Genomic DNA, 144,179 nt, shown 5'->3' on the forward strand with positions numbered 1-144,179 from the left:
CTAGAATAATGATTTTTTTCTCCTCATTTTGAAATCCTTCATCAAATGAATAAGTATACTTAAATAGTTTAACTTAGGTAGGCTAAAACAGCAAAAATAGATTTGGGATTATGTCGTTAACACACCTTCCTCATAGTTTTCACTAAGAGCTCACATTTAACCAACTACATTTTGATACTTATTTTTCCCTATAATTTAATCTTAAAATCCAACCCTAAATACCAAAGGTGTTTCTATGCCAAAGTGTTAAAGTACATTTATATATTTCTTAATCACGTCTTATTTAACCCAGTTAAACTTGATGAGTCTTAGTCTGAGCTCAAATCATTGATTCCTTCATTCCCAAAATATTTATAGAGCACCTATTTTAAAAAGCACTTCAATAGGGACACCTGGGTGGCTCAGTCGTTAAGTGCCTGCCTTTGGCTCAGGTCATGATCCCAGAGTCCTGGGACGGAACCCAGCATCGGGCTCCCTGCTCAGGGGGAAGCCTTCTTCTCCCTTTCCTGCTCCCCCAGCTTATGTTCCCTCTCTCACTGTCTCTCTCTCTGTCAAATAAATACATAAATCTTAAAAAAAAAAAAAAGGCACTTCAGTAGGCTCTGTCATGCAGCTTAGATTCCATGAGGGGTGACAGAGAATTATAAAAGCAATTTTAATAAAATATGATAATGACATCTGGAAGGGAAGACCTGTATGATCTAAGAACACTGACAATAACTGAGGGAGAACATAGAAGACAGTCAGCTAAATGAAGTGGGTTAAGACATCACCAGAATGCAAGGAACAGTTTTTCAGGGAAAGAGAACAGTTTGTGTAAAGGCTAGGAAGAGAGAGAGAAAACAGTGCACTGTAGGAACTGAAAGTTCAGTGTGACTGAAGTAGCTTTACAAAAGTCATGCTTAAAGATGAGACTGGGGAGGAACCCAGAGATCAAGGACCAGAACACTTAGAATCCTATGAACCAGGCTAAAGATTTTGTACCGAACCTAGAGCTATGGAGAGTCACACAAGGGAGTAAAGTTGATGTCGTATCTTTACAGAACGGATTAGAGATTTGCAGACCAGGTTGTGGAGGTTAAACCCAAAGAAAGAATTGAAGATACAAAGGGTATTATCCAATTGAGAAGAATAAGTGTGGCATTTGGAATGGTGTTGAAGACTCTAATGATTTTGATAGGAAGAGATGGAAGTAGAAGAGATATTGCAGACAGAGAGAACATTTGGAATGTTTTAATTTAAGGCTAGTAGCCTTTACTTCCTTTACTAAATAGGAATCAAAAGACTGTTGGGATAAATGGCAAACACTATTGATTGGCAACATAAAAGCATTCTTAATCCCTCTTTCTCTTTAGCACTTTCTACAATAAATCCAGGAAAAACAGGTTCTCATTTTCCTGGCCTCCCTTTGATCTCGGGGGTAGACACATGACCCAGTTCTGATGAACTGATAGCAGGAATCTTCTGCTTGGCTTTCTAATAAGGCATAAGGGGGATGGAAAAAGAGAGATCACTGCGCTGCTCCTTCTTTCTCTTTGCCTTGATGTGAATGTGATGTTTACAATTGTGCAGCCTTCTGTCAAAAAACGTAAGACAAAAAATATGTGGATGAAAGGCCGAAGATACTGGAGAAGAAGCTAAAAAATTCTGGATCCTTGATGACAGTCTGACCAATTCTGAGACCAACAACTGGTAGCCTTGTAAAGAAAACAAGATATGGCCTTATGGTTTAAACCACTGTTAGTTTTTCTGTTTCTTTCGACAAAAGCATTTCTGAATAGGAAACTGAAACAGGAAATTAGTTGAGGGAAGAAAGACAGGAAGGAATAAATTGATACCAAATTAAGACTTCTGTGTCACACAGAAGTGGCCATACGTGTGATTTCTGTAGAATGAAGAAATGCTCTCTAATTCCAGAACTATCTTCTCATCTATTTTTGATGCTTCAAATTCAATTAACTTCCTTTTATTATGTAATTAAAGATCAAATTTAAATTGCAAAGATATGTGGCAGAAATAGCCACTGAGAGACAGTATTGCTATATTATTTTATTAGTTCAGACACCCAGAAAATGATTCTTACAAGCCTGAGGTTGGGGAGCAAATGCATGAGGACTGGAATGTTGACTCTTTATTACATATACCTTGAACAGATAGATTTTATCCACACTTATCTTCACCCCCCCCTTTGCAGAAGACATAGAAACATTCATAACTTAGTGCCTATGTACAGGTATAGCTTTCAACCAGAAAGTCTTATCTCATCTCTTTGTCTTCTTTCAACTCTTCCTTTCAGGATCCAACTCGATAACCATAATCTTAATGTGGGATATCTCCCCAATATCCACAAAGCTAGTTGTATGTTTTCTGTGCCACAAAAGTATGTCACTTTTATCTTTATAATAACACTTACCCTGTGGTAAAATTCTGTTGACAAGTTTGTCTCTACCATTTGATGATAAGACTTTTCCTTTCAGGGACTAGATTTTATTATCTCTGTGTCCCTAGCGTCAAGCATTGCAACTGGCATATAAAACATAAGATGATTGGGACAGAAATCAAATCGTGGATGGCAGGAACTGGGGAAGTGGGGAGAAAACTGGTACTAAAGAGATAAGATGGAACTTCCTGGGGTGATACAAATGTTCTATATCTTAGTTGTGGTGTGTAAATAACCACATATATTTGTCAAAAATCATCAAACTGTATATTATATTATATATAAATTATATGTCAATAGAAACATGTATTGTAAAAGACTATGTAAGAATAAGGAAATAAACATGAATGAATGCAAAGCACTGATATATTTACCTGAGATTTTTCTATGCTTAGTTTTTTTTTTTTTTAAGATTTATTTATTTATTTATTTGACAGATCACAAGTAGGCAGAGAGGCAGGAAGAGAGAGAGAGAGAGAGGAGGAGGAGGAGGAAGCAGGCTCACTGCTGAGCAGAGAGCCCGATATGGGGCTCGATTCCAGGACTCTCTGCGGGGCTCGATCCCAGGACTCTGGGATCATGACCTGAGCTGAAGGCAGAGGCTTTAACCCACTGAGCCACACAGGCACCCCTATGCTTAGTTTTTTTAAGCATCATCTAAAACCAAGGCAATGCTTAGCACAAATAAAACTTGAATGGTGGGCATTTTAGATAAGCCAGTGAGATTTCTTTTTTTTTTTTTTAACATTTTATTTATTTGACAGACAGAATACAAGTAGGCAGAGAGGCAGGCAGAGAGAGGAAGGGAAGCAGGCTCCCTACTGAGCAGAGAGCCCGATGCGGGGCTCGATCCCAGGAGCCTGGGATCATGACCTGAGCTGAAGGCAGAGGCTTTAACCCACTGAGCCACCCAGGCGCCCCAGCCAGTGAGATTTCTGAACAGAAGTACTTCTAGGAAGTCTTAAATCATTCTATATAATTTGTCTAAGGAGAAAAGTGACTGGTCAATATGTATAGTTTAGAGACAACTTTAGTATTGATTTAACATAGTACGAAGTAATCCTTTCTAGTACACTAACTCAAATGTAACTTTGCAGTCAGTCTTGGAAGTAGCTTATGTTGATTTTAAGAGGAGAGAGCAAGTATACTATAGAAATTTCAAATGAAGTCAATCTCTGGACATGTAAAACTTACAAAATATTTTGTCTACACTGTATTTTATCACATTAGATGTCCTCTTCTCGCATGTTTTAAGATTATCCATGTGTCTAGAGAGTTACCCTTACACACTTTTAACATGAAGTAATCTGACAACAAATTAAACTGATGTTGAATTAGAGTTATGATAGATTACTAACCTACCGGGGCACCTGGGTGGCTCAGTTGGTTAAGCATCTGCCTTGGGCTCAGGTCATGGTCTAGCTGTCCTAGGATGGAGCCATGCATAGGGCTCCTTGCTCAGTGGGAAGTCTGTTTCTCCCTTTCCCTCTATCCTCTTCCCCCAACTTGTGCTTGTTCTTTCTCTCAAATAAATAAAATCTTTTTAAAAATTTTTTTAAAAATTACTGACCTACCTTTCCTTTATAAAGACTTAAGCCTAGTTTCTCTTAGGACATAAATTTAAATGTTTACTATTTCTTTTTTTTTTTTTAAAGATTTTATTTATTTATTTGACAGAGAGAGATCACAAGTAGATGGAGAGGCAGGCGGGGGCGGGGGGGAGCAGGATCTCCGCCGAGCAGAGAACCCGATGCAGGACTCGATCCCAGGACCCTGAGATCATGACCTGAGCCGAAGGCAGCGGCTTAACCCACTGAGCTACCCAGGCGCCCAAATGTTTACTATTTCTAATCACCAGAGAAAGGTAGTGTATGTCTATGCAGGTATGTATACACAGCACCCATCCCACCCCTCATGAATTTCAGTCTCTGCTCAGAAAAGGCGTAATCCTAAAATTAAAAGTGAAACTTTAAACCTGTGTAGAATGTTGTTGTACATTACCTGGAGCAATGTCTGAGATCACATAAAGTTCAGTTGTTTCATTACTTTTTGCTCAATTTTTTTTTAAGATTTTATTTATTTATTTGACAGAGAGAGATCGCAAGTAGACAGGCAGGCAGAGAGAGAGAGGCTCCCTGCTGAGCAGAAAGCCCGATGTGGGACTCTATCCCAGGACCCTGAGATCATGACCTGAGCCGAAGGCAGCGGCTTAACCCACTGAGCCACCCAGGCACCCTCTTGCTCAATTTTTAAAACTCAGCATTTTCTACAGCACCAGGGGGGTAGGTTTGGCCTATGTCTGTTTTCCAGTTCTGCTTCTTACCAGCTAAAACATGGGCTGAGTTATGACCATTTAATCTTTCCAAGAGTCCATCTCTTCATTTATAATATGTAAACATAACATCTTCATGATTATAATCAAGATTAAATGAAATGATATATGCCTTTTATAAGCATAATATCTTCTACTATTTTTATTCAGGATTCCTATCTTAGGGCATGGACAAATCAATAACTTTGTTTTTTGTAGAAATTAGTCATAATTCAAGCTTGTTTATTGGTAGAATGAAAAGTGAACATGGGGGCTGGAGCTGGGTAGTTCAGTTGGTTAAAAGTCTGCCTTCTGCTTAGGTCATGATCCCAGGGTCCTGGGATCGAGTACTGCATTGGGCTCCTTCCTCAATGGGGAGTCTGCTTCTTCCTCTGTGTCTGCCTGCTGCTCCCCCTGCTCTGCGATCTGACAAATTTTAAAAACCTTAAAAAAAATAAGTAAACATGGGGAAATTTCAGAGATGTTGCATTTAATTCAACATATATTTATTAAGCACTCATTATACACATAGGTATTATAGTAGACACCTGGGACACAATACTTTCCTGAAGTTTATTGTAATATGACTAAGTCTTTTTTTTTTTTTTTGCATAAGTGAAGATTTGTGTATAGAAATGCAACAGATTTCTTTACATTGATTTTGTATCCTGCAGCCTTACTGAACTCATTTATGAGTTCTAGTAGTATCTTGGTGAAGTCTTTAGGGTTTTCTATATATAGCATGTCATCTGAAATAGTATAAGTTTTACTTCTTTCTTACCAATTTGGATGCCTTTTATTCTGTTTACTTATCTGATTGCTGTTGCTAGGACTATGAGTACTATTTTGAATAAAAGTAGTGAGACTGGACATCTTTGTCTTGTTCCTGACCTTAGGGGGAAAAAAAGCTCACTTTTTCACCGAGTATGAGGTTAGCTGTGGGCTTTTCACATACGGCCTTTATTATGTTGAGGTAGTTCCCTCCAAACCTACTTTGTTGAGAGTTTTTATTATGAATGGATGTTGTACTCTACCAAATGTTTTTTCTGCATCTATTGAAATGATAATATGGTTTTTATCCTTTCTCTTATTAATGTAATATATTCCACCGATTGATTTGTGAACATTGAACCACCCTCGCGTTCCAAGAATAAATCCCACTTGACAGTAGTGAATGATTTTTTAATGTATTGTTAGGTTTGGTCTGCTAATAGTTTTTTGAGGATTTGTATCTATTTTCATCAAAGAATCGGCCTGTAGTTCTCTTTTTTGTAGTGTCTTTATTGGCTTTAGTATCAGGGTAATGCTGGCCTCCGAGAATGAATTTAGAGGTTTTCCTTCTTCTACTTTTTGGGAATAGTTTGAGAAGAATAGGTATTATATCTTCTTTAAATGTCCGGTGGATGGTATGCTTGGGTGGCTCAGTTGGTTAAGTGTCTGCCCTCAGCTCAGATCATGATCCCAGGGTCTTGGGATCAAGCCTACATCTGCTCCCTGCTCAGTGGGGAGCCTGCTTCTCCCTCTGCCTGCCACTCCCCCTGCCACTCCCCCTCTCTCTGGCAAATAAATAAATAAAATCTTTAAAATAAATAAATAAACAAATAAATAAGTATCTGGTAGAATTCCCCCCTGTGAGGTCATCTGGTCTTGAAATTTTGTTTGTTGGCAGTCTTTTGACTACTAATTCAATTTCACTGATTCAATGACACTTAACCAACTGAGCTCCCCAGGCACCCGATGGTCATGTAAGTTCTTTACTCCTCTCCCCCTGCTGGTAGCTGGTCTGCTCAAATTTTGTATCTCTTCTTGATTCAGTTTTGGTAAGTTAAAGAGGTCTAGGAATTTATCTCTTTTTTCTAGGTTGTTAAATTTTCTGGCATAAAATTTTTCATAATATTCTCTGACAATCTTTTGTATTTCTGTGCTATTGGTTGTTATTTCTCTTCTTTCATTTCTGATTTTGTTTATTTGAGTCCTCCAGTTTCTGGTGTCATTGCTCTATTCTACTGTTTTTTAAATTTCTAAATCATTTATTTCTGCTATACTCTTTATTATTTCCTTCCCTCTACTGGTTTAGGGTTTTGTTTGCTCTTTTTCTAGCTCTTTAGCTGTAAGATTAGGTTGTTTGCGATTTTTTTCTTGCTTCTCGAGGTAGGCCTGTATAAACTTCTCTCTTAGATCCACTTTTGCTGCATCCAAAAGCTTTTGGACTGCTGTATTTTCATTTGTCTCCATGTATTTTCTTATTTATTTTTTGATTTCTTAGTTGCTCAGTAGCATTCATTGCTTGGTAGCATGTTGTTTAACCTCTATGTATTTGTGCTTTTTTCCAGATTTTTGCTTGTAGATGATTTCTAGTTTCATAGCATTGCGGTCAGAAAAGATGAACGGTAGGACTTGGATCTTTTTGAATTTGTTGAGACTTGTTTTGTGGCCTAATATGTGATCTATTCTGGAGAACATTCCATGTGTGCTTGAAAAGAATGTGTATTCTGCTGCTTTAGGATAGAATGTTCTGAATATATCTGTTAAATCCTTCTGGTCCACTCAAAGCTACTGTTTCCTTATTAATATTCTGTTTGGATGATCTCTCCATTGATGTGAGTGGGGTGTTAAAGTCCTCTACTATTATATTACTATTCATTAGTACCTTTATGTTTTTTATTAACTGCTTTATATATTTGGCTACTCCCATGCTGGGTGCATAAATGTTTATAATTATTTTATCTTCTTGTTAGATTATCCCCTTTATGATTATGTAGCGTCCTTCTTTGTCTCTCCTGACAGTCTTTATCTTAAAGTCTTTTTTGCCTGGGGATCCTGGGTGGCTCAGTCAGTTAAGTGTCTGACTCAGTTTCAGCTCAGGTCATGATCTTAGGGTTGTGAGATGGAGTCCTGCATTGGGCTCCATGCTGGGCATGGAGCCTACTTAAGATTCGCTCCCTCCCTCTCTCTTTCCACACCCCCTCCAAAAAAAATTTTTTTAATTAAAAATTATAAAGTCTATTTTGTCCAATACTGCTGACTTGGCTTTCTCTTTCATATCCATTTGCATGATAAATGCTTATCTACACCTTCACTTTCAAGGTGCATGAGTTTTAGGTCTGAAATGAATCTCTTGTAGGTAGCATACAGAGGACTTTTGCTTTTTTAAAAATCCATTCTGTCACCCTACGTTTTTTGATTGGAGTGTTTAGCCCATTTACATTCAAAGTATCGATAGATATATACTCATTGCCAGTTACTTGTTTTATGGTTGTTGTTGTTATAGTTCTCTGTACCTTTCTTTCCTTGCTCTTTTCTCTCACAATTAGTTGGCTTTCTTTAGTGGTATACTTGGATTCCTTTCTCTGTATTTTTTGCATAGGTGTTATTGGTTTCTGATTTATGTTATTGTTTGGTTTGTATATAACATCTTCTGCATACAGCAGTATATATTAAGTTGATGGTCATGTAAGTTTCTTTTTTTTTAAAGATTTTATTTATTTATTTGACAGAGAGAGGGTGAGCAGGCAGGGGGAACAGCAGAGAGAGAGGGAGAAGCAGGCTCCCTGCTCAGCAGGGAGCCCCATATGGGACTTAATCCCAGGACCCTGGGGCCACGACCTGACTGAAGGCAGACACTTAACCTGAGCCACCCAGGTGCCCAATGGTCATGTAAGTTTCAGCCCATTCTTTACTCCTCTCCCCCTGACATTTTAAGTATAAGATGTCATACTTAATGTCTTTTTATTTTATAATTCCCTTGACTGATTTTTACAGATATACTTATTTTTACAGCTCTTGAGCTTCCTACTTTTCTCAAGTAAGAAGAGTCCCCTTTAATATATCTTGCAGGGCTGGCTTAGTGGTCATGAACTCCTTTAACTTCTGTTTGTCTAGGAAACTATTTCTCCCTCTATTTTGAATGATAATCTTGCTGGATAGAGTATTCTTGCAAATTTTTTTTTTCTTTTCAGCACTTTTTTTTTAAAGATTTTATTTATTTATTTGACAGAGAGAGATCATAAGTAGGCAGAGAGGCAGGCAGTGAGAGAGAGAGAGAGGAGGAAGCAGGCCCTCCGCCAAGCAGAGAGCCTGATGCGGGGTTTGATCCCAGGACCCTGAGATCATGACCTGAGTCGAAGGCAGAGGCTTTAACCCACTGAGCCACCCAAGTGCCCCTCTTTTCAAGCATTTTTAATATATTGTGCCCCTCTCTTCTGGCCTGCAAAGTTTCTGTTGAAAAATCAGCTGACAGCCCAATGCAGGGAGTGGCAGGAGTTCGGGGGAGTGTGCCTTTGTACGTAACAGAGTTCTTTTCTCGGGCTTCTTTTAACATTCTCTTTTTATCACTACTTTTGCCATTTTAATCACTGTCTTAGTGTAGACTTCCTTGTGTTGATTTTGTTGAGGGAATCTTTTGTCTCCTGGATCTGGATTTCTGTTTCTATCCCCAGGTTCAGGAAGTTTCAGCTATTATTTCTTCAGATAAATATTCTGTCCCCTTTTCTCAATCTTCTACTTCTGAGATCACTATAATGAGAATGTTATAATGCTCTGGTGTCACTGAGTTCCCTTAGGCTATTCTCATTTTTTATTATTTTTTCTCTCACCTGTTCAGATTGATTGCTTTCCATTGCTCTGTTCTCCAGGTCACTGATCCATTCTTCTGTTTCTTCTAGTCTTCTATCTAGTCCATCTACTGTATATTTATTTTCATTTATTGAGTTCTTTATCTCTGACTGGTTCTTTTTTATGTTTTTTATCTCTTTGTTAGAGGTCTCACTGATGTCTTCCACTCTTTTCTCAAGTCCGGTGAGTATCTTTATGATCATTACTTCAAACTCTCTATCTGGCACATTACTTATCTCTGTTCCACTTAGGTCTCTTGCTGTGATTTTGTCCTGTTCTTTCATTTGGGACATATTCCTCTCTCTCTGCATTTAGTCTACCTCTCTTGTTTCGGTTTCTGTGTGTTAGAAAAGTCAGCTATGTATCCTACTCTATAAAGTAGTGGTCTTATGAAAAAGAGGTCCTCTAGTGTCCTGCAGTACAGGAGTAAAGACTGTCACTAGAACCTGGTGCTTCAGGGGTGTTTCCTATGTGTGTTGCTGCACACTGTTGTTATATTTACCAACTTTTTCATCAGTCTAGTCATCTGTGGTGGTTTTCTTTGACTGTTGTGGGCAGTATTTGGTCCATGCAGTGTTAATGGACAAGTCTGGGACTTGAGTTAAGTGAGACCAGACATTTTTCAGAGTTGCAGTAGCACCAAAATGCAGGGCACTTTTCCTGTGTTTTCTCTGGAGCAGCTTTCATTGGTGGGTGGGGCTGGCAGTCAGCCCTGCTGTCTGCCCCAGACCACTGCTGGGGGCACAGTCAGAATAGTGTGGTTGTCATTTCTTCTGCCTTAGACAGGAGTCACTCTGGAATAGTGCAGCTTCTGTCAGGGCTGCTTGTACACTGCCAGACTTGTAGTCACTGCTTTCGATGGGCTCTGGCCAAGAGTGTATTGGGTGTGACAGATCTGCAAAGTGCACAGGGGCAGGACATGCAGTGTGAGCAAGGTTTGCTTGCCCATCCTCTCCAAGAGGGGACCTATAGCCATGTGGACTGAGGCTATCCTGAGGTTGGAAAGGGAAGATCCACAGAAGTGCAGAGGGTGGTGAATGGTTCACAGTGTAAGTAAGTTAGATAATGAGCGTCAACACCTTTTTGTTCCCTCAGGTGGCTATGTATTTATGCTGGGGAATGGGGAAGGAAAACGGCACCTGCCCGCTCCTTTGTTCCTGGACATATACTCCATTAATCTCTGCCCCTCCAGCATATCTTCTGAGATTAGTAAAGAAATCTTCTGGTATTCTCCAGGTATTTCCCATTTCTATGTTATATCTCTGCTTGCTTTTAGTTGTGCTGTCCCTTAAGGGTGAGGACTCAGTTTTCTCTTGCCCTCCCAGCTTTTCCAGAGCCACGCCCTCTGATTTTATTTAATTTTTGCTCTTTTCAGTTTGTTTGTTTGTTTTTATCTTTCAGAGCCTGCTGATTTTTATTTTATTTTTTTTAAGGAGTTTATCTATTTATTTGACAGACAGAGATCACAAGTAGGCAGAGAGGGCAGAGAGAGAGAGAAGGAAGCAGGCTCCCTGGTGAGCAGAGAGCCCGATGTGGGGCTCAATCCCAGGACCCTGGGATCATTACCTGAGCCGAAAGCAGAGGCTCCAACCCACTGAGCCACACAGACGCCCTGAGCCTGCTGATTTTTAAAGTATTGGGTTGTAAGTCCTACTGGTTGTGTGAACTCATAAAATTTTGCCCCTTTGGTCTTCAAAGCCAAATATTATGTAGATTCATCTTCCCCATGTCAGTTCCCTGGTGTGAGGGTCTGTTTCTCTCTCCTCACTACACCCCTGGTGTCCCTCCCTCCAGCATACAGTCCCATTGTCTATTTAGTTCCCAACCATGTCTCTGCTCTTCCTATCCTCTTCAGTGTGACCTCTTCTCCACATTTAGTTCTAAAGTTTGTTCTGCCAGTCTTTGGATCATTTTCTGGGTTATTTACACGGATGTGAGTATTATTTAATTGTATCCATAGGACAAGGTGGGACTTGGGTTTTCCTACCCTGTCAAGGTTGGTTTCTTCTGCAGGCATCTTTCCTTGACTTGTATATGTCCATCTTTTTCCTGTCTTTTCATGGTCTTTCCTCTGAGTGAATCTGTGTGCTCATCTCCACTTCTTATAAGGACAAGAGTTGTATTAGATTAAGTCCACCCATGACTTCATTTTTTCTTTTTTTCCCATGTGACCTCATTTTATCTTGATTACTTCTTTAAAGATCCTATCTCCAAAACAGTCACATTCTGAGATATTGGGGGTTAGGATGTCAACATATGAATTTCGGAGAGATACAATCCAGCCCATAACAACTTCTTATTGCATTACATCAAGAGGCACATAAGATCAAGTTCACAAGATCTCTCCATTCTAAGGATGCATATTTTGCTTCGTAATTAGTAAATCATCTGTGGGATGAAAACTTGAATATCCTATGATTATCCTGTTCCTTGCCATCTTTTCAGCCATTCGTTTTACCGTCATCCATTAATGATTCTTCCCTAAATTATTATTTGAAGAATGCATAGTAGAGATTTTCTAATTTCATTCCTCTGAATTTATTAGCTTGAAAGAAGTATTACTGAACCAAAGACATAGGCTTCAATAAAGAGTCATGGATGACATATTTATAGTTATATATAAGGAGTACAATGAGTTGGAGCACCTGGATGGCTCAGGCGTTAAGCATCTGTCTTCTGCTCAGGTCATGATCCCAGCATCCTGGGATCAAGTCCCACATTGGGCTCCCTGCTCCTCGGGAAGCCTGCTTCTCCCTCTATTGAAGAATTAATAAATTCATTAGAATGAATTTATTACATTCTTTTGTAAAGATAGACCTTTAGTCTTTTTTTTTTTTTAAAGATTTTATTTATTTGACAGACAGAGACCACAAGGAGGCAGAGAGGCAGGCAGAGAGAGAGGAGGAAGCAGGCTCCTTGCCAAGCAGAGAGCCCGATGTGGGGCTCGATCCCAGGACCTGGAGATCATGACCTGAGCCGAAGGCAGTGGCTTAACCCACTAAGCCATCCAGGCGCCCCTAGACCTTTAGTCTTACTGTACACCAACTCAGTGTTTATATAACAACAAAGTCTATAACTGCTTAAGAACCCTTATTCCTATCCTCTGCCATGAAGGTTAAGAACAAACTTCCATACATGGCCTCCATAGGACTACAGCCATTTCTATCCTTGTCATAACTTTACCTCTCTGTTGGTTAACTTCTATTCCTTCCTTCAGAACTCAGCTGTCACTTTCTCCCTGGCTTCTTCCACCAAAATCATAAGAGCCCCTCTAGCACCCTAAACTTTCACTATTAAAGCATAATTTGTACTATTTAGTAATTTATGATTAATTGTCTTCCTGACAGAAATTAAGTCCTCTGAGAAAAGGAATCACATCAGCCTTGTTCATTCTTCTATCTCTCATCACTTCTCATAGTCCTTGGCACAACACAGGTACAGAATAATGATTAAGCACATTAACAGAAGTTACATACTATACTAAATCTATTATGTATTCTGTAATTTATTATTGATTTACTGAATTTATGGGGGTAATTTTAATTAAAAGTAATTTTTCACATAATTTGCTTACTGGGAGTCTAACTCCTAAATGAGGTGAATTTCACTTTAAAAATCACAAATATTTACTTGCTATTAGCTCTATGCCAGGCCCTGCCCTAAATATGAATTATTTCAAATTTAATTCACAGAAACACTTTAGTATGGGTACTATTTTCCCTCCATTACAGATGAGGTAATTGAAAGAATATCACACCACTAATCAACAGAAGAGATGGGATAAGGTGTCTTTAATTTCATAATGAGTTTGTAGTTTTTAAATTGCTTTCTTATGAAGAATTCATTGTACTCTTTTTTTAAGAAAATGTTTAATTTATTTATTTGACAGAGAGAGAGAGAGAGAAACAGTGAGAGAGGGAATACAAGCAGGGGGAAGTGGCAGAGGGAGAAGCAGGCTTCATGCGGAGCAGGGAGCCCAATATGGGACTTGATCCCAGGATGCTGGGATCATAACCTGAGCCAAAGACAGATACTAAACGACTGAGCCACCCAGGTGCCCCAATTCATTGTACTCCTTATAGATAACTATAAATATGTCATCCATGACTCTTTATTGAAGCCTATGTCTTTGGTTCAGTAATGCTTCTACTTTCAAGAATACAGACATGAGGGACGCCTGGGTGGCTCAGTTGTTTAGTATCTGCCTTCGGCTCAGGTCATGATCCCAGCGTCCTGGGATCGAGTCCCGCATCGGGCTCCTTGCTTGGCGGGGAGCCTGCTTCTCCCTCTGCCTGCCATTCTGTCTGCCTGTGCTCGCTCGCTCTCCTCTCTCTGACAAATAAATAAAATCTTAAAAAAAAAAAAAAAAGAATACAGACATGAGTAATGTAAAGCATTTATAATATTATCAAATAACTAAGTAGGAACAATCCACAAACAACATATATTGCACAAAAATGTAAAATGTGAAAATTGAATTTATCCCCAGAATTGTGTTTTGACTAAGTCTAAATAGATATGGCAGTAAGAATGGCTGAAGGAAAAGAATAACTTATTTTATTTTGGAAAGTCTTGGTAAAGACCAAGTCAAGAAGAAAAAATTTATATAAAGAACTGATTAGAATGATACAGTTTGAGTTAAATATATGTGAAAAATGATATTTGCACAATGGCAGATGTAAAAGGATAATTTCAAAGCAAGCATTACTATAAGAAAATGAGATGCCACAAGTACAGATGTAGAAAGTTTTGACTGGATGTGTGAATTGAATGTTTCAAAGTATCAAGCACCATCCTGACATTGTGGGTGTAGAAAATGACAAAATGATGACCACACAGTATCATGAAAAAACTGTGTAAAGTCTTGTGTATTTGTGTGTGTGAACTCAAGTTTCTGGTTGAAAGTATCCTGACAATTTTAAGACATAATTAATTAGAAAAAGAAAAAGAGAAAAAAATTAGGATGAAAAAAATCAAATAAGGAAAAGATACAACATAAGATTTTTTTTCTTTAATGGGAAGTTATTGAATATCAAGCATTATATATTTTTAATGAAATTAATTTTAAGCTTTAATAAAATAAAACTCCATTCTAGATTTGAGAATAAAAATTTTCTGATTAAATCATGTTTGACTTTTATAGCAGGATCATAGAGTCTTTCTTTTAATTCCAAAAATTAATATTTGAAAGTTTAATCAGTTTTCCATAGACCTTTCTTTTTTTTTCTTCCAAATTCTTATTTAAATTCTAGTTAGTTAACATGTAGTGTAATATTGGTTTCAGGAGCAGAATTTAGTGATTTGTCACTTACATATAACACTCAGTGCTCATCATAACAAGTGCCCTCTTTAATAACTATCACCCATTTAGCCCATCCCCTACCCTCTCCTTTCATCAAACTTGAGTTTATTTTCTATTATTGATTTCAATTTCAGTTCTCAAAAACTGAGAGCTTTTCCTCTACAGTCAGTAACAAGACAGGAATGTCCACTCTCACCACTGTTATTTAATATAGTATCGAAACTCCTAGCAATCAGACAACAACAAAAGGCATCCAAACAGGCAAGAAAGAAATAAAACTTTTATTATTTGCAGATGACATGATACTTCATGTAGAAAACCTGAATGACTCCACCAAACAAACAAACAAAAAAAACTGTTAGAACTGATAAACATATTCAGTAAAGTCTCAAGATACAAAATCTATATAAGAAGTCTGTTGTATTTCTATATACCAGTAATGAAGCAGCGGAGAAATTAAGGAATCAATCCCATTTACAATTGCCCCCAAAACAATAAGATGTCCAGGAATAAACTAAACCAAAGAGATAAAAGACCTGTGCTCTGAAAACTACAAAACACTGATGAAAGAAATTGAAGATGACACAAAGAAACAGGAAAACATTCCATGCTCATGGATTACAAGAACAAATATTGTTAAAATGTCTATACCCAAAGCAATCCACACATTTAATGTAATCCCCACAGCATTTTTTACAGAGCTAAAACAAACAGTCTTAAAATTTGTATGGAACCACAAAAGACCTGAATAGTCAAAGGAGCCTTGGGGGGCGGGGGAAGCAAAACTGGAAGCATCACAATTTCAGCCTTCAAGTTACATTACAAAGCTATAGTGATCAAGACAGTATGGTACTGGCATGAAAAGAAACACGTAGATCAGTAGAACAGAATAGAAAACCCAGAAATGGATCCACAACTATATGGCCAATTAATCTTCAACAAAGATTAATTTCCAAAGCAGGAAAGAACACACAATGGGAAAAAGATAGTATCTTTAACTTGTGAAAAACTGGACAGCAAAATGCAAAAGAATGAAACTGAGCCACTTTCTTACACCATACACAAAAATAAATTCAAAATCAATTAAAGACCAAATTGGAGACATGAAACCATTTAAGTCCTAGAGGAGAACACAGCAGTAACCCCTTTGACATCGGCCACAGCAAATTCTTTCCAGATATGTCTCCTGAGGCAAGGGAAACAAAAGCAAAAATAAACTTACTGGAACCTAATCAAAGTAAAAAACTTCAGCACAGAAAGGAAACAATCAACAAAATGAAAAGGTGACTTTTGGAATGGGAGAAGATATTTGCAAATGATATATCTGATAAACGGTTAGTATCCAAAGTAAATAAAGAACTTATAAAACTCAACACCTAAAAAATGAATAATCCAATTAAGAAATGGACAAAAGATATGAATAGACATGTTCCCAAAGAAGACATACAAATGGCCAACAGGTGTGTGACAAGATGCTCAACGTCACTGATCATTAGGGAAATACAAATCAAAACTATAATGAGATATCACCTCACATCTGTCAGAATGGCTGAAATAAAAAAACTCAAACAACAATTGTTGGCGAGGATGTAGAGAAAAAAAAACCCCTCTCACACTGCTGGTGGAATTGCAAATGGGTACAGTCACTGTGGAAAACAGTATGAAGGTTCCTTAAAAAGTTACAAATAGAACCACCTTAGGACCCAGCAATTGCACTATTAAGTATTTACCCAAAGAATACAAAAGTACTAATTCAAACATACTATTTACAGCAGCATTATTTACAATAGCCAAATTATGGAAAGAGCCCAAGTGTCCATCAACTGATAAATGAATAAAGAAGAGGAGCACGCGCGAGCGTGCGCATGCGCACACACACACACACGAATATTACTCAGCCATAAACAAGAATAAAATTGTGCCATTTGCAAAAATATGGATAGAGCTAGAGAATATTATGCTAAATAAAATAAGTCAGAGAAAGACAAATACCATACGATTTCACTCATATGTGGAATTTGTGGAACAAAACAAATGAGCAAAGGAAAAGAGAGAGAGAGAGAGGCAAACCAAGAAATAGACTTTTAACTACTGAGAACCAGCTGATGGTTAACAGAGGGGAAGTGGGTGGGTGGATGGGTTAAATAGGTGATGGGGATTAAGTAGGGCACTTGTCAGGATGAGCATCAGATATTGTATGGCAGTGTTGAATCACTACATCGTTACACCTGAAACTAATATTACACTCTGTTAACTAACTGGAATTTAAATAAAAACTTTAAAAAAAAGGCCCATACAGGCATGGAATAATCATGAATTCCACCAGTTTTAAGAATTGAGGACCTCTTTGTCATAATTTCTCAATGTAAAAAAAAAAAAATCCTCAATGTGAATTTCACAGAGCACTAGGAGCTCCATGAACCTCCTGAAATTATGTATAGTCTATCACATGCATATGCTGGTTTTGGAAGGCATTCCATGGCTATTTATTTATTTGTTTGAGAAAGAGAGAGAGAAAGCATGTGTGTGCAAGCATGGAGGGGGCAGAAGAAGGAGAGAGACAATCTTTTTTTTTTTTTTAAGATTTTATTTATTTGACAGAGATCACAAGTAGGCAGAGAGGCAAGCAGAGAGAGAGGAGGGGAAGCAGGCTCCCTGCTGAGCAGAGAGCCCGATGCGGGGCTCGATCCCAGGACCCTGAGATCATGACCCAAGCTGAAGGCAGAGGCTTTAACCCACTGAGCCACCCAGGCACCCCGAGAGAGACAATCTTAAGCAGGCTCCCTGCCCAGCACAGAGCCCCACGCAGGGCTTGCTCTCAAGACTCTGAGATCATGACCTGAGCCGAAATCAAGAGTCAGATGGTTAACCAACTAAGCCACCCAGGTGCCCCTCCATGACTTATTAAAGATCAGATTCTCAAAAGAGTTTCATGACCATCCCCTCTACCTCAAGAAATTAGGAATTACTACTCTGGAAAGAAGTATTTGCTTACAAACTGGTAATATTTGTCTCAGTCTTGTTACTAAGGAAGGAAGATCTACTTAGTTTTATGACTTGGTATCTTGTCTTTTCCATTTCATATTTGTGTGTGGGAGGTAAGATTAGTTTACACAAGTTTCCATTACCAACTAGGTGTGGTTCACATTTTTAAGGTATCAAGTTAAGAAGGGATCCAGGTCTGCAAATCCCATTTTTAATCTCTGTTGCAGTTTATTATTTTGTTTGGCTTTTTATTTAATTCAAATTTGGAAGGATTTCCTTGAATTGGTTCATGATTTTATTTTAGTAAATATAAAGCAAAAAGAAATAAAAATAAAATTGCCACAAAGTCTTTCCTCCTATTTAATGAGGAAATTTGAGGCTTCTATAAAACATTTTCACTGGGCCTATTTCAAAGCTAACAAGTAATTAACAAGATTTGGGCAGCTGTATTAGTCAGGAGTCTATGGAGAAACAGAACTGGTAGGATATATGGAAGCATACAGAAAGCGATTTATTATGAGGAATTGACTTACTCAACTTCAGAGGCTAAGAATTCCCTCTACAAGCTGGAGATCCAGGGAAGCCGGTGGTGTACCTCCAGTCCAAGACCCAAATCTGAAGGCCTGAGAACAAGCTCAAAGGCAAGAGAAGATGGATGTCCCAGGTCAAGCAGAGAGAGCGAATTTGCCCTTCTTCTCCCTTTTTCTTCTATTCAAGCCTTAAAGAATGAGGTGATGTCCACCTCATTGTGAGGGCAATCTTCTTTAGTCAGTCTGCCAATTCAAAGGCTCAACTCTTCCAAAAACACTCTCAGTGGACCCATTTAGAAATGTGTTTTTTTCCAGAAATCGATACATAAAACTAACATCACAGCAGCTATACATAAATACTTATTTTAACTTAAAAGGTGAATTCTATCCCCATAGGGACTCTTGAAGCATTTGTTTCTGAAATCTTACTCACCACATTTGAGTAGTCCTGCTGACAAAATTCTACTTTATAATCTGTTATTCTAGAAACTTTATCTTAATTACCCATTGAATCACCTTCTACAAATTAGAAATGATATGCTTTTTTGTAACCAAGTATATATTTCTAGAAAGAGTTGACTTTAATTTGTACTACTGAGAAAGAGAAATTAGATACTATTGTGGGAAATAATTCTTCTGTCAAGGAAGACAGAAAGTATGAAGACACACTAAGTATTAAATGTTGATTTCTGGACTCAGCCACTCCAAACTTGAGGGGAACAGGAAATGAGCCCAAGATTTCCAGACAGTTTCTGAGTCTAGGTATTTGGAGACAGGAAAATAAGTAACATTTTACTTCTAACTGGAAGAATCAGTATACTTGAAACAAAATGTAGGAAAATATTTGTATATGTTCTAATTATTATCTATTACTGCACAACAAAATAACCCCCGAATTTACTGGTTTAAAATAATAGCCACTTTGGGGCGCCTGGGTGGCTCAGTGGGTTAAGCCGCTGCCTTCGGCTCAGGTCATGATCCCAAGTCCTGGGTTCGAGCCCCACATCGGGCTTTCTGCTCGGCAGGAAGCCTGCTTCCTCCTCTCTCTCTCTGCCTGCCTCTCTGCCTACTTGTGATTTCTCTCTGTCAAATAAATAAATTTAAAAAAAAAAAATCTTTAAAAAAAAAAAAAAAAAAAATAATAGCCACTTTATTATATCTTAAGATTCTATAGGTCAGAAATTTGGGCCACGCTTGCTGAGTGATTCCAATTTTATCATTTCTTTCTACTTACTAGTTGGAATACTTTTTTAAAATAATTTTTAAAAGATTTTATTTATGTGACACAGAGAGAGAGATCACAAGTAGGCAGGAAGAGAGGGAGGGGAAAGCAGGCTCCCTGCTAAGCAGAGAGCCCTGTGTGGGGCTGGATCCCAGAACCCTGAGACCATGACCTGAGCCGAAGGCAGAGGCTTAACCCACTGAGCCACCCAGGCGCCCCTGGAATACTTTTATAAAGAAACATTTCCTTCATTTATTCTTTGATTACCTAGTAGAAAAGTAAAGGCAATATAATAGCTTGATTCTTTCCCCACACTTACCAGTTTTCATAATAATGAATTATCTTTTCCTTTCATTCTCTAAAAACAAGGCTTTAAAAAATACCATAAAGAACTCATGAATTTAAACACATTTGATTGCTTTCAAATAACTGAAATTTTTAACCTTATTCAATTTCAAACTTCTCCATCAATGGCCAGTAGTAGGAGCCTCTTTGAGTTGGCTCCTGAATATTTTTGACATGATGTTAGTGGTCTTTGATAACTTTTTTGCTTTTGGTATAGGAAGATATTCCAGGCTTATCCTGTACATTTCCTATCCTAGAATGGTGTCTGTTCTTTTTCCAGGAAGGATGGGTGTGTGTGTGTGTGTGTGTGTGTGTCTGTGTATCAAACTTCATAGGTTCCTGCAGATATTTCCAATTCAAATAAAAGACCACTCTGCATTCTAGGATTTGCACTCTAACCTCTTTCTTTCCTTTTTTTTTTTTAATTTTATTTATGTATTTGAGAGAGAGATTGAGTGAGAGAGACCTCACGAGCAGGGGGAGAAGGTGGAGGGAGAAGCAGATTCCCCACTGAGCAGGAAGCCCAATGTGGGACACAATCCCAGGACTTGATCATGACCTGAGCTGAGGGCAGATGCTTAACTGATTGAGCCACCCAGATGCCCCACACTCTAACATCTTTCTATCACATCTGTACCTCCTTTCTTCTACTTGAAAATCCTGGCTTCCAAAGAAACAGGATATAATGGAGTTATTTATTTGCTTTATTCAAAAATGTACACAGAAAAGTCTCAGAATAATAATACTAATATACTTATTCCAATACAATCACTGAAAAAGTAAAAAAAAAATTCATATGTTCCTACCATTCACTTCCAATTTTAAAAGGTGTGCACCGACAGATTATATAACCATTATACGCTGTTCTTTTCCTTTTAAAGCTCTTACTGTCTTTGTTCTACAAATAACCATATATCTAATGTTCAAAATCTGTCCTTTTGTGTTGTTAGTACAGATATTTTGGTTTTATGAAGTTCATTCTCTAATAAATTCTGTAGGAGTGCTCATGAGAATAATATCCACAGAGTTCTTGCATGATGTTAAGAGTCCGTTTGTGTGTTTATATTTGAAAACCACTTTTGCTCAATATAAAATCTTTGGATCACATTTTATTTCTTTGAGCCTCCTATACACAATATTCCATTTTCTTTCAGCATAAAAGCTTGCTATTAAAACTATAATAATAATATAATTTTTTCTCTTATTTTTGTCTAAATGTTGAATTAAAAAAATTTAAGTCTAAGTTTTACTAGAACAGCGCTTGGTATTCACCATCTTGTTTGATAATTTGGGGTAAATGATGTGCTCTTCCAATACATGGTTTCAAATCTTTGATATTTTCAGGGAATGATTTTTGAATTATAGTTTTTAGTTACTTCTCCACATTTTTGCTTCTATAATGATTCCTATTATAATTATGTTGGATCTTCTTTGCTTATCTTCAATATTTATTATTTTCTCTTGAAATCTATTTACCTTCCTATTTTTATGGTTTTTTTTTTCCCTTTTCACCCTTTCTCTTTAGGCATTATCTGTTATGTTTATTTAACTAGATGTTACATCTAGTTTAATTTTCATCTCTGAAATATTTTTTTTCTTTTACTTTTCTTCCCTTCTTGAGTGGTATCATCTCTTTCCCGAATTGTTTTTGTTGTTGTTGTTGTTGTTGTTGTTGTTGTTGTTGTTAATTCTAATTCAAGGGGTGCCTGGATGACTTAGTTGGTAGAACCTGCAACTCTTGATCTTGTGATTTCAAGCCCGAGATTGGGTGTAGAGCTTACATAAAAAAATAAACAAAATATATTTTAAAAATATTTTGGCTCATGTTGTTCTTCCATGATGTAATATTTTGAAGATAATCAGCTTATTTTAAAATTTATTTGTGGTTATCTGTATGCTTAGGCATCTTATGTAGTTATTAATATCATCCATTCCATCAACACATATTTATTGAGCATGTACTCTGTGCAGACAGGCATTGTAGCCCAAAGTTGAACCACCCTAGCTGATCAACATTATTGTTTTATACAACAAAAATTTTGTGGTTGTTATGCAATGAAATGTTGATGAATATACCATATTTATAATTATTAAGTCCTAACTTTATTTAGTTTCAACAGAATACTTCTATACCATGAATTCTGCATTCTTTTTTTTTTAAAGATTTTATTTATTTATTTGACAGACAGAGATCACAAGGAGGCAGAGCAGCAGGCAGAGAGAGAGGGGGAAGCAGGCTCCCTGCTGAGCAGAGAGCCCAATGTGGGGCTCGATCCCAGGACCCTGGGATCATGACCTGAGCCGAAGGCAGAGGCTTAACCCGCTGAGCCACCCAGGCGTCCCTGAATTCTGCATTCTTGACCCTGTCACCCAAATTTATGTTTTTAGGAACAGTTTAACAAAGATGTATTTCAAGGAATTAAAAGTTAGCATTTTTTAAAAAATATTTTATTTATTTATTTGACAGAGAGAAATCACAAGTAGGCAGAGAGGCAGGCAGAGAGAAAGGAGGAAGCAGGCTCCTGCTGAGCAGAGAGCCGGATGTGGGGCTCTATCCCAGGACCTTGGGATCATGACCTGAGCTGAAGGCAGAGGCTTGACCCACTGAGCCACCCAGGCACCCAAGTTTGCGGTGTTTTTTTTTTTTTATCCATAAATGAATAATGTATACATGATCTAAAAAATGACTGAGTTACAATCTTTTTCCTCTAGATCTTTGTAGTTGTTTCATCATTACCTTCCGGTATTTAGTTCCTTGAACAGTTTTTTTTTTTTTTTTTAAGATTTTATTTATTTGACAGAAAGAGAATAAGCACAAGCAGGTTGAGCAGAAGAGGAAGAGGGAGAAGCAGGTGCCCTGCCAAATAGGAGGCCCAACGTGGGGCTTGATCCTGACCCTGGAATCACGACCTGAGCTGAAGACAGATGCTTAACCAACTGAGCCACCCAGGCATCCCTATTAAGCAACTTTTTTGACTGATTTTTTTTTTTTTTGTCTTTTTGTAGGCTGTTTTTTTTTTTTTTTCTGGAAAAAAAAATTGCTATACATTTTTTTAAATTCTTGAAATTAAAAAACATTCTTTAGGACATTTTTAGTGTCTACTTTTCCTTAATTGTTTTTGTCTTGAATACCATGAGCATTTTCAATTGCAGACTAATGAGAGCTCAAGAAATTTTCTACCTTATATTTTCATTGTTTATTCTGCTCATTTTGTGTGTGTTCTGTTCTTTGAAATTAATTCATCAAAGTTTGCTTCTCAGTCCTCTGAATCCTATATTTATCATCTCTTTAAATCTCATTGGTTCACCTCTTCATTCTAGGGGGAGAGGAGGTTTTGAAACTTTCTTCCTTTTATCAACAATTAAGTTTTTAGTCACTTTTTAAAAAATGTTAGGTTTATTGAGTTATAACTTAGAAGCAGTAAGGTTAAGCTTTTTAAGTCTATAGCTGAGAATAAGATTTCACAAATATATTTAGTCACTACTATAATCAGTGTACTCTGGGCAAGAAGAGAATGAGAAAAGCAGGACACCAAGGACTGAATTTTGGAAAATGATCATATTTATGGTCAGAGGGAAGAAAAATCAGAGGACTAGTTTTTAACCCCAATTCCTGCTATCATCCCAGAAGATTTTACATTCATATCAAGAATCCTTCCGCCCTTTTGCACCCCGTTATGTGCTGAATAGTGCTCCCCCAAATTCATATGCTGAAGTCCTATCCCCCAGTATCTCAGAATGTGACTACACTTAGAAATAGGGCCTTCAGAAATGTAGTTAAATTAAAATGTGGTCTTTTAAATTGTGAAATTTATTCACAGGTACAGAGGGAAAATTATGTAAAGACACAGGGAGAAGATGGCCAATGAGAGAGGCTTGAAGCAGATCCTTCCCTCGTGGTCCTCAGAAACCAACCCTACCAAGACTTCGATATCAGACTTCTAGCCTTCAAAGCCATGAGAAAATTAAATTTCTGTTTTGTAAGCCATCCAATCTTCAGTACTTTGTAATGGCAGTCTGTATACTTTGCTACACATTCTCTTAACCTTTTGATCCACAATCAAGCAAAATCCCACTCATGGAAAATTCTAATTCTCCCAGGTCAGTGAATGCTACAGACATCCCACCCTTGGAACTGGGCAAGAGTGGTGCCTGTACTACGTGTATTGCTTTACAGAACACAATTTGGCCCTTTTCCTGCTATACCGAACCCTAAAGAGCAAGGAATCTGTGAGGCCAAAAAGACAGGTTCACTCAAAACCTTTATCTTCAATTTTAGACAATGCTTTTGAGTAGCAGCTGGTCTTTAAAATCTCTGCTCACACAGCTCCAAAAAGGCAAGGAGTGACCTTTCCCCAGGTCCTCCGTGCTAAGGGCCACAGTGCTTCTAGTGTCTAAATCCTTAGACCAAACATGTAGTAAAAAAGCTCCCAGCCCTAAGAGGTACCTTAGCAGTGGTGTGGGAGCAGGCTTGCCAAGTAAAATACAGTATACCTTATTAAATTTGTATTTCAAATGGACAAGTAAGTTTTTAGTACAAGCAAGTTCCAAATATCACATGGTACATACTGACTCTAAAAGGTATTGTTTATATAAAATCCAAATATAACAAAATAGCCTCTTTTTTTTTAATTTTTAGCAATATAGGAACCCTAGGTGGAGTCATAGTTGGGCATTTGAGCTGGGTGTCCATATGCATGAGCACAACGCCCCTAATGGTATCAAACTGAGTGAGAGGACATGATACAGGGAAGGCAGGATACATGCACCAACCAGTTCTCCTTCAATTATCCATTCTGTCCAACACAGGAATTCTAAATTGAAACTGGCTTTCCAGGTCATTTTCAAAATAGGACAATAAAAATTTATTTTTACATTTTGTTAACTGTATTTATGTTTAAATATTCAGGCATATGATGTTTGGGTCTCTATTTTCACTCTTGCTCCAACTGTACAAATGTCAAGGGGTTAATACTGTGTTGCAGAAAATTGCCTTAAGAGGTCATCAACCACATATAAAAGATGAGGAAGCTAAGGCTTAGACGTTAAATATAATTTGCCCACAGTCATTGAGCTAGTGGAATCCATTTTCAATGTTAGATCTGTCTGAATATAAAGCAAATATTCTTTTTTAAAATTACATGTAGTGAATGGTGACTACATTTAATACTTACTGTATTGTATATTTGAAAGCTGCAACAAGTAGATCTGAGAACAAAGATTCTTTATCACCAATAATAATTTACTATGCATAAATTGCCATACCCTTTGATACCATCAATATACCTGGAGGCATAAAGCTGGTGAATTTCACGGGCTATCAAAAATAGGTATAACATGGGGCGCCTGGGTGGCTCAGTGGGTTAAGCCGCTGCCTTCGGCCCAGGTCATGATCCCAGGTCCTGGGTTCAAGCCCCACATCGGGCTCTCTGCTCAGAAGGGAGCCTGCTTCCTCCTCTCTCTCTGCCTGCCTCTCTGCCTACTTGTGATTTCTCTCTGTCAAATAAATAAATAAAATCTTTAAAAAAAAAAAATAGGTATAACAAGGGGGGCCTGGGTGGCTCAGTGGGTTATAAGCGTCTGTCTGCCTTCTGCTCAGGTCATGATCCCAGGATCCTGGGATCAAGCCCCGCATCCGGCTCTCTGCTCAGCAGGGAGCCTGCTTCCCTTTCTCTCTCTCTCTGCCTACTTGCGATCTCTGTCAAATAAATAAATAAAATATTTTAAAAAAGTAGATATAATGAAATCACACTTGTTCAGGCTTTGATCCTGAATTTATGGGTCTAGACACTTAATTGTGTAAGTGTACCCGCATTTGATAAAACTATGGGTTCATGTTATAATTATACAGTTCAAAACACTGATTTATAAAATAGAATGCCAATTTACGTTACAATGACCAGTGTTTTTGGTAGAATAATGATTTGTAGTAATTTCTCTTTAAGGGAAATGCCAACCAGAGGATCAAATTAAAACAGAAAACTGCCTGTTCAGCCTAATGTTAGAACAAAAAGGGTAAATATCCTTAAGGTAGTATTTCCGTCAAGATAGGTGAATTGTCATATTCCACTCTAAGAATAATCCTGTCAACAGTGGGGAGGCGGTTCATATGCTCTGAAGCTCAACACACCCGGGTTTTTACTTCTTACTGTTTAACATTTGCAGGCCTCAGTTTTCTTATTATGTAAAAAAGGCTTCTTGTAAGGGTTGAGATTATTCATGTAAAACATCTAGCACACTATTGCCATCATACTATGTATACATTATACAAAATATTATACATTATATCAAATGTCATATTATTTATTATGTTATTGCTATTGTGCAATTTATCATTGTTCTATTTAACAACTCTTGCTAACCTGGAGAAACAGGCCAAAAGCGCGCTTCCCAGGCGTAGAGGCGGGTACGAGTTACCATGGCAACAGCGCGCGCCTAGACATCTTCCGCTCGCGCGTCGCTGGAAAAGAAAAAAAGCCTAAGCTGCGTGTTGCGTCATCACCGAGCGCTCGTTTGGGCTCTCCGTTTTGGAAGGTCCCGGCCCGGCTACCGTCGCCCCCCCCCGCCAGGAATTATTTTTTGTTTCAACCTTTGTTACATCGCATCGAGCCTGCAAGACTGTAAGTACTAAAGAAAGAAAGAGGGCGAGCGAGGGAGCATTAAAAAAGTGATGCCGCAGCACACTCCCCACCTCTGAACCCTCCCTATGTTTTCTTGATCCTATCAGCTTCCTCTCAGCTGGGATCGCGCCGCGTCAACTTCCGGGCGGGTGCCCGCCAGCGCGGCCTCCGCCGCTCCCCTTCTTTGGCCCCTTTGTGTCCCCGCAGTATCGAGGCGCGGGCCCTGGCACGTCCTTTCTCGAGGCAGGGAGCACCGTAGTGCAGGGAGCCTCTCACTGTGGGCGGGCGCGCGGCCCGCAGGGGGGTTAGAGTGGGGAACGTGCCTGCGCGTGCTGGGGTAAGAGGAGGTTGCACGAGGGTCAGCGTGTGGTTTGAGGAAGGAGGGGCGGGGCGGGGAGGGGGGAGACGAAGGGGAGTAGAAAGAGCAATGGAAATTTTTAAAAAGATACTCCTGTCCACCTTCTGATTATTGTGGCCTAACAATGAGGCGCAGCCATAATAGTCATCCTGTGCCATGTTTTCGTGCTCTTAATTGCCTTGGGAATGAACTGCTAAGGCTTTGTATTTTATATTGTTTTCATGGCCTCTTTTTCTCTTTTTATTTTCTTCCTGCAGATAGTTCATTTAAAGCTCTTAATTCCACAGGGTGGTGGTTTCTGCCAATATGAATCTTTTCAACTTGGACCGTTTTCGCTTTGAGAAAAGGAGTAAGATTGAGGAAGTGCCCGAAGCAACCCCTCAACCCACGCAGCCTGGCCCTTCTTCACCAATTTCTCTTAGTGCTGAAGAGGAGAATGCTGAAGGGGAAGTTAGCAGGGCAGGCACACCTGATTCAGATATAACTGAAAAAACAGGTGAGTTACAATGTTGCAAAATGATGTAGCATCAAGAGGTATTTTTTGAGAGAAAGAAATTCTAATATTCTTGACGTAATACATACTAATACATTGTCCTCTACCTTGCCCTTTAAAATACCGCTTTGCTGCCAGAAGCACCATATACCTGCCATGAACTGAACATCTATGGCTCTTTCAGTTTTATATGAAGTTCTTGGAATATGATCCAGTGATGGAAGTTGGTATCTGAATTTAGGTCATCCTTAGGTCAGAGTAGATGCTTCTGGAGGAGAAGCTAGGTGATTCAGACTCATGATGTAGACTTTGAGTCTGTTATTTGACCAGGTATTTACATCTCGGTATTTTTCCAAGAAACACTGCTCACTTACTATGAACCAGACTTTAGACTCAGGGTGCTTGAAGACAACCTCTAGACAAATGAAGAGCAGATCCCATTCAGATTTTACCACTATTTGACTTCCTGGAGATCCCCAGGGTGCGAATGAGTAGTTGGTATTCTTCAAGGTGAAAGAACCATTTCTAACCTCTTCAGCAGGTTGTCCCAGACAATGGGATTTGAGAGGAAGCCAAAAATTAGCATTTCCATCTTAGTCTGTGTTCTTTGAACAGTGAACAGGACATATTTGAACTCTTAAGTTTTAGGCACTGTGCTGTGTTTCACATTCTCTCATCTGATTTGTACGGCAGGCCTACAAGATGATACCCACATTTTGCAGAATGAGACCCAGAGAGGTTAAGTTGTTAGGAATTTGATAAACCTGGAACTCAAATCCAGTCAGTCTAGTTCCTGAGCATAAACTTTTGTTTACACTGTGCAGTTTCTTATGAAGGGTGGAAGGAATATTAGAAGTTTTCTTTTAATGTTTATTTTAGTAATATCTTTTTTAATGCAAAACTCAATATTTCCCAAGTAGCTTTTAAGCTGATATGGCCCTGACAAGATTGGTAATAAGTATGCTGTTATTGTTGGTGTCTTATTTTATTTGCTAGTCTTCTGTTTAATTGTACCAGTGAGGGCAGACTCCCTACACATTATCATTTGAATGACATTTAAAAATCTTGGGTGTAATTGGAACATGCTGGAATGATTTGGTAGGTTGAATTGTGTGGTAATGGGGAGTCATAATTTTGAAAGGCTTTGTTGTATAAAAGGTTCTAAACTCGTCCAGATTCTGTGGGGAACCACTGAAGCTTAGGACCGCTGTCTCTTTGTTTTCTTTCAATAGGTGTTTACTTTGCATAACATGCTGTAGTTAATGTGTAGATATCCAGGTACTTTAATATTCTAATAATGAATATATGAATCTGTGTCTTACGTAGTTAGAGAGGGCTGGGAAGGCCAGCATGTAGGCATGGGATTTTGAATCCTTAGGAATCTCTACTGCTTCATTTCAGTTAAATGGGATATTGGACAAATACTTAAAATCTGAGATTAACATTTTTTCATCTTTAGGATAAAAAGCACTTTGTAAACTGGAACACAGTGGGATATTTTATTTATCATTATAAATGTGAAATTCTTAATTGTCTCTTCGAATCAGAAGATGCTGCTGTACTTTTTTTTTTCCCGTTTAAGGAGATTTCATTCATCTTTATTGTAATTTTTTTTTTCCTCATGTGTAAATTTCTCATAAACTGAGGTTACTTTTAGGACTCACATGATTAGTCTTAATAACATTGGGAAATACGAAAATTGTTTGTTCTGGAAATGGTGAGAATTCATCCTACTAGGAATAGAGAGAAGATTGGTTGTAGTTGGTGTTGATTGTAGAAAAGATGATTGTAGTTGGTGTTGTAAAATTGAGAGAATCTTGAAAACGAAGGCCAGGTTTTGGTTTTACATTGTGGTTACAAGAGATCCATTAAAGCCTTCACAGATAGAAGGGTTGATGAAAGTTGTTTTGTTAAAAAAAATCAGTCTAGCAGTCCTGAGTACCGTACTTTGTTAGAAGGTAAGTTTTGACAGGAGATAATTCACTTTGGAAGTAGAAATAACAGTAGGAGTCGAGAAGAAAGAGAGATAAGAGATTTCAAAGAAAGAAAGGGCAAAGTTTTAGAACCAAATCTATGGGAAGAATGAGATAAATAAGAATTTAAGTTCAGGGTCACCTGGGTGGCTCAGTCGGTTGAAGATCTGCCTTCTGCTCAGGTCATGATCCCAGGGTCCTGGGATCTATTCCCACGTTGGGTTCCCTGCTCAGCAGGAAGCCTGCTTCTCCCTCTCCCACTGCCCCTGCTTGTGTGTGTGTATGTGCGCTCTCTCTCTCTCTGTCAATAAATAAAATCTTTTAAAAATCTAATTAAGAAAATGGTAGTTTTGTACATCAGAATAGGTGTAAAGTACCCATTCTAACCCATTGGGCATGCCTTTAAAAATTCAAATAAAAAATGTCCTGTCCCCAATTTAGCATGTTGGATGAGACCTAAAGCAACTTAATATAGAGGTGGGGAATTTTCAATTAAGTGTTGGAGCTTGAGCCTGTATACAGGACGAAATACTGAAGCTGGTTTAGGCTCCTGACTAGAGATTAGGGAATCATTGGTGGAATATGGTTTTTGACCTTATTTCCTTTATCATGATGTGCTAACTTCTTATTTTGCTGTTGTGTGTAATGCTATATTTGCTTATTTACAATAGAGTGTTAGGGTCTAAATCAGGTCTAAATCACCTATTTCTTTTTTGTTGTTGTTTTTGTTTTTTTTTTTTTTTTAAAGATTTTATTTATTTGACAGGGAGAGAGAGAGAGAAATCACAAGTAGGCAGAGAGGCAGGCAGAGAGAGAGGGGGAAGCAGGCTCCCCGCCAAGCAGAGAGCCTGATGCGGGGCTCGATCTCAGGACCCTGAGATCATGACCTGAGCCGAAGGCAGAGGCTTAACCCACTGAGCCACCCAGGCGCCCCTAAATCACCTATTTCTTAAATAGAGTGGAAATTGTAAAAATTACCTATCAATGACATTTTTAGCTAGCTCTTTTAATTTTAGCAATATGAATTAAGATTTTATTTCCTACCACTCTCTCTCAGTTACTGTGCCACAGCCATATCTTTTCTTAAATATGCAAAGGATAGTGCCTTCTTTCCTTCTTCCTCTTTGCTCTTCTTTGTCCAAGACCATGCCCGCTGATAAGTGCGTATGACTCTGGGCTTAGTGATGTATTTACTGTCTTTAGAAGCCCTTCCCCTGATCACACTCTCTGAAATAGCAACACCTCTCCCCGCCCTCAGCTTTCCTTTTCTGTGTTTTTCTGTGTAGTATTTATTTCTACCTAACATGATTCTATATATTTGTTTCTCCCTTATTAAAATATAAGATGCATGTGAGCAAAGACTTTTTCCTGTTCATCATTGCTTAGAGCAGTGACTGGTGCATAGTAAGCTCTTAGTAAATATGTATTGAAGGAGGGAGTATTGGGTGATAAGTGGGCAATACTAGTACTTTGTACAAATTTTTAGAAGTATCCTTTCTCTTGAAACAGCCCCATAGCCATCAGGCTTCTTCACCCATGCTAACTTGAAACTGCTTTTGATGCAGGATAGTCTTCCTTCACCCAGCCTTTGGATATGAGGGCATACACTTAACTTGTGGGCACCTCTCCCTCCTGTGTTTATTTTGCCCTCATGGTGTCACATTATTAATGGTTATTGCTTGCTTACACATTTTTTTCTTTTGACCTTTTTGAGAGCACAGTGGGTTTCAAGGGAATAAAATAAAGGCACATGAGTGAGAGAGGAGAGAACTTACTATGTTTTATGCATAAAGAGTAAAAATAAGACCAAAGCTTGATCCTCAAGGAACACCAGGAGGAAGGGACATATAAGTATATATAGTAAAATAGTACAGTGTAATAACTCGGGAAAATATTAAGCAGTGTAGAATCACAGTCTAACTCAGAAATGATTATCTTTTCCTGGAGAGGATCAGGAAAAGTCACAGAGAGGTAACTTTGAGTGAACCCTAAACAATGAATCAGTGCTTTTTTTGTGAACAGGTGAAGAAAATATACATTGTTCGGGAGAGTGATACATCCGTGAGAAGGGAGGTTATCTGTGGAAGAGGCGGTTTAGGGAGGTATAGATAAAACTGAGAAGACAGACGTGTAAACTGCTGGGTTGTAAGGGGCCTTTATATGCTATGCCAGGAAGGACGGACTTTTTTGGGTACACACCAGAGAACATTTCAGCATGGGAAGACTGTTGATGAAGCTGTTGAATTAATTGAAGCCTGAACGTAGGAAAATGATAGTAGGATAAAGGAGTCATTTTAGAGAAGTTTTATATTTCAGTATTTGATGGTATTTGGTGATCAGTTAAATGTAGAGGGTTTGAAGTAACTCATTTCTTGCTTAGACAGCTGGGTGATGGGCACTATTAACTGAATTAGGCAGTGCACTTAGGAGAAAGATACTTAAACATGTTTTCAGGTCACCTGTTTCAGAAATGAGGTCTAGTGGAGGATTGAACATTAGGTTTGTAGCTTAAAGATGGTTGGAACCTTCCAAATCGACTTTGGAAGGGTCATCATTGTGGTGTTAACAAAAAAATATCCCCAAGCAAGGCATATAGTGAAAAATTTCAACATTTAGTGGTGAACAAATGAAGACAGACCAATGAAGATAATAAAGGAAAACTTGAATAGTCATAGAAAATAGTACTCTGAAAGCTAAAGAAAGACAAGTTTCTAATTTTGTGTATAGTGAACACTATCAGATACTGTAGACAAGTCAACTTGGATGTGGACTGAGAGACCACTTTCCTTGGAAATTAAATGTTATTGTTGACCTTTAACAGACAGTTTCAGTAGAAAGGTGGGGAAGTGAAGGCTAGTCTTTAAAGAAGGAAAAGAGAAAAACAGCTTGACAGTACAGTAGTGTCAAAAGAAGATGTGTCAGGAGTATTGAAAATTCAGCATATTTTTGGCCCAGGGGAAGAAGCCAGTGGAGAGGGAAAGGATGAAGGGAGGGGAGGTATCTGAAGACAGGCATCTAGGGCATGGGAACAGATGCACAGCTAGACTATTTAATGTTGCAAAGAAATAGAGACACATTTTACCTGTGGAGAAAAAGTGATAAAAGTTAATGGGTTAATTAGTTATTTTGTGGTTGGAATGGAGGAAAGTTTTAGTAAATTCTTGATTAATTTCTTTCCCTAGTGAAATACATTCAGTATCCTAAAATGATTACCATTTCAGTGTGGTGGTCATGTGGAAAATAATAGTTGTTAATAAGAAAATTTAAAAATTCCAGTTAATCAAAAAGATTATTCCAGTTAATTAAAAAAAAAATGCTTTCCAGAGAGCACTGCTCTGTCATACAGGTTGTGTGATCTCAGGTAAGACATTAACATTTTTGGACTTCATTTCCTTTGCCTAGGCTATTTTCTTCAAAATAAAATGTTATATGTAAAATATGCAGTATTGTATAATGAAGAATATTCTATAGTCTTTATTTTCGGTGTTTATATTCATATTTTTTTTCTACCTGAATCTATTCCAGGTTTTTGTTTTTATTTATATTATATATATAATATTTACTTATGCTTACCTCTTTTTTTTTTTTAATGACTACAGTGTCTTATATAGATATAATTCGTGTAGTTTCTTTAATGTACATCTGTTGGTTGGGTTTTTTCTTCATGGTTTTTTTTTTTGCTGTTAAAAGAAGGCTATAGTGACCATCCTTTTACACAGATTTTTTTAGCTTGTGTACAGTCTGAAGAAAAATTCTTGGAAATGGAATTGTCAGATTAGAGTGAATATTAGTAATATTTTAGTAATTGCCAAGTTACCATACACAGTTTTACCACTTTGCACCAGATTACAGCTTGGTTTTTAGATGTCTACTTTTTCATACTAGGCTAAAATATTACAAACCTTTTTTATCTTTACCAGGGAATTTAATTGCTTTACTTTTATTCTTTAAGGTTAATTGTGTGTTTTCGTAAAGGTATTAGTCTTCTGGACTTTTTCTGTGTTCCGTTTTCTTATTTTCTGATAAATGATTTGTAAGTTTTTTATTCTTTTTATTCCTTGTTTGTCACTGAGAAATATTACATTTTCTTGTGGTCAGTTTGTTCATTCATTTCTTTGATGGCTTCTAGGGTTTAGGTCTTGATCAGACAGGCATTCCTTACTATCACATTATAAATATTTTCATGTGTATTTCATTCTAGCACATCTATGTTAATTTTATTTTTAATTGTAAAATATACATAACATAAAATTTACCATCTTAACTATTAAGTATACAAATCATGTGTTAGGTACATTCACATTATTGTTCAGTTGATCTTCAGAACTCCTTTTATCTTGCAGAAATGAAACTGTACCCATTAAACATTTCCCTCCTATCCCCAGCCTGTGGTAACTATAACCACCCTTGTACTTTCTGTCTCTGAAGTAGACTACTCTAGGTACATCATAAAAGTGGAGTCATACAGGATTTGTCTCTGTAACGGGTTTTCCTTTGCATAAGGTCTTTAAGATTCATTCATGTTGTAGCATGTATCAGAATTTCCTTTTTAAGGCTAAAAGCATTCTATTGTATGTATATACTACATTTTGTTTATCCATTCATCTTTGGATGGATACTTGGGTTGCTTCTACCTTTTGGTTATTATGGCTAAGACTGCCATGAAATGTGTGTACAAATACCTCTTTGGGACCTTGCTGTCGCTTCTTTAGGGTATATACCTGGAAATGGAATTGATAGATCATATAAGAAATCATCACATGTTTTCCATTAATACCTGAACCATTTTACTTTTCCACAAGCAGTGCACAGGGTTCCAGTTTCTCCACATCCTTGCTAACACTTGTTACCTTCTTTTTTGTTGTTTGTTTTGATAGCCAAACTAATGGATCTGAGTCAGGTTTTGTGTTAATAGCCAAACTAATGGATATGAGTTAGGTTTTGTGTTGATTTTTATTTTACTCTTAAATCTCATCTAGAATTTATATTATAAAGACCTAAAGAAAGGATGGTACAGACATCAATATAGTCTAAATTCTCATGTATATTTGCATCTTATAGGCCATTAATCTACTTCGTTAGTTTTATATTTGTTTACCCATTGCTTTAACTCTTGTAGTTTTAAGGTGTTGTTTTTTTTCTTCTTCTTTGACTGGAAAGTTCAAAGAAGTGGTTTCTATGGCTTTTTTTCCTTAAATTTCCAAGTGGCTGAAATTCTGCTTCAGTGTTTTTATTAACATTTGCTCCTAATTATACTCTTTCATAACTGGAGAATGTGGTCTACAGTATTTCTGTTTTGGTTAATCTACTGAAATTTTCTTTGTGGCCTAATTTGCCATTAATTTTGTAAAAGTACTAAGAGTACTTGAAAAGGTGACATAATCTAAGTATAGATTAATTATATACCAAATAACAGATGAATTTTATTTATATAATTTTATTCAAACTGTAGATGACAAATATTGTGTCAAAGTCAATTTCTTGGATCTTGACTAATTACATGCAACTGTTTCTTAGTGGAGTAGAATAAGTCTTTTTTTTTTTTTTTTTTAAAGATTTTATTTATTTATTTGACAGAGAGAGATCACAAGTAGGCAGAGAGACAGGCAGAGAGAGAGAGGGAGAAGCAGGCTCCCTGCTGAGCAGAGAGCCTGATGCGGGGCTCGATCCCAGGACCCTGAGATCATGACCTGAGCTGAAGGCAGAGGCTTAACCCACTGAGCCACCCAGGCGCCCCAGTGGAGTAGAATAAATAGAAAATTATCAAATATCACCAATAGCCTCTGAAACTTTTATGCTTTTATTTCAGTTATATATGTTTAATAATCATGTCTTGGGTCACAATCTAAAATGGGTCTCTTACAGTGGGTCCCAATCAAAAATGTTTTGGAAAGCGTCATTATAGGTTTTATTTTTGTGCAGTCTGTTAAGAGCTTGGAGAAGAGAGTTAAAGCCTTATATTTGTCTCTTGACTTTTTGCCTTATGTATCCTGCAGCATTTACGTCTTTCATCATTAGTATGCAGTTAAGATATATGTTATGTTTTTTGTTGTAGATCTAAATTCTCTTATTAAAAAATGTGTCTCTCAAGTTAGATGCTTTTGTTTGTCCAGTAACAAGAGCATGGCTTTGTTTTTCTTTACATTTTTCCCATTTATCTTTTCTTTTGGCTTACGCCTGAGATGTTTCTTCTCTTATATCATCTTAGAATGATGTCAGAAACTACTCTTCAGTCTTGTATTTATTATTGTATTTTGTCTTTTTTAGAGCTTGCATCAGAGAAATAGTTTGTCTTTTAGGAAATGTTTATGGTATTTCTGTTTCATTATGACACAAATTAAGGCTGCCCAGATTTTACCATCTATTATTTTGGTTACATTATAAAATGGTAAATAAGGGGCACCTGGGAGGCTCAGTGGGTTAAAGCCCCTGCCTTGGGTTCGGGTCATGATCCCAGGGTCCTGGGATCAAGCCCTGCATCGGGCTCTCTGCTCGGCAGGGAGCCTGCTTCCTCCTCTCTCTCTGCCTGCTTCTCTACCTATTTGTACTCTCTGTCTGTCAAATAAATAAATAAAATCTTAAAAAAAAAGATTAAAAAAATAAAATGGTAAATCAGTGATGTGTTTTACTTGGTATTCAGAGGAATTGCCTTGAAAGTTAGTTGCCATGTTAAAGAATTGAACCATGTAGAGCAACACAACTAGACGATCAGAAGTGGCACAGTTTTCTAAGTTTTCAGGACAGATGTAAAGGTTTATGTATTTTTCATTCTACTTTGGAAGATAACTTCTATTTATGGGCTATCAAATTAATTTGGACTACTTTAGTGTGAACTCATAATCTCCTAGTAGTGATTTTTGTTTGTTTTCGAGTGGCCCTTGATCTTGGACCCTTTGGAAAAGTGAAACCAGTGTCAGACTTAAATGCTTCTTTTGTTTTATGGTAGACTTAGATATGAGAATGGGTACAAGCACACTGGAAAAATTTGGGGTGTAATATTGCCTTCTCTTGAGTATACCATTGGTGTGGAATTTAGTTTGGAAAAACTCCTGGAACCTTGGAGTGTTCTTGCATATGCTAATGATGTAGGTTCCCATTACCTTTTGGTAATGAGAAAATACTCATCTTCTATCTCTAAAATACAATGGATTTCTTTATGATCTGTGTATGAAAAGATAGGCTGTTTTCACTCATGCTCCTGTAGCATTTTTTTTATTCCTTTCTCATGGCACAAATCATATTTCATAACAGTTACTTAAGTGCACGGCTACTTAGCTCTTACTTGTTTCGTTGGGGCAAGTTGAACTTAATATTCCCTACCTCCTGGTACAGTGCCTTATGCACAGAAGGCAGTCAGCAAATGCCAGAATTTAATAGTAGCTGATGCCTTCATGATTCTTTCAGTGTTTCACCATTCTTTCATTTGTATTTTTCTGTCCTGTCTTTTTTATGTTCTGCTTCAAAGTGCTTGTTTGGCTTGGGTCAAAAACCATCACTGCATTGTTATGGCCATTGCCTCTTAGCTATTTTTGCTTTTGCTTACTTCCAGAAATAGTCCATATAAGCAAATCTAAGCAGTAAGCATTATTCTAATTCTAAATTATTGACTATATTGGAAAGTTGCTATTTTTATATAAATAAACTCTTACTGTATCCCATCAATTTTTAAAGTGTGGTATGTGAACCTTTAGCATCCCTAAAGATAAACTACTTTCATAATAATGCTAAGGTAGTACTTGCCTTTTTACTATGTTGATGGTACAAAGGCAGTGGTAGGTAAAACTGCTGGTGCCAGGCACCTGGGTGGCTCAGTCAGTTAAGCGGCTGCCTTCGGCTCAAGTCACTATCTGATCCCACCGTCTTGGGATCAAGCCCCACATCAGGCTCCTTGCTCAACAGTCAGCCTGCTTCTCTGCCTGCCATACCCCATGCTTGTGCTTGCTCTCTGTCTCTCTCTATCACTCACTCTGTCGAATAAATAAATAAAATCTTAAAAAACAAAAACAAAAAAACTGCTAGTGCCTTAGCACAAATCATGGCCAAGACTCCAAACTGTTCTAGTAGTCATTGTCAGTTTCACTTAAGAATTTTTTTTTTTAAGATTTTATTTATTTACTTGACAGATAGAGATCACAAGTGGGCAGAGAGGCAGGCAGAGAGAGAGGGGGAAGCAGGCTCCTCGTTGAGCAGAGAGCCCAATGTGGGGCTCGATCCCAGGACCCTGGGATCACGACCTGAGCCGAAGGCAGAGGCTTTAACCCACTGAGCCACCCAGGTACCCCAAGAATGTTTTCAGTAAGGCAGTAAAAATTATTAATTTGGGTAAATCTCAACTAAGCAATAGGTGTCTTTAATATTCTTGTGAAACAAAATGAACCAGCCTTTGTTGTATACTGAAGTGTGTACAGTGGTTAATTCAAGGGAAAGCATTTGAACAGTTGGTTTCAGTTCTGATTTGAACTTGTCATTTTTCACCAAACACCATTTTTACTTAAAAGAATGACTGACAAACTGTAGTTAATCAGACTTAGGTGTGGACATTTTCTTAAAAATGGACAGTGATACCAAGGAAATAATTGGCAGCATTTACCCTGTTTTCAAAGGAAAGTTTGGATTTTGGACTGTGAGTTTGACAGTCTCGGATATTTCAAGATCAGTGGTGATATTAATAAGTCTGATTTTTAAAAATAAAATGCCATGAAATATGTCAGCATTTGGAAGATCTACATTAATCAGCAAGTGAACCAGTATTTTGCAAATGACCAGTGCACACCATGTTACAAAATAATGCATGGTTTAAAGGTCCATTAAAGTGCAAGATAGACCAGTGGGTTTAAATGTAATAGAACGCAGAAGTTTATTCATATGGTTCCAGATTCCACATTGCAACTGACCTTTAAAAAAAACTACCACCTGTCAAATTTGGGTTTAGTATCAAAGAAGAATATCCATGGTATTGTAAAAAAGGTTAGGAAAATACTCTTCCTAACTGTATAACTGTGTGAGGCATGATTTTCTTCATAAACCTAAACAAAAACAGTCTATTACAATAGATGAATTGTAGAAGCAGGGGAATTTAGCTGTCTTATATTAAACCAAAGATTTTTACAAATATAAAACAGTGCCACTCTTCTCATTAGATTCAGAGGAGAGGGATGGAATGAGAGGATGTAGTTTTCATAAAAATATTTGTTACTATGTAAACAGTTTTATAAAGTTTCTCAGTTTCTGCTTTATAATACGATGATATCATAGATATAACCAACATAAGCAACATAAGCAAAAGCTCTTTATGGTGTTCATTTTTTAAGAATGCAAAGGGTTCTGAGTTTGAGAAATGCTGTTGTATGGTAACCTTCCTTTATCCTACATATTGTCAAACTACTTCCTCTGTTAGTCACTTACCAGTTGGGCTATGGGGATGTCACTTGGTTCAGAGCTGTGTACATGTTTAAGGTATATTTTAGGTAGAGATATATAGGCATATATAATGTATATTATATAAAATATAAAATATAATATGTATAATATATAATACACAACATATATAATATACAAAATAATACATTAAATGCATACAGTATATATATATGTAATGTATATATTTTGATGTTGTGTATTATATTACCAGTAAGAGCTCTGAGTAATTGAGTACATGATGGAGAGTATGCCAAACTTCTTAATTTTTTTTCTTAATTTTTTTCCTGTCTCATTAACTAAGCACATTAAGTATGCGTTTTTAAAAATTGGTATGTCTTCATTGTGTATTTTGTATGATCTGTGTAAAGTAAGAGGAAAAAATGAGAGAAAATCAAAGATGAATATGTAATCAAGTTCAAGAAACTCTAGTTCTCCTAATGTTCATTAACACATCTTTTAGGACCCCTCCAGGCATTTAGGCGTTTAAGTAGCTAACTTTAAAAAGATTATTGTTCAAAAATAAATAAATAAAATAAAAGTTTATTGTTCATTTTGAATAAAGAGACTTTGAAGAAAAGCGGACAGCCCAAATCATTTTGGTTTCAAGATCAGTGGTGATCTTAGCCCTTTGAAAATATAAGAAAATAGGACACTAGTTAACATGTTTAACTGATACACAGTAGCTTTAGGTGAGATTTTTGCTACAGTGAACATCTAGTTTTGAATTTTATGTATGCTTTGTGATGTATCGGAACACTTTGTAAAAGCAAAAACCATATTACCCTCATACTTTATAGGAGTTGGACTGTAATCTTGTTATTCACATAACTATCCAGAATTTGTAAGTATTGTCATGTTTATGACAGTTAATAGAGCTGTGATTTGTTCCAGTGCAGAGTTCTTCATCCAGGTTCTTCACTCAACATTTATAAAATTTTCTTTTGGAAAAAAAAAATTTTTTTTTTTTTGTAATGTTTATGTAGTGTTGATAGGACTTGTTTGTAGGAAGAAATACAGTTTTAGTGCCCTCCAGGTGAATAGTAGTTGTGTAGGCCATGGTTAATCTTAATTACTAATATGGCTCAAGAGCTTCATTATAGTGATTGCTATCATTTTGTGACAGGTATTGGGGATGGTCTAAGAGTTTTAGAGTATGAGGATTTAGACCTTTACACATGGATTTCAAATTTGTTACCCCCACCCCATCCCACATAACTTTGGACAAGTTGCTTTCTCTAAACCTAGTTTATCTATAAACTGGCCATATAATGTGTACCCTCAGGATTATTATGAGGATTAAAAATGTGCATCACGTGAGGACTTGATTCTGACTTAGAAAGTAGTTCATGGAAGTGATAATTTTTTACACTGACACCTTTGAACTAAAGATTCATGTGGTCATTGTTTGTTTTTTTTCAAGATTTTATTTATTTATTTGACAGAGATCACAAGTAGGCAGAGAGGCAAGCGGGGGAGAAGGAGAGGAGGCTCCCTGCTGAGCAGAGAGCCCGATGTGGGGCTCGATCCCAGGACTCTGGGATCATGACCCCAGCCGAAGGCAGAGGCTTTAACCCACTGAGCCACCCAGATGCCCCTGGTCATTGTTCTTTAAAATACATTCATTAGACCAAGGCATTGACTACTTTAATATGAATTTCTTAAATGTGATCTTTTCGTTCTCACGTATGTAAGAGAGAATGGTGGTTTTGCTGGGATAATAATTTTGGAACTCCACTACTGAAGAGAAGAGACCTTGGTAAGATATCTTATTCCCCTGTTTTGAATGAGACAAAATTTTTTAGCTTGTGAGGACTGCCATAAGCCACAGTACTGGGTGGCTTAAACACACCTTTATTTTGTTAATGTCTGGAGGCTGGAAACCCAGGATCGATTGTTTCTGAGGACTTCCTCCATAGCTTGCAGATGGCCACCTTCTCACTGTGTCCTCACATGGCCTTCCCTTCATGCGCACATCTTTTGTCTCTCTTCTTATGACATCACTCATACTGGATTAGGACCTCCACCAAAGCAGTCTCCTCTTTGAAAGACCTTATCTCTAAATATGTTAAATTCTAGGGTCCTGGGGGTTGAAACTCAAGAATTTTGGAGGGGTATAATTCAACCCACAACACTCACATTTGTGTAAGAGGTAATGTGTATTGAATATGGGCTATGTTCCAGTGTCTGAACTAAATGCTTAATATATGTCTTCTGATTTTATGTTCACATGAGCCCTGTGATTATTAACATCTCTATTTTACACGTGAGGACATTGACGTTTAGAGTGATTAGCTTGGCTAAGAGACAGGATTGGAGTACAAGTCTTTTGGGCTGTAGTGTCCATGTTCTTTTAGGCCAGAATTGAGTACTAGGAAATAATAGCTCAGAGAGAAAAAGATGACATATAAAGCACACTTCTCTTTTACAGTTTCTACTAGGGTCTTGAAAGTAAATTAACCTCTAAAGTGGAAGATCATTTAACATCAGCCCTGGTTTGACTATTAATTTTTTCTTTAAAAACTGGTGGGGATTTTTGGTTTTAAAATGGAAACAGTGAGCAAATTAGAGATTTTTAGCACATGATTGTAATTATCGAAAACAGATTTATTTCCAAGTTGCTGAAAATGCCTTTCTTCTTCTTTTTCTTTTGCAGAAGATTCTAGTGTTCCAGAAACTACAGAAAATGAAAGGAAAGCTAGTATATCATATTTCAAGAATCAAAGAGGAATACAGTATATTGATTTGTCTTCTGATAGTGAAGATATCGTTTCCCCAAATTGCTCCAGTACAGTTCAAGAGAAGAAATTCAACAAAGACACGGTGATTATAGTGTAAGCAGCTTAATAGATTTATTTGTTATATTTGCCTATGTAAGAGGTTTTTCAAGAAAATGTTACTTAATTTGAAAAATAGTTTGGTGACTTCTCTCTTTTTTTTCTTTCTTTTCTGCCTTTTTCCTATTGCATCTTGGTTATTTTTTTCCCTAACTTACAACTGTAGAGAGGTATTGTGTGTGTGCATGTGCGCATTTCTGGATAACGCTGATTTTCAATAAAAAGTTAATGAGAACAGATAATTTAATTTTTTAACCCTCCATCAACAGGGAAGTTATTTTAACATGTACTTTTCTTTGATCATCTGTAATTGCTTTATGATCTATTCTTGAGTCCCATAGTCAAATCATTTTAACATTTTTTGGACACATTCTGTGAAGTAGCACGGAGCTTGTATTATAGGTAGAAAGGCAGTAAACAAATAATGTAGTATACCAAATAATAAATATTATGACCAAAAGGGAAGGAAAATAATGGCGTTCAGGGCCAGGGGTGGGGGTGTGCTTTCTAAAGAGCACAGTTGGAAAAAAGCTTTATTGAGAAGATGATGCTTGAATACAGATCTGAAGGGGTAGGAAAGTGTGAACCATATGGATATGAGGGTGTGGGGCAGGAGTGGAGTATTCTGGTCATTGGAAGTAACTTGTTCAGTGACCAGAAATGGTTATTATACCTGATGTTTCTAAGGAAAGTAGGGGGCAGATGAAATCAGAGAGAAACACCTAAGGTCACAAGGTAACCAGTGGGGTAGAAGAGGGATTTAATTATAAGCCCATAGGCTATTTGGCTTTTACTGTGAATGAGATAGAAAGCTAATGAATGGAGTCTATTGAGCAGAGGAATAAATTATTTCACTCATATGTTTAAAAGGTCTTTGAGACTATAGGGGAGCAGTATTAGAAGCATGGATACTGTTGTAATAACCCAGGCAAGAAATGATGGACCCTTAGACAAGGCTACTACTTGTGGGGATGGTTGGAAGGAGTTAGATTCTGTATATACTTTGAAGGTAGAGCATAGAGGTTTTATTGTTGGATTTGGGGTGGGAGAGAAAGGAGTCAAGGATGATCTTAAGATTGGCCTGAGCAACTGAAGAATGGAGTTACCATTAACTGAGATAAGGAAGACTGTTTGGGGTGTGGTAGGGGACCTCCTTTTGAAGGATAGATTGGCAATTCAGTCTTGAACATGCTGTATCTGAGAAGACTCTTAGACATCTAGGCAGGAGATGTCAAGTAGGCAATTGGATTTGTGACATTTGAGTTGGGGAGGTCTGGGTAACGTCTAAATTTAGGAATTGTCACAATATAGATTTGATATTTAAAGTCATATGATAAGGTGAAATCACTAACAGATACTGGTACAGCTGGACAAGAGATGATCTCCTGGTTGAAGGACTCAGTCCAGGGGAACTTGGGATTTTAGGAACAGGGAGATGAAGAGAAATCTGTGGAAGTTCTAAGAAGGAATAGTTGTTGAGGTAAGAGAAAAGTCAGAAGGTTGTGTGTTCAGAAGCTAAGCAAAGAAAATGATGCAAGAAGGAGCCAAGAGATTGAGAATGTCTGATGATGATAAGATGAGAATTCCTCTTAAAGTGAACTTCTTGTAAGTAAGCCATAGTGAACACGCCTTTCTCCTGAAATTCACTCTGAAATAAAAAATAGTGAAGATCCTGCAGGGTTAAATTTATTGGATTCACATTTACCTGCTAAGAATAAGGTCATTCTCTTAAATTACAAAAGAAGCATCTCAAATTCAGAAATACCAGTAAATGTTGACACAGTACAGGTATCAAATGTACAGTACAAATTTAAATATTTCCAGTTAATCCTGTTAATGTACTTTATGGTAGTGCCATTCAGAAATACTGGTTTGTAAATAAGGGATATGCTCTAGAATACAAATCAGTGTACCAGTTTCTTCGCTAGTGAAGTATTAGAAGGAAAAATCAACTCAACTAAGTGACTTGCTTAGTAATGTAGTTGTTTTACCTTCTGGTGTAAATTCCTTATCTTGTCATTTATGGACAGCAGTGTGAGTTTAATAACTAGCAGTCAGTCCTTAGACCATATTTTAAGTAATTACTTTATGGTAATTTTTCCTCAGTATCATGTTGGATTTTTTTTTGAACAATGTCATGTATCTTTAGTTTCATTTAATCTGTAATGAGATAGAAAGCTAATGAAATGGAGTGTATTGAGCAGAGGAATAAATTATTTCACTCACATGTTTAAAAGTTTCTCAGCCTCTTTTTTTTTCTTTAAGATTTTATTTATTTATTTATTTGACAGACAGAGATCACAAGTAGGCAGAGAGGCAAGCAGAGAGAGAGGAGGGGAAGCAGGCTCCCTGCTGAGCAGAGAGCCCCATGCAGGGCTCCGTCCCAGGACCCTGAGATCACGACCCGAGTCTCAGCCTCTTTTTGTTTCTCCTATCATTGGCCTTTGAAGATTAAGAGGCCATTTTTTAAAATTTTTATTAACATATAATGAATTATTAGCTCCAGGGCTTACACACTTCATAGCACTCACCATAGCATATACCCTCCCCAGTGTCCATAACCCAACCACCCTCTCTCTAACCTCCCTCCCCCCCCGCCCCCCCAACCCTCAGTTTATTTTGTAAGATTAAGAGTCTTACGGTTTGTCTCCATCCGATCCCATCTCATTTCATTTTTTCCTTCCCTACCTCCCAAACCCCCCACTTTGCCTCTCAAATTCTAAGAGGCCATTTTTTTAAGGTTTCTCAGTTGTACTTAACTGATTTTCTTCATGATTAAATTTGGGTTAAGTGGTAGGAATGGTATATAAATGATTTTGTGTCTTTAGTGTGTCATGTTACAAGGCACACTGATAGCAATTTGTCTCTTTCTTGGTGAAGTGAACTTGGATCTCTCAGAAACCTGCCCGCTTTCTCCTATAGAGTTACTATTTTATACTCCTTTGTAGTGATTAATCTATTGGCAGATACTTGAGACCAAGTAATGATCTTATTCCTTAGCAGACTTTCACTCTAGTAGTTTTAGTATCTATTGATGATTCTTACCTGAATCAGTTACCTAAATGAGGGTTGTGAATTGCTGGTATTTTAACTAGCATTTCAGATATTATACTTTAATTATTTGGTATTCTAATGTAAATAAGTGTTTTCTGTTTCTCCCCATTTATTTATATAGTATTTATATTGTATAAGTAAATATCAAAGTGGAATCTTAGATATTTATATTTTCAGTGGATCGTAATTCATTTACTGTCATTATTCATTTTAGTGCTAAAATCGCTAAATTTTAACAGTTTAAGGACCTTTTAGGCAGGCTCTGACTTTGAGAGCTTCCTATTATTTTTTGAGCTTTTCCCTTCTGGCAAAAGATGGTCCAGACTTAACCCTATTCCTATCATAGACCAGAATTTAGAATTAGCCCTTTCTCCAAGAAACACTGGTTCCTTTTATATTTTTATATTTTTTTATTTTTATTTTTTCTTGCACTAGTTCCTTTTAATAGAGAATGGTATTTGGAAATCTGGGGACTAGGAGTGTTCTTTCTTTGCTGTTGGGCGAGGTAGGGGTTGTGTCATTGCCCTTTTCAGCTGTACAGACTAGGAAATATGAAGGGAATGTATGTGTGTTGTTTTTTTGTGTGTTTTTAAATCTTGAGTTTTTAATGATAACCTTTAATCTACCCCTACAGGGCTTTTCCTTGGCTCTTCTTCTATATCTCCTTTTCTGGCATTGAGAACTCTGGCTTCTTGCAGCATTGGTTTCTTAACTTGTTCAGTTATCCAGTATTGATAAAATAGTTTCAGAATTGCTGTGATCATACCATTTGACCATTAAGCGTACTAAATAGAGTTGAGAATTTGTTTATAGGTTTGCTTTGTCTTGAGACTGAAGGTATTTGGTCAAAGTATTTGGATTATTTAATGTTTTCTCTGTTGTTTGAAATACAGTTCAGTTCATTAATTTCTGTTTGTATTCCTTTTAAGGTTTTTTCCTTATCCCTCTTTTAAATTTTACTTTGGAATATTTAAAATATTAAGGTTTCAGAAATCAAAACTCTAAATAGAATGTGCTTAGAAAATTATTATGTCTATCCCTTTTCTTGTAATACCTACTGTCTTTCTACCTCAGAACTAACCAGTTTACTTTTTCATCATACTTTTTCTTTCATGTATTCTTTTTCTTCTTTCTTTCTTACTTCCTTTCCTTTCCCTCCTCTTCCCTTCCCTTCCCTTCCCCTTTCTTTTTTTTTTTTTTAAGAGAGAGGGAATGCACATCCATGTGGGGCAGAGGAGGGACAGAGGTAGAGAAAGAGAATCTTAAGCAGGCTCCATGCTCAATGCAGAGCCTGACTCAGGGCTCAATCTCATGACCCTGAGATCATGACCTGAGCTGAAATCCAGAGTCGGAGTGTTGTGGACACTTAACCGATTGAGCCACCCAGGTGCCCCTCTTTTTCTTGTTTCTTACACAAAAGATAGCACACTACATAAATGCATATATATGTATATACATATACACACACACTCATTTGATCTTTGTTTTATTCACTTAGGTATATATCCTAGAAATAGTATCAGTTTATAGAAACCTATATTCTTTTTCATACTCTGTAGTAGTGCACTGTGTGAATGTTCCATGGTTATAATCAATACTTATGAACGGGCCATTTTGGTTATCATCACTTCTTAATCTTGAGGTTGACAGGGGCAGATAATTCTTTGACAGGCTTCTTTTCTGTGCATTGCAGGATGTTTTGCAGAATCTCTGATCCCTCCTCACTAGATGCTAGTAGTACCTCCTTAGTCAGAACAAGCAAAAATGTCTCCAGGCGTTGCCAGGTGTTCTCTTGGGGCAAAATCACACCCCTTTTGTCAATAATAGAAACTGGCAGTTGATGTTAATAGACAAGAAGGAGCTGAAGGTAGAATCCTAGGAAACACCAGCAATTCACAAATGTGAACAAGGAAGAAAAGCCTTCTTTAGACATTAAGGACAGGCAGGTGGAGAGGTAAAGGGAAATTTAAGGTACTAATGTTGCAAAACTCATGGGGTGAGGATAGGTGTGGGGCCAGATTTTCAGAGATTTGTAGCAGTGTATGGGACTACGGAAGAATAGATAACCAATGAAAGGTTTTTATTATATTTGACATTAGAAGATACTATTGCCTGCGTAAGAACAATTTCACTGAAATGGGTGGGGCAAAAGGTAATAAAACATTGAGAGGAGAACTGTAGAGGAAATGAGCAAGTAGATAATTGGTTTTATAAAATTTGTGAAGGAGAGGAGGATTTGCTTATTTCAGTGCTTTTTTCCACAGTTCCTAGAGTTCCTGGCACATTGAACTTGTTAATGCAGTCTTGAGCCCATTGCAGGCTTGGAAAGGAGAGCTCAGGGAGAGAGAGGAGACTGGGGAGAGAACAGAGTAGATTATTGAAACATGGTCCTGTAAGAACCAGAAAGGGCTGGAATCCCTTAGCAGTAAGGGGGACTTTATCTTCAACAAAAGGAAAGAACTTTATCTGAGACCAGATGAAAGACCACAAAGTAGTCAACTTTTGTTTTTGTAGATTTTTTTCTTTTATTTTTAAATCTGCAGGCATACAAGAAAATAAGATAATAGACAATGAACATCCATTTACGTACCACCTAGACTTAACATGTTAATATTTTTCCTTGTTTGTTTCATTGTTTCGTTGATTATTATTATTGGCCTGGAGTACTTTAAATTATGGACATTCCAACATTTCTACCCGTAATACTTGGTGATACGTCTTTCTCCTCCCCAGAACCCAGACCATTCAATGAACAGTTCTCTAATGTCATCTAATTCCCCTTTTATATTCATTTTTAAAATAGATTTTATTTATTAGAGAATGAGCACAATTAGGGGAAGGAACAGAGGGAGAGGGACCGGCAGTTTTGGCCCCAAGTGTGGAGCCTGACATGGAGCTTGATCCTATGACCCTGAGATCATGACCTGAGCCGAAACCAAGAGTTGGACGTTTAACTAAGCCACCCACGCGCTACTGCATTCATGTGTTTTATAGCTGCTTTTTCAAACCAAGATCCAAATAAGAAGCGTCCTCTGCATTCACATGTTAAAGCTTCTAACTTCTTTTGATCTTTTTAAAGAGTCCTCTCCTCTCCTTTTTTTTAAAGGATTTTAACTTACTGAAGAAGTAGAATCTTTTCTTCATGAAAATGGTTTTTCCTTATTGTTTCCTCATGATGGTATTGAATTTATTCCTCTCTCACTTGTATTTCCTGCAGACTGGACAGTTAATCCAAGCCATGGTAAGACTGGTAGTCAGTGTAAGTACTACAGCATGAGGCCCATGAGTTTGTCCCACCAGATGGTCATGAAATTGATGGTTAGGTTAAGGTGATGGCTAGCCGAGTAAAGAACCTTTGGAAGTGGTTTTCTAGGGCAGAAATTGTGAGAAGATTCCAACCCGAATGCTTTCATTTTCTCAGTGAACTTGGTGCAAAATCAGGAATGTAACCGGAGTGAAGTGGAGTGAGAATTCAGAGTTAAGGACATGAAGAGTGAGAGGCCTAGGTGTAATGGAAAGGAAGATGCATGTAATCACCTTCATATATTGAAGGACATTCCTTCTACAAAGGAAGCGATTTACCTCGTTATTTTAGAGCCATTTTCTCAAAGCAGGGTTCAAGAAGTCAACCCAGAATTCTGTTAAAATATATATTCCTGGTCCTTGGGGATCTGTCTGGTTTTAAATATTTTGGGAGATTCTCAGGTAAAACTAATGCCCTGACCAGTACAACTAAACTAACATGAATAGATACAGTGAAGTTATTAAAATACAGATTCTGGATATGTTTCCCCAAATAGAATTAGCTGTGTAGCAAAGTCTCCATAGAACATACTTAATTAAATTCCCACCTTGCTTTCTCTGATCTTTGTAACTTCTGTCCATTTGTTATACTTCTGTTTTCTGATCTCCAGAATGGCTACCATGGTTGAAAACCAAAATTTCAAAATGAGATTTTTGTTTGTTTGGGAGATGATTAAAATTTGGCCCCAAATGTCTTTTATAGGATTAACATATAAAGTGAGGTGGACTGAGATTAAAGTTAGTTGTATTATAAAACCTCACATGGAATCAGTACTCTTTGCTGAAGAGTGTTTGTTTCTTGGCAGAGATTCTGGTGCTCACTGGAACCATTCTGATTTTAACATTTAGATTCTGATCATCTAGGTAGGCCATGAAAATTCTTTTATATTTGTATTAGTGTAGGCTTTATAATTTCTCAAGAGCAACCTGACAATGCTCATCTGATATATAGAGTATAGGTGAAAAAGGAAAAGGAGAGAGAAAGTGGGCATGCAGTATATGTGTATATCTTAAAATAAATGCCATGTATTTTATTGTTCTTCTCCATCCCAGCCCAGATAATATGAGTTATTTTCAAAGTATGCTGCCTCTGTCTTAATCTTTGACAAAGATAGATCGTGTTTTTATTGAAAAGAACTGCTATATTACGTATGTATATTATTCTAATAAAATAACAGTAATACATAAAATACTGCTTTTTTCCTCTGAAAATATTTTTAGTTCTGAGCCATCTGAAGATGAAGAGTCCCAAGGCCTTCCTACAATGGCAGGTAGAAATACTGATGATATTTCGGAATTGGAAGACCTTTCGGAATTGGAAGACCTTAAAGATGCTAAACTTCAGACCTTGAAGGAACTTTTCCCACAGAGAAGTGACAGTGATTTACTTAAGGTTATACTCTTTTAGTAATTGGTTATTGTAGCTGTAATGATGTTTAAAATTTCCCTTGTATCTAGTACTGTATTTAGGGATAGTCATTTTTCTAAAGATATCTTATGCTTTGAGGTAACTGACTTATTTTACATAATAATACAAGTAAACGCCAGAGATTTACTTGTTGGGAGTCTTAACATTTTAAATAGTATAGTTATTTGCCTATAAATAATATAATAATACATAATATTTCCCTTAATAGCTCACTTAGGTTGTGAAAAATTTTTTTTTGCTTAAATAGTTTGAAAATAGAGACTTTCTGGTTTCTCACTAGAAACTCAAAAATGTCACAAGGCTTTTTTTTTCCCCTTTGGTCTTCATAATGACAAAGCATTGCTATTGATATTTAATGCCAAGGGGCCAGGGACTCTAAAAGCCCTGCTGGACTGGGGGTGGTCTTGCATAACAACGAATTATCCTGTCAATAGCACTCTTGCTGAGAACCATTGATTGAAATATATAGAAACAAAATGAGTGACTGTATTTGGACTGTAATAGTTATCTTTTTTTTTTTTAAGATTTTATTTATTTATTTGACAGACAGAGATTACAAGTAGGCAGAGAGGCAGGCAGAGAGAGAGAGAGAGAGAGAGAGGAAGCAGGCTCCCTGCTGAGCAGAGAGCCCGATGTGGGGCTCAATCCCAGGACCCTGGGATCATGACCTGAGCCGAAGGCAGAGGCTTTAACCCGCTGAGCCACCCAGGCGCCCCTGTAATAGTTATCTTTATAGGAGAACATAAAAATGACCATTCAGTTAAATTTCAGGTAGAGAATAAATCTCTGAAGATTACTAATAAATAGGTTATTTCTAGCTCTGACATTTATTAGTTGAATGACTCTAGGAGGATCATTTAATTGCGGGTTTGTTTTTCACCTTTATATCTGTCATGACCACCACCATCTCCAGTTTGAACCTTAGGAGGTACCATATCTATATGCGATAGGCAGGTAACTTTGGAGTGATGGACACTGGCATATTGTAGAGTATATGTTCTTTCTGATTTGGGTAGCTGCTCCCTAGTGCCAGCAGGATATGGCCATGTCATATCAATGGTAGCCTGTTTTTATTAGGTTTGAATTTCCAAATAAAGTGAAAAGATGGCTATTTACTATTGATCATTTAAGCTTCCTTACCTACTTGAAGTGTATAATTTAGTAGTTTTTAATATATTTATAGAGTTGTGCAATTATTCCCATAATCTAATTTTAGAACATTTTAATCTTTCCAAAAAGAAACTTTTTTTAAAAAGAAAAGATGTATTAATTTTGTTTGTCAGAGAGTGAGACAGTGCGTGCACAAGCAGGGGGAGGGGCAGGCAGAGGGAGAAGCAGGCTCCCTGCTGAGCAAGGAGCAATATGTGGGACGGGAATCCCAGGATCCTAGGATTAATCATGACCTGAACCAAAGGCAGAGGCTTAACTGACTGAGCTACCCAGGCATCCCCAAAAAGAAACTTTGTATTCATTAACAGTCATTCTGCATTTCTCTCCTCTTGCTCTAGGCAGCCACCAATCTCTGTCTTTATAAATTTGTCTATTCACATTTTATATAAATGGTAGTATATAATATGTGGTCTTTTATGATCTGCTTGTGAATTGGCATCATTTAGCAAAAGGGTGTCAGGTTCGTCCATGTTAAATCAGTACTTGATTAACTTTTTATGGTTAGCTAATTTTTTTAAGATTTTATTTATTTGTTTGAGAGAGAACATGATAAGGGGAGAGGGAGGCCGAGGGAAAAGCAGACACCCTGCTGAGGAGAAGGGCTCAGTCCCAGGACTCTGGGATCATGACCTGAGCCCAAGGCAGATACTTAGCTTAACCAGCTGAGCCACCCAGGTGCCCCTGTGGTAACTAAAGAAAGAAGTACTATTCAACCCCAACAGCGTGTCTGAACGGAAGGTGGTCCTGGGCTTGCTCGTTTAAACTTTGTAGAATAAATTATTATTATTCTCTATTACTTATAACATGAATCTTTTTTCTCCCAAATCATTTTGATACCTTCTTACTGTTAGCTAACTGAAACTTCAGTGGATCTTGAGTCTGCACCTTACTAGCAGTGTTATTTTCCTCTGGATGTAATTCTTTCTAGAATAAGAAGACAATAAATGTAGCAATTAATAGCTACAGGGGCTGCTTACAGTGTTGGAAATAGCTTCCAACAGAATAAACATGATGGAGTATTAAATATTCAGAGGACAAATCTCAGTTTAAAAATACTTTGGTCTGATTGCTAATTGTTCACGTAGTTGAAGGGTATTTTTCTTCTGTAAGAATATTTATCTCTAATTTTGTAATTATAGTGAGAAAATAGGATCGATATGCAGAATTTGTATGCATGTTTCATTAGTCAGTATTTGAAATTTAGGGAATTTAGTGTTTCAGTCCAAAGCAGAGCATTTCAGCTGATCCCTATCATTTCAAGAGATTTGAAGGTGACATTTATAATGTACTCCGCAAAGGCTCTTACACCCATATAACACCCATATAGAAGAATTCAAGAAGCTGTAAAATATAAATTTAGTCCTGGACTTGATAAGAATATGCTTTGACTATTTTGAAAATGAAGAGGGGCTTACAAGATATTAAAGGATCCAAGATTAGGAAAACTAGTAGAAGAGACCATTCTTACTATAGCAAGGGAAAATTATGGGATGTTTAGCTTCTTTTGAAATGCAGAGTGTTATAGATCAGTATAAAAGTTATATATTGAAGTTATTAATTATATAAATAGTATATGAATATGTTCTTGAATAAATTCATGCAACTCAGAAATAGAGGAAAAATCAAAAAGAACTTTTTGTCCCACTCATCTTAAGAAGTATTAGATTTAAGAAAATGATTGCAGAATTGTGGTTTATTTTTTCATATTCTAAAAAGAATAGTACAAATGTCTACCAGTGTCCCTCCTCCTTCCTTCTCTGTTTGTCTCTCTCTCTCTCTCTCTCTCTCTCTCTCACACACACACACACACACACACACACACACACACTGCCTGGATACGTAAGCACGTAAGTAGGGAGTTTTTAAGGCTTTAATGCAGAACTTTGTAATTAAAAAATTAAAATAACAAAACCTTGAATATACTGTATATATTTCACTACATAGGGATGATGAGTAAGTCCAATAACATTTTAAGATGTGCTTACGTTTTGCAGACTTTTGTTAAATATTTCTTAAAGTGTTATTTTTGAAACAATCTCTTCTCATTCTGTTAGTTGATTGAATCAACAAGCACTATGGATGGAGCAATTGCTGCTGCCTTGCTGATGTTTGGTGATGCAGGTAGGCCTGACTTCGTTTCTAGCCATTTGATTATTAGCTTTATAATAATAAATATCTTCACATTTTTAGTAGTTGCTCTACAGTTTACTAAGCACCTTCATGAATTCTTACAGGAACCTTATGAGTTATTAATGGCTTCAGTTTTTTTTAATGAAGAAACTGAAGCTTAAGAAGGTTAAGTGGCGTACCTGAGGTCATGCAGCTATTTGGGAACCAAATTTTCTAGATTGATTTTCTTTTTCTCCCCCTAGGGAGGGGCAGGTTTTCATTGGTAATTTTGCTTGTTTTCTACAGATCAGATCTCGTAACAGTGAAGTTTTGCAAGGTATATTTTCTTTCTTAAGTGTCCTTTCTAATTGCATTGTGGTTTTATTTACAGGTCTACAAATCTGAGTCAGTAGGAACATAATGTCTTGTGGAAAGTCCTAGCTGGTAATCAGGATTCCTTCATTTAGTAAATATTTATGCTATGTTCCAGGCTTGGGATACAAAAATAAATGCATTTGAAGGACCTTGCAATATAAAAGCTAAAAGTACCTCCAATTTTTTTTTTTCTTAGCAAATACTGTCTTGGTCTTTTTTTTCCCCCCTAACTTGTATATACCAAACAAGTAAAAATAACCTATAATCAAAAAAAATTTAAAAAAAAACTCACACTCCATTAACCACTCTTAAATTTGTTTTGTATCATTTTCAACTTTTCCTGTGCTCAAACCTACCATTACACGACACATGCACACACATTTAATTAGGATATGCAATAGTCATATTGGTTTGCATTTTTTTAAAAAAAATCACGTGATGATTTGTGATGGATAACTCATCAGAACAATCAGATTTATCCAATTTTGAAATATTGCCCATAACATTCCTCTGTAACTACCTATATGGTTCATTTATTAACTATTTCTTTGTTCATTTGCCTTTTTATTTCCATTATTTTGTTATTGTAGTACAAAAGTAAATAACCTTATAAGGAAATCTTTATATTATTATCTCTGCAGGCTAAATTTCAAACTAGGATGCTGAATCAAAGGATATACATATTTAAAAGTTTAATATGTACTTCCATGTTACCTTTTTAAAGGGCGTACTGATACATTTTTTCATCAACATTGTGTGAATAAATGCCTTTTTCCCTAAGTGGATCTTATTAACTTTTTTAAATTTTTTGAAATGTTAAAATACGTATGGAAAAATAGAAGATAGTGTAGTATGTTCCCATGGGCCTATCATCTCTCTTCAACAATTACCTATCTCACTTGTACCTCCAACCATGTAGATTCTAATGGAGTGCATTCCAAAGATGAAATTGTTTCATCCCTATGAAATACTTTAAATCTTTCATTTCTTCAGTTTGAGTCAGGGAATAGTATCGTGTTGTGTGGTGCTACCTATACAGAATGTTAAGCTTCTTCCTCTTCTTCCACTTACCAGCTGTGTGACCTTGGGCAGTGTTGCCTAACTCTTCCATGTCTCTATGTTTCCTTAGCAGTAAAATAGTGTAATAATAGTATTGAACTCATAGGTTGTTGTGAAAAAGTGATAAAGTTAATATAAATTTCTTACTGTAGTGTGTGGTACATAATAAGTATGCTAACATAGTAAATGTTAGCAGTCATTTGTTCTTACAGGCTCTCTGATGATAGAAAATGCTATAGGAGAAGGTTGACTATATTTCCCTCATTACCGTAGCCCTAGCACTTACTGTAAAAGTTCCTGAAAAATGGTAGACTCATTGAACATTTGTTGAGTTGCAAAATGGTTTGGGAAGTTTTACATATATTTTCTTGTTCTTATAAAATCTCAATATTCCATAATCTTTCCAGATATGTAGAAAAAGCTTTATAATAGTGTGTAATTTTTTTTTTCTCTTGAGCAACTTATATCATTCAGCTTATATATTAATTTAACAAATCTTTATTGTGCATCTACTACTAGGTGCCAGATGCTATTTTAGGCATAGAGGATACATAAGGAAACAAAATGGACAAAACCTTTGCTTTCATGGAGTTCACAATCCTCAAAAAATTTGAACTTCATCTGAGTTTTTTTTCTTCTTTTCATTCTTGCACTGTACACTGATACTATTTCTTATTTAAAAAGTGTTTTTGGGGCACCTGGGTAGCTCAGTCGGTTAAGTGTCGACTCTTGATCTCAGCTCAGTCTTGATCTCAGGGTTGTGAGTTCAAGCCCTCTATTAGGCTCCATGGCAGTATTAATAATAATAATAATAATAATAAATATTTTCTAGTGGAAAGTTATAAGGAAAGAAGAAATCAGGGTTTCTTGTTTTTAAAGTAGACTTCCACGCTTCATCTTAGAATAAACTAGACCGTCATATTATTCATCTTCATCTTTAGTACATTACACTTCTGAGGTGATGTATAGAAGAATGACAGCTTTGCCTCACCAACATAAGATAGCTTTCAATATACAGTATCATTAGGATAAGAAACTATTTTGGATATATTAGGATAGTTTTCCCAAAAAAGGCCTTTTTAAGTATCTGTAAGTTATTTTGACAATTCTACGCATCATGATGTTGGATTGGTTTTAGCACAAATTGTAATCTCTTATAGATAATATTTCACATGTTAAACAATAGGGGTACCTTTTATGCATTGCTTTCTGAAAGTTTTCTTTTAAGAATACTAGGTTACAAAAACAAAAAATAATGTTTATGTGTCCGAAGTTTTTACCCTGTTTTTTAAAAAGTAATAATACAAATTTACTGATGTTGTCAGGAGTCTCTAGCTATTTCTTCAACTTCTCTGTGTTTGTATAAAAAAAAGCAAAGCATTTTTAGGTGATTGTGTCCCTTTTATGTTTCTGCTTTTCATTTATTATAGAGACATCTTTACATGTATATTTTTAAAAGTCTACCTGATTTACAACAGTGGGATTTATGTGTATATTCTAATTTGTTTATCATCTTGGGCATTTAGACAGAATTCTTGTATGTATACTTAAGAACATATTTCCATCAGTTCTGTTGAATAAATTCTTAGAGAAGGAATTGTTGGACTAAAAGATGTCTAAAATTCTAAGATGTATTATTTACATTGCCTTCCAAAAAGGGTATAACAGAGCATAATGTTTAAAAGTGCCTTTTGCCTGTGGTCTGCTAGGACTGTCTATTTACTACTCTTTTTTAATGGATGAAAAATTGTTTTATTTTATTTTTTTATTTTACCTGTTTTTAATTACTAAGGAAGGTAAGCATCTTTTCATTTTTTTTCCTGTTGAACTGCCTTTATGTGTTTTGTCTGTTTTCTTTTTATAGTTTCATGTTTTATTTATTTATTTTTTTGGTTAACTATTGAACTTAGGTGAAATTTATTTTTATCTGGGGTATGAGGTAAAATTTTAACTTTTTTTTTCCTGAAATTGATGGATGCTTCCAATAAAAGATGGAAATTTATGAAACACAATTTGGAAGTTCTATTTTAAAATTTTTTTTTTTTTTTCATTTATTTGACAGAGATCACAGGTAGGCAGAGAGGCAGGCAGAGAGAGAGGAAGGAAAGCAGGCTCCTTGCTGAGCAGAGAGCCCAATGCGGGGCTCGATCCCAGGACCCTGGGACCATGACCTGAGCCGAAAGCAGAGGCTTTAACCCCCTGAGCCACCCAGGGGCCCTTGGAAGTTCTATTTAGTATAAAATACTAATTTGTTTTCTTTGGATATATAAAAAAATTCTTTTATTGAAGTATAGCTAACACAGTGTTTCATGAGTTTCAGGTGTACAACAGTGATTCAACAACTATACCTTATGCTGCACTCATCACACATGAGCACATCTCACAGCACAGGGAATATAGTCAGTGATACTGTAATAGCATTGTATGGTGACAAACGGTAGCTACACTTGAGGTGAGCACAGCATAACATATAGATACATAGAGAATTTTTAATTAATTGTAAATAGAGTAGAGTTAGATGTAGGCAGCATTCTGTGCTGTTATGTAACCTTCGCATACTAAAATTTTAGATTTGCATTTTCTCTCCCATATTTTGCAAATTTTTTGCCTGTAGCCACTTTAAATACATGTAAATATTTGATGTCCTAATATTAACAAAAAGGGAAGATGTTTAAACAGATAATTAAGGTTGAAGAATCCTTTATTGATAAAACAAAGTTCTTGTTCTTTTAGGAAAGAAACATGTCTAGGTCACATGGCATAAATCATCAGATTTGAAGTTATTTTCAGACTTAGACTATTGACTAACAGTGCTCACCCTACCCCAGTAAATATATGGGTAATAATCCCTTTTTAAAGTGGATAATGGGAATTCGTTGCTATCTGCAGAATGCACATTTACTTTGTGAAATAAATTAGAAGATACTAACCACACTTACATGAAATTATACTTTAAAACGTTAATAACACTTACTTTGTTACAACTGTATTATAAAATTTATAGGCTTTCAACTTAAAAGCTGTCATGTTAATGTTTAGTTTGAATATTGTACTTCTACAAGTTTTAATTTCTAACAGCATAGTCAGGGTACTGATTTAATTACTACTGCACTTTTGAAGCTTTAGCAAATGTTTTCATAATAGCACAGCAGTATATCTGAGGAATTTTCTCTCTGATATATGAGAAATAGATAAATGTATTCAAAGTACAAATATATAATATAGCTTCCCTTTTTTGTTTTTTAAGATCTTATTTTTTTTTTTTTAGATTTTATTTATTTATTTGACAGAGAGAGATCACAAGTAGACAGAGAGGCCGGCAGAGAGAGGGAGGGAAGCAGGCTCCCTGCCGAGCAGAGAGCCCGATGCAGGACTCGATCCCAGGACCCTGAGATCATGACCTGAGCCGAAGGCAGCGGCTTAACCCACTGAGCCACCCAGGCGCCCCTAAGATCTTATTTTTAAGTAACCTCTACACTCAACGTGGGGTTGAATTTACAACCCTGAGATTGAGTCATTTGGTCTATCTACTGAGCCAGCTATGTACCCCTGTTATATAGCTTCTTAAGATCATGCAGATTGAGTTTTTCTTTCAGTTATGACAGAATATGTAAATTTTCTATCACCGTTAGAGCCTGTATGTTATACTCTCTTGGTTTTAGGTTTAGAGGATTAATTGCTTGAGCTGTCTGTATTTCATATGCTCCTTATTTGTTTAATGAGAGAGACTGTTAACTACTTTGTAAGGTTATTGTGGAAGGTAAGTGAAACAAGAGTTAGTAAAAGCCCTTTGCACAGCCTGGTACATAATAAACAATTACTGTTATCAGTGATGGTATTCAAATAAGCTACACTGGTAGGGCTCAACTTTTTTTCATTGCTGAGCACTCAGTCACCAGGGAGAACCCTTTCCTTTCAGTATTGCTCTGTAGAATTAATTACCTGTCAGTTTAGTGATACATGTTATTATTAAAAAACATGATGGTTTACAAATAACACGATTATAGTGATTTCTAAAACTTTTGAAAGACTGGTAAGTGTCTCTGTTTTTCCTTTAATTCAGTTGACATTTACTGAGTATAAGTGATATGTAGAAAAAATAACATTGGGCCTGATGTCAAGAGAACTGTCTGCATAAGTATTCATTATGATAACATTTTTGCCTTCATTTTGCATTAATGCTGCTTAAAATAACTGTGCAGTCTTTGATTGTTCTTCTCTGTTTTAGAAGGTGGTGGACCCAGGAAAAGAAAATTATCTTCTTCTTCAGAGCCATATGAGGAAGATGAATTTAATGATGATCAGTCTATAAAAAAGAAAAGACTGGATCATGTAAGTTACATTTGAATTGCAATATCAAAATCAGCTGTTAGGCATAGAATATCTTGAATCTGTGGATATTAGACCTAAATGAATCACTCCTTTTTCATAGCCAAATCAGAATGAGTTTGCATTTCATTTATGACGTTTTGCTTTCTTTTTAATTTATCTGGTATTAATTGCTTATCTCTGAGTTATAAAATGAATTATTAAAAATATTCTAGTGGTATGATAAAGTAACTTTGGGAAAATACACTTTTAACATATAGTTGAACACTTAGGAAAAACAGCTATTATCACCACAAGCACCATTTCCTCCTCAGTGCAGCTATTTATAATCCTTCTAGATGACATATTTGATATTTAACTGCTTATCTAAAAATAATTACAGTTATGCTTTTATTGGATTACTCTATAGTTTTCCATTAACTTTCGCTTTATGCGTGGAACTACTGAGAGGCCTCCCAGTGAAACCAGACATAGTCCTCCCTGCCTGCATTCAAGACAACACATTTTCTTCTTGGTAATCAAGACCAGAATCAGATATCCCAACTAGTATAGTAACTTTTTTTTTTTTTTTTTAAATCTGTGGTTTGATGATATAAGAAGCCCAGAGTAGCCAGGTGGCAATCTCTACACTAACTTTTTTTTTTTTTTTTAAAGATCTTATTTATTTATTTGACAGAGATCACAAGTAGGCAGAGAGGCAGGCAGAGAGAGAGAGAGGAGGAAGCAGACTCCCCGCCGAGCAGAGAGCCTGATGCAGGGCTCGATCCCAGGACCCTGGGATCATGACCCGAGCTGAAGGCAGAGGCTTTAACCCACTGAGCTACCCAGGTGCCCCTCTCTACCCTAACTTAATGAGATACTTGTTATGTCCCTATGTGGAAGCATTTTTTCCTTAAGAACTAATACTGATGGGAAGTAAAAATTTTGTGACTGGGTTTTTTAGGCATAAGGAACAGTTGTAGTATAAGAGACTAGGCCCACAGTTTAGTTCACAGATCTCTGTATAATGGCTGTGGGGAAAATAGCATCATATTGATTGCTGATTTAAAGCATTTACTTTCTTTGTACATCCTGTTGAATAACACATCAGACTTGGGTGTTCTCTTTAAGTTCTTTGGCTGAATTTTCACTAAGTGGTACCACTGTTCTATAAGCCTGCTGCTTCTAAGTGTTGAGGAACATGGTTTCACTAGTGGTTCTTTAGTGGTTTCAAACAGTGCTGCAAATTCCTATGCCCATCAACTGTCACACAAAGCGATGAGTGCAGATGGGAAAGCTGCAAAAGAATTTTCCAGGTATGTTACAGAAGTAAACTAAAGGAAGCAACTGTACATTAAACTCTCAGTTTTGGTGAAACAGGTATCTGTTACCAGCGCCTGCCTTACAGGTCCCAAATCTGAAAGACAGAAAAACAGGAATTAGGGCTTTGAAAGATAGCATTACTGTGATGTTCAGCCCTAGTGCCAGGTAGAAACTTAGAGCTAAAACCATTAGTAGTTTATTACTAACCAAACTGAGCTGAGCCTTTTAAAAGAAAGTCAGACTTAGGGTTCACTACAAGTATAGGAAAAATGGATGGATTGCTCAAATCTCCATTGATATTTTTACTTAATTCTTGTCTGTTATAAGATAATTATTGTAAAAATAAAAACAAATGAAAAAACTTAAAAACTCTTAAAATGCATCAGCTTGCCTATTTACAAAAATTGAACTCAATCACATTTTTTTTCCTTCTTTTTGCTTCAGAAAACCACCTTTCTGAGATAGCCTTTTGTTAAAAGCATTTATGGCCTACTATTTAAAGTGAGCATTTAAGATGCTAACTGCTATTACTGAAAAAATGCAGATGTGATTATAGAATTTGGGAATAGATTCAACATCAGAATCTTCATTGCTACCAATGTAAAAGCCTGGAGTAATAAAAGAGTGTATGCATTATGTGTGGTGGGAAACTCTCCTTGACTTAATTGTGATGATGGAAGATTTTGATTCTCTAAAGAAGTATTTTCAGCCAGTATAGCAGTGATAACACAAGGACAGTGAGCCATGCCATTCCACTTCTACAGACTGTAGTTTTCAGCAGAAGGACACCAGACCTTGCTTCAAAAGCTTATGGGTCTCTGCGGTGATTTTCCTATTAGGGCTTCCTAGAGACACCATATACAGCATCCTTGTTAGCAACAGAGTCTTTGAGAACATTGCTTCTGCTTTTTGGTTGTGAAGGCCAAATGGCAGAGCACCTTGTACCGTATCCTGGACCTGCTACAGAGCCTTCTCTTAATGTGGGGGCATTTATAACTGTGACAATGTTAAGAGTTAGTTTGTAAACAAATTAAGTAGCACCCACCACTTTGCATCTAGTATTGAAGGAGGCGACCAAATGTTGTGCTTCTTTCGTAGAATTAAACAATATGCACCCTTTTTCTTTCCCTTTTTTTTTTTTTTTTGGAATGGCATTTGCAACATGCCCAGATTGGATCCCCCATAAAATTTATGAAAGTGGTGGTCCCCAGAAGTTGAGGGGGGTGGTTATTTCCCACTCTTTGGCATGCATGTATCTTACTGATATAAGGTACTGCTTCGTGCCTACCAAGTTCAGTCAGTGTGATGTCTTCAGAGTAGATGATTAAAGTGAATTCTGTGGACTGTGCAAAACTATCAGTCCTAGACTACTACATGAGGAAAGAGCGGGAGAATTACCATAGCCTTAAAGACAGCGTAGGTGTATCTATCACTGACCTTGCCCAGATGAAAACAAATTGCTTTGACTTGTCCTTTCTAATTGTGATGGAGGCAGTGGGGGAAGAAGCATATGACAGATTGGTAACTGCGTAGTTTTATTGATTTGCTCCAGTAAAAATAACCACATCTGATATAGTAGTTAAAATTGGGGTCATCACCTATTTGTTTATGATAACCTGAAATAATCCCCCAAAACCCATCATCTACCTTTTGTATAGGCTAAGGAGTCCCCATTACATTGGGGTGGGATGGTGATATCCATCTCTCAGTTCCTTCAAGGATATGGTATTGCTGCTGCTGCTGCTTGTACTTCTCTTCCCCTTCCTTCCCCCTCTGTCCCCTCCTCAGTTTTAGGAACTTGGATTTTTTTTTTTTTCTCCAATAATGTTCCTTACTTCATGGGCCAAGGAGCTAATATGGGATTGCTGCCAGTCCTAAATATGTCTGGTCCAGCTCTGCATTCTGGAATGGGAAAAATAACCACAAGATTAATTCATAACCTTACAGCCCACTAAGACAGATCTAGGCCTGAACTCTGTGTATCTCCTGTCTTCTGTAAAGCTCTAGTGTAACCACTGGATTGCATAGGTATTTTAAGTCACCAGGGATTAGCAGAGCTGGCAGAACTATTAAATCTGAGAGCAGACAGCAAATGAGAGGTATACTATCTACTGAATGTTTAATTAGTGCTATCATATGTTTGATTCCCAAAAGATTTTACTGCTTTCCAAATGTCAAACTTTTTTTATTAAGGTAAAATTCACATAGCGTAAAATTAACCATTTTAGAATGAACCGTTTGTTGCCAGTCTACCACCCCTGTCTAGTTTCAAAATCTTTTTATCATCCCATAATAGCATGCCATCCCGTTTAAATCATTTCTCTCCATTCTCTACTTCTCCCAACCCTGGGGCAGCCACCAGTCTGCTTTCTGTCTGTGGATGTACCTATTCTGGATATTTTATGTAAATAGAAGTAATACAGTATGTTACCTTTTGTGTCTAGCTTTCACTTAGCATAATGTTTTTGGAGGTTCATCCATATTGTAGCCAGTATCAGCACTTCTTTTTTTAAAGCTGAATAATACATCATTTTATGTATATGCTACAGTTTGTTTACCCATTCATTCTTTGATGGACGTTTAATATATTTAAAACCAGGAATGTGCTACCTGGATAACTAGGGTTTAGCAAACATTTACATAGTAGAAAAACAGCAATGTATAGTTAGATACCTAAGTTTCTCTTCCTGCCTCAGATAGTTATTATCTATCACCTCTAAAAGGTTTGTTCTTGGAGTTTCAGTGTCTTCAGCTGTTAAGGGCGGTGGCAGTATGAATTTCTGAGGGCTTTGAAATGCTTTCTTCACATATTAGTGTTTAATTCCCCAGCTCAAAATCCTTTGCTTTCTTAAAAAAGGCTGACCTCAGTTTAACACTCCAGGCCAAATGCAGTATTAGCTCTGATACAATTTTTCAGCCTTGCAGCCTACCCATGGTCTCTGTGCTTCAACCCAGATGGGCCATTCACTGTTATAAAAACACATGCAGTTTTTTTCTACTCTAAACTTCCATAGTATTTTATTTACATCTGTTTTGTGGAACACCATTTTATACCTTTGTGCAGCAGAGGTTTCACTCAATTTAGTATTGCTACTTTGGTAGGGAAAGAAAAATAACATGTAGTTGTTGGATAAGAAAGGAGGTAGAAAAGAAAACACGAGGCTGTATTTTTCTATATCTTGATTATATGGCATGTGGTATAGTTCTAAGCAGAGTTAAATAAATGTTTTTTGATCTAAATGGAAAAATGTTTCTTATGCATGAACCCAAGAATTTTTTTTTAAGAAATATTCATTTATTTTGAGAGGGAGAAAGAGAATTTCAAGCAGACTCCCCTCTGAGCCTGTCACGAAGCATGATCCTGTGACCCTGGGATCGTTTCCTGAGCAGTAACCAAAGTTGGGCACTTAACTGACTGAGCCACCCAGATGCCCCTTAAATGTGTAATTCTAATCAGTTTTTTTAAATCAAGTGACAAAGAAGAAAGAGATTGTCTAAGTAGCTATAATTATTCCCAGATTAATGTTTTGGTTTCACATAAATTCTTTATCATTGTGTTACTTTTATGTTGTGGCTGAACAATTAATACTTAAGCCATTCTGTAAATCAGCACCAAACAAAATAGTAAACTTTTTTCTCTCAGTATTTGAAATTTGTAGGGAGATATAAAATTGTGAGCGTAGATGAGATATTTGAATCTTTTTTTTTTATTTGCCATTAGTAAATATACTTAAATATACCTGAATTATTTAGAGTAATTCGAGGAACATGCTAGTCTTTTAGTAGATTTATTTTATTTTGAGTGCTTTATGAATGAAGTGTGAGTTACTGAAGAGGCAGTCATGGTCTTTTTGTGATCGTAAAGCACCAATATTTTTTATCCTTAAAGATAAAATTTGTCAGTTTTCACAAGAAACAGAAAGAAACATTTTTGGATTCTTAATGTGCTAACTTCCAAATCAAGTCAAATATAAATGTAATTGTTTTAAGACTGTTAGCATTATAGATGATCTCCTTAATTGGTTCTTTTTTCTTTCCTTTAGGGAGAAGAATCCAATGAGTCTGCAGAATCTAGTAATAATTGGGAAAAGCAAGAAAGTATTGTATTGAAATTGCAAAAGGAATTTCCCAATTTTGATAAACAGGTAGGTGATCATGGACAGAAATTTAATCAGTGTGTGCTAAATATTTGGAACAAAATAGTGTTTGAGATAAACTGGAAAAGCTTAGGGTGTGTTTTGCATTTTTCCAATTAAATATACTCTTATTAATATTATAAAATACCTTTATACTGCTTGTTAATTCTTTACATTGTTTACTTACCTTAATTGCTAACTATATCAACATAATGCCATAATCATAACAAACATAACAATTGGAACTCATTTATGAAATGTGAGTATGTAGAAAGCCAAATCAGCTGTTTTAGCTTTTTTTATATTCTTGTCCTTTAAATTTTTCATTAAGAATTTTGAAGTGTTAGGGGTGCCTGGTTGACTCAGTCAGAAAAGCATGACTCTTGATGTCAGGATCGTGGGTTCAGGCCTCACATTGGGTGTCAAGATTACTAAAAAATAAATAAACTAAAAAGAAAAAAAGAATTTTGAAGTATAATACTGCATTTCAGTACTTTAGTATTCCATAAGGTTTGTTCTACTTGCTAAGTAGTAAGAATACTCAGTCTGTATATTCATGCCAAGCTTGCTTCTCTTCTGTCACCTGATTGTATGTAGATGCACATTATTTAACATTTAGAATACATTCACACATGCATTGATTTATTCAGGTATATGCACAGGTAGTACATCTGCTGAATTCTTACAAGGTAAATGCAAAATCTTGTTGTTATGTTGGTTCTTTATATGTGTTGAAACTGTTTGTTTTGAAGTTGGCAGTTTGTAAAAGCCTAGCTACCTAGTGAAGTTTAATTGAACAAACATTTTTGATTCTTATGTATTCAGAGCACTTTATAGGGAGAGTAGAAATGCAGAGAAAGTCTAGCTTCCTTTTCTTTGGAGACTTCAAATCCATGGAGGTGAAATTTTGCGTACACAGAAACCACTTGTAAAGCAGCATATAAACAATGTGAAATAATCAAATATGAATTTTCAGATGATTTACTTACTTTTTAAAGAGCATAAAAGTTTATTGCAAGTTGCTTATTTTAGATTTTTAACAAAGATCAATGACTTATTTCTAGGAACTAAGGGAAGTACTGAAGGAACATGAATGGATGTACACAGAAGCATTAGAATCTTTAAAAGTGTTTGCGGAAGACCAAGGTAATTAGCTCTTCTGTCCTAGAAAACACATACTTCCCATTATGTTCTTATTTTGGTATATAAGAAAATCTAAACCTATTAGAGAATGGGATTGCAAAAGATCTTGGAAATAATGATGTAAAAAATCTTTAAATGAGCAGTTTCAAAATGTTTTGGCCTGTTCTTTAATGGCAGTGTAATATGAAATAGTAAATACATTTTTCCAATTGGCGCCCCCCGCCCCTTTTTTTGATAGTTAGGGCTGCTTTTAAATTACCATTTTTTTATTGAATATAAAAGCAACATTTTTTATATTTTAACAGCTTGCAGGATGGATCTTAGGATTGCTGGTGGTTTATAATCACTGCAGTGTAGGTGTCCTAGCCTGCTCTTCCATGAATATCAGGAGTATCAGTATCAGAAACCTTTAAGATGAATATCACTGGCCTGGAAGAAGTTCCCTAAACTTGTATTGGAGTACTTTAACTTTCAGAACCAAATGTTAGAGGAGTAGTGGAGAAGAGTTGAATCATACATGTTTAGTGACATCCTTACGAAGAGCTGATCGAATTCATGCTTGCTTGATTGCAAAACCGGCTTAAAAAGCCCAGTACAGTGGTTAGGGTTTTTGTTTTGTTTTGTTTTTTAATAAATTCTTTTAAGAAGTACCTTAGTACCAGTGCTCTTGATGGCACAGAGAATGATACTGTGTGGAAAAAAGACAGCCACTTTAATATCATCAGTTCTGCATCTGAAAAATGATTCAAAAGAGATAGATTATAAATGTGAAGAATTTGGGGACTACTTTATCCAATTTGTTTTTCTCTTTTATATATGCACAAGAATAAATGTATGGTAATCAGTGTGTAAGTCTAAAAGCTCTTTGAATAAGTGAAACAAACCTACTAAATATAGATCAACTGGTAAGAAATAACAGAATTATCTTCAATCATAGGCATCTTAGAAATCTATGGAGTCTAATAGGCTAACCAGTGATAAAGTAGCAATGTTTTTTAGTAATAGTATATTTCAACAGATGTACATGGTGATGGAAAATTAATATAATAGGAATGGTTTTAATTTAGGGTGAACATGTTTTTGCTGTACCTGTCAGTGTTGGCATGGAGGTGGGGCTGCTAAGTAGCATCTGGGGTATCTTACAGAAATGCAGCTGCCATTTATAATCTCGGGACCTTTGTTAGAAAATGGGGGGTTTTATTCATTTTTTTAAAGTTATCACCTGTTTTTGAAACTTTCTCAACTACTATACAACTTCAAATTCTGTTTTAGTATTTCTCTTTAAAGCATATCAAGATTTAACAAATTAAATTTGAATTCTGTATTCAGAAGGAAAATAACACATTTAGGTAATTTTTTATCTTATTTGAGGGCTATATTTTTATATTTATATTTAATTTATATTTTTCTAACTTAGTTATTTTTGTCTTTCTTTTTACACAGATATGCAATATGCTTCACAAAGTGAATTTCCAAATGGAAAAGAAGCTTCTTCAAGAAGTCAGAATTACCCTAAAAATGCAGCTAAAACAAAACTAAAACAGAAATGTTCCATGAAACCACAAAATGGTTTTAACAAGAAACGTAAAAAAAATGTATTTAATCCTAAGAGAGTTATTGAAGACTCTGAATATGATTCAGGCTCTGATGTGGGTAGTTCACTAGATGAGGACTACAGTAGTGGTGAAGAAGTGATGGAGGATGGCTATAAGGGTAAAATTCTTCACTTTCTTCAAGACGCTTCAATTGGTGAACTTACTTTGATTCCTCAGTGTTCTCAGAAGAAGGCTCAGAAGATTACAGAACTCCGGCCCTTTAATAGTTGGGAAGCTCTGGTAAGGCTACATTATTTTTTTTTCCCCTGTGTGTGTGTGTTTATGTATGTGTGTGTGTGTTTAACTCACAGTACCGTTTGTAGTCAAGGTGTCTTCAGCCCAGGGAAGCATAGATGGGTGGCCTTATCCTGTGTAGAGGCAAACATCACTTTCATTGTAAGCCAATAGTATTTCAAATAGTGTCATATGACCTAATTTTGAATGAATTAAGGGGTGATTTTCCTGAAAAAACCCAAGCTGATTGGCTGGGCATACTGTCACTCATTCTTTTGCATAGAAACTTGGTTCATTTCACTGCAGAAGAAGAAATTAGAGCTTACATTTAGGAAGGAGTTGTTTGCTAGCCTGTTCTGATCTGTTACTGCTGAGACACCATGCAGAAAGCAAGAATGTGGCAGAAATTTTACTACAACTTACTTGAAGAGCAATAGCAACGTCCAGGGGAGCTCCATGATTCAAAATGCCAGCCTAAGTGTTTTATGCTTCACCATAAAAGAAGCAAGTGTTTATTTTCTTTTTCTTTTAAAAATGACAGCTCAATCTCTAACATGTTTTTCTTGGTTAAACAACACGGCCATGTTATGGAGTGTAGCAGGCTGCAGCGTTTTTAATTGGAAAGGATAGAAAAATGTTTGAAGCCTAGAATTCAAGCGTTAGGTGAAGGGAATGCATAAATAACTGGTAAGTACACTTTGCATGATCATTTTATGGAATTGGATTTCCTATAAACAAGTGTTATCCAAAATACTTGTATTTTGAATTTTATAAATGTCAGCAGTGAGCAAATTGTATTCATACAGAAAAATATGAGAACTCTGTCTTTTAAATTTTGCCTTGACTTTTGTGAGAATGTGGGCTTTTATAGCATGAATTATATACAGGCCCCGCTGTGAAAGCAATATGGATTTCTTTTTACAGCTTTAGAAGATGAAGTGCCTCTTGAAGCTTTAGAAATTTTAAGGAAGTTTTATTCCCTATCTTAGGGAGTAAAGTTGTTTTGTGGTTAATTTTATACTGTGACAAATCTGTAAGAGCATAAGTTTCCTTAATAAGTGTCTTTAAAGTGGCAGGATCGTAGGGTCCCTGAACAGTGGTTTTAAAAAGCATTTTTTTTTTAAATTAAGAAAAATAAAGAAACAACATTACTAGTATTTTGTAGCTTAAAAAAATAAAATAAATAAAGCCATTCGTTTTGCCTAAAGCCTTTGCTTTTCTAGAGAACATCTGTCAAAGCAGGTCCTTTCAAAACTTGTTCGGCTTTGCCTGAGTGATTTATTTGTTAAAGTATTTGCTGAAGGGCTTTCTTGTTCTTCTTTTCTTCCTTTTCTTCTTTCTTTTAATCTTTAATGGTCTCCTATGTTATTGCAGAGTCGGTTGCTCAGGCTTGTTGGGATTCTAATTTATTTAATAAGGAATGCAATTATCTACACCACTGTATTTATAGTAACTGTAACTACTTGCCCAAATATCTTATAGTAAAAGTAAATTATACCAGACTTATATGTGCCAGATGCTTTTAAAAATATTCAACTTAACATGTAGAAATCATATTTTCCCTACTAATTAATTGGCATAGTGTAGTCTCGACATGAAATTTTTGTAGATTATGTATTACCTGCGTAAATCCCCTATTGTATCTTGCCTCCCTCTCTAAAAATTGAACACAAAGGTGGTATTTTTTGCTTGCTATTTAAATGTTGGTTATTTTATGTAACAGTTAAAAAAAGTAAACTTGCTACTTAAGCAAAAACAAGGTTTTTGGTAAAATGGAGGTAAATGAACAGTTTTTGAAAATGAAGTTATCATTGGCACGTCTGTGTATATAAGCTTTGAATTTTAATTTGTGTAGAACTTTAAGCTTCTACTTTCAATCACTTTAGAATTTTCAGTGTGGCTGATTTAGAGAGCAATTTCATCTTCAAATCATCAAAGGTAAAGTTAATATTATGTACATTCTAGTAAATGGCTGTATATGACATACTCTTTTCCTATTATTCAGAAAGGTTTAATAATGTACCTATAAACAACTTCAGAAAGAAACAAAAGAAGAAAACATTTAGTTTTGTTTTCATAGCTGCTGTTTTTAGAAATTCCTATGAAAATTAGTTGAAATTTTAATTATAATATTCAGTCATACTTTAATGAAAATTACATGGCATTAAATATTAAGAACAGCATGTAACAGTCTAGTAAAGTGTTAAATTGTTGAAGCATATTTGTCTTAAGGATTGGGGAATTTGTCAGAACTTTAAAAGTCATTTATGTTTCATTTAAAAATGCATACTGAGCCAACAAATCAAGTACACATACATTTTAGTTATGATTTTTGTTAAAACTGGTCTGTAACATTGGTAGGTTAAATGTAATCATTATTTCATTGTCTTATAAAAACAGTTTGTGAAAATTATGTTTACAGTACCTTTTAAAACAGTTTGAAAAGTACCTCAGTTATGCCTTTCATTGTCAGAGAATTACACTTTTTAAACATTAAATGCTGTAAGATACTGATATTCTAGTCACCTTTATTTTACATGAGTAAAATTTATTTATTTAACATAAGTGCATTGTGTATCAGAGAGTTTATGTTTGCAGCTTTACACCTATTGTTTTCTTTGAATCAGAACTTAAATACTGTTTGTGAAATTTTTTTCATAATTTTTACATCTTATTTTTTCTGCTTAATAGTAGTGACATATGTATCTACTGTAAGAAACCACAATTTCAAATCCCGTAGACTTTGGAAATACAGCAAGCCAATGTCAGTTTAACATGTACTATTAATGTGGTAAAATTAAGATTTTAATTGCCAAATTTCACGCATTTGATGTATCAGTTCACCAACCACTTACTGAGTATTTGTCTAGCCTTGTGCAAATTAGGGTGGGGATGCTGTTACATCTGTGATAATCTTATGATGTTGCATCTTTATACTTTAATCAGGATGTAATGTCTGCTGACCAAAGTAAGAGTTACTTGTTCATGGATATAACTCAACCTAAAAACTTGTCATATATGCATCTACTTTCTTAACATTCAGGTCAGTGTAGGTGTAGTTTTCCTTGATTGTTAACCATGCAATCCAGGTTTTTGTTTATGCCAAAGCACTCTGTGCCCCTCATTGTGCTGTTCCCCTCTACTAGTAACTCAGACCACAGGTTTTTTTGTTTTTTTTTTTTTTGCTTGGTTTTCCCAGTGTTATTGTAAAATGTCTGCTTAAGCTTGTCACTTAAAGCATTGTGATGCCTGTTAACTTCCTTCCTGATAGAATGATTTTCAGTAAATTCAGCATTTTATTTTAATTTGTATAAATTTGATAAACATTTATAAGAAAGTTATAAGTGTATTCTGAGCACTTCATCGGCTGCTGCCAGTATTTATGTCTTCTTAGGACTTGGTCCTCAAAAATGTTACATGTTAGGTGGTGGTTAAATCTGGTTTTAAACAATCCCCCCTCTTCCTGTCGAAATCAGAAATACTTGTAAGAGTGACACACTGTGGTGGGAGAGAGGTACTTCAATTTGTGACTCTTTAAAAGAAAACAGTGATACTTCAGTTTTTAATCAGAGTGATCATAATCAGGGCCATACTTAGTCTTTTTTTTTTCCCCATGCAGCTATCCAACAAGTAAGAATTGCTTTTTTTTCCTTCCACCCGAAAAAAAATAGCTTTATCACTTTTTTGAGGAATGATTTTTCTTTGTCTAAAATAAAATAGTACCTGCAATAACAAAGAAGAAGGCGGAAATTCTTCCAGATACCCACCACCTAAGACTGTATTGAGCATCCATTTGTACATTTCATATTATATAAATAGGACCGTATTTTCTAGCTCATCAGTAACTTTAGATTTATTAGCAGATCCTGCATTTATAGAGTATTTGCATTTCTTAAATCCTTTTTTGGTGAGGCTAAGTAATTTATAGGATTCCTCCATCCGTTTTGTCTTCAGAAAACAGTAACAACAGTAGAGTATTCTTACATATTTCTTTAAGTACTGGCATGTCTCTCTCTCTCTTTTACATACACAAACACACACACCACTAATGAAGATACTGTAGATTTACATATTGAGATTTATCTGAGTTTTGATTTTTATTCATATATTTAGATTAACAAGTTAAACAATTCTACATGCTTGTTCTCTCCAAAAATCCATATTCAACCCCTTCTCCAGCCTGTTCCCACACTGCCAATAACTGCTCTCACTTTTTTGGTCTGATTCTTACCACTTCCATATCTCTAGGTAATATAAGCATAAAGCTATTTTTTATTTTTGCTTTAGGTCTTACTTGACATGACATTATAACACTATGGTGAGATTAACTCCCATTGTCAGTCTTATATCCCATACCCATATCCTATTCCTCAGTCTTACTAATTGAAGTTAATAGGATAATTCTGAAGATCATTTTTTAGTTATCTGCATTATTGTCACTATATAAATGCCTTTGCTAGCTTAGCCATGTAGGTAGTGTAATATTGCTTAGCATTTTGTGTTCTCTAGGTATTAGTTGCCTTGGTTTTTCTGTTTGCTTAGTTTTCTATATATTTATTAGTTCAACTCTAAAATTTTCCTCCGTTGTCTAGATTTCCTCTCAGTTTTTAGAAACTTCAGGTATTCCATCAGTTTCATCTTCCTAAGAAAGTCTCTTTGAGTAAATCTTAATGACCTGCTCTGGTTTATATTGGTTGCATTATGGGCCTGCTATTCATCTGTGACCTTGGGCTCTCGCTTCCCTGACATTCTCAGAAATCCTTGTTGTCTCTTTTGTGTAGGATCTCTTCTTTCTGAATTTCATGCATGCCTATTTATTCCCTTGGTCATATGAGTACATATTAAGAGGCGGAGGTAGGTGAATTATACAGTGGAACCAGATGATCTGGCTTTGAATCCCAGTTCTGACATTTCCAGCAGTTTATCTGACTTTCAGCAAGTTCTTATTCTCCATTTCTTCATCTATAAGTAGGGCGTAGTTTTGATACTGACTGTTGGGACTTTTAAGTGTTAAATAAAGTAAACGTCTATTTAGTTGCCCAGTTCTTTGCTATAGATGTCCACAATATTTTGTATTGGAAGTGCTGTATATGTTACTGGTGAAATGCTAAGAAACTGTTCTTTTCTGCTTATCTCCCTTTCAGTTATAGCCATATTGAATGGAACTTTTTTGGATCAGTTTTTCTTTATCTTAAAACTCCTTCTGGACTTTTAAATAGATTTATGGCTTGTTAAATTACCCACAGTACATTAAGACAACATTTTCAACCTTCCTTGTTAGGTAATTTGGCAAAGTTCTGTCCAGTGGGATGTAAGCAGAAGTATATTAGGACTTTCAGAAACTGTCCTTAATAGGCTCACTTTTTCCTGTTGATTGAGAGGTCATTATGGTAGCAGGAACTCTACATATGGAGGATACAAAGCAACAAGGTAGAAAACTCCTTGACTTGGGAACCATCACACCAAATCTGAGGTGCTTCTGCAACTCTTTGTTTATATGGGAGAGAAAAAAATCTTAGGTTTTATTTAAGCCCCTTATTTGTGTTTACTGTTACTCTTAACTGAGCCTAATCCTAACAACTTTGTCTTACAGTGAAACTTTATCCTTGAAAATCTGTGTTTTACATTCATGGACACTGTATTACTACTAGACAAATTTAAATTCTAAACTAGCAACAATAAATTGCATCATCTCTAATGTCATTTGGTTTTTATGGGAGGAAGGGTAGGGACAATAGGGAGCCCCAGGGAGATAAATTCTGACTTAGGAAATAACCAAAATGTCAGGTTCATTTAAAAATCTTAGCTAAGGGGCGCCTGGGTGGCTCAGTGGGTTAAAGCTTCTGCCTTCAGCTCAGGTCATGATCTCAGGGTCCTGGGATTGAGCCCCACATCGGGCTCTCTGCTCAGCAGGGAGCCTGCTTCCTCCTCTCTATCTCTCTGCCTGCCTCTCCGCCTACTTGTGATCTCTCTCTGTCAAATAAATAAATAAAAATCTGGGACGCCTGGGTGGCTCAGTTGGTTGGACGACTGCCTTCGGCTCAGGTCATGATCCCGGAGTCCCGGGATGGAGTCCCGCATCGGGCTCCCAGCTCCATGGGCAGTCTGCTTCTCCCTCTGACCTTCTCGCTCATGCTCTCTCTCACTGTCTCTCTCTCAAATAAATAAATAAAATCTTTAAATAAATAAATAAATAAATAAATAAATAAATATCTTAAAAAAAAAATCTTAGCTAAAACTAATGCAGTATCCTGAAATAAGAGTTACCTTTTGTACTCTCCTTTATTTCCCCTAAAAGAATTTCAAACATAAAATTAGAATAGTATAGTGAAACCCCATGTCTTCATCAGCAGCTTCAGTTCCTGGCTGATGTCTGATCTTGTTTTATCTTTGTCCTCATCTACTTCTTCCTTCTCATGTTATTTTGAAGCAAATCTCAGGGTTCATCTTATCCATGAAAATTTAAATATATATATCTGCCTTAGGCTCGGGTTAGGATCCCAGGTTCCTGGGATCAATTCCCAGCATCAGCCTGGCATTGGACTCCCTGTTCAGTGGGGAGTCTACTTCTCCCTCTACATCCCCCTTTCTCATGTTCTCTCTCTCAAAATAAATCTTTTTAAAAAAAATTCTAACATAACCTGAAAATCTTCAAGGCACTGATTCTTACATATCCTGGTGTTTATGTATACATCTTTCCCCTAGAAAGCACAAAGTGGGAGGTCACATTGTGATTGTTAATGTTGCCCTTGTGAAGATGTAAAGTCATGTGCAAATAACTCTGTATTTCACAGTGTCATTTTGTGAAGTGCTAATTCATTTTTTAATCCTGCAATTAAATAATAACATGGCTTTATAATAGATTGGAAATTTTACTGTTTTCCAACTTTTTCTAGATCAAGTATGAAAAAAGTATATTATTATAAATGCATTTTTGATGAATTTATCTTTATATATCCTGTAAGTGTTGAATTTGTGTTATTTGAACTCTGTGAATTTAGATAGACTATAATCACAAAGATTATTTAGAGTTGTTAATGTGATTCTTGTTGTAACTTGAAAGAATATGCTAAATAAGATGACGAATTGGAATCATGTAGTTTTATCTTAACAGGTGATTTTACTCTAGTTTCTTTTGTTCGTTTTTGGATTATGGGATCTCTCTTTCTGCCCAGCAAGGTTTTCAGTTTTCAGACAGTTATGGGCTTTCAGACAGTTATGGCCTCTTCATGAAAAGTATTTTTTTATAAGGTTCTTCAGGATTTTTTTTTTTCCAGCTATCTTTATGTAAAAATTCTAATTCTTTTATAGCTTTTATATGAGTAAGAATTCATGTCTTTTTTTATTTTATTTTATTTATTTGACAGAGAGAGACAGTGAGAGAGGGAACACAAGCAGTGGGAGAGGGAGAAGCAGGCTCCCTGCCGAGCAGGAAGCCCAATGTGGGGCTCAATCCCAGGACCCTGGGATCCTGACCTGAGCCAAAAGCAGATGCTTAATGACTGAATCACCCAGGCGCCCCTTCAGTGTCTTTTTTTAAAGGTTATTTATTTTAGAGAGTGCACAAGAGTGGGGGGAAGGAACAGAGGCAGAGGGAGAGAAGGAATCTCAAGCAGCCTCTACGCTGAGCATGGAACTGACAGTGGGGCTCGATCCCAAGACCCCAAGATCGTGACCCAAGCTGAAACCAAGAGTCGGACGCTCAACCAACTGAGCCATCCAGTTGCTCCTCAGTGTCTTAAATACAGATACGTTTTTGAAAAAAATTTTCTGAGCTTTCACAAAAAACCATTTATACAAGTGTATTAAAATTGACTTTTTATAAAACTTTTATCAAGTTATTTAATTGGTCGTAGTTAACTTTTGATTCATGCAATATCTTTCCAAATAATGGTCTTAGTTTAAGAGCAAAATTTAAGTGGCAAATAATAATTGAGGGTTTGAAAACTCAAGGCGTGGTCTTTTATGTTTCAAAAAATTAATCATATAGTAATATGTCATAGTCATGGGAAGTGATGAAAATGGAGCAAGATTTCAGGTATACAATTACTATATTTGGTGCCATTCCTTTGGTGATAAAGGTGAATCTGAGATTTTGAAAATAAAACTTCATAGAAGACATTAATGATCATTTGAGAGTATCTCCGATAAGAGAACAGCTACTAGGGGCAAAGTAACTAGCTTGAGATTGAGATTGTGCATTTTGGTGAGAAAGATATGTTTTATTTCAATATGGGGAATTGGATTTATCCAAGAGAAACAGGGAAATTCAAGTGTAGACATGAAGAAACAGGTTCTCTTAGCACTTGATTTAAGGTCATTGGTAAAAGTATAATTAAATTTTTTCCCCTCAAAAAAATTGATACTAGATTTTTATTTACTAGATCTGAACTATTATTTTTCTTCTTATGTCATAGTTCACAAAGATGTCCAAAACTAATGGCTTATCAGAAGATTTGATATGGCATTGTAAGACACTGATCCAAGAAAGGGATGTAGTTATAAAACTTATGAACAAATGTGAAGACATTTCAAATAAATTGACAAAACAAGTTACCATGCTCACTGGAAATGGAGGTGGATGGAACATAGAGCAACCCTCCATTCTAAACCAGAGGTAATATTTATTGTACTTACCTATTTCTTACTTTATCTTAGCCATATTTTAAAAATTGTGAGCTTATTTCTGTATTGTGCCTAGGGAACTTAAATGTGGAAGTCTTAATGAGAACTAATGTGAGAAGGGAACCCCAGGGTTTCCTATAATGACACAGAAGTGATAGAGGAATTTTTTTTTACCAATGCCCCCCACCCTGCCAAGGGTATTTTACTCCCTTTTATCATTATAAATTAGAGGGAGCAAATGTTGTGATCTTATATAACTGTGTTTTCCTTGTCTGATGACAGATAATCTCCTATATAATCACAAAAATGGAAAACCTGGTTTTAGCTACCCCTTTACACTGTACAGTGCTTCAGAAAGTCAGCAGCTTAAATTGCATCAATGAAAAAAATTTGTCTTAGCTCAGTTTCTTTTTAGTCATAAGTAAGATGAAATGAATGAAATATCCTGTATCTGTGATTTAATGTTTTAAATGCTTTAAAGAGCCCATATTCTTAAATCTATTTTCGGAGTAGAAACACATTAAAAATGAAAAGGACACTTATTAAATAGTTTACATAAGGAAAAATTTAAAAAAGTGTATTTCCCAAAACTGCTACTGTCAGTAAAATGCCTTGTCAGAATCCTTACAAAAAATAGACACTAAATTATTTTTAATAATAAACTCCTACAACAGCCAGTACATATGAAAATGGCATTATAATTGTGAACACCTCCATTTTGCATGGTGTTGGGATATTGGGATGGGGAGATTGTTTTGAACTTCCTTTAAAAGTTTATTTTTAAGTGGTTTGGGGACTCAGAACTATTTAGAATACCTTTTCTTAAGAAATGTGTAAAATTGTTTATTGTGGTGATATTTAAAGTTACAAAAACTTGGAAACAATCCAGTTTCCTAAAATCAGAATAGTTAGAATGAATTATGGTATATCCATGCTGTATAGTGTTACGCAACGTTAAAAATGAGCTACATCTGTTCAGAATATTTCTAATAGGTATTTAATAAGATTAGCACTAGGGCCTCATTAAAATTAATTATCTTAGCTGGTGATTTTATTTACTTCTTTTAGCATTTTTCTAGTTAATGATCAAAGCATATTTTGCTGATCATTGGTTAATTAAAAGTCAAGGTATGGTTACTGGCCTTTAATAGTAAGCTACAATCTTTTCTGTGCCCTTCTAGGGTGCTATGGGATGGTGTAGGGAAACGTCATGCAGTTCCCACAAAGAAGCTCTTTTCTCTGTTGCATAGAAAGAACTATGGCCATGTCAGCAAATTCATCTCCTAAAAGTGTAGTTGGAGCTGCTCCTTCTTGTTCTACAGCATTGGATATGGGGAGTTCTTCACTCTGCAAGACTTACCCAGTTGAGTCTACTTTATAATAATTTGGATTTTAAAAAATCAAGTGCTTTATTGCATCACTTAAAAAATTTCTCTCTTAAACCCACATCCACAAAGTCCTGTTACTTGTAAATAGTATGATCAGGTAATAAATTATCCTTTCCATTAGGCTGAGGAATTTTTTGATAAAATATATAATGAGAAAAATAGTTCTTTTTTTCAAAGTGCTCTAGCCCAAAATATAACTTCTAATCACCTGTGTGATAGTTTACTTAGAGTTTATTTAAATGCACTTTTAGGGGGTGAAATTTGTTGTCTTGGTTTTTATTTTTAGCCAAGGTAAGAGTTACAAGCTGTTATACTTGGTATACTGGCCAAGCATCGTTGCTGCTTAACTTAGAGATATGCAAAGTAGTTGCCTTGCCTTGGGAAAGGATTTATTAGCATAGAGGAAAATGTTGAACTATCCTGATGACTAAGCTATCCTGCTTTTCTTAACCAATTCTTTCTAGCAAAATTATGTTAACTGTTCATTTTCTTATTACAAATTTATATGAATTATAACAAAAAAAAATTCCTGTTAGTGGTTAAGGACATATAGACATACCAACATCCTTAATAAAGTTTTTGCAGAGGAAAATAAAATGTCTCTTATCAATCACAAAACCATTACATTCATCATTTTTATTTTAAAATGTCAAAACTAAGGATGCCTAAAGTTAAAATATAGTATAGCGAGGGAAAGGGGAAAAAAAATCAGTATTTCTCGCTTTTCCTACCATTAATGTAGCCATCTCTCAAACTTTAGCTTTTTATCTAAAATTTATTGGGTTTAAATTGTCTTAACTGAAAAGATTTCTCAGATGTTCATTATAAAGTATATTTAATTATATGTGTCCTGTCTTTTCTGGGCTAAATCTACTTGAGGTTTTCCTGATTTTGTCTGTCCTCAACTTGACGACGGGATGGTTTTCTGTCCTGTTGTAAATAGTTGCTATGAAGCCGTTTGACAGTGATGTGATTGCACATCAGTACTGCAAATGCGATTTGACTAACTCAAAAGTACTATGATGAAAATACTTCAGTAGTTTGGATACTACTGTTAGTATAAACTAATGTTGTTATAGTATTGTTAGTACAAACTAATATTGTGATAGTATTTTCAGCAACTATGTTAGACTTATGGGATGTATAACTTTTGGTCAGCTGGTATCCCTAAACTTGTTTCATGTAACTACTTGCAACAAGTCTCCCTAGACTATTTCTTCATTTTAAACTCAAAGTTAGCATATTGTATGGACTCGTGTTGTTTCCATTTCAGGCTGTCTCACCTTTCAAAATAATTTTGATGCTAGTTTCTATGGCAGGAGATTTAAACCCACTTTAATTTTCACTCTGAAAAGAAATTATAACTGTCTGAAAGGATTTTTTTTTTCTCCTAACAAAACAAGTACCTTTAAAATAACGTGCTGCCTCATTTTCTTTCATGATCTCAGAAAACTTAAAATCAAAAAAATCATTTTTTTCCTTAGTAAGTGGTAAGAAAACCTTCAGTTTAAAGGTATTTATAGTCTGTTAATGAGAGGAGAACACTTAACTAATTCAGAAGGCCTGGGCCTTCTTGCCATTTGGGTAACCCTGAACAGATTACATTCTTACCTGTAAACTGGTGGTTGGGGTTCATATGTAGTCATGAAAAAACTTAGAAAACTATAGAATGTCAAAATAAATTGAATAAATGGAAGGTATGTCTGTACAATATCTAAATATTAGACCCTGCTAGAGAAAGAATACAACTGCCCTGTTTTAAGAATTTGTTACAACAAGTGAATTGGATTTCAAACATCTTTGTCAAAATTGCGTTTTCATTGATCTTTTGCATTCTGAAGAAAGGATCTGTTGATGGACAGCACCATGTTGGGATACTAAACAACAAAAAGTTACTTGTAGCTTAGATAAATCCAGTAGATAGCACATACACACACAAATATATATACGTATATAGATGTAAACAAGCACATATACACATAAATACTTGTGTTTTTTAAAAAAATTACAATATAGCAAAGCTATTTAGTGTCCTGATCAAGAACAGCCACCAGAGCTGTTTTGTGATTATGAATGAAGCAGTTTTATTTAGTTGAAAAATTCTGTATAGTACATGCTTCTCAAAATTCCTTCATCACTTTTTAAAGTTGTATGCGTACTGAAGGATATATTAACAGTTATACTAGCTTTTCAATATTTCTTGGCTGCTTGTGAAAGATTGATGTCGGGATAGCATACTGGCCCTCGATGCATTAGTAAATGGTGTGCTATGCCTACCTTATCAGGTTTTATCCTTTTCATGAAATGGGAATTTGTGTGTGTGGGATGAATAAGGCCTTGAGAAGGACTCAAAAATAATAACTCAGTTTTGACCATAGAGTATGGGTGGGTCAGAGAGATAGAGAACTTTTCATGTTTTGCTGTTTAAGGGATGAGCTCTGGATCAGAGTTGGATTGGATATTGTCTCTGCCACTGCAGACATGGATTTGGATAGTTATGTGACGTTGGACAAATTACTTACCTTCTCTGAGTTCCACAGTCTCATCTGTAAAATGGGGATAATAGTCCTACTTGCTTGATAATGTAGACTAAATGAAGAAATAATGCATGTCAAGCCCATAGCATTGTGTCTGGTCTATAATAGTAAGTATTCCAGTATTAGCATTTCCTTTCACCATTATTGTAGTAGATTCACTTGGATCTGGAAATTAAAATATCTATGATAATATATTTTACTTATTATTACTTTCATAGTGGTAGTAGAAATTATATTGGCCAAGAAGGCAAAGACATTTTTAAAAATGAACATTTTAAAAATGAACAAAGACTTCAATACTGCTGATTTTTTTTTCAAAGATTTTATTTATTTATTTGAGAGAGAGACAGTGAGAGAGAGCATGAGCAAGGAGAAGGTCAGAGGGAGAAGCAGACTCCCCATGGAGCTGGGAGCCCGATGTGGGACTCGATCCCGGGACCCCGGGATCATGAACTGAGCCGAAGGCAGTCGTCCAACCAACTGAGCCACCCAGGCATCCCGATACTGCTGATTTTTTAAAAAAGATTTTATTTATTTATTTATTTGACAGAGATCACAAGTAGGCAGAGAGGCAGACAGAGAGAGGGGGAAGCGGGCTCCCTGCTGAGCAGAGAGCCCAATGCAGGACTCTATCCCAGGACTCTGAGATCATGACCTAACCTGAGCCGAAGGCAGAGACTTAACCCACTGAGCCACCCAGGCGCCTCTAAAATTTTTTTTTTTTTTTTTTTTTTTTTTAATGAGAAATGTGTAGGTTGCCTACCTCATCAGTTGAAGCATAGATTCTGATTTAAGATGGAAATCTTTATACCCCAGGCCTTTCACCTCTGTTCTAATTAAGGTATATTGATTTTAAAATTTGGCCCTTTAGTGGCGCCTGGGTGGCTCAGTGGGTTAAGCCACTGCCTTCGGCTCAGGTCATGATCCCAGGTCCTGGGTTCGAGCCCCGCATCGGGCTTTCTGCTCAGCAGGGAGCCTGCTTCCTCCTCTCTCTCTGCCTGCCTCTCTGCCTACTTGTGATTTCTCTCTGTCAAATAAATAAATAAAATCTTAAAAAAAAAAAAATTTGGCCCTTTAACTGTTTTCTTATACCATAGTTACATCCAGACCCTGTCCCTATTTGCAGATAGGATGTGTGCAATAAGAAATTAAGGGGACAAGATCAAAGCTGGAGAATGAGCACACATGGCCTTATCCTAGCTTTCCATCTTTTTTTTTTCTCCTTTCATGTTGTTTTATTTTTTTTCCCTTCACTTCTTTTTTTTTTTTTAATTAACATATAATGTGGGACTCCTGGGTGGCTCAGTTGGTTAAGCAGCTGCCTTCGGCTCAGGTCATGATCCCGGCGTCCTGGGATCGAGTCCCACATCGGGCTCCTTGCTTGGCAGGGAGCCTGCTTCTCCCTCTGCCTCTGCCTGCCACTCTGTCTGCCTGTGCTCACTCTCGCTTCTCTCTCTATGACAAATAAATAAAATCTTTTAAAAAATAATTAATTAATTAACATATAATGTATTATTAGCCCCAGGGGTACAGGTCTGTGAATCACCAGGTTTACACACTTCACAGCACTCACCATAGCAAATACCCTCCCCAATATCCATAACCCAACCGCCGTCTCCCTACTACCCCCATGCCCCGACAACCCTTAGTTTGTTTTGTGAGATTAAGTGTCTCTTATGGTTTGTCTCCCTCCCGAACCCATCTTGTTTCATTTATTCTTTTCCCATCCCCCAAACCCCCCACGTTACTTCTCAACTTCCTCATATCAGGGAGATCATATGATAGTTGTCTTTCTCCGATTGACTTACTTCCCTAAGCATAATACCCTCTAGTTCCATTCACGTCATCTCAAATGGCAAGATTTCATTTTTTTGATGGCTGCATAGTATTCCATTGTGTATATATACCACATCTGCTTTATCCATTCATCTGTTGTTGGACATATAGGTTCTTTCCATAGTTTGGCTATTGTGGACATGGCAGCTATAAACATTCGGGTGCACATGCCCCTTCAGATCACTACGTTTGTATCTTCAGGGTAAATACCCAGCAGTGCAATTGCTGGGTCATAGGGTAGCTCTATTTTCAAATTTTTGAGGAACCTCCATGCTGTTTTCCAGAGTGGGTGCACCAGCTTGCATTCCCACCAACAGCGTAGGGAGGGTTCCCCTTTCTCTGCATCCTCGCCACTAGCTTTCCATCTTAATATGGGCTATATGTTTATGTAGGGAGTATGAGACTAAATTTCCAAATGAAATAGACTTCCTTATTTAAATCTTAGCCTTCTAGAAAACACTTTGTAGCTATTCAATAGCTACAAACACTTTGTAGCTATTCAACCTACTTAGCCTCAGGCAAAATTTTCATCTGTTTAAAATAACGGTAATAGGCAATCTTTACAGGATATTAAAAGATTAAATGAGGCGGTGCTTGAAAATGATATTTGTGTCTGTCTATATGTTTGGTAATAACTGTTACTACTTTTTAACCACTTGAACTTTTAGGGAAAAAAAAATACTGTTTTCATCCATTAACCTTGTATGTTACCTTCTAGACAAGTTATTGTATGTATGTTACCTTCTAGACAAGTTATTTCCAAATTATGTGTTTACAGATTAAATGAGATTTTGACACTGGCTTGCTCCTTTCTACTCACTAATGCTTATTAATGTCTAGCAAGTTTTCATTTGTACGTAGTTCAAACACATATATACACATACGTACGCCTTCTAGAATTACACATTCCACTGATACTAGAGGTGATTGACATTCATTTAGTCATCCTGGCAAAGGCAAATTAAGCTTGTGTTGTCCTAATATTTGAAGTTCCTTAATGTGGTAAAATTCAAATCCATACAATACCATTTTCTAGTATAAATATTAGGTTAGTAATATGTCATATTAATATAATAATTTAATCATTTATTAATTTATTAATTTGGAATTAATTTGGTGGCATTACATTATGACTGAATATGGAAATTTTTTTTATAATTCTTACAGCCAGAAAAAATAAATCAATACAAAATAAAATTTGAGAAAATTGAAAAAAAAATGTATTGTGTTTTGGGTTGATTTTCTTAACTAAGTATAAATAGCTTGTATAACATAAGGTAAAAGGTAAGACTAGACATAGGTATTTCAGGTTTTGTGTGCACTGTAAACTTAACCTTCATGTCCGAAAACTAGTAAAGAAAACTAATAGAAGTGCAAATCCATAATATTTGATAACTCTCTTTACCAGTTTATCACTCAAGCCCTATCAGAAGGTTGGTTTGAATTGGCTGGCATTGGTACATAAACATGGACTTAATGGCATTTTGGCAGATGAAATGGTAAGTAGTACTCTGTTTCTAGGATTTGTCATTAAAAGGTATTCTTGCTCTCATTTAAAAAATAGAGCAGTTTACAGCTCTTACTTTAGTATTTATTTTAATACCCCAATCACCCCTTTTAATTTTATTGCTTCGCTTAGCTCTAGCCTCCTCATTGCACCCCAAAATGAAAATGGACTTGTTTTCTTTCTGATTATCAAATTCATAAATATATGTGTTTTAAAAAATTAGACTATATTAAAGTACAAAAAAAAATCAAGATCACTCATATTCCTACCGCTTTGAAATAAGTATTATTTGATGTGTATCTTTTCAGATTATTTTCTTCTGCAGGTGTTTGCGTATGTACATATACATATATACATATGTATATATGAGATTTTGTTATATGTGTTTTCTGTAGTTACAGCTACTTTTAAATTTTATAGATAACATAAATCTACACATTGATCAGCAAATTTTACAGATATATATAAATAAATCTGCACAATTATTAGCAGCATCAGTTCAGCCATTTTACTTTTGTTAGATGTCTCCGAGTTTGTGTTTTTTCCCAAATCACATTTGCTTGACACTAGGCTTAGGAAATTCATTACAACCTAGTTCAGGTATTGTCACATAGACACTGACCTTTCATCTAACCTAATAATCCTTCCTCTTTTAAAAGTTTATTAAAAATAAGTCCTGTTTACTGGAGAAAACGTTTATTAAATACACATACATTACATTGTATATTACATTATTAAAATAAAAGTTACATAGTGATCTTTATTCTGTAGTTAGCTTCCAGTAGGGTTTTGTATTTAAGTCTACTCCCACACATACATCATACTATCATCATAACAGAGATGCTATTTATCTAATAGAAAGCTAAATATGTACAGAATTTCAAAATAGTTTAGAATTAGATACAGAATATTACAGTTGTAGAAAGCTGGACTTGAGATTCATATCTGGGTTTGGGGCCCCAACTTTGCCTTTCATGGGCTAATCCTCACCAAATGAGGTATAATATATAAAACTCTTTGTGACCTGTAAGGCACTATAAGTTAGTGTATTGCTTGGTCTACTAGGACTCGCATAATGAAAGACCAAAGATTGGGTGACTTAAACAACAGAAATTTATTTCGCATAGCTGTGGAGCCTGGAAGTCTAAGAACAAGGGGTTGGCCAGTTTGGTTTCTCCCAAGGCCTCTCTCCTTCATTTGCAGATGGCCACCTCCTCCCCATGTATCACATGTCTTTCTCTCTGTGCACACACATCCCTGATGTCTTTTTCTCTTAAGACGGGGATTGGATCCCCATCCTTGTGATCTCATTTAACCTTAATTACCTTCTTAAAGGCCCTGTCTCCAAATACAGTCACATTGTGGGATAGAGCTTCAACACATGAATTGGGTAGTGAGGGCAGTTCAGTTCTTAACAGTTGGTAATGTTTGGTTCCTCCCCAATACCCTTTAAAAACAAAAGAACAAGACAGAAAAAAAGTCCTTCGTTGATGTATAATTTACTTGTAGTAAATGCACAAATGTTAGCTTGGTGATTTTTTACATATATGTGCACCTGTGTGACCACCCTCTCCAGATCAACATTTCTATCATCCCAGAACATTCCCTCATGCTCCTTTTCAGTCATTGCCACTACCACTCTTTGGACACCTATAACTATAGATTTTTTTTTTTCAAATTTTGAACTTTATATTAATAGAGCCATATAGTATATACTGTTTGTTTCTGGTTCATTTGGTGCATGATAAAGTTACTGAAGTTTCATCTGTGTTCTTACATGTATCAGTAGTTTGGTGTTTTATTGACATGCAGTAGTCCCTAGTGTAAACATGCTACAACTTAATTTATCCATTCTCCTGTTGAAGATTTAAATTATTTCCAGTATTTGGCTAGCTACTGACAGTAGATAAAACTACTGTCAACATTCTTACTCAAGTCTCTTCATGGACATATGTTCTTATAACTCTTGAATATACTCTGAGAAGTGAAATTTGGTGGATAATAGGTATATATTCAAATCCAATTAGTCATTGGAACATGGTTCTTAATCTATCCAGTATGTATAAAATATTTGTTTTATATAAAACAGTGACCAAGATTATGTCCTTTGTATACATTGCAAAGCTCTTCCATATTATGTGTCCCATTTTAACTAGAAGTTAGGATACATCCTGCTCATTAAACTAAGTTAAAGTATATAACTAGTATGTATAACTAGTATAGTATAGTATATAGGATAAATAGTTTAACTCATTAAACCAAGTTATAATATCATTTGGAGATTATGATCTGTTTTATCTGTCACTGAGAACTAAGAACATGATAGAATTCTCATAGGGTTGCATTTTAGGGAATCAAAAATAAAACCAGAAATATTATTTTTCCTTTTTTGTTTTCTAGTATTTTTTGTTTGTTTTAAAATTTCATGTATTGTCTTTTAAACATTCAATTTTAGGGCCTAGGAAAAACTATTCAAGCCATTGCATTCCTGGCATACCTCTATCAGGAGGGTAATAAAGGTCCTCATTTGATCGTTGTTCCAGCGTCAACTATAGGTTTGTAATACTGTGAACAACCGTACTTGACTGTTTAGTGTTTTATACAGGGAGAAGAAAAACTGTTTATGTGTGATTTCTTAGTTTGTGGAGGTGATTATTGATGCTGTGGTTCCCTTATACTTTTCCCCCCTTTGTGTATGTATGTGTATTTGATTGTACTGGACATCTTTTAAAAGAAAATATCTCAAATACAAGTCCGTTATTCAGCTTTTAAATTATGCCTCAAGGACCATCGATCAGATCATTTGTTTTTGTAATACTTTTAAAAAATTGTTGTAATGAAAAAAATTGTTTTAATGAGTACCTAATTTAAGAGAAACAAGTGCTTTTAAATTTATAATTAAGCATTTATTGAATCAGAAAGTATACAGTTAATCCCCACTGAAAGTACTTAATTGATTGGATGTGGACTAGAACAAGTGAATGTATGTATGAACATAATCCAAAAAAACCTCTTTAAATAGGAATTTAATCATCCTATAAATATAATCATTGGTCCTCTGCCTTTTGTTTTATATCTCAAAATTATTTCAAACATAAGGAGTAAAATTGTGAAGGGTCTTTGTTTTTTAAAGATCTTGTATTATTTTGCAAAAGAAAAATTTCTGGATAGAACTCATTTCACTGTATACACCTAACCTATTTAGCAGATGCAAGTAATACCTCTCTTGTTACCTAGATAACTGGTTAAGAGAAGTTAATTTATGGTGCCCCACTTTAAAGGTGCTCTGTTACTATGGTAAGAATGTCATTTTGTTTTAATTGGAAATTTATTTAAAATCCTAACATATCGCAAAGTACATTAAATAAACCAACATGTGTGTGTTGTTTTTAAATTACAGGCTCTCAAGAAGAACGTAAACAGATTAGATATAACATCCATAGTAAATATGAAGAATATAATGTAATTGTGACCACGTAAGTATTGAGAAAAAAATATTGCGGGGGAGATATTGTGTAACCCTATATTTAAAAAAATATATTTAAAATATGTTAATAGTAACAGGAAAGAAAGTACAGGCTAAGGACCATGCAGCAAAAGTAATGGAATAACTTATGTTGAGTATTCAGGCATGTTTCAATTTTTTACTAGTACAACAGGTGACTGATACTGGTTATAAAAAGGTTTTGTCCATGTGATTGAAAGCATAGTTTTATAGAATTGTTTCAGTTAAACTTCAAGTGAAATTGAAGAAATGCCACCAAAATCATTTGTAATATTTGTAACTTATAAATGTTAATTATTAATAATTAAGTATTAAATACATTGGAATCTCACTCTAAATGAAAAAATTGACTTAAAATAGAAGGATGGAAAATAGAACTTTGAATAAGTTAGTCATTACTTGGTGTAACCGTTTAGCATAAATATCTAACAAAGAACTTAATGCTGTCATGTTGCACTTTTAAATATAGGTTATGTCAAGTTCATATTAACTATCAGTATTTAGTTACTATTTCCATCAACTGACTTCTGTAGGAGGCCATAATTAAAAGATGAATCCAAAATTCATCTTTCCTACATAAAATGGACTCCATTTTTATATATAGTCCAGTACTGCTAGCTACTATTAACTGTTTTTTCTTGGATGTACTCTACTAGTTTAATACAGTACTATTATGTTCTTAACAAATGTCTTCATTTTATGTTATTTTTCCCCCTGCTTTTGTTCTGAAAATGTAACAGTTCCCTAAGTGTGTAGCAGTTGCAGATACATACAAATTTTGCCCAAATTGGTTTCTTCTTAAGAAGTTCTATAGAAGTTGTCTAATTATAACATTAAAATTTTCCTTTACCTACATATTGCAGCTTTTATAACTTGGTTACATGTACATAAATAGTTATTGTATACAAGTGGGTCAGTATTTATTTGAACACCAACTATGTCCAGTGGTATCTTTCAGATACTGGCTACTAGAAATGTATAAATAAAAGTAATTTTAGAAAACAAAGTCTCACTATGGTCCAGGCTTTTAAGTGTATAACCTTAGAGAATTTTTTTTTTCGTGATAGGTATAATTGTGCAATCAGCAGTTCTGATGATCGTAGTCTGTTTCGACGGCTGAAACTTAATTATGCGATTTTTGATGAGGGCCATATGCTAAAGAATATGGGCTCCATCCGCTACCAGCACCTTATGACAATTAATGTAAGAGTATTTTGTGAATGTTTCCAAATATAATGAAGTTATGTGTTGTTTTAATGTTTTAATGTATTTAGTATTTTATATCAGGGGTCAGCGAACTTTCTCTGTAAAGATCCAGGTAATAAGTATTTCATGCCTTGTGGGCTTTCCTCTGTGACTTGTTCTTTGCTTTTGTTTTGTTTTGTTTTGTTTTTCATACTCCTTTAAAAATATAAAACCCATTTTTATTAGCTCATGAGCCTCAATTTACCAATCCCTATTCTATGTGATAAACTTTATGAATATCAAATACAGTCAAGTTACCTACTTATAAAATGAAACCATTAGTTTTATACTTTCTACCTCAAAATACAATAGATGATAATTTTTCTAAATTACTAGTCTTCATCTCAGAATGTTACATCATTAGTAATAAAGGTTTTAATTTTTTTTTTCTCCCCTTCTGAAGGGTATAGAGAGGAAGGACTTGGCTCTTTAAAAAAGAAAAGCTAATCTAAATTTTACTTTCACAGGCAAATAACCGTTTGCTGCTCACAGGCACACCTGTACAGAATAATCTGTTAGAACTCATGTCACTGTTGAATTTTGTTATGCCACACATGTTTAGTAGTAGCACCAGTGAAATACGAAGAATGTTTTCTTCTAAAACAGTAAGCATAAATTTATATTTTCTCCCAAATATATTACTTTGTGTTTTTTGGTTTTTTTTTTTAAGATTTTTATTTATTCATTTATTTGACAGAGAGATCACAAGCAGGCAGAGAGGCAGGCGGGGTTGAGGGGGGAGCAGGCTCCCCGCGGAGCAGAGAGCCTGATACGGGGCTCGATCCCAGGACCCTGAGATCATGACCTGAGCCAAAGGCAGAGGCTTAACCCACTGAGCCACCCAGGCGCCCCACTTTGTGTTTTATATAGGAACTCTTCTGTCTTTTTTTCTTGTTCTCATAGTGTATACATGATACTAAGTTTAAGTAGTTGCTACACCTATATGACTTGGAAAGTCTGCCAAAATACCATGGGAAATAAATTGGTGACATATGTAATTGATACCCAAAAGTTTTAGTTTTAATATCCTAATATTCTGAAATGACAATTCTAAATTAGTGGAGTGTTCAGATATAGAATATGTGGGGAAGGCTTGGTCATTGCATTTACCTTACTAAAATTTGGTGAATTAGTAGCATTTCTTTATAGGTAAACTGTAGAACTGGACAAAAGTAGATTATCCAGAACACTCCTATACTGGGAAAAATGTTTTGAAATAAAAGTCCATAAATTCAGAAGTAACAGTTTTTTTTAAAATTTTCATTTATTTTGGAGAGAGAGCGGTGGGGGTGGAATGGTGGAGGGTGGAAAGGTGAGGCATGGAGAGGGAGAGGTAGGATCTCAGGCAGACTCCTGGCTGAGCCCATGACCTAGAAGGTCAGAACCTGAGTCAAAACCTACAGTCAGATGCTCAACCTACTGTGCCATCCAGGTACCCCAGAGTAGTAATTTCTTACATTACACAAAGAAATTCTTTATATAAGAAAATCTGGTTAATTTTCCCCATGTTGCTTAGAAAAAGTGCAGTGTAGGGATGCCCAGATGGCTCAGCTGGTTAAGTGTGTAACTCTTGATTTCAGAGTCGTGAGATCAAGCCCCACATCAGGCTCCGCACTCAGTTTGGAATCTGAGTCTGTTTGAGATTGTTTCTCTCCCTCTCCTTCTGCCCCTCCCTCTGCTCACATACGCGCACATGCTCTCACTCAATGAAAGAAAGAAAGGAAGGCAGGAAAAAGAAAAGAAAAAAGATCTTTTTTTTTTTTTAAGATTTTATTTATTTATTTGACAGAGATCACAAGTAGGCAGAGAGTCAGGCAGAGAGAGTGGGGGGGAAGCAGGCTCCCTGCTGAGCAGAGAGCCCGATGCGGGGCTTGATCCCAGGACCCTGGGATTACGACCTGAGCCGAAGGCAGAGGCTTAACCCACTGAGCCACCCAAAAAAACATCTTTTAATAAAGAAAAGTACAGTATAGTCTTCAGGAACTCCTACTAAGCTCTCCAGTACAGCAGATTTTATATAGCTTCTTAATTCTTTCCCGTTACATATATTTTGCAAAAATTCTCTATGATATTCTTCCACTGTAAATTAACTGCCTTCTAAACTTTCAGTAATATATTCACTCCCACTTGATGGTCTAATAGATTATAGAATATGGAGGACTTCTCATCTTAGAATTCCACTTCTTTAATTTTTCAAAATTAACAGGGCTTAACTAGGAACCATCCGTGTCTTTTAGAACACATGGTGCACATCACCTGTACTAGCTTTCTTTTGGGGTCATTTTTCTAGAAATAAGTACAAATTTTCTACTTATCTCTCTTTCTCTTTCCCTTCTCTTCTCCCCACCCTGTTAAACACACACACACACTTTCATGAGAGCTATCTGGTAATTTAGTTATGACTCATTAGTTATGACTTAAACTTCTGAACACCATCGTAGTTCAATTTTATTAGCTTAAGCAGAGTACAGGAAACCTCAAAGTACATGTGGAGCTTGAAGAAGTAGGTTAATAGCCCAGAGTTAAAATGTGGAATTCCATCTAGAATGAAGTGAGCTTCTATGGAAAATAACTCAGATTGTGGTAAGGATGATTTTCACATTCTGTAATCTTGCTAACTGTGGTCATTTAAATGAGTAATTTCTAGGGATGCCTGGGTGGCTTAGTTATTAGTTAAGCAACTGCCTTCAGCTCAGGTCATGATCCTGGAGTCCCAGGATCAAGTCCCCACTGCTCAGTGGGGAGTCTGCTTCTCCCTCTCATGTTCTCTCTCTCTCTCTCTCTCTTTCTCTCTCTCAAATAAATAAGTAAAACCTTAAATAAGTAAATAAATAATTTCTAAATGGATGTGTTCTCTTTTTTTATTTAGAAATCAGCAGATGAGCAAAGTATATATGAAAAGGAGAGAATAGCACACGCGAAACAAATTATAAAACCATTTATTCTCAGAAGGGTAAAAGAAGAGGTAACTTACCTGCATATTTATTGTGATGATTGTTTTTTAGAAATCTGTTTTCTTCTTTATTTGAAAGATCTGCTTAAACTGTTTTCCTTTCTCAGGTTCTCAAGCAGCTACCCCCCAAGAAAGATCGAATTGAATTGTGTGCAATGTCAGAGAAACAGGAGCAGCTCTATTTGGGTCTTTTCAACAGATTGAAAAAATCTATCAATAACATGGGTATAATCTTATTTTCACAATTGCATGTAAAAAGTAATCCTGTATTGGTCCTACATTTTGTTTAGTCATATTACAGTGGGATTTGCTCATTTTTAAAAACTACTTAGAATTTGAAGAAATGATTTTAAACTTTTTGTTTGCACTGAGATGTATTTCAGCAGACAGCTGTAAACTTGGTTTTGTTTTTTTGTTTTTAATGTGTGCTCTTTGGATTACAGAAAAAAACACAGAAATGTGCAATGTCATGATGCAATTAAGAAAAATGGCCAATCATCCTTTATTACATCGCCAATATTACACAGCTGAAAAGCTCAAGGAAATGTCTCAGCTTATGCTAAAGGTAAGGATTTCATATTATGTTAACATTGACCTTTATTAACACTATTAAACATAAGGTTAAATTGTTAGGCTACCTAAAGATGAGTCAGGCCTCATAAGCATATTGATCCATTAATCCTATATTTAAGAAAAGCATTTTTTGTTAAAGATTTTATATATTTATTGACAGAGACACAGTGAGAGAGGGAACACAGGCAGGGGGAGTGGGAAAGGGTGAAGCAGACTTCCCACTGAACAGGGAGCCAGATGTGGGGCTTGATCCCAGGATCCTGGGATCATGACAGCCAAAGGCAGATGCTTAACGACTAAGCCACCAGGCTCCCCCCAAAAAACATTTTTAAGATAAAGTTCTAGATAATTTAGGGGAACATAAAGAACTGAGAGGGCTGACAGTCTGTATTAGGAGTCAACAGACTATGGCCTTAGGGCCAAATATGACAGTGGCTGTTTTTATAAATAAAGTTTTATTTTAACACAGCCATGTCTTTCTGTTTCTGTTTTTTGTGACCTCTTTCTCAATACAGACATACCTGGGAGATATTGCAGGTTTGGCTCCAGACCACTGCAGGAAAGTCAAATGAATTTTTTGTTTCCCTGTGCATATATAAAAGTTACGTTTACACTGTACTGTAATCAATTAAGTGTGCAGTAGGATTATGTCTAAAAAAGTGTACATACTTAAATTTAAAAATGCTTAAAAAAAATGCTGCTGTCATCTGAGCTTTCAGCAAGTTGTAATCACTGATCACCATAACAAATACAGTAGTAATGAAAAAGCTTGAAATATTTTAAGATTTACCAGAAACACAAAATGAGCGATATTGTTGGCAAAATGACACCAATTGACTTGGTCAGCACAGGGTTGCCACAGACCTTCAATTTGTAAAAAGCACATTATCTGTGAAACCCATACACAAAAAAGGTGAAGCAAGGTATGCCTCTATAAGGGCAGAGTTGAGGAGTTGCAAAATAGATCTTTGTGTCTTCAGAACCTACCCAAGATATTTACTGCGTGGCTCTTTACAGAAAGTTTGCCAGTTCCTGATTGAGATTGCCATAATGCACTTCTTTATTTTACCAAAAAAATCACTTAGATTTTATGTCCAGGGCAGTGAGTTGTTTTCTCCATTTGTTTTCTTCATGTTTTTATTATATTTTGTCTACAGTTTTATTAATCTTTATTTTTGCCTCATTCTCTGTAGCACCCACCCTTAGTTCTCCCTTACAGATCTTCATGTTAAAAGCAACTATTTGCTTTTTAAATGTTTTTATATTATTTTAAATTTATTATGGAAAATTTCAAACGTGTAAGTAGAATTGTATAATGAAATCCTCTGCCCATGTAAGCTTCACCCATTTTTTTTTTTAACAGTTATTACCTAGAATGACACTACTCTTGTTTCATCTAGACCCTTCCCCAGGATTATTGTGAGCCAAATTCTAGATATTTCTTCATCTATGAATATTTCAGGATGTTGTCTAAAACAACAAGGACTTTTCCCCCTTTATTGTACCTAAAATAATGAATATTACTTTCCTTTGTTAAATTGTACCATGTAAAATGTGCTGTTTAGCTACTTAATATTTTATCAGATATGAACAGTTTTGTTCAAGCATTCTGGTCATATTATAAATTATCTTCATTTTGATGTGTGTATTGTTCTGTTTTGTTTTAAGGAACCTACGCATTGTGAGGCTAACCCTGACTTGATCTTTGAAGATATGGAAGTTATGACAGACTTTGAATTACATGTACTTTGTAAACAATATCGACATATTAATAACTTCCAGTTAGACATGGACTTGATTTTAGATTCTGGAAAATTCCGAGTTTTAGGATGCATCTTGTCTGAATTGAAACAGAAGGTAATAAAGAAGAATGCTACTCTTCTTGTATTTTTCCAAATAGTTAAACTTCTTTAAAATAATTGTGGCATGATTTGACTTTCTTGAAGCTTTAGCCTATATCTGTTATACGTATTTCTAGAAATTAATGCTTTGAGCATTTAGGGGGTATATCTGGGGATATGTTTTCCTGATTATTTTTCCTCTTTTGAGTCTAAAAAAGAAAAATAGAAGTTAGTAGAATACATATGTATTGATGTTTTTAAAAAATAATCTTAAATGTCATTATTTCATGAGTGACAATCTATGTCACTCATAGATTGCCTCAAAATTAGTATTTTGAGGATACCATGTTATTTAAATACTACTACTCTTTATATGTGAAACAGCTTAAATTTGTAAGATCATAATCCAAATAGTACTTTTGTAGCTGTTTTCATTAACTGTCCTTGAAAATCAAAACAATTAAATTTTAGGTCTGAAGTTTAGAAATTAAGGTAGTTTTATTTATATATAAGCTTGTTACATCTATAACAAGAAATTTACCTTTGCTGTGGTCACTTGATTTTTATTAAAGAAGCAGTTGATCATTAGATACTTATAATTTTATTTTTCCGTGTATCTAATCCATATATGTATTTTCACAGGGTGATAGAGTTGTATTATTTAGCCAATTTACCATGATGCTGGATATTTTAGAGGTTCTCTTAAAACATCATCAGCATAGGTACCTCAGATTAGATGGGAAGACTCAGATTTCTGAAAGGTTGGTATACTTCACTTCAATTTCAGAAAATCTCCACCTCACCTCCAAATAAGAGTAAATGTTGGAATTTTAAATATGTATCAGGCATTTGATTGAATTTTATTACTTTTGAGTCTTCTGTTTGGTTATTTCAAATCATTGATTGTCCTAAGATAAGGAAATTTTTCTAAGTTTTTCATCTGAATTGCATAGAAATCTGTCCCTCTATTTAATTAGAGTGTTTTCTCCTTTAAGACTCATTCAGACCCTTGAAGTACCTTACCTTTAAACCAAGATTGTTTAAAAAGCAAAAACCAAGATTGTTTTAAAATCTTGGGTTTTTTGTATTTTAAGAGTGATTGAATAAGTTTGGTTTGTTTATTTTTTTAATTCCCAAATATTAAAAGATTGTCTTTAAAAAAAAAAAAAGGAATACTTTTTCTAGTGTGTTTAAACTGCATTATATCTTTTGGTTTATTTTTTATCAGCCAAAATGCATTTTTTTTCCTGCATTAAAGATAGAAGATATGCTAAAAGAGAACACACTACTCTAGTTTGATCTTAAGATCTTTAGTTCGTCTGGTATCAAGAGCAGCTGCTAATAGGCTTCTGAGAATGCTAAAGATTGAAAAGTGATATCCAAAATTTTTAGATAAGCCAGAAGTCATTAAACAAAGGAGAAAATAACTCTTTGGCATTACTCAAACCTGAATAGTTGAATTAAAGTGAGAACTAGTAGAGAGAGAAATGGTATAGAAGAGAAATGTTATAGAAAAGAAGTTGGTGGGGCGCCTGGATGGCTCAGTGGGTGGGTTAAACCTCTGCCTTCAGCTGAGGTCATGATCTCAAGGTCCTGGGATCAAGCCCCACATCGGGCTCTCTGCTCAGCAGGGAGCCTGCTTCCCCACCTCTCTCTCTGCCTGACTCTCTGCCTACTTGTTATCTCTGTCTGTCAAATAAATAAAATCTTTAAAAAAAAAAAAAAAGAAAGAAAGAAAGAAAAGAAAAGAAGTTGGTGAATTGGGAACGTCTTCCAGTAAAGTAACTGTAGGAAAGGTAATTATATTACCAAGAGCATGTATTTACATCTTTGGGTTTTTTGTTTTTTTTTTTCAATGTAGTGTGATTGTCTTCAGTTTTAGCTATATACATTCTAGTGAAATTTAGCCTGATATATTTATCTTATAGGATTCACCTAATTGACGAGTTTAATACCGATATGGATATCTTTGTGTTTCTGCTGTCAACAAAAGCTGGTGGCTTAGGAATAAACCTCACTTCAGCGAATGTTGTTATACTTCATGATATTGACTGTAACCCATATAATGACAAACAAGCAGAAGACAGATGCCACAGAGTAGGCCAGACTAAGTAAGTGTTTTGAGTTGAAATTTATTTTTAACCAAATGCCAATTTAATTTGTATAGAATAGTAGAATATGGTCTGTCAGTGTCCTGCTTCATTTTTGTATTTTCAGCAGAGCTTGGCTGCTGATATATTTCATACCATCAGTGTTCCTATGTAACCTATTCCTTTTCTAGTAGTTAAAGGAAAACAACCTCCCACATCACCCCAATTAGTTCTGCAGCTGATGAAAACAAAATATACCCATGGTTCAGCTCCTTTGAAAAATATTAGTAGTTAAAAAGTCTTGTTAAACCACTGAAAAGCCAGATAGAGAGTAATATGTATACTATTGCTACCCTGTTATCCTTTAGAAAATACATTATTTGAGTTGTAGATATTTTAGGTGAAGGGTCATTTTGACATTGGATCTTAAAGAGGTGCCAATACCTATAATTCAACTCTACTTTCACATATAAGTAGTGAATAATCAATGTTTTCTATTTGGAGTGTGTTACTATATTTCCAAAAGATCTTGATAAGTTCATTTATGAACTAGATATTTATCTCTACCTATTATGGGGTTAAAACTGCCTGTGTAATCTTTGCACTTCACTATACTTTCGTACTTTTTATACCGAACTATTTAGTGTTTAGACAAGTAAAGCATGTTCCCTTTTATTTTTATTTATTTATTTTTGGTTTTGTTTTTGTTTAACATGTTCCATTTTAAGATGAATACCTATCTGAACCCAGACTGTTTGTTGTAGTAAGTTTTACCAGTAATTTTTGGATTACAGATATCTTGGATTAATAAGAAAGGTCATGTAAAAGTTACATGCTCAGAAAACATCAATCCCAAGTTTGAATAAAAGGGAATTTAAAGTTAAGGATATATTTGTTATACAGTTTTCAAATTATTCTTACTGAACTCTAAGATGTGTTGTATAGCTTATATGTATCCAAATAATTTTATATTAAATAACCAATGGACATATCTTCTATTCACTTTAGAGAAGTACTAGTTATAAAATTAATAAGCCAAGGGACAATTGAAGAATCCATGCTAAAAATTAACCAACAGAAACTGAAACTTGAACAAGATATGACCACAGTCGATGAAGGTAAGTTGTTTGTAAACAGGAACATCAGTATTTATTTATCTGAAAAGGCATCGAAGTAGCACTAGCAAGGGATTAACAAAGATTGCCCAAATCCTTCACTGGCATACAGTATAGGAAAAGCATCCTCATTTCAAAAGTACTACAGTAACTAAGATTAGCCAGAATTGATACAAACACTGATTTTGGATAATTCTGTCTCTCCTATCCCTTATCTCATGACACCAAAACCTGTTCTCCTTTAGCTCTGCTGCCACCCACCCAGGTATACAGATTTTATTCTAACAGTAAATCTTTATATAGAACCATCATAGTTACTAGTTAATTGGGGTTTTAGCAGTTTGATTTTTGGACTCCCCACTGTGTTTATATAGACTGCTTCTTAGGGACTGGTTCATTTCCCTGAGAACATATTCACCCAATCTTTTGTGAAATGAGGATGGTGGGAGATAGAGTATAAACCTTATTGACTGCATTACTAGAGCTAAAGAAAAGAGGGGAGGAGAGAGGGCTGTTGTCATATTTATATAGTTAATTTTCCTGTTCTTTTTTTTTTTTTTAATTTTATTTATTTATTTTTTTTTTAAATTTTATTTTTTATAAACATATATTTTTATCCCCAGGGGTACAGGTCTGTGAATCGCCAGGTTTACACACTTCACAGCACTCACCATAGCACATACCCTCCCCAATATCCATAACCCCATCCCCCCTCTCCCAACCCCCCTCCCCCCATCAACCCTCAGTTTGTTTTGTGAGATTAAGAGTCACTTATAGTTTGTCTCCCTCCCAATCCCATCTTGTTACATTTATTCTTCTCCTACCCTCTTAACCCCCCATGTTGCATCTCCTCTCCCTCATATCAGGGAGATCATATGATAGTTGTCTTTCTCCGATTGACTTATTTCGCTAAGCATGATACCCTCTAGTTCCATCCACGTCGTCGCAAATGGCAAGATTTCATTTCTTTTGATGGCTGCATAGTATTCCATTGTGTATATATACCACATCTTCTTTATCCATTCGTCTGTAGATGGACATCTAGGTTCTTTCCATAGTTTGGCTATTGTAGACATTGCTGCTATAAACATTCGGTGCACATGCCCCTTCGGATCACTACGTTTGTATCTTTAGGGTAAATACCCAGCAGTGCAATTGCTGGGTCATAGGGTAGTTCTATTTTCAACATTTTGAGGAACCTCCATGCTGTTTTCCAGAGTGGTTGCACCAGCTTGCATTCCCACCAACAGTGTAGGAGGGTTCCCCTTTCTCCGCATCCTCGCCAGCATCTGTCATTTCCTGACTTGTTAATTTTAGCCATTCTGACTGGTGTGAGGTGATATCTCATTGTGGTTTTGATTTGTATTTCCCTAATGCCGAGTGATATGGAGCACTTTTTCATGTGTCTGTTGGCCATCTGGATGTCTTCTTTGCAGAAATGTCTGTTCATGTCCTCTGCCCATTTCTTGATTGGATTATTTGTTCTTTGGGTGTTGAGTTTGCTAAGTTCTTTATAGATTTTGGACACTAGCCCTTTATCTGATATGTCACTTGCAAATATCTTCTCCCATTCTGTCAGTTGTCTTTTGGTTTTGTTCACTGTTTCCTTTGCTGTGCAAAAGCTTTTGATCTTGATAAAATCCCAATAGTTCATTTTTGCCCTTGCTTCCCTTGCCTTTGGTGATGTTCCTAGGAAGATGTTGCTGCAGCTGACGTCGAAGAGGTTGCTGCCTGTGTTCTCCTCAAGGATTTTGATGGATTCCTTTCTCACATTGAGATCCTTCATCCATTTTGAGTCTATTTTCGTGTGTGGTGTAAGGAAATGATCCAATTTCATTTTTCTGCATGTGGCTGTCCAATTTTCCCAACACCATTTATTGAAGAGGCTGTCTTTTTTCCATTGGACATTCTTTCCTGCTTTGTCGAAGATGAGTTGACCATAGAGTTGAGGGTTTATTTCTGGGCTCTCTATTCTGTTCCATTGATCTATGTGTCTGTTTTTGTGCCAGTACCATGCTGTCTTGATGATGACAGCTTTGTAATAGAGCTTGAAGTCCGGAATTGTGATGCCACCAACTTTGGCTTTCTTTTTCAATATTCCTTTGGCTATTCGAGGTCTTTTCTGGTTCCATATGAATTTTAGGATTATTTGTTCCATTTCTTTGAAAAAAATGGATGTTACTTTGATAGGAATTGCATTAAATGTGTAGATCGCTTTAGGTAACATAGACATTTTCACAATATTTATTCTTCCAATCCAGGAGCATGGAACATTTTTCCATTTCTTTGTGTCTTCCTCAATTTCTTTCATGAGTACTTTATAGTTTTCTGTGTATAGATTCTTAGTCTCTTTGGTTAGGTTTATTCCTAGGTATCTTATAGTTTTGGGTGCAATTGTAAATGGGATGGACTCCTTAATTTCTCTTTCTTCTGTCTTGTTGTTGGTGTAGAGAAAATCAACTGACTTCTGTGCATTGATTTTATATCCTGACGCTTTACTGAATTCCTGTACAAGTTCTAGCAGTTTTGGAGTGGAGTCTTTTGGGTTTTCCGCATATAGTATCATATCATCTGCGAAGAGTGATAGTTTTTCTTCTTTGCCGATTTGGATGCCTTTAATTTCCTTTTGTTGTCTGATTGCTGAGGCTAGGACTTCTAGTACTATGTTGAATAGTAGTGGTGATAATGGACATCCCTGCCGTGTTCCTGACCTTAGCGGAAAAGCTTTCAGTTTTTCTCCATTGAGAATGATATTTGCGGTGGGTTTTTCATAGATGGCTTTGATAATATTGAGGTATGTGCCGTCTATCCCTACACTTTGAAGAGTTTTGATCAGGAAGGGATGCTGTACTTTGTCAAATGCTTTTTCAGCATCTATGGAGAGTATCATAAAATTCTTGTTCTTTCTTTTATTAATGTGTTGTATCACATTGATTGATTTGCGGATGTTGAACCAGCCTTGCAGCCCTGGAATAAATCCCACTTGGTCGTGGTGAATAATCCTTTTAATGTACTGTCTGACCCTATTGGCTAGTATTTTGGTGAGAATTTTCACATCTGTGTTCATCAAGGATATTGGTCTGTAGTTCTCTTTTTTGATGGGATCTTTGTCTGGTTTTGGGATCAAGGTGATACTGGCCTCATAAAATGAGTTTGGAAGTTTTCCTTCTATTTCTATTTTTTGGAACAGTTTCAGGAGAATAGGAATTAGTTCTTCTTTAAATGTTTGGTAGAATTCCCCCGGGAAGCCATCTGGCCCTGGGCTTTTGTTTGTTTGGAGATTTTTGATGACTATTTCAATCTCCTTACTGGTTATGGGTCTGTTCAGGCTTTCCATTTCTTCCTGGTTCAGTTGTGGTAGTTTATATGTCTGTAGGAATGCATCCATTTCTTCCAGATTGTCAAATTTGTTGGCGTAGAGTTGCTCATAGTATGTTCTTATAATTGTCTGTATTTCTTTGGTGTTCATTGTGATCTCTCCTCTTTCATTCATGATTTTATTTATTTGGGTCCTCTCTCTTTTCTTTTTGATAAGTCTAGCCAGGGGTTTATCAATCTTATTAATTCTTTCAAAGAACCAGCTCCTAGTTTCGTTGATTTGTTCTATTGTTTTTTTGGTTTCTATTTCATTGATTTCTGCTCTGATCTTTATGATTTCTCTTCTCCTGCTGGGTTTAGGGTTTCTTTCTTGTTCTTTCTCCAGCTCCTTTAGGTGTAGGGTTAGGTTGTGTACCTGAGACCTTTCTTGTTTCTTTTTTTTTTTTTTTTTTTAAGATTTTATTTATTTATTTGACAGAGAGAGATCACAAGTTGACGGAGAGGAAGGCAGAGAGAGAGAGAGAGAGGGAAGCAGGCTTCTTGCTGAGCAGAGAGCCCGATGTGGGACTCGATCCCAGGATCCTGAGATCATGACCTGAGCCGAAGGCAGCGGCTTAACCCACTGAGCCACCCAGGCGCCCCCTTTCTTGTTTCTTGAGAAAGGCTTGTACCACTATATATTTTCCTCTCAGGACTGCCTTTGTTGTGTCCCACAGATTCTGAACCGTTGTGTTTTCATTATCATTTGTTTCCATAAATTTTTTCAATTCTTCTTTAATTTCCTGGTTGACCCATTCATTCTTTAGAAGGATGCTGTTTAGTCTCCATGTATTTGGGTTCTTTCCAAATTTCCTCTTGTGATTGAGTTCTAGCTTTAGAGCATTGTGGTCTGAAAATATGCAGGGAATGATCCCAATCTTTTGATACCGGTTAAGACTTGATTTAGGACCAAGAATGTGATCTATTCTGGAGAATGTTCCATGTGCACTAGAGAAGAATGTGTATTCTGTTGCTTTGGGATGAAATGTTCTGAATATATTTGTGATGTCCATCTGGTCCAGTGTGTCATTTAAGGCCTTGATTTCCTTGTTGATCTTTTGCTTGGATGATCTGTCCATTTCAGTGAGGGGAGTGTTAAAATCCCCTACTATTATTGTATTATTGTCGATGTGTTTCTTTGATTTTGTTATTAATTGGTTTATATAGTTGGCTGCTCCCACGTTAGGGGCATAGATATTTAAAATTGTTAGATCTTCTTGTTGGACAGTTCCTTTGAGTATGATATAGTGTCCTTCCTCATCTCTTATTATAGTCTTTGGCTTAAAATCTAATTGATCTGCTATAAGGATTGCCACTCCTGCTTTCTTCTGATGTCCATTAGCATGGTAAATTCTTTTCCACCCCCTCACTTTAAACCTGGAGGTGTCTTCGGGTTTAAGATGAGTTTCTTGTAGGCAACATATAGATGGGTTTTGTTTTTTGATCCATTCTGATACCCTGTGTCTTTTGATTGGGGCATTTAGCCCATTAACATTCAGGGTAAGTATTGAGAGATATGAATTTAGTGCCATTGTATTGCCTGTAAGGTGACTGTTATTGTATATTGTCTATGTTTCTTTCTGATCTACTACTTTTAGGGGCTCTCTTTGCTTAGAGGACCCCTTTCAATATTTCCTGTAGAGCTGGTTTGGTGTTTGCAAATTCTTTCAGTTTTTGTTTGTCCTGGAAGCTTTTAATCTCTCCGTCTATTTTCAATGATAGCCTAGCTGGATATAGTATTCTTGGCTGCATGTTTTTCTCATTTAGTACTCTGAATATATCATGCCAGCTCTTTCTGGCCTGCCAGGTCTCTGTGGATAAGTCTGCTGCCAATCGAATATTTTTACCATTGTACGTTACAGACTTCTTTTCCCGGGCTGCTTTCAGGATCTTTTCTTTGTCACTAAGACTTGTAAATTTTACTATTAGGTGACGGGGTGTGGACCTATTCTTATTGATTTTGAGGGGGGTTCTCTGAACCTCCTGGATTTTGATGCTTGTTCCCTTTGCCATATTGGGGAAATTCTCTCCCATAATTCTCTCCAATATACCTTCTGCTCCCCTCTCCGTTTCCTCTTCTTCTGGAATCCCAGTTATTCTAATGTTGTTTCGTCTTATGGTGTCACTTATCTCTCGAAGTCTCCCCTCGTGGTCCAGTAGCTGTTTGTCCCTCTTTTGCTCAGCTTCTTTATTCTCTGTCATTTGGTCTTCTATATCGCTAATTCTTTCTTCTGCCTCATTTATCCTAGCAGTGAGAGCCTCCATTTTTGATTGCACCTCATTAATAGCTTTTTTGATTTCAACTTGGTTAGATTTTAGTTCTTTTATTTCTCCAGAAAGGGCTTTTATATCTCCCGAGAGGGTTGCTTTAATATCTTCCATGCCTTTTTCAAGCCCGGCTAGAACCTTGAGAATCATCATTCTGAACTCTAGATCTGACATATTACCAATGTCTGTATTGATTAGGTCCCTAGCCTTTTGTACTGCTTCTTGTTCTTTTTTTTGTTGTGAATTTTTCCGCCTTGTCATTTTGTCCAGATAAGAGTATATGAAGGAGCAAGTAAAATACTAAAAGGGTGGCAACAACCCCAGGAAAATATGCTTTAGCCAAATCAGAAGAGATCCTGAATTGTGAGGGGGGAGAAAGGGGATAAAAAGGGGTTCAGAAAGAAAGGAAAAAAAAAACTATTAAAAAAAAGAAAGCCGATAAAGAAAAAATATAAAAAGAGGAAAAAAAATATATATATATTAGATAAACTATTTAAAAAACATTAAAAAAAAGAAAACGGTAAAAGTTAAAAAAAATTTAGCAGAAGAAGAGAAAAAGAAAAAAAAATTGAAAAAGAAAAAAAAATTAAATTAACTGCAAGGCTAAAAAATCATGGGGAGAAAGCCATGAGTTCCGTGCTTTGCTTTCTTCTCTGGAATTCCGCCGCTCTCCTTGGTATTGAAACTGCACTCCTTGGTAGGTGAACTTGGTCCTGGCTGGGTTTCTCGTTGATCTTCTGGGGGAGGGGCCTGTTGTAGTGATTCTCAAGCGTCTTTGCCCCAGGCGGAGTTGCACCGCCCTTACCCAGGGCCGGGCTGAGTAATCCGCTCGGGTTTGCTGGGTTTGCTTTCAGGAGCTTTTGTTCCCTGAGCGCTTTCCGTAGAGTTCCGGAGGGCGAGAATGAAGATGGCGGCCTCCCAGTCTCCAGCCCGGAGGAGCCGAGAGCCCGGGGCCCCACTCCTCAGTGGCCCTCAGAGAACAGCGCCCAATGACTCCCGTCACCCTGGTCTCCGGCCACACTCCGAGCTGACCGAGCCTGCGACCAGCACAAGGCAACCCCGAGTTTAGAGCTCACTCCTCGGCTCTGTCTCTGTAGCCAGCTTCCCTGTTCTAATACCAGTAAGCTCTGCGACACTCAGACACCCCCGATCCTTCTGTGACCCTGCGGGACCTGAGGCCGCGCTGACCCCGCCTGGGCTTCACCCCAGTTAAGCTTCTGGAGCGATGTCCCTCAGTGGAACAGACTTTTAAAAGTCCTGATTTTGTGCTCCGTTGCTCCGCCGCTCGCCGGGAGCCGGCCCCTCCCCCCCGCGGTCTATCTTCCCGTCGCTTTGGATTCACTTCTCCGCCAGTCCTACCTTGCAGAAAGTGGTTGATTTTCTGTTTCTGGAATTGCTGTTCTTCTTCTCTTCAATCTCCCGTTGGATTTATAGGTGTTTGCAATCTTTAGATAAGCTATTTAGCTGATCTCCCGCTACCTGAAGTAGTCTCAGCCTGCTACTTCTCCGCCATCTTGAGTCCTCCTAATTTTCCTGTTCTAATAGAGCTTCACTGTCTTGTACTATGCCCATATTTAGTATCCTCTGATTAAACTTTTCAAAGAATAACCCTTTTTTTTTTTAAGATTTTATTTATTTATTTGACAGAAATAGAAAGTGAGAGAGGGAACACAAGCTAAGGAGTGAGAGGGAGAAGCAGGCTTCCTGCTGAGAGGGATCTGACGTGGGCTCAAACCCAGGACCCCAGGATCATGCCCTGAGCTGAAGGCAGATGGTTAGCCGACTAAGCCACCCAGGTGCCCCAGTAAACTTTCATTTGTTGATCTGGGGTAAATGGCTGGCTCTGTTGGGTAGGCTTTAGATATTCTACTCTTCTGTTTTAGCTCTATATATTCCTCATCCTTTGGGAGCCGTGTATTACCTCCGTGTCTTGAGTTTGTGGTGGGGGGGCGGGGAGGTTGGTTTAGATGAAGTGAAGTAACCTTCTTCCATTTTCTACCTTTGTTCACTTAAGTTTTTGCTTTGTCTATTCTGCAAAAGTCCGCTTCCATTCTCCCAAAATTTGTTGACAGCTCTCTCTTCACTATTGCCTTTTTCTTCTTTCTCTTTTGTATAGTGCCCCTAATTTCTTTTTACCATGGCATTTTAATGGTATTTCAGATAAGCCCAGTGTATGTCCATATCTAGTCATAATTCACGTAAATTATTTGTATTTATGTAAAGTTGTTTGGTCTAAAATTTTATCTGTTATGTTCACATCAAGTATCTGTTAAAATAGCAATTTATTTCAACGATGCTTTTAGACTGTTACCTCTAAAGCCTTTAGTTATAAAGAATCATTCTCCCATTTAGTACTCTTTTTTTTTTCTGTAGGAAATTTTCCTCTGTCTTGTTAAAGCTATTTTTACTAGTTTCTTCTGGTGTTTTATTTGGTAGCCTAAGGATACAATAATGTCCTTATTTTTTAACTATAATGATTTTGTCATCTTTGCTTTTGGTTTCATTTAAATGATTAGGCACTGACCTAATGAGAGTGCATGTACCCTTTTCATCTCTCACAGCGAAGTTCTTTTCCTAAACGAAAAGTATATTTGTAATTGAGTATATCTGTGCTTTATGTTAACAATCTTGCCCCCCCCACCATGAAACTATGAAAGAAAAGTGCCATGATTTCTCTCAGAAATGCTTGTCAGATTTTTGTGTTTCTAGAGCTTGCCTTAGTGGTTCTCAAAGTGCAGTCCCTGGACCAACAGCAACAACATCACCTGGGAAATTGCCTTGAGATGCAAATTCCCAAGCCCAACTCCATCCCCGTTCAGTCAGAAATTGGGAATGGAACTTGATAATCTTACTGGGGTTCTGATACATGCTAAAGTCAGAGAATCACTGCTTTAGAATAAGGACTGGGGCACCTGGGTGGCTCAGTGGGTTAAAGCCTCTGCATTCGGCTCAGGTCATGATCCCTGGGTCCTGAGATCGAGCCCCACATTGGGCTCTCTGCTTAAGAGGGAGCCTGCTCTCTCTGCCTGCCTCTCTGCCTACTTGTGATCTTTCCCTCTATCAAATAAAGAAATAAAATCTTAAAAAAAAAAAAAAAGAAAAAAGAATAAGGATTGTGGTTTGGGCATGTGTTATTTTTCTTTAATCTTTTAATGTGATTATATTAATAGATTTTCTACCTTTTAAAACTTTTAATAATGGAAATTTTCATGCAGAGATGTTGAAAGCATAATATAAGTGAATTTAGCAGTTCTAAATATTTTGCTTCGTCTACCTTTTTTTCCTCAGCCATTTCAGTTATTGACATGTATTCTGAATATTTATCATTCCCTTTAATTTGCTACAATACCATCATTACATCCAAGAAAATTAACAATAATTTCCAAATATTACGTTTTCCCAATTATCCCCAATGTCTTTTATAGCTTAAAAAAAAAAAAAATCCAGATTTCACACACTACCTTTTTTTGCATTGTATCTTTAGCATCTTCAAACTTAGAAGAGTTTCCTCACCCCTTTTTCCTTCTTTCCACCTCTCCCTCCCTTCCCAGAATACTGAATCTTGTACAGTCTTGTGTTATACTTCTGCATTCTTGTTGTCTTACTGTCTTCTAGAGGACAAGTTTCAAGTTAGATTTCATGGGCTATTAAGTCTTGAACCTCAAGACAAGGGTGTCTACGAACTTGAGAGTTTATGGAATAGTCTGTGTTTCTGTGCACATGTTTTTAAATGAAAGAAGAGTAGATAAAGTACTCATAATTTTAGGTTATAATTGGGGTGTGTATGTATGGCAGAGAAAAGTTGTTAGTTTGGTTGTATTTTAGCCACATCTAATTATGAAATTACTCATTGCTATGAATGTACAAATACTTATGAATTGTCAACTATACCATTGTCACTATAAACTAATATATCAGCTCATCTCTAAACAGTCTTAAGTGATTAACTGACACAAGGTGTTTTCCCACTTTAGAAAAATCCTGGGGGCACCTGGGTGGCTCAGTCCGTTGAACATCCGGCTCTTGGTTTCAGCTCAGGTCATGATCTCATGGGTCATGGGATTGAGCTCCGTGTTGGGCTGCATGCTCAGTGGGGAGTCTGCTTGAGAGTCTCTCTCCCTTCACTTGGCAGTGCATGCTCTCTGTCTCAGATAAAAAAAATCTTAAAAAATAAAAAAAAATCCGGAATGCTTCTTGCATAAGTGTCTAGATACTGGAGTCTGATTTAATTGAAATATGGGGCAAACCTTGGGAGAAGGTTATTTTCAGTGGGCACTTTAATCTTCAACTGCTATGCCTTACTCATAATCTTGTTTAGATGTGCCAATTAAGTCTAAGTTAGTGATTGTATCTTTGGATTGAAAGTAAGGGTGTAGATGAATGATTTGTTTGGTTGTCTTTGTTTTCACTATTCAGTTTGTTGCATAAATGTTTTTATCGAGTAAACCTGAGTAGTAAATACTGTGTGTTATATGAACAGAATATGATCCAAACTAATATGTGCCTGTCTTTATATATTTCTGTCAGCTCAGAAACCTAGCCTCTAGAGTACTGTGCTGGCAATATGAACATAAGCACAGAGGAAATAGCCCTAAATATATGTAGGGAATTGCAAAGGTTGTTTTGCCTTGTTCTGTTTTAGATTTATTTAGAGAGAGAGAGTATGCATAGTGGGGAGAGGCAGAGAGAAAGGGAATCTTAAGCAGATTCCGATCTGAGTGCAGAGCCCCTCAAAGGGCTCAGTGTCAAGACCCTGAGATTTGGACCTGAGGCAGAACCCAGAGTCAGGTGCTTAACGAACTACACCACCCAGGCACCCCTCATGAAGGTTTTTAGCAAGGAGTGATGTTGAAGCAAACTGGGCTTTGAAAGATGATTTAGGAATTCACCAAAGTTAAAGAAAATATATTTCATAAAATATTTTTATTAAACTTTTAATGTCCCTTTCTGACCTGCAGGTGACGAAGGGAGTATGCCAGCAGATATAGCCACATTACTAAAAACGTCAATGGGCCTGTGAAATTAAGAATTGTGAATTCCTAATTGATGAGGAAATATCAACTTGGTGCACTCAAGGACATTTACATTATGATGACCATGGGGTTTATGAACATTTATAACTTTTTATAATTTCCATATTACATTTCTCATAGTATGGACAACTTTTTTGCCACTAACTGAATTCTCCAGATGCTCACATGTGAAATTTCAAAAAAAAAAAAAAGAAAAAAAAAACCCACACAAATATGTAGTCCTGAAGATGTTGAATAATCATTTTACAAAACAGTTTTCTGAATGGGGATTAGTTGGTGATTGTTTGTAACAAATATGCTAATGCTTTAGAAATGTCAGTATTTTTGTAATTATTTCTACCTCCAAATATATATATATTGTCTTTCACTGGATAATGTGTGTAGATTTTTACATGTGCCTTATTTGACAATGCTTATGTCTTGTTTTTCCTTGTCTCATTTGAAATTGTTTTGTTAGTTTAAAGGACGCAGCTGCATAGATTATATAGCTTCCATTTTATTGCTGTTTGAAGCAGATGTTCACCGCTGTCAGCAAGAACTCAACCTGAATTTAAAGGTGGCATTCCATTTACTAACACCCCCAGGTCCTTCCAAGTACTTCTGTTAAAACAAATTTGTTTGGCTAGGCACTAAGTTGTTTTCCAGTGATAGTAACGAAGAAGCCCTTATCTTGCTCCGTGGATTAATTCCTTCTGTTCATTTCCCCACTGCACTACTTGTGCTTATTACTCTGCCTATTCTTGTGCATGTTTTCATTGATTTCCCTCTCCTGGCTTTTGCTTCTCTTGAAACTGTTGCCCAGTCACTTCTGCTCCAGTTCCCTTTACTCTCTAAATAGTAGTTTATTCTTGCCACGTATCAGCACAATGTGGGTAACATTTGTCTAGCCTGGCAGAACAGGTTAACAGGCAATTTCACGTCAAAGCAGACTGAATGTGACTTCGTATTAAGGCAGCGTTAGGTACTGCATGGAAATAGGTCATTAACTTTAAACACTTCTCAAAATATAATTTATCAGTTTCCAGAATTTCCAGTACAGGACCTCCTGAAGAGAGAGCCATTGTTCAATTCAATTCAGTGTGGGTGACAAAGTGAAATTTAGAAGAAGTAAAGTGTCTATTCGATATTTAACTCTTTATTAAATCTTTCTTTAAATTTTTGCCTGTCAGTCTATCTTGCTGTTTTTATTATACATCAGTTTCTTTGTATAACTTGTGAGTTTCATGTGTTTTGTTTTTATTATGTAAATATCATTATAAATAAACTTATTTATAAATCATAGACTTGTTAATTTTGGAAATTGTACTTTCAAGGCATCCTGACTTGCTAAGATGCTAAAGTCATATAATCCTCTGGAATTAGAAGAGTAATGAAGCTCTCAAAGCAATCTTCAGATATTATAAATTCTGAACATGATTCAGTAGATTTACCCAATCTTGAAGGTATATTGGATATAATGGATATATTTTAGTATAATGGGGCTAGAAGAAATCTACAAATATTACTACCTCCTCCTACATTGCAGGACCCAAATCTCTTGGATTGTTGGATATACTACCTTTCAAAATCTCGTAACTTTTCTGTAATAATGTGTCTTTAGGGATAGGCTGTTCTTTTGTTGTTATTAAGTCCATATTATCTTTAATGAGATGTAGTTGTGTTCTCCCTGTAATGCTCTATTATGTCTTGGGCTTAATAAAAATATTTGTGATCATAAGTTGTATTTTCACACCCTTTTTAATAGTTTCTAACTCTCCTAAATACAATATTGAGCTCAAATGAGATTGTTTGTGCTTAATATTGTTTGTTTCTCAATAAACTGGAATTTATTACTTAGGATATATTCCCATTAGTCCTTTCACTGGACTCATGTTCGTGTGAACATCATAATCCATTACCAGTGGTAAAGAGCATGTGAAGCCATAGTTGGAATATCATCTTGACCAACTGAAGCAACTTTTATTTTTTAATATAACTTACAAGGAGATAGAAGACATTTGCCTTATGTGTTTCATAACTATATTCCTGACCCCATAGACTTGTAGCTTTATACCAATAGATACTTATATTGCAACTTTAACTACTCTTGTTTCTAACTGTTGGTGTTATTGTATAGAGGTTAGATAGGAGTATTAGATTTGTTTTACATTTGTGTGGCCCTAAGCAAGACACTTAAATGTCCGTAAAATTAAGCAATTCTTTTAACTCTTTCTTCCCAGATTGTGTGTTTTCTGATTACAGTCTGCAACTCTGATTCATGCATCTTCTCTCTTGCTCACTCAGCAAGGAGCCGTTTATTTTGGGTACAGGATGGGATAATGGAATGTGTTGTCCCTTCAGTGAAAAAAGATGGCCTAAAGGTTGATGATGATGCTATGATTGAAATGAAATACTCCCTTATGAAATCTGCCGTGATTGCATTTTATATTTGAATTACAATTTGTGTAAACAACCAGGACTGATGTTGTGAATTTTCATGTTAGATAAGCATTGTAGTTCTCACTTTCTCTGAATTCCATTTTCATTAAAACTGGTCAGAATATAATTTTATGGCAGAAAATGAACATGCGTAAGAGGAAAGAAAAGTTACTACCTTCATTACCTGAAGTATTATTTGAATTTCTTTTGATAATTTTTCTTTAAATTGCCTTGATAACATGATACAGTATTTTGCAGTGAGATTCACTTATAACCTATTATCATTTATTAACTCCACTAGCGATAAAAAAATGTGATCCAAGGAAGCAAGTATTTGGAAACTATAGTTTGTTTTTTTAAAGATTTTATTTATTTATTTATTTGTCAGAGAGAGAGAGAGAGAGAGAGAGAGAGAGAGCGCAGGCAGGCAGAGTGGCAGCAGAGGCAGAGGGAGAAGCAGGCTCCCTGCTGAGCAAGGAGCCTAACGTGGGACTCGATCCCAGGATGCTGGGATCAAGACCTGAGCCGAAAGCAGCAGGTGAAGCAACTGAGCCACCGGCATCCCTATAGTTTGTTTTTATGTACAATCCTTAATGATGTATAAAGTATTTAACATCTTTTCTCCTATTTCATAGAACATCGGTGAGATGAAAGAAGCACCTTAAACAAAATCATACTTAGTCCAGCTTTCCTTTTTTTTTTTTCCCTTTTTTCCCCTATACCCTCTCCCCATTTCTGGCTTCTTAACCATGTTCTCCTTCCTCTGTCCTGCATTTCTAGTATATGTCATCTACTTCATTTTTCTGTTTCTGTATATAACATGACCTACCAAGATTAGACAATCCAATATTAATATTAACATGCAAATTGAACTAAAATATATTCCAGTGCTACAATTATGTTTTAAAACGGGTTGAGGGATAATCTGTAGTTACTTGGAAGATTTCTATTTAAATGGTTTGTTTATATGGGCACTTCTTGCTTTCCATGGTAGTGTGGGACCATAAAAATGACTGCAGGTTGGAATTGTGCAAAATAATCTTAGTCATTGGAGAAGATGTTCTATGACATTTAAATTATTTTCTCAACACATTAAAAACATTGTTCGTTGTAAATGAAAAAAGTAGTAAAAGAAACTGATAATGTGTATTACTTTGGTAAAGAACATATTAAGAATAGTTTTAATAATACCTTCACGTATGATTGCAAGTGAGCATTCTTTTTATACCTTGGCAAATCATCATCATTCTAAGCTTGGATCACCTTCCAGCACTTTATTGCATTTCCAGTGTCATGAAGTATCCCTGCTTTTTTCTTTTTTAATAGGCTTTATTTTTTAGAGTTGTTTTGGGTTCACAGCAAAATTGAGCAGGAAGTGAATTCCCATATGTCCCTGCCACCACACAAGTTCACCCTCCCTCACTCACTATCAACAACTCCATTCCAGAGTGGTACATTTGTTACAGTCAGTGAATCTGCACTGACACGTAATAATCACCCAAAGTCTATAGTTTGCATTAGGGTTTGCTGTTTGTCTTGTACATTCTGTGGGTTTAACAAATCTATTACAGTATGCAAAATAGTTTTACTGCCTAAAAATTATCTATACTCAACCTGTTCGACCCTCCTTCCCAATTCACCCCTCACAACCGCTGGTCTTCTTACTGTCTCCATAGTTTTGCCTTTTCCAGAGTGTTCTGTAGCTGAAATCACAGTTTGTAGCCTTTTCAGATTGGCTTCTTTCATTTAGTAATCTGCACTTGTGTTTCCTCTATGTCTTTTCATGGCTTGATAGCTCATTTCTTTTTTTTTTTTTTTAATTTTTTTTTTTTTTTTAAGATTTTATTTATTTGTCAGAGAGAGCAAGGGAGAGAGAGCGAGCACAGGCAGACAGAATGGCAGGCAGAGGCAGAGGGAGAAGCAGGCTCCCTGACGAGCAAGGAGCCCAATGCGGGACTCGATCCCAGGACGCTGGGATCATGACCTGAGCCAAAGGCAGCTGCTTAACCAACTGAGCCACCCGGGCGTCCCTGATAGCTCATTTCTTTTAAGTGCTAAATAACATTCCCTTATTTGGAACACCACAGTTTGCTTAACCAACTCACTATAGAAGGAAGGGCATCTTGCTTACTTCTAAGTTTTGGCAGTTATCAATAAAGTTGCCACAAACATCCGTGTGCAGATTTTTGTGTGGCTTTAAGTTCTCACCTCCTTTGGGTAAGTACTAAAGAGCATAATTGCTGGATCATATGGTAAGGGTGGGTTTAGTTGTATAAGAAACTACCAAATTCTCCCAAGGCATCTTTATCATCTCCCATTCCTATCAGCAGTGAATAAAAGTTCATTTTGTTTCACATCCTTACCAGCATTTGGTGGTGTCAGTGTTTTGAAATTTTGCTGTTCTTTATAGGTATGTAATGGTAACTCACTTTTATTTTCATTTCCCTGGTGACACGATGTTGAGCATCTTTTCACATGCTTATTTACTGTGTGTATATCTTCAATGAGGTGTCTGTTCAGATCCTTGGTCTGTTTTGTAACTGGGTTCATTTTGTTGGATTCTAAGAGTTCTTTGTCTATTTGGGGTATAGTCCTGTATCAGATACGTCTTTGCAAATATTTTCTGTGGCTTGGCTTCTCATTCTTTTGATCTCTGTTCTCTTAACGTGAAACTCTTTGGCAGTCTCACTTCCTCTGGAACATCACTTCTGTCACAGCCATTTTCCTCATTTCTGTCAATAAGCTTGCCAAGTTCTTCCAGCTACATTTCTGGAGCCCCTTGACCTGCAGCTGTCTGCTCTTGCCATTTTTGTGTGGTTTGAGTTTGGCTCCAGCATGGTCACTTTTCACTTCTTTATTGTACTTTCCTCTTTGTTGATGAGTTCCCTTTATCAGTGATCCACTTTATAAAAAGTTCTGAGTGGGTTTATCACTGAGAAGCAAATGGGAAAGGCAACTACACACTGTGCTGCTGCTGAGTCACAGATGTGTGGTGACCAATCCCTAACAGACTTTCAAAGAGGTGATGTGATTGGTCACTGGTCATGACGGGCATCTATTATTTACACAGTGATTTGTGGACCACGGAGCTAGCAGCAAAGTTAACACTTCATGCAATTACAGCTTAAGTCCAAACCATTTTGGGGGAAAATGGGTATGTTCCTTAACAATTGTGACTGAAATCCATGCATGTCAAAGCCCATGAAATGTGAGCCCTGCCTGTATTGTAAACTTTTTCCTCAGTTGTAAATGATATGAAATTATTCTAAGGGAAAGGGGAAAAATAGGATGCTTGAAACTAAATGCCCTTCACCCCCCCTTTTTTCCTTTTTTTTTTTAAGCAGAATATGGCAAAATTGAGAGACTTGGTGGGGCTGGGGAGGGGAGAATGTAGATTACATGGCAGGCTGATGTAGCTTCTCATCTGATGGAAGCCACTCTGCGAAGAACAATAAAGCTTAGAGGTAGCTCGCATCACCTAGAGTTTGGTTTGCGGCCTTCGTTGTATCCAGTCAGCAATGGCAGGAATGGCTTGAACTTTCTTCCGTAATGTTACCAACCTGGGATGGATGTCCAGCAAGTCAGGTTTAAAGACCAAAAGTGTGGTACTGCAAATTTCCCAGTAGAAATCTGCCCAAGTTACCTAGTTTAAAGGAAACAAAAATTACCATTTGAACATAAAAGTCTAGCATAATTTTTAAATCAAGGATACTTTCTTTTTAATTCAAAATTACCTGTTAACATGAAAGTGGAATGCATATATGATAGAAAATGACAGATCACACCATGCTCCCAACACCCGGAGGTTGCTACATTAACACCTCTGTATAATGGTATTGTGTTTACGTCTGTGCGTGTGTGTGTGCTAAGATGAAATCTGACACCCTCATGTAACTTGACTCAATCTCTGTCTCTCTGTGACAATACGTTGTTATCTAATATCTAGCCAATACTTTTTCATCTGTTCCAAAAATGTCCTTTAGAGGACAAAGCAGAATCCATTCCAGAACATGCATTTCGTCTGGTTACACCCGTTAACTCCCTTTTACTAAAGACCTCACACTAGTCCTGAAGAACGTCCTGTCTTCAGGATTTGTGTATTTCATATTATTTACCTTGTTCCTTTTTTTTGTAGAGTATAAAGGGATAGAGTGCAAGTTATCCTGAGAGAGTTCATAGGTGTAAGTTAAATATTCTTGACTAACACATTATTTCGGAAGACATGGGGTCTGAGCATTAGTGGATCCCCAGCGTGATGACAGCCTGATCCTACCCTTGTACGCTTTTCTTTGTACACTTGTTTCTTCCTTTGTGACTAGAAACTAATCTGGCTGACATTACTTTGACTCCAGATGATGAATACCCATCAAAGTGTGGAGTTTAAATGTGGGCTATCTGTAATTTTATTTTTGTATGGAACTTAATAATGCTAATTGCTAGTGATTTATGAACCTGCAAACTAAACACCTGTCAACCAGGAGAATTTATGGGTTCGAGGATTCAGAGTATAGTCAGCACAAATTTATGGTGTACCTGAGGTGTGCGATATGCAGGTCTATGTGCTGGGCTGGACTGGAGAGCAAGATGGGACACGGGCCCTTTGCTGGGTGCACCTTTGTTTTAGAAGCAGGAGACAAACATTTGTAAACTGGTAGGGATGATGAAGAAAAAGTGAAGTGATGGGAAGGACTCTCAGGTGGTCATAGAGGGAAGACCTCTAACATGTGACATTTAAACCACGGCTTAAATGAGAACAGGATCCAGACAGGCAGTGGTCTGCAGATGAAGCCTTCTAGGCAGAGCGAACAGTGAGTATAAAGGTGCTTTAGTGGGAGCAAGACGTGTGTCGGAGGAACAAACAAAACACCAGTGTGTGTGGAACACTGAGGAAGGGAGAGAGTGCTAAGAGATGGGGTCAGGAGGTAGTTTACAAAAGAGTCTTTATGGAAAACAAGGGGGAAATTTTTAAGTCCTTAGAAATTGTCCACTCAATAGGGAAGGGAGAAGAACATTTTAGGAAAGTCTATTTTGGGGGAATCAGTGGGAGGAAATGAAGAGGCATGTGATGAGATTGAAAGTTGAGAATAGAGATGTGATAGCTAAGCATCCGTGTCACCCAGAAGGACTCAACAGACCGTGAAGAGAATAAGTCACAAGAGTGCTGCCCAAAGCAGTCTGTGTCTTGTCTCCCAAGAGTGCAGCTCCTTGAAGGCACAGATGCCAACCTACCACAGCATCTGAGTCATGTTTAGATGTGAGTATTTGTCAGGACTCCATGGGTGGAAGTGTGCTCCTCTCTTTTGGCACCAGGGCTGTAATAGCTGGTTGTCTTGTTTTTTTGTGATATTAACAATGATTAATCAATACCTCAGTCTGTTCCAACCATCAGGGGCTGGAAAATGGTGATAGTTGATTTAAATGCCCCCTTTTTACTTTCTAACTGGAATACTTATATGAAGAGGAACTTTGCCCTTCAGTTTGTATCTTGAGATACAATGAGCATGAATCAGAAAGGCAACATAAATTCTTCATTCCAACCTGGCAACTTTCAAAAAAACAGTTTTCAGAGTAATAAGTTGCTCCATGTCATCTTCCAAAAGTAAGCAATGAAGTTCTGTTTCATTTGGGGTTTTGCATGTATGTGTTTGTGTTTGGTTGTGGTGATAGGAGGGGACACCATAAACTCATGGATTCATTCATTTTGATTTGTTTCAATCCACTGCTGTTAATATTCTTAGCAAAGCTTGAACTGTCCCATATTTAACCAGTGGAAGCCTCTTCAAGTTGACTTCTGAGTCCCCAGTTCAGTTGTCTTTGATAATTTATTTGCTTTGATATAAGGTACTTCCAGCTCATCTCCTAGATTTCCTGTCCCAAATTGAGAACAAGACATTTCTCCAAGAAGCCCTGGTTCCTTTTCATATTTAGAGGCCAGATTCTGAGTCCTAGGGGTGCCCAGGACAACAGGGTTGGTCATTGTTTCAAGAAAAAGAGATACAAGGTGCCTTTTTCTTTATCTTAAGATACAGTCAGTACATCATGACCTTAATTATATATATATATATATATATATATATATATATATATAGAGAGAGAGAGAGAGAGAGAGAGAGAGAGAGAGGGAATTCATGTTCAGGAATAGGATGTTTACTTAACCTCACTGACCTTACATCTCTATCTTCTTTCTCTCATTCTGAAGATCCTGCTTCTCAGTGACATCTACATATTTTCTTACTGATTTACCCCATGATACTAATATCAGAAGTACTAATAAAGCAATATGACTGTACCCAGAACCACCGAGAATAGAATTACCAGAATACTCGGTTTATTCCACTTTGCTTTATTGCACGTCGCAGATGCTGCATCTTTTACAAATGCTTGTGGCACCCTGTGTTGAGCAAATCTGTCGGCTCTATTTTTCCAACAGCATTTGCTCACTTTGTGTCTCTGTGTCATATTTTTGCAATTCTTGCAATATTTCAAACTTTCATTATGGTAATCTGTAATCAGTGATTACAACTCTGAAAGCTCAGATGATGGTTAACGTTTTTTAGCAATAAAGTATTTTAAATTAAGATATGTACATTGTTTTTTTAGACATAATGCCATTGCACACTTAACAGATCACAGTGTCATGTAAACATAACTTTTATATATACTGAGAAACCAAAAAATCCATTTCATGTGATACTTTATTGCTGTGGTCTGAAACAGAACCCATAATCTCTCTCCGATATATGCCTCTACTAAAAATGGTATAAGTTTTCTACTTTTTTGGTTCTGAGAGAATATTTATAAGATGTATAGTCAAATGACTGTGTTTTAAGATGATTTTCTTGAAACGGTTCCCCTCACTAATTGAGTAATAGGTACTTCTCTACACACTTCGTGCATCAATTTTAACATAGGTTCATTTGCTTCACTTTGCAGTGTTGGCTTTTCAAAATACTTTTGTTGTTGCTTTTATGTAATTATATAAACTATTTTAGTTCATAGTTCCAAAATTAAGTCCACCAAAATAGGTTTATTCAAAGAGGTTAGGTTTTATCCCTGCTATCTAATCCTTCCTTATGGGTAACTTTTTTTTCCTCCATGAGTCTTTGTAAGTTTTTGGTTATATGTACGTGTATGTGTCTATACTTGTATTTTTTTAAGATTGTAAAACATACTCACAGAGTTACCAACAAGCCACTCCTTTTCCCCTAAGTATGCATCCAAGTCTTGCAGCAGATGAGGTCCATCATATGTAAGTAGCTCGTTAAACATCTGATTCTAGGAGAGGAAGAAGAAAGATCACTTTAAGGATACTAGGGGAAAAAAATAACACAATTTGAAAAGGTGGCTCAGTCGGCTAAGCGTCTGCCTTCTGCTCAGTTCATGATCTCAAAGTCCTGGGATTGAGCCCCATGATCCGGCTCCCTGCTAAACCAGGAGCCTGCTTCTCCCTGTACCTGCTGCTGCCCCTGCTTGTGCTCTCTCTCTGTCTGACAAATAAATAAATAAAAATTTAAAAAAAAATAGAATTCTCACTAAAAAAAAAGAAAAGTCAGATTTTTCCATCTTTATTCTCCTACATGAATTCAGAAAGAAAGAGAAGTAGCTATGTGTTCTTGGTTGTTGGTTGTTGTTTTTTTTTCCAAATGTATGCTATTATGGAGAATGAGGTCTGATTCTTTATACTTAGTCAACTGTGTGTTGCTCATGGATTAAAAAATACTTTTGTGACCCCTGCTTACAGTTTCTTTGTATATAATGGCCAAATATTTCACCCACAAAGTCTTTTCATGATTTCCATCGTAATGTTTATTAAGAAAAAATGATTCCATTATGTTTTTACATTTCCAAAATTATCCTCACTCTCTTTGAATGGAAATAATATAACTGAGGGTAAAGAAATTAATTTTACTTTGTAAGGGTAGGCTTCTTCAGTTTGGCGGTCTTTTACCGCACCATCGCACTTAACAGAAATCATCTATGTAATGACTCCTTATGCTCTCAGGCTTTATGGATCTTTTCTTGTTGGCTTGACACTGTGCCTTAATATGAGGTTTGTCTGCCTTGAGTATCATCTACAAAAACCATCAACTAGGTGCCCTCTTTTGATATATTATGTAAGGTAACATAAAACAAATATCCTTAGAAGGGAAAAATTAACAGATATATCCATTTTTTTAAATTGTGTTTTTCCTCAAATCTCTGGAAGACAACTTATTCATGACCTCTTTCTTTGTAAGAACTGTTATTTATATATGAAAATTCTGGCTGGTGTGTGTCTTGGATATGAAATGTAAGCCAAACTCAAAAATATCATAAAATATGTGTATGTATATTATTTATTAATAATGAGAAATGACCTATAATAAAATCTAGCCTTTATTAAGGCAATTCGGGTAGCGGATAGTTCCCTCACCAATGTGCTGATTATTTCTGTTATTTCTATATTTCTGTTATTACTATAACCTAGCTAGGTAATAGAGATTACTGCCACATAATGCCTGGTTTATAGAACAGAGTTTACAAAAAAACATCATTACATATTTACAAACATTTGCCTGATTTTACACACTGAGGCTTGGGAAGCTTGTCATTATTTTGATTTATATTCTTTCCACTGTTCTATACCACCTACATTCATAAGGTTCTTTTTCTATGTTTAATATGTTCATAGTTTAAAACAAAACAGTGTGAGTTCTTACACATAATTTGTGAGCAAAGAGGCAGTGGGCCCGGATCCATGTGGTACTTCCCACTGCCCAGCTCAGCTTGGCCTCAGGTGGGAAGGTGAAGGCCAGTTTGGCTCTCCTAGACAAGCTAGAAATGGAATGGAGTTGAATGGAACAGGATGTAGCTGCTGGACAGATTCCCAAAACATTTGTGTGCTTACATGTATATTTTATTACTTCTTCTAATGTGCATTTCCACCACTTAAGGTACACGTACACAGATGCTTGTGCATACCCAATGCCAAATAAAAATCTTTTCTCTATATTGATTTCTGTAGCCCAGGTTCTCTATATGTTTGATGAATCACTGGGATGAGTGATTCATCTCATCTAATGATATATAATCATTATATATATATATATATATATATCATTATATATAATGATATATAATCATCTAATGATATATAAATTACTAACCAATGTAATTATTAGTATTTAAGAGTCATTGTAAAGAGTACTCACCAAAATAACATAAAGAAGATGAAATTTGGTTATACATCCTTTTATCCAGATATGTACTTTTAAAAACTGCATTTCTTGATAAATCTTAGCTAGCCACTCTTAAACTCGGTAGACTCAGAAATTTCCTCCCACTTCCTCCGGAGAGCTGTAAGTCAGGAGGTTTTTCAACCTGAGAAGTCATTGCTACTGTATCCTATCAAATGACTTTCAGAGAAATTGTTTCTCCAAAGCACCATTTTAAAGTTCATACTACCAAAATCGTTTAGTATTGAAAATATGTCACTGGCGTTTCTTTGATCCTGCTCATCCATCATCCTCCCTGCCCCAGTCTTTAGATGGGGAAACTGAAACAGAGAGGTTGAATAACCAGAGAAACACTAGTGATAAATTCAAGGGTTATCAGGGTGACCAGTGTCCACAAACATATTTTGCCTTCTAAATTTATTTTAATTTTTTAAATTGGAAATGGAATTTCTAGCAACCGATACTGAAATATTTATAATTATGTGTATTTGATAGATTTTTAGGGCACGTATAGTAAGAGGACTATGTTCACCATCCATCTTCACTGTTACCCATATCCTGCTGTTAAAAATTTGATCTGACCACAAGGTGGCAGCAACGCGACCCACTACAGGGAGGCTGGGTGAAGAAATGTACTAAAACTATGGAGGTTTTCTGTTGTATACTAGCCAGGTCCTCCTTATTAATCAGATAGTATATAGCCAACTGCACTATTTCTGCAAAGTGTTCTCCCTTCATATGATTTATTTATAAGCTTGGATTATGTCCTGTGATTTTTTTTTTTTTTTTTCCGAGATGGGCATGTAAGAGCAGTGTTACTCTAATACAAAAGTAGAGTGTTACTGGTATCATAAGCATTCAAAGAGTATTTTCCTCTGGGAGGTAGCCTCTATTATAGGAGGCTCACCCACAGAAGGGTACAAAATAGCAAAACGCAATCCCGTAAATTGATAGACTGCCAATCAGTGGGGTCTTTAGCATGTGAAAGAAAAAGCTTTAGATCCGTTTTTCTAAATTGGACATTATGTCTCTACTTGTTTCTGCATTTATAAGGATGTGTAAAATACAAATACCATGTCTGACAAAAGGAAAAACAATGAGCAGTGAACTATATAATAACACTATTAATTACATATATGAATAGTTATTAACATATTAGATAATATAATTATAATATCTAATACTTGTTGAACACTTTCAACCTAGTCATAGGTACTCATGCTAACATTTAATCCTCCCAACTTACTTCAAAGTAGATTCTATGGTATCTCTACTTTACAGACAAAGAATCTGAACTATTGGTGGGTAGTTATGTGACAACTAGGAAGAAGGGAATCAGAATTCAAGCTTGGTAGTGTGACTCCAGAGCCCGAATATATTGCCATATCAAAGCTGAGCTTTTATCTTAGACTTCGCTCTGGTTAGTCATGTGTGTGTGTGTGTGTGTGTGACACACCTTACATTCAGTAAATGTGAATACTTTTCTGTTCCAAGTATCTCTATTAAAATCAGAAGTTCCTAATTAAACGAGTAGTATTTAGCATAAATATATTTTAGCAAATTGATAAGACTGCCATTCGTTCTGTGCTGTAACTTTCCGACTGTCGGCCTTAAACTACACCACATACATACGTATTCACCAGCTATTGGCACTGTGACCTTACAACCAGTGGTTGAGAGCATGGAGACTGAGTCAGAGTGGCTGGGATTCAGATTCCTTGTGTACCACTTCCTAGCTGAATAACCTTCGACAGGTTTCTTCTACTACATGAACCTCAATTTCCCCATCTGGGAAAAAGAAGGTAATAGTTCTCCCTAAGGGATGCTCTGGTTATTAGTCACTAATTTAAAAGGAAGTATGCGGAGGTGATGAGGCCATGGGTCTGGGCAACTCCATAACCACTCTTGAGTCTCAGACTTCATCTGCAAAGTAAGCATGATGATAGAAAGCGCGTATCTAGTGAAGGGATTGGGAGGACTGGCTGAGGCCACGGGTGTAAAGGGGCCGGAGCAGCATCTATACGTGCTGTTGGAGAAATCAGCTCTTGCTGCCTGTCGTTCAACAAGTATGTAGTGTCTGCGGTGTGAACGGCACAGGGGTGGGTGTGGGGACATGAGTGAGCAGTACAGACATAATTACTACCCTCACGACACGTTCTCCTGGAGAAGTAAATGTATTTTAAAATACAGGTTGTGATGCATGCCCCCAGGACACCACTAGGGGGTGGTAATGGAGCATAACCTACAAGGTCTATTTAGAATTCTGGATAAAGATAATGGATTTGGCACACATATGTGATTTTTTCATCCCCAAATCACAGTAAATACATATTTTTGAAAAGACAGAACCCACAAAGAGGTGGAAAATAGGAGAGGAGAGAAGAGAAAACAAAATTCAAAGTTATAAAGCAAATGGATGACTGGTATCTGCAAAGGGAAAGCTGAAAACCAACACCGTCTTCCCCATAAAACCCTCAAATGTTTCAGGAAAAGGCAGGATGTATCTAGAATTGGAGTAAGGAGGTAAGGGAGAGGATAACGTGAGGACTGGCGGAAGGCTGTGGAAGAGGTAGTTTTAGCATAAGAATTCTCTCTTCATTTTACACTGCTTGACACAGGCCTCTTCCCCATCTGTAGCAGAAGGCTGGAGAGGGGGAAATTAGTGGTCTGTGTGTTGGGAGCTGACATTCATAATGTTCTCAAAATAGGGGATTAAATGAATATATGCATACTGAGCACTAAGTTCTGAGACTTGTAGCCCTCTCTGCTGATCGTTTCCCAGAACAATGGCAGACACACCTTTCTTTCCAGGCAAAAGGTCAGAAGTCTTCTCTAGATACTCTTTCTAGTAAAGAGTTTAGTAAAGATAGTGATATGGGAAAACACTCCACAAATGGCCTAGCGCTGCTCAAAATCAACATACCCTGTCCATCTGCGGAGAACTTTGGGTAAGCTTCTTAATTTTCCTATTCTTTATCATGGATTCTAAAGGATGGTTTTACTCTTGGGGAAAGACGGAGACCAAACCAAAGAGGAAAAATATGAGGGGCACCTGGGTGGCTCAGTCACTGGGCGGCTGCCTTCAACTCAGGTTGTGATCCCAGGGTCCTGGGATCAAGCTCCACATCAGGCTTCCTGCTGGGCGGCAGGCTGGCTTCTCCCTCTCCCATTCCCCCTGCTTGTGTTCCTTCTCTAACTATGTCCTTCTCTGTCAAATAAATAAAAAAAAATCTTTTTTAAAAAAAGAAAAAGAAAAATATGGAAATAAAGACTACAGGATGACAATGGTGCACCAGGTTTTTAGGGTGACCAAACCAGACTGAAGCAGTGTACACTCAAGACAGACACATCAGTGCTGTCCGTCATCATTACACCTCTTGTCATCAAGCTTTCATTTTAACTGTGGGACTCCTGGAGGACAAAGAAGTAAGCAAGGACAGAGGATGGCATCCAGGAAATAGGACCCCAACTCAAGAGAAGGACATCCCTGGGATGGCAGTGAAGGCAAGTCCAGTGGTGACAGATGGGCAGAAAACCCAGACAGCTCTGCAAAAAAGAGGAGATCTTGGCCAGATCTCTCCAAGAAAATGGTGGACGTAATGGATAATCAGGTACCATTGACCTTGTGGAAAGCTATATTGGCGGTCTACTGGATGGTGTGGGAGGGTTCAGCAATAAATGTAAAAACAAGCAAATGAAGGAAAGGCAATTACTAATTTTGAGGAGATAGAGTGAGAAAGGAAATGAAATCAAAGTATACTACAACTGACAGTTCTGTATGATATTTGCCTAGCATACTAATGTAACATTATATCAATTTGGCCAAAACATTTTAATATCATTATATTAAGAATTTGGGAGAAGGGGAGCAGAGACAATGACTACATAAGAGAAAAATTCTTATTACTATAATAATAAGTCCAGAGAAACTAAAATTAGTGAATCAAAGAAAACCAGATTTACATGTCCTAAAGAAATAGTTAAAAGTGTTAATAAAAAAGTATTAAAAAGTGCCTGAGGAGGGGTTAATGTGACGAGGTAGAGCAGGGAATCACCTTATTTTGTTCTAAATTTTTAAATATAATTTGATATTTTAAAACTATAGGTATGTTGTACTTTGGTAAAAAGAAACCTTTTTTATAAAAGATTTTTTTTTTAATTAGAGCAAGCAAACACGAATGGGAGGAGGGACAGTGAAAGAGGGAGAGGTAGACTCCCCAGTGAACAGGGAGCCCAACACAGGGCTGGATCCCTGGGCTGAAGGCCGATGCTCAACTGACTGAGCCACCCAGACGCCCAATAAAAAGAAACTTTAAAGCACCCCACAAGTAGATATGATTAATAGTAGTAATAACAAACTGATCACATTACTTTTATATCTTGTTTTTTCTCTGCCCAAGGAAAACGTGACATGAAATCGTCCAATGTGTCCACAATTGCGTCAACTTGACATTGTTCCAATTCTGTTTTTCCAGCCAAATCTATAAAATAGAGACCATTTTATGCCCAGACATACACTGGATTTAATTTACTATATTAAAATGTTTACTTCTTAAGACAATATATTCTTATGGTTCAAAAATTCAGAACAATATAAAACTGTATCCAGTGAAGACCAATTTCCATCCCTGCCCAACCAATCTCATTGGGCTCCTTAATCTACCTACCATGTTGGTAACCACTCTATTCGAGTTTTTTTGTAGTCTTCCACTATTTCTTTATGAAAATAAAGCTATATTTCCCAATCCATATACACATCCCCCATATATCCTACAGATCTTTCCCTACAAGTTTGTTAAGGGCATCTCTGCTCTTTTTTCAGCTACATGGGATTCCTGTAAGAAGAAGTGCCAGAATCCATTTAGCTAGCCTCAGTTGATTAGATTTGTTTCTTTCGTATCTTTTGTTTCATTCTTTATACTATATTGTTCAATAATAAAGTTTTTAATAAATAGTGAATATAAGTTATGTATTCTTCTCAGTTATCAAAACTCTTCAACACAATAAACATATTACCTGTGTTTTTGGCCAAGTATCGTGCTATGGCTAGACTCTGGTGAAGGTTAAATCCATCGACTTCCAAAATGGGGATTTTACCAAATGGAAGAGCTTAAAATAAAATAAGCAAAAAATCAACTTCCATAACAAAATCAAGTAATACTATTTCCCATTTTTACTGATAATTATGGAAACAAAGCATGATTTTAAAGTTATGGTATTCCTGAATATTTGTTCTAAAAGGGACAATAGACACCCTCTAGTGGAATCTTTATAGGTCTTTTAGAAGAAGGGTTGTTAGAAAACCTTGTACAGAGTTCATGGCGGCAGCACCAGGTCTAAAAGTGTTTGTTAATGATACTTCATATTGTACTGTGTATTACCTCATAGACTTACATATACTCACTACTTACTTTTTAAATAAAGCTTTTTTTAAAGCTTCATTAATTTTTGTGGTCTCAATCAACTATAACATTGATTGTTCTTTAAAACCATAGGCCAGGGTGCCTGAGTGGCTCAGTGGGCTGTCTGCCTTCAGCTCAGGTCATGATCCCAGGGTCCTGGGATTGAGCCCTGCTCAACAGGGAGCCTGCTTCTCCCTCACTCTCTGCTCCTCCCCTCTACTTGTGCTCTCTCTCTCTCTCTCTCAAATAAATAAATAATCTTAATAATAAAAAACTTAAAAAATGAATTAAAAGTTAAAAAATTTAAAAATAAATAAATAAATAAATTTTTTAAAGATGAAGAAATGGACACAATAGCCAAACTATGGAAAGAACCTAGATGTCCATCAACAGATGAATGGATAAAGAAGATGTGGTGCAAATATACAATAGAATACTCTGCAGCCATCAAAACATGAAACCTTGCCATTTGCAATGACATGGATGGAAGTAGAGGGTATTATGCTGAGTGAAATAAGTCAATCAGAAAAAAGACAATTATCATATGATCTCTCTGATATGAGGAATTTGAGAGGCAGGGCAGGGGGCAGGGGGTCATGGGGGATCGGGAAGGAAAAAATGAAACAAGATGGGGTTGGGAGGGAGACAAACCATAAGAAACACTTAATCTCACAAAACAGGGTTTTGAGGGTTGCTGGGGGGTTGGGGGGAGTAGGGAGGGGGTGGTCAGTTTATGGACATTGGGAACGTTTGTGCTATGATGAATGCTGTGAATTGTATAAGACTGATGATTAACAGACCTGTACCCTGGGGCAAATAATACATTATATGTCAATTTAAAAAAAGATGAGAAAATGGAGAGTTTGATTTATATATTGAGCTACGGTAAGGAATTTAGCCAAATTGTTATTTTGATGAGGGACCATGTGAAGTATATATTAAGACAGCAAGCAATTTGTACAATACAGGGCAGCCTCACTGCAGATGTAATAACATTTTGTCTATAGACCCTACTTTGTTTTCTTGTCTGAACTTAACACATTTTTGTCAGAGGGTAATATATGTTTTTATAGAAAAATTCTAACTTGAAGATAAATAAAAATAATTCTACCACATAATTACAACCATTTGAATATTTTAATTGATTTCTCATATATATTTAAAAACAGCATCCTGAAGTATTTGTAAACCATTTTTTTTCTGATAACATCTTTTTGAAATCTTTCCAAATCAGTGAAACATTACTGTTTAATGACTACATTATATTTCGTTATATGTATTGATCACAATTTTCCAACCAGTGCTGTACTTTGGGAAATATAATTATTTTGGGAAGAGAGAAAAGAACAAAGTGCCACTACACAGTCCCATTACTCTAGAGCAACTACCAGAATCAACCTCCAAGTGTCTTTCGTATGTACTTTAACTAAGTACAAGATGAACTACAGTTCACATCAGGAATAACACCATCTCTGAGTACTTACCCAATTAGTATGCCAAGTACTAGTCTACATTGCAGTGATCAAAGAGAACTCCAAAGACAGCTGACACAAATTGTGATGCCTCATGATTAGGAATTAACATTTAACATTTTGAGGGAGGCCTCCTTTATGCTAGGCAGTGTACTAAATATGTATAGTACCCATTAGGTTTTCTAGTACTTACAACAACCCTATGATGTAGGCATCAACCCTTATCTTATTTTACAAATGAGAAAGTGAGGTGAAAAGAGGTTACATAACTAGTCCAGGTCACATCCCTGGTAAAGGTGAGACTCAGACTGAGTTCAGTTGGAAATTTTGCTCAGCTGTTTTGATAGTTCTAAGAGCCATGTTTTAAGAATACATTAAAAATCAGAGCAGGGTGCCTGGGTGGCTCAGTAGCGTAAGCCTCTGCCTTCGGCTCAGGCCATGATCTCAGGGTCCTGGGCTCTCTGCTCAGCGGGGAGCCTGCTTCCTCCTCTCTCCTGCCTGCCTCTCTGCCTACTTGCGATCTCTCTCTGTCAAATGAATAAATAAAATCTTAAAAAAAAAAAATTAGAGCAAACCCAGAGGATAGTATCCAAGTTAGAGAAGGGTCTGAAAACCACATTTTATAAGCACCGGCTGAAGAACTTGGCATTCATTCCTGGGGGAGGCAAAACAAAGACAAAACAAATGTAATGCCCATCTCCAAATACGGTAGAGCTATCAAATGGATGAAAAATTTGGCTTATTCTTACTATCTCTAAAGTGCAGAACAACAACTAAAAGATACTTTAAAGGGGGCAGATATTAACTCAAGATGAAGAATAATTTTTTAATGTTGGAACCACTGACGACAAGAATGTGTTTTCCTGTGAGACCGTAAGCTTTCAGCTACTAGCAGCATTTGAAACCAAGCTTGGGATAATTGCCGACAGCTGGAATATTGCGCATCTAAGAAGAAGAAATTGAACAAGAAGAAAATGCCAATCCTTCATTTTGTTCCAGAAAACATAACTTTGGGGTTGTTGGAGATGTAACCAAACAGGAGCCCCTGTCAAACAGCTTTAAGGAATTTAGTGACGCCGAATGTAAGGCTGTGCGATGCGGCTGCCAAAAGAACCACAGTGACCTTGGTGAAACGGCTTTGGATGGTATCCGGACCTGTGCTAGGAGTGGTATTCCCACCATGCGCTGCGCTGCGTCGCTCCCATGCCTGGATCCTTGCGATTCCCCAGACACCACACATTACGTGGCAGACATACGTGGAACAGGAGCTTGTCCTTCTTGGGTGATGAGGAAACCCAAACCAAGGGATAATAATGGATCACTAGAGGAAGAGAAGTGTGTCGTCCCTTGGACCTACCTTGCAGATCGGATATAGTCCATGAGAAACAGTATCTAAATCAAGAAGTAGAGCCAGGACTGGGAAGTTTGGGCTGATAATCACAATGATCATCAGAGAAACAAGCAAGTTCTAAAACCTGACAGCCAGAGGGATGGATGCCTGAGGTAACAGGGACTTGGTTCTGTATTTAGCCCATGACCCTTATCTTCCCTCAGGGTATTATCATTGAACTGTCTACACAGCCGTGGCTTTTTCTCTATGTCTTAAAGATACTAAATTGCTTCAAAGAATTGAATGGAAAGAAGGAATAATCTGTTTCCTATGGATTAAAATGATATGTCCAAATGAAAGTCACTGAAGAGGTAAATTTCAATTTTATGTAAGGAAGAGTCTTTTGAAAGTTTTCCTCCTTTCTTCCCAGAATTTTGCTGAGACATTGGACATCCTAAGCTTACTGAGTCTCAATTTTTCTAATCCCTTTTCTCTTATTTTTTATTTCTTTTTCTTATTGTACTTTCTGGAGGAGTTCCTTACTTTTTATCATTTTTTAAATTTCATTTGTTTTGTCTGTATCAAATTGTTAATTTTCAAAACCTTTTTGTCTCTAAGCATTCTTTTTTACAGCATACTAGTTCAGAATGTATAGAATTTTTCTCTCTGAGGGTCTTATATTTTTGAAGTTTTTTTCTTCCTACATCACCCTGTTGCCCTCAGATGATTTTTTTTTTCTCCCTCCGCTTCTTTGTTTATGTCTGTTTCACATTAGAGGCCTTCTCACAAATATCTATTAATTTTTGGTTTGCCCTTCCTGTTTTAAATAAGCAAAAGGAATAGAAGCTAATTGGAATCTCAGTGTACTGGGCCATGTCATTGAGACTCCCTCCGGGTTAGTGTCTGTGAGACATTCTTCTGGGACTGATCAGCTTCCCCCGAGAGAACCCTTCCTGCCCAGGGGATACTTGTCTGGTTGTAGCATTCTGATTGTGGAGCAGAGGATAAGGGATCTGGGTCTCACACTTTAGTTTGTAGCCTTCCATTGAGTCCCACCTATAGGACCGTGTGCTCAGAAATGCCTGCTGTCCTACAGTCCTCTGGTCCATCCTTTGTTGAGAGTAATCTCCATACTTCTCCCAGGGCAGTCATGCTGCTGCTTCACATGGTAACAGTCAGCCCTCTGTGGATTCGGCTTTTAGAGTTCAATGTCACTACCAATTCCTGAGCCTTGGTCGGTACTCCCTGGAGTGATTCAGCATGACTTCTACTCTACCAGGCTTATATTTGGGCATCATTGGCCTACTTCATCACCTTACCATTCTTGGACCTGTTTTCCAGCTTTGAGAATTTGAGGCTTATTCAAGCTTGAGGTCTTTGTCCTTGTAGAGCTTTGCCATATTTTTTTAAGAAGAAGTACTTTAATGTTATTTGAAAAGAGAAAAAAATGTTAATACCTGTGCACATTCCACCAGGTTTGACCTGGAAGAACTTTTAAAAAAAAAAGATTTTATTTATTTATTTGAGAGAGAGAGACAGAGAGAGAGAAAGCATGTGCATGTTCAAGCAGGGGGAGGGGCAGAGGGAGAGGGAGAAGCAGGCTCCCCGATGAGCAGGGAGCCTGACGAGGGCATGAGGGGCTCAATCCCAGAACCCTGGGATCATGACCTGAGCCATAGGCAGATACTTAACAGACTGAGCCACCCAGGTGCCCCAACCTAGAATAATTTTTAATAGAAATATCCAGTGCTACTCTAGGTTATCACAGAGGGGAAATCATAGAGGGTTTCAAATACCAGAGAGCACTCCTGAATCAGATAAGAGATGAGGCCAGCTAAAATTTGTAATAAACTGTTTTTAACATTTAGTTTTTCCTTTTTTCTCAAAGCAATAAAGTCAGCACTTTCTGGCTTCCCTTGCAGTAGTGTGTGAAGAAGTTCTTGCCAAGGGGCTATAAGCAGAAGTGAGGTATAAAACTCTCTGGTCATGCGGTTGCAAGAAAGAGATGTGCCTCTTTCCCTCTCACACTTCCTGTGAGCTGGAATGTGGAAGGAGACGGGACCATCTTACACTATGTAAATAAGAACCAACTCAGGGTGGCGGATCAACAGAAAAGAAGGAACCTAATCTTTGACAACTCTGTGGAGCAGAACTTCCACATCAGCTTGCGATTATATGCAAAAGAAATAAATTTCTATCCTCTTTAGTTCATTTTTGTGTTGGGTGTCTGGTTTTTGTTTTTGTTTCGTTGTGTTTTTAATTTAAATTCTAGGTAGTTGACCTACAGTTCAATATTGGTTCAGGAGTAGCATTCAATGGTTCATCATTTACATACAGCACCCAGTGCTCATCATCACAAGTGCCTCCTTAATCCCTCATTACCCATCTAGCCCATCCCCCACCCACGTCCCTCCATCAACCCTCAAATCTTCTCTGTCATTAAGAGGCTCTCACGGTTTGTTTCCTTCTCTTTCTTTCCTTTTTATCCCCTCCCAAATGTCCATTTTGTTTCTTAAATTCCACTTATGTTGGGTGACTGTTAAAGCATTGGAGATATATATATATATATATATATATATATATATATATATATATATTCTAACCATTGTGAACTTTAAGATCCCTTCCCACTCTAAGAATCTATGAAAATACAGTAATTCCATTTTCAATAACATAATGAAAAGTCAAGATAGAATAGGGTATGAGGCACTCAAAGAATTTATATCTAAAAATGAGAAGGTGGAATTTGTTATATGTACCATCTTTGCAGCTTGTTATCCATCTTAATTAATGGATAAAATTAAATTTCACCTACTTTATATAGACAGAATTAAAAATCCTATGTATAAATTCTGATAGCAGGGTTTGGAAAGTTTGGATAATGAGAAAGTTTCATGAGAACAGGAAATAAGATATTCTAGCCCACTAGGGAAGAGTTCTCTAATAAGCAAAAGAGTGGATTTTTAAGGAACTCATTCTTCTAAAAGGCATGTGGCAATATGTATTGTTAATATGCCACTTATCATTAGTGTTATTGGCATTATCTAGTGTAAATAACTTGGGTAACTGTATGAAATTGACCTGTGTTTGAAAAATATTTCTACCTTGCTAGGACTGTAAGCCTGGAAAAATTACACAAACTCTGTGTGCTATAGTTAACCCAACTATAAAATAGATACAATAATATATCTCATGAAGCTGTACTGGAGAAATTAAACGAAATCCACCAGGGGCTCAAAAGTCTTCAAAGACTCAAATTGTTTTCTTCAGCTTTATCTTTATGCAAATCTGTAATAATCCCAACACAAATATGTGACTTTTAGGCAAATAATTAATATTTAGTTAGTATTTCTAGGCAGACATGATGGACAAAGAATTAGCTCATCTATCCTTTCTTCATTCTAAAAAAGATAAAAAACTAACACCTGGAGGATGACTTACAACTTACTGAGAGCCACACACTTTTTAACATAATAATATTTCTGATCCTTCCCCTCTGTCCTGAGTGCTAACTAGCATATTTTCATTGGATCAAACATCCCAGTTTTGTTCACATATTCACCCTTCTTTTGAACAGTCATATACTTTATGAAAAGTGATTCCAAACCCAACTTCTGAGGTAGACTAGATGGTTCAAGGTTCTTCCTATTTGCTTGGTCAGTGACTGGTTCAGAAATGGACATGTGACCCAGTTTGAGTCAGTGAAACATGACAAGTTTGCCAAGGTCTTCTGGGAGTTTGTTTGTTTGTTTCATTCTTCTGGGAACACTTTTTTTTTTTTAATCTTTTTTTTTTTTAATTTATTTTCAGCATAACAGTATTCATTGTTTTTGTACCACACCCAGTGCTCCCTGCAATCCGTGCCCTCTCTAATACCCACCACCTGGTTCCCCCAACCTCCCACCCCCCCCACCTCTTCAAACCCTTCAGATTGTTTTTCAGAGTCCATAGTCTCTCATTGTTCACCTCCCCTTCCAATTTTCCCCAACTCCCTTCTCCTAACTCCCCATGTCCTCTTTTGGGAACACTTAAGGAAACAGTGCTCTTTCTCTCTTTCTCATATACCTCTTGATGTTACTGTTCAAGGCTGTTGGGCAGAAATTGCTGCAAACTTATTGCTACTAGTCTCATGATGCTGCCAACACACAGAGGAGAAAAAATGAATAAAGTCATCTCTTGAAATCTGTCCTATTTCTGGATTTTCGGTTAAGTGATACAATTTTCTTGTTATTTAAGCCACTTTGAGTTTGGTTTTCTGTTAGAACAGCATATCTGATCCCTTGTCAGAAGGCTGGAGATATCTGTTTCATGCCCATCCGTTTGAATTGTCAAGAATACTCACTTCAGTATTCTCTCTTTCAGCTCTCATGACAAAACTTATTGTTTATCTCTCTATATTTCTTCTGTGAGGTTTGTGTTTTCACCTTGAATAGGAAAATTTGGGGCACATAGCATTTATTTAACTTGTCTGAACTGCTGCTTCTCAATGTAAAGCAACATGAGATTTAAAACCTCTATTTTTTCATTTCCCTGAGGAAAAACAGAAAGTTTTGGAGACATATTTTCCCTACATTTTCATAAACTGTTACTTGTGACACTTACTTGATTTGACTTCAGGCCAATCAGCTTCTTCTATTCTGTGGTCTTCATATTTTATGTCCAAATAAGCAAATATGTAACGGATAATTTCCGCTCTCCCCCTCATATTAAAATAAATGAGTTTGTAGTTTGGCATGGTGTGATTCTGGAAAAGGAAAAATTGGAAGATTATTTTAACAGACCTCTAGAGATGTTTCATCAACATTTTCCTTTGGGGACTTTTTCAAAACTTCATGGCATCTTTTTTTTCTTTTAAGATTTTGTTTATTTGACAGAGTGAGAGCACAAGCACGGGGAGCGGCAGGCAGAGGGAGAACCAGGCTCCCAGGGAGCCTGATGAGGGGCTCAATCCCAGGACCCTGGCATCATGACCTGAGCCAAAGGCAGACACTTAACTGACTGAAACACCCAGGCGCCCCATTCATGCCGTCTTTTGAGGTAACTGGAAATATTAGAGAATATTTCAAGACCTGAATCCTAATAACATATGGGAAAAACTTGACAGAAATAAGATCATGACTCTCTCTTTAAGAACTAGCAGAATGGGGCACCCGGGTGGCTCAATCTGTGTCTGCCTTTGGCTCAGGTCATGATCTCTGAGTCCTGGGATCAAGTCCTACATCAGGCTCCCTGTTCAATGGGGAGTCTGCTTCTCCCTCTCCCTCTGTCCCTTCCCTCCATAGGTCCTGCTCTTTCTCTCTCTCTCAAATAAATTAATAAAATCTTAAAAAAAAAAAAAAAAGAACTAGCTGGAACATTCCAGTGAAATAACCAGACTCAAATTTTACTTATGAAAAAATTCATAGTGGGAGACTATCTATACACCAACCATCAGAGGATAGCGTCCAAAACTTTCCATTTTAAGCTGTTTTTGTCCTGCCTTTACTCACTTGTAATTTGGCATTTGGTTTATTGTTTGCTTTGGTGACACAGATGAGTTTGTGAGGACAGCTGGATAAAGATTTCAAGAACAAGGTTATGTGCAAGGGGAATGTGAGCCAGCTTTGCCAACCCGAGCTGGCTGTCCCCTCTCTTCTCTCATCCCTGGCATTTCCCTCTGGGAATCAAAGACTTAGGGAAACATTGCTCTTACTCTCTCTCTCTCTCTGCCTCCATGCTGCTGGGTTCTATCAGGTTGCTAGCACCATACAAACATAGCCCATCTGGGTGGCCTTTGCTGGGAGGGGCAATGGTGAGCCTATGTCTCCATTTCTTCTGTTAAGGGAACAAGGAAGACAGAAAGCAACTTCTCTTAAATTTCAAAGAGTTTGCTAATAGTGGTTACATTGGGCAGCTGTCGGTCGTTATAATCTTTTGAATTTTCTGTGATTTGTTTCATCTCATGTTCTTAGTTTATAAACACTTAAAGATTTTAAGCAATAGTAGTAGCATGTATTGTAATTTTATAATTACAACTGAGAAAGAAACATTTTCATTTGAAATTGAGCTCTTCCACTTAGTTGCTATATATCTTTGGGCTAATGAACAAAATCTCTCTGAATTTCAAAGTCCACTTCTTGTAAATAGAGATACTAATAAGGATTTGGAGACTTAATGAGGTAATACACGTAAAGCATTTAACACAATGCTAAGCACTTAATGATTATTAGCTATTGGCAATAATAACTTTGGATTCATTCTATGGTCAAGAATAAACACTGTGAATACAGTACACCACAAATAAAAAATAATTGTAGTAATTACATGAATAGAAGTCATGCGGCATTATTTTTAAGTGGTAAGTATAAATAGTTCATTCTCAGCTAAGGAAGTCTTTCAAAGCTATGAAAGGAATATTAGAAAGAAAAGTTGAGCTGAAATTTCAAAATTCTATCTGAAAGCACATCACAAGGATGCCTGGGTGGCTCAGTCAGTTAAACTTCTGCCTTCGGCTCAGGTCATGATCCCAGGGTCCTGGGATTGAGCCCCACATCAGGCTCCCTGCTCAGTAGGGAGTCTGCTTCTCTTCCTACCCCCTGGCTCGTGCACTCTCACTTTCTCTCTCAAATAAATAAATAAAATCTTTTTTTTTTAATTTATTTGACAGACAAAGATCACAAGTAGGCAGAGAGGCAGGCAGAGAGAGAAAGAGGAGGAAGCAGGCTTCCCGCTGAGCAGAGAGCCCGGTGCGGGGCTGGATCCCAGGACCCTGGGATCATGACCTGAGCCGAAGGCAGAGGCTTTAACTCACTGAGCCACCCAGGTGCCCCTTATTAAATAAAATCTTTAAAAAATATACTTGAAAGCACATCACATAAAAAGTCAAACACAAACCATAAAAACTTAGATTGCCAAGTTTGCGCATTCACAGTGTCCATCTATGGTAGGATAACTGCAAAGATCTGTCGGGTTGCCTCTCTAAACCCCCTCAAGATCCAAGAAATGATGATGATGGTGATTGCAGAGGTATACACTTCTCTGGGCCTTGGTTTTCCCTGTCTAGGTGTTGTGGGTAGAGGTAGTGCCCCTTGCTAGAAACAGAGTCACTCTGAACTTCCCATGCCCCGTCCCACTCCTGTTAGCCACTCTGTCTGCACCCAAGTGACACGTGCCACCTGCCACCCACATCACTATGTGAGGGAGTGCTCTCTGTAGAGGGAAGAATTCACTGGAGTGAGCTAACAAAAATTCCAAGATTTACAGCCCCAACTCTTTGGGGGAGAAATATACACAGAAGGAGTTCAAATTTGAGGTTAGGACCAAATAAAGCTTAGAAATAGTGGGGAAAATAGGAGCGTACAAAACTAGCCAATAAAAAATGTAAAGTAGTAAGCTCCTTCTGAAAGAAAAAAAAGGAAATATTTATGTAATCACAATAAAGGGAACATTCTTATCTAGGAAATAAAGAGCATAGTGGTTACAATTCCGTGATCTACCTGTTATAAATCTCAAAAGAACAAAAAAAGGCCTTCAGAGTGGAAAAAGTATCATTCTTGGTTGCAGTTTTTGTTTATTTTTTTTAAAAGATTTTATTTATTTATTTGACAGATGGAGATCACAAGTAAGCAGAGAGGCAGGCAGAGAGAGAGGTGGAAGCAGGCTCCCTGCTGAGCAGAGAGCCCGACATGGGGCTCCATCCCAGGACCCTGGGATCATGACCTGAGCCGAAGGCAGAGGCTTTAACCCACTGAGCCACCCAGGTGCCCCTGCAGTTTTTATTTGAAGAACATTTTACGCAACTTTTCTTTTTTTCTTTTTTAAGATTTTATTTATTTATTTGATGGGGGGAGGAACACAAGCAGGGGGAGTAGGAGTGGGAGAAGCAGGCCCCCCAGATGCCAGGCTCAATCCCAGGACCCTGGGATCCCCACCTGAGCCAAAGGCAGACACTGAACGACTGAACCACCATGGCACCCTACACAGCCTTTCTTTACTGATTTTTGCTGTCATAGGTCAATTTTTCCTCAGCAACAAAGAAATGATATGTATTTTCCTTACAAACATTATATGAATGTATAGATTATCTCCATTATGATCAATATTAAAAATTAAACATAACTTTTCCTCATTTGGTCAAATGCCACGTGAATGTGTCTGCCTCCTAATTCTGCATGAAAACACAGGGATTGTTTGTTGTTGGTGTTCATTTGCAAAAACGTGCTATTTTATATTGTGTTTTACTCAAGCAAAGAAGACATTAAAAAATCCTTAGCGCAAGTTGGCAGCTATCTATAGTTCTCTGCAAATATATCTTTAAATCTAAGATTTGGCACAGGTCCGTGACCATCTGATGAATGCTTATCTTTCCTTCCAGAACATCCTTTCAACAGTCATAACTCATTAATGAAGCTGTGCTTGCACAACACATTCCTGTAGTTATTGGCATAATTATATTTTCTACTGAGCTCAAGTCTGGTTTCTTGATTTATATAGCTACAAACTTTTTTTTAGATTATTTATTTATTTATTTATTTGACACAGAGGGAGAGATCGCAAGTAGGCAGAGAGACGGGCAGAGAGAGGGGGGAAGCAGGCTCCCCGCTGAGCAGAGAGCCCGATGTGGGGCTCGATCCCAGGACCCTGAGATCATGATCCAAGCTGAAGGCAGAGGCCCAACCCACTGAGCCACCCAGGTGCCCCCGAACTTTTGGTTTTAGGTTTTTTTTTTGTTTCTTTGTTTTTTAGGGTAAATGTGCACATTTTTATAATATGAAAAATTAGTAAATGTAAATGCAATTGGAAACAGTTATGGATTCTTCAAATCCTTCTTATATTTTATAAACCCTTTGCATAAAAACTGGCAGAAGAGGGGCGCCTGGGCGGCTCAGTCAGTTAAGCCTCTGCCTTCAGCTCAGGTCATGATCTCAGGGTCCTGGGATCAAGCTCTACACCAGGCTCCCTGCTCAGTGGGAAGTCTGCTCCTCTCCCTGCTTGGGCTCTCTCACTAGTACTCGCTCCCGCAAATAAATAAATAAAAATCTTAAAATAAAAAACTAGCAGAGGAAATTCCAGGTAAATGTTTGTATGGTGAAAATTGATAAGGAAATTTACAATGTAAGCTAATGATCACCAAAGAGGACAGTGTCTAAAAAACTTTCCCTCTTACTGCATTCAGCAGTATATTTCTGTTACAATAATCTCACTTTGTTAAAGCCTTTTTTCCGTGAGGATGATGGGTTTAAAGGATGAGGGAAGACATATCCCTCTCCCACCGAGAGAGGCTGTGAGGAACAGGCTCAAGGGCAAAGCAGGTCGGTGGCAAAGGGAATGTGTGATTTTGGTGTCACCCGTGCCACTAACTGAATGGCCTTGGGCAAGTCACCTGTCCCTAGCTTTAGTTTCCTCATCTGTAAAGTAGTAAAACAGGACCCTGAATTCTGAAAGGCAGTGGCATCCATGAGGGTAGCTCCTTCAGAGAAAAGGAGAATAAAATCCCCTCACAAGTGGGAGACTGTGTAGAGATGCACTGCTTGAAACTAGGGCCTGCCCCCCCTTTTTTAAATTTATTTATTTGACAGACAGAGATCACAAGTAGGCAGAGAGGCAGGCAGAGAGAGAGGAGGAAGCAGGCTCCCGGCTGAGCAGAGAGCCCGATGCGGGGCTCCATCCCAGGACGCCGGGATCATGACCTGAGCTGAAGGCAGAGGCTTTAACCCACTGAGCCACCCAGGCGCCCCAAGGGCCTGCCCCCTTTTATATACAAGCTTTAAAAGGTCAAATTATAAACCTCTAGTAAAACTGATAAAAAAAATGTGCAAAAGTCACAAAAATTAATATTCTACACAAAAGAGGTCATAACAGCAGATGAAATGGATCATTCAAAATCATAAGCTAACTGGCAAATAACTTTATGTCCCTGAATCGGAACACTTAAAATGAAAAAATTTTGAGAAATATGTAAACTAACACACTCAAATTAAAAACAAAAAAACCCTGAAGGCCTGCCTTTAACCCTAACCAGCAAAGAAACTGAATTGGTAGTTAGTTACATGCATGAAAGACAACAGGCTCCCCCCAAAAATAGTCTCTACAAAAAAAAACCTAGAGCAAACATCATACATCATGGGGAGCCAATAGAAGTATTTGTTTAACGTCAGAAATAAGAGAACCCCAGTATTAGCCTTACTGTTCAACCTAGTCCTGGGTGGCCCAGCTAACTCAGTCAAGACAACAATGAACAACATATGTAAGAAATGAAATGGAAGCTGCCCTTATTTGTAATCAAAGTCTGTGTTTGTATTTAAAATTGTTTGTATTTGTATTTAAAAGTCAAGACAGTATGTGGCTAAACCTAAGCCTAAATTTCAAATGGAAATGCTAGGGACCAAAATAGCCAAGACAAATTAAGAGAAGAGGAGGAGAGGACTTGACCTGCCAGATTGCAAGACTTATATTAAAAACCCTGTAATGAGGGTAATGGGATCTTCGTCCAGGACCAGACATCTAGAGGTGTGTAGATGAACCACAGGAAACAGAACCACAGATATACAACAGACACGCCATTTCGGTGGGGATCTAACAGGACCAGACTGAGACAAAGACACAGAACTAGATCCCAGCTTCCCATAATACATAGAACTAACACCGGGCAGCACAATAGACCGGAGTACGCTTTGCCTGGCCGAGGTAAATTCCAGTGTCATGTGCTGTCACTGTGAGCTTCATTTCTGAGCCCTTCCACTGTCACTCTGTGCTAAGAATCCCATGTAGGGAACGCTGCAAAATGTTTCCTGAAATGATATAGGACAAGAAGTAAAAAGGTAAGCTGATTGTGCTTCATGCTTTCCTTTACAACTAAAACTAACCACTGGCTTCTTTCCACTCTGAAGAAAGTTGTTTAAAGTTCCTGATTCAAGGGGCTTGGGTGGCTTAGGCAGTCAAGCGTCTGCCTTTGGCTCCGATTTTGGTCTCAGAGTCCTGGGTTAGAGCCCCACATTGGACTCCCTGCTCAACAGGAGAGTCTGCTTCTCCCTCTCCCTCTGCCCCTCCTTCCGCTCTTGCCCTCTCTCTTTCTCTCAAATAAATAAAATAAAAATCTTTAAAATAAAGTTCCTGATTCATCAGATAAATTAAAAACCCACTTAGAATTGTGTTTGAAAATAAGATACAGTTTCTCAAAGAAGATATGAATGATGACTCATAAAACCCCTGCATAGATATTTTCACCTGTGAACTCAGACAGATGGAGCCACTAAAGGCAAAAAGATTTAGTTTTAAATAGTTAATATTTAATGTTAGTTAAACAGCCAGTTAATTAATTAAATCACTTCACTATTAATAAATTAATAAATAATTAAATTGTTTAATTAATTATTAATATTTAGATGGAAAGTAATAGTGGTTTTTTGGTAAGTTCTATCTTGGGGAGCTCCTTTCTTTCTCCTGGTTTGTGGTTCTTTTTCCTTAATGTAACACTGGCACATTTCAACTGATTAACAACCACAAAACACAGGAACATTCAATCCCAGAGGCAATTTGAATGCAGTCATTGATAAAATACAAGCTATAATAAAACCATTTCATTTTAACTGAGCTGATGTTCTAATCTGTATGTTGCTGCAGGCGCACAGTAAAACAGTATCTGTCTGTGCCAGAAAGGAGATAAGCATCCAAAATCAGCTCTGGCAAAGAAGACCAATATTCACTTACTATGGTACATACCTTCAAGATTTCAGCAAGCAACTGAAAAAAGGAATTGAATTTTGGGGGTACTTTTGATGGATAGAAAAACTTACAAATAAGGAATTAAGTATTAACCGTTTAACAATTTGTTTCAAAACTTAAATACTGGGCGCCTGGGTGGCTCAGTGGGTTACGCCTCTGCCTTCAGCTGAGGTCATGATCTTAGGATCCTGGAATTGAGTCCCACATCGGGCTCTCTGCTCAGCGGAGAGCCTGCTTCCTCCTCTCTCTCTGCCTGCCTCTCTGCCTACTTGTGATCTCTGTCTGTCAAATAAATAAAATTTAAAAAAAAAAAACCTAAATACTATTTATCTTTATTTTACTTATAAAAGTGTTGATCTAGGGCGCCTGGGTGGCTCAGTGGGTTGAGCCACTGCCTTCGGCTCAGGTCATGATCCCAGGTCCTGGGTTCGAGCCCCACATAGGGCTTTCTGCTCAGCGGGGAGCCTGCTTCCTCCTCTCTCTCTCTCTGCCTGCCTCTCTGCCTACTTGTGATCTCTCTGTCAAATAAATTAAAAAAAAAAAACTTAAAAAAAAAAAGTGTTGATCTATATGAGCTCTTACTCTTAAATAAAAGGAACATCAAACATATTCAAGAATTCCAGATACGGTTTTATATATGCCTAGTAGTAATCCAATAACTTACGAGTCTGAAGTATAAAAACAAAGATTATTTGTGAATTTGCTAACAGTTCTTTGCTAGATCTCAACCTGACCGATATTTAAATCCATACAAAAGGTACTGGCATAGAGTGCCATGTCTGTGATCCCATCATATGGACTGTAGTGTTTTGAAATACAAAAAGTGGGTTTAGAGAACAATCACATGAGCTACTATTGTCTACATAAGAACTTCTTGCACATTATGACGTTAAACAACAGCTCTGCATTTCCTGCTAACAGTTGGTGGTAAAGAATGTCGATTTCCCTCCTTCACAGTGTCCCTGAGCCTGTCTAGTTTGATTCTGAAAAAGTTGCCAGGTTGGAGTTAAATTGTAGGACAATAAAGAAATATAAACATTTTTGTTAACTGAGTAAAATATTGATTTCAGTCAAATCCTGAATGTGTAATTTTGCATTGGCAAGCCAGGATTTTTCTTTTCTCACCAAAGACCAACTAAATATCATTTTAAATGGTTGTCTCACGTTAAAGCCAAAGCGAGAGGGATAACTGAAATATCCTTTGGGAGCTGAGAGCTCAAATTCTTAGCCTGGGGCAAATGCTTTAAATTACCTATAAAACCAAATGATGATAGAATGCAATTCTTGGCAAAACATGGATACTTCAACAAAATGAGCCTTAAAGTGATAGAAAATATTATAAAGAAAATACCTTGGAAGGAAGGAAGGTAGGAAGGACGGGAGAGAAAGAGAAAAGGAGAGAGAAAGAGAGAGGAAGGAAGGAAAGAAAAAAAGGAAGGGAGGGAGGGAGGGAGAGAAAGGAAGAAAGAAAAAGAGAAGAACTTCCCTACTGCTTCACACATTGAAAACATTAGTGGGGAAAATTCCGAGAAAGAATTTTTCCTCCAGTACTGACTGCCTTTTTAATGTTAATGTCTACTTAAAGGGTCTTTTAAAATCTCTTAAAAATCCTTCAAAATCTCCAGTACCTATATTTCTCTTAGAAACTAGTGTTTGATTTTGGGGCACCTGGGTGGCTCAGTCAATTAATCGTCCAACTCTTGGTTTCGGCTCAGGTCATGATCTCAGGGTTGTGAGACTGAGCCCTACACTGGGCCCAGCAGGGAGCCTGCTTAAGATTCTCTGTCTCCCTCTTCCTCTGCCCCTCCACCTACCCTCAAAAAAGAAAAACAAAAAACAAAAAAGAAGAAGAAGAAGAAAGAAAAAAGAAACTACTGTTTGATTTATACCTGACCACTAACAGAGAGGCTCTGAATGAGAGCGGAATGAATAACACGGTGAAAATAGGAATCAGTTGCTCAGTCAGAATATCACAGTAATAAAAATAAACACTGAGATGAAGAAAGAACACGATCTCATTTCCTGTCTTTGTAGAGTTCAATCTTACCACTTACTTGGGCTCTGTCTTCGTGGAGTCTCTACTCTCTTCTATGCTCTCATCAGGGATGGCATCTTGGGTTTATATGATGAGTAAGTGACAGTCACAAGCCAATGAGAGACGAAACGACTTACTTCCACCTAAGTCTCTTCCTTCATTTCTTATATGAACTATGCCTGACAAACAGTCCAATCCTGCGAAGAATTCTAGTTCTTCTTGGCATTTTATAGGATCTCTGTGTGTAAATAACCTAACAGATTTGCATTCAGTTGGTAAAATCAAAGTTATGGGGGCTGAAGTGTGCCTATTGCCACATGCTCACCATCTGTGTTTAAAACCTTACACCATAGGCTCCCGGAGAATGAAGAAAGTGAACACAAGTAAGCCTTCTTTTCAGATCTGTACATGGCTGGCTTCCTCAATTCATTACGTCTCCTTGGAGAACGCTTGGCTGACCACATCCTCACCGGCCCCCTCCTCCAACAGTCCCATCCTTCACCTATGGGGTGTTTCTTCATTACTGTGTCAGACAACATAGTGTATTTTCTGGGTTTGTTTTCACCCTCCTCCAGCAGAATGTGAGCTCCAAAAGAGCAGGCGTTTTCGTTGTTGAGTTTACTGCGGTACCCTCATTGTGGAAAGGAATGCCAGGCACATCATAGGCACTAATGTATCTTTGCTGAATGAATGATTCCAATTTATATTTCCCCACCAATCACATTTTTACAAGGACTCCTTAAGTTCTTATTGCTGCTAGTAAATTTCATTTACATTACTTTTCTCGGAAGAGCCATATGGTTTAAAGCAAACCTGGAGAGCAAGATTCTACACACCTTGTTGATAATCCTTATATAGATTAGTAACAAATGCCTAATTGTTTTAGATTTTTTTTTTCACTCCAGCTAATTCCAGCTACAATTTTGGGACAGCTCAGTGAAAAGACCCAGCGAAATACCTACCTGTGCATTATTGGACCTACAGATTGTCCATGAAACATTTTGATGACAGCCCGGCTTTCAGCTTCCGGACAGTCACACTCACAGGCAGCAACAGCAACCTATCAACATGTAATAGTTCCTATCTGAAATGCTTTAAATTCTGCAAAATGTGTTTACATCCGTTAATTGTAAGCATAAGAAATGAAAAAATATATGAATATCAGTCTGTGAAAAGTTTACAGTACGTTATTCACCAAAAAAATTTACGTAAGTCAAAATTAAGTGCAAATGAAAATTAGCATATTGTGTTTGTTCTCTTTCACTGAGTTTTAACTTACACTTTAAAAAATCTTTTTGTCAGAGCACCTGGGTGGCTCAGTGGGTTAAAGCCTCTGCCTTCAGCTCGGGTCATGATCCCAGGGTCCTGGGATGGAGCCCCGCATCGGGCTCTCTGCTCAGCGGGGAACCTGCTTCCCCCTCTCTCTCTGCCTGCCTCTCTGCCTACTTGTGATCTCTGTCAAATAAATAAGTAAATAAATCTTTAAAAAAAATAAATAAAAATAAAAAATCTTTTTGTCCTCACCTCAATCACTTTTAACCCCTATTTTATAGATGAAGAAACAGACATAGGGAAATTAGATAAATTGTCTAGGAATTCGGGACAGGACAACCAAGGATCAACACTTGTGCCTTCTGAGGACACATTTAATATTCTCTCCCTATATTAAGTATGCTTCAGTTAAAAAAAATCAAATATGCAAGAAATAGCACTTTCCTCATTTTCTGTAACAATGCTCTGCTTTACAACCCATTTTTCTTGGTTGGAGGAAGACACAGCAAGCAGTTATCAATTAGGGGAGGGGTGGCCCTTTGATTCTACATCATTGATCAACACCAGCTGTCCTACGCCTGGCCCACTGGTCCTGTGTGCACAGCTCTCTGCTGCTTCTGTGGTATCCTCATCCTGCCACTCTCTTCCCCAAATATTGCAGTTTTGTCACTAATAATGCTGTCTAAAGTTCTGACTGCACAGCACCCAACACGGTCATTTCTTCCAAGTGGAATCTCACTGGTGACACAGTATGGTCCCAGGCCTCTGCTCTCAGGAACCACACATCCCCTCCTCCTCTTGCTTCTCCCTTCCCTGGCCCAGGTGGGGATGCTTTAAATTCTCCCATCTATCACTGGCTGTGGGGACTTTGGGCAGGTTATTACCTTCTCTGTGCCTCAGTTCCTCCACCTTTAGATGGGAATTTATTCTACAATAAATATTTAGTGAGTACCTAATATTTGCCAGGTACTATTCTGGATAATAGAGGTAAAGCAGTAAACAAAAACAGAAAAAAAAAAATCCTTGTCCTCATGGAACATTCTTTTCTCTTTCTTTTTTTTCTTAAGATTTTATTTATGTATTTGAGAGAGACAGAGAGAGCTAGAGAGAGCACAGGTGGGGAGGAGAGGGAGAAGCAGGGACCTCATCCTGGTCCAATCCCAGGACCTGGAGACCATGACCCTAGCCCCTGAGCCACCCAGGCATCCACCTCACGGAGCATTCTTAACAATATTAGTAACAACAACCTTATAAGGTTTTGAGAGCATTAAATGAGTGCATACAGGTGTGCTTAAAAAGACTTGTGCAGGGCGCCTGGGTGGCTCAGTGGGTTGGGCCGCTGCCTTCGGCTCGGGTCATGATCTCAGGGTCCTGGGATCGAGGCCCGCATCGGGCTCTCTGCTCGGCAGGGAGCCTGCTTCCCTCTCTCTCTCTCTCTCTCTCTGCCTGCCTCTCCGTCTACTTGTGATTGCTCTCTGTCAAATAAATAAATAAAATCTTTAAAAAAAAAAAAAAAAAGACTTGTGCATCACCTCCATGCTGACGAGGCGGATGAGTGTTAGTGAGGGTTTATTAATGCTGTTAGCCGTTGGTCTGTAGGGAGGGTGGTTTCCTTTCTCCAGTGTCTGCCGAAGGGTCCTTGTGCTGTCCCTGGTTAGGCCTTGGAACTAAAAGCCAGAAAAAGAAGTAGTTGCCAAACAACTTTTACTTTTTACCCTGCTTCATCCTCTCCAGAGGGAATGAGCTGAGTCAGCAATCTGCTTGAATATGGGGAAGGTAAAGGGGGAAAAGCAGGGTGAATACCCCTCAAGGGTTTTCTCGAGTCTGTCCTGATTAGTGCTTTTTTCTGCAGGCTCGTGTCCTTTACATACACCCCCATGCACCAGATTGAGCTGCATGAGAAAGAACTATGAATAAAAGTGACAGTCTGTATGATAATGTCCCCACAAGCATTTGAAGCACTATGAGAACTTAATTGAATATACCTTCCTTTTTCTCTGGCAGCTTTGGAACTGGAACACTCTTAGCCCCCTGGTATTTAATTAGTGAGTTCCTAACTGCCGTTCAAGATACAACTTTGACTCAGAGTCCCAATTTGTTCTTGTTTTTCTTATTTTCCAACCAATGTAGTTAGTTGGTTATCTATGGTCCTGAATGAAGACTTCCAGCCTGGACTGACTGCTTGCCTGAAATTGGTATTTCAACACTACTGCTTTGAGCTCTGGAACTTTCGGCAGACCAACACCCTCCGAGGGCATCGGTTTCCCCATCTGTAAAATGATAATGATAAAATCATCCTGAATTCTCAGAGTTGAAAGGAACAAACAAGTTAATGTATTTCATCATTTAGTGCATTGCTTGACATGTAGTCACTACTTGATAAGTATCAGTAGTTATTAGGTATTTCTTTAAGGATGGAAAAATAGGGGCACCTGGGTGGCTCAGTTGGTTAAGCGTCTGCCTTCAGCTCTCGTCATGATCTCGGGATCCTGGGTCCGAACCCCGTGTCAGGCTTCCTGCTCAGTGAGGAGTCTGTTCCTCACTCTCCTTGTGCTCTGTCTCAAATAAATCAATAAAATCTTAAAAAAAAAAAAAAAAAGGAAAAATAAATACAGTGCTTTAAAATTAGCCCTCAGGGATGCCTGGTTGGTTTGGTCGTTAAGCCGCTGCCTTTGGCTCAGGTCATGATCCCTGGGTCCTGGGATGGAGTCCCACATGGGGCTCCTTGCTCATCAGGGAGCCTGCTTCTCCCTCTGCCTGCTCTGCCCGCCGCT

At 36.9% G+C, this 144,179-nt stretch overlaps 2 protein-coding genes across 7 annotated transcripts; one reads left to right on the plus strand and one right to left on the minus strand.

Annotated features, from left to right (window-relative positions):
* The first annotated feature begins 26,231 nt into the window (after positions 1 to 26,231).
* On the plus strand, positions 26,232 to 108,275 carry SMARCAD1 (SWI/SNF-related, matrix-associated actin-dependent regulator of chromatin, subfamily a, containing DEAD/H box 1). 5 transcript variants are annotated; one of them, XM_047717999.1, is made up of 24 exons: positions 26,232 to 26,369; positions 26,985 to 27,223; positions 41,267 to 41,444; positions 49,026 to 49,197; positions 52,458 to 52,524; positions 58,175 to 58,278; positions 63,621 to 63,722; positions 64,778 to 64,859; positions 66,300 to 66,691; positions 75,103 to 75,302; positions 82,480 to 82,570; positions 85,034 to 85,133; positions 85,816 to 85,875; positions 85,979 to 86,054; positions 87,151 to 87,286; positions 87,796 to 87,933; positions 90,198 to 90,293; positions 90,389 to 90,506; positions 90,725 to 90,846; positions 92,523 to 92,711; positions 93,338 to 93,456; positions 94,624 to 94,806; positions 95,794 to 95,903; positions 106,484 to 108,275. In XM_047717999.1, exons 2-24 carry the CDS (start codon positions 27,034 to 27,036, stop codon positions 106,543 to 106,545), a joined length of 3,087 nt encoding a protein of 1,028 aa, XP_047573955.1. In that variant the 5' UTR covers positions 26,232 to 26,369; positions 26,985 to 27,033; the 3' UTR covers positions 106,546 to 108,275. The 5 variants fall into 5 exon arrangements, with proteins under 5 accessions (XP_047573955.1, XP_047573957.1, XP_047573954.1 ...); XM_047718001.1 differs by having other exon boundaries at positions 26,264 to 26,369; positions 27,015 to 27,223; XM_047717998.1 differs by lacking the exon at positions 26,232 to 26,369 and adding an exon at positions 26,549 to 26,706.
* A 3,996-nt stretch (positions 108,276 to 112,271) lies between these two features.
* Positions 112,272 to 140,602, minus strand: HPGDS (hematopoietic prostaglandin D synthase). 2 transcript variants are annotated; one of them, XM_047718003.1, is made up of 6 exons: positions 140,153 to 140,602; positions 130,998 to 131,139; positions 123,208 to 123,300; positions 122,563 to 122,672; positions 116,153 to 116,251; positions 112,272 to 112,619 (listed from the first exon to the last, which is right to left on the minus strand). In XM_047718003.1, the coding sequence occupies exons 2-6, from the start codon at positions 131,128 to 131,130 to the stop codon at positions 112,455 to 112,457; spliced, it is 600 nt and encodes a 199-aa protein (XP_047573959.1). In that variant the 5' UTR covers positions 131,131 to 131,139; positions 140,153 to 140,602; the 3' UTR covers positions 112,272 to 112,454. The 2 variants fall into 2 exon arrangements, with proteins under 2 accessions (XP_047573959.1, XP_047573960.1); XM_047718004.1 differs by having other exon boundaries at positions 140,146 to 140,172.
* Positions 140,603 to 144,179: the final 3,577 nt, after the last annotated feature.

The sequence above is a fragment of the Lutra lutra genome, chromosome 2, assembly GCF_902655055.1.
Source record: "Lutra lutra chromosome 2, mLutLut1.2, whole genome shotgun sequence".
Classification (NCBI taxonomy): domain Eukaryota; kingdom Metazoa; phylum Chordata; class Mammalia; order Carnivora; family Mustelidae; genus Lutra; species Lutra lutra.

Coding starts and splice junctions, on each gene's coding strand:
- SMARCAD1 (XM_047717999.1), top strand. CDS start 27,034: ATGAATCTTTTCAACTTGGACCGTTTTCGCTTTGAGAAAAGGAGTAAG. Junction 85,134..85,815: donor TGTTCCAGCGTCAACTATAG/GTTTGTAATACT, acceptor CTTGTTACCTAG/ATAACTGGTTAAGAGAAGTT. Junction 86,055..87,150: donor TATAATGTAATTGTGACCAC/GTAAGTATTGAG, acceptor TTTTCGTGATAG/GTATAATTGTGCAATCAGCA.
- HPGDS (XM_047718003.1), bottom strand. CDS start 131,130: ATGCCAAACTACAAACTCATTTATTTTAATATGAGGGGGAGAGCGGAA. Junction 123,301..130,997: donor TTGGCCTGAAGTCAAATCAA/GTAAGTGTCACA, acceptor TTTTATTTTAAG/CTCTTCCATTTGGTAAAATC. Junction 116,252..122,562: donor AGAAAAAACAAGATATAAAA/GTAATGTGATCA, acceptor TTCCTCTCCTAG/AATCAGATGTTTAACGAGCT.